This window comes from Amblyraja radiata, chromosome 27 (assembly GCF_010909765.2).
Source record: "Amblyraja radiata isolate CabotCenter1 chromosome 27, sAmbRad1.1.pri, whole genome shotgun sequence".
Taxonomy (NCBI): domain Eukaryota; kingdom Metazoa; phylum Chordata; class Chondrichthyes; order Rajiformes; family Rajidae; genus Amblyraja; species Amblyraja radiata.
Genome location: NC_045982.1, coordinates 20102023 through 20246201, shown reverse-complemented (window position 1 = coordinate 20246201; position 144179 = coordinate 20102023). Strand labels below are relative to the sequence as shown.

Sequence of the window (144179 nt, the reverse complement as noted above, 5' to 3'; positions counted from 1 at the left end):
CCATTGTTAGCCTTTGTAGGGTGAAAATGAGAAGCTAGTGCGAGTTGGGTGGGGGAGAGATAGAGTGAGAGAGGAATGCCGGGGCTACCTGAAGTGAGAGAAATCAATATTCATACCACTGGGCTGTAGATTGCCCAAGTGAAACATGTGATACTGTTCCTCCAATTTGTGTTTAGCCTCACTCTGACAATGGAGGACTCCTAAAGGCGCTGGTCCTTCTCTGAGCCGTTAATGAGAGCTCGTAGGCTGCAGCTGCACATTGAGCTCTCCTGCCACCAGCACATTTCCCCGAGTGGAAAATCATGAGCCTGTGTTTCCCTGTGAAGCGTTCCCAGAGGATGCTTCAGCTCACTGGGAGCAACAGATTCCCACTCAGTCATAAACCTGCAGGGTCAAGCTGAGCACACTGAGAAAATTAATAGTTTGCTGGGCTGTCAAATACGCAACAACACCAAATTTACCGAAGAATGACAAGAACGTTGTAGAAAAACAATTCGTTCTTTTTCTTTTCCTCTTTTTTTATTAAATTATTCTGGTAATGTAACAAAAATGCAGATTGTTAAGCAGAGAGAAAGACGGAAATTTGTTTGCCGTAAGATCAACTTTCTCGCTTCTTACATCTAATGTTGCTACTAAATGGCTGGAATTATGTGGTTGGGAATGGACCGAGATTGTGACTATTTGGGAAAGTAAACAAAAGTTTCTTAAAATGGCCACATGGGACCTCCTCTCTAGCTACAAAGGGTCATGATCAACAATTTGGAAAATTACCAAATGGCAGGGAGTTTGTTCTTATGAAATCTATCAATGGAAAATAACTAACTGAATCTCAGAGAATTGTAGGGCTTTGATGAATGGTGCACACAGGCCAGATTACTTCAAAATGATCCTTCTTCTTCGGGGCAATTGTATGAGCAAGTAACCCAAACACAATCAGAGAGAACCTTCATCAGACCTTATCTGGACAAACCCCATGAGCTGAGTTTAACAGGTAATAACACAGTGTCACACCAATGTTCATTCTGAAGATGAACTGTTGGACATCTTGAGTGAGAATTGGAATGCAGTTCTGTGACATGCTTCTATTTCTGGGCCAACAATTCAAATGCCTACGTGAATAAAGAAGGGAATATACATTCAAGCCATGTCGTAAAACGTTTGGAATGGGTAATTTAATGCTTTTAAATTGCTGGAAATAGAACAGGTATCAACAGAAGTGGCCAATGTTAACATGCACTTATATAGCAATTTTCTTCTTGTTCTGCAGAGCCTTGTGATCGAGGAGTGTTAACGGCCCAGTTTTGTAGGTTCTATTGCAGCTGATGAGGCCAGTGTGAGAACCACAGACTCTTCCGCAGGATAGTGAATGATGGCTTGTGAGATGGTCCACTCCATCCGTGTTATTGAGCCTTCTTGTGCTTCCAATACTTGTATGATGATGATGATACTTTATTGTCATGTGTGGGGTGGAAGATTGCAATCTTCAAGTGGTCTTCCCTGTTACCACTAGAAATACGATTTCTCCAGAAAATTCAACAAGTATAGATGGTTACTCGAGTAGATATGTTTACATGCAGAATATGTACATTTAATCTACCTCTGGCACTTCCAAGAGTGCAAGGACTAGTCTTGACAGACAGGGGAATTAGCCTTGACTGGTGGGGAGTATTTTTGTCATTCTCAAACACCTTTTTAAAATGTGTTTACCATTGGACATATCCTAAGCTACAGTGGGGGAGATGATTGCTGAGTAAGATGGGCACAAAGTGCTGGAGTAACTCAGCAGGTCAGGCAGCATATCTGGAGAAAAAGGATGGGTGACGTTTCGGGTCGGACCCCATCTTCAAATCCAAAACCTCACCCATACCTTTTCTCCAGAGATGCCTTATTCCCACCGATAACGCCCCCACCACCGTGTTTCACAGATGAAGTGATATGCTTTGGGCAGTTCCTTCTCACCTCTATACTTTGCTCTTGCCATCATTCTGATATGTTAATCTTCGTCATCTGTCCACAAGGCCTTTTCCCAGAACTGTGGTTGCTCTTTTAAGTACTTCTTGGCAAACTGTAACCTGGCCATCCTATTTTTGCGTCTAACCAGTGGTTTGCATCTTGCAGTTTAGCCTCTGTATTTCTGTTCATGAAGTCTTCTGCGGATAGTGGTCATTGATAAATCCACACCTGACTCCTGAAGAGAGTTTCGGATCTGTCGGACAGGTGTTTGGGGATTTATCTTTATTATAGAGATAATTCTTCTGTCATCAGCTGTGGAGGTTTTCCTTGGCCTACCAGTCACTTTGCGATTAGTAAGCTCACCAGTGCTCTCTTTCTTCTTAATGATGTTCCAAACAGTTGATTTTGGTAAGCCTAAGGTTTAGATGATGTCTCTAACAGTTGTATTCTTGTTTCTCTGTCTCATAATGGCTTCTTTGACTTTCATTGGCACAACTTTGGTCCTCATGTTCATAAACAGCAATAAAGATTTCCAAAGGTGATGGAAAGACTGGAGGAAAGATTAGGTGCTGAGAGCTCTCTTATACCTGCATTAAGGAGGCATTGAAACACCCCTGAGCAATCACAAACATATGTGAAGCCATGTGTCCCAGACATTATGGTGGACTGTAATAATGCCCTAAACACAGCTGTCATTTTAGATGGCAAAACCAAAACGTATAAAAATGGCCTTTAATAAAATCTGACAATGTGCACTTTAACCACATGTGATTTTCTTCTATTACAAATCTCAAATTGTGGAGCACAGAGGCAAATAAATAAATGATGGGTCTTTGTCCCAAATATTATGGAGGGCACTCAGTGTATGTGCAGGAATCACATGTTCCACACCCTGATACTTGATTTTCCTACCCGTAAGGCTCAAACAGAAAGTTGTCCTTGATGTACTTGTGAAAATTTCCAACAAGTTAGTAAATTAGCTCTGCTCTATTCTGACACACACCAGCTGCAGTCAGAATGCTATAACTAAAAGGTTGTTTTCAGCAAGTTCCTTCCTGTGCCTAATATAAAGATCCTCTCTCCTCAGTGGGCTTAAACTTTTCTTTCCATGGTTTAAGCAGAAAACCCCCACTGCGAGGTGCTCACTGTGCTTATTCTACATCTGTTTGGGTCAGATAACTTCTCAGCCTAAGCTCAAACTCTGATCTGTCACAAAGCAACACGAGTCCAACAGCAGACAGAAAAAGCTAAAGTAACTCAACGGGTCAGGCAGCATCTCTGGAGAAAAGGAATAGGTGTCGTTTCGAGTCAAGACCCTTCTTCAGACTGAGAGTCAGGGGAAAGGGAAACGAGAGATATAGGAGGTACAGAGAACAAATGAATGAAAGATATGCAAAAAGCAGCGATGATCAAGGAAATGTGGAGCCCACAATGGTCCATTTTTGGCTTGGGATAGATGATAACCACCTTTCCTTGATTATAACCATATAACAATTACAGCATGGAAACAGACCATCTCGGCCCTTCTATTCCGTGCCGATCACTTATTCTCCCCTAGTCCCATCTACCTGCACTCAGACCATAACCCTCCATTCCTTTCCCATCCATATACCTATCCAATTTATTTTTAAATGATAAAATCGAACCTGCCTCCACCACTTCCACTAGAAGATTAATGGTGAAATGAGCAGAGACTGACTAGCCCAGGTGACATGGCATTTGAAGATATTAATGATCTGGATGAGGGAATTGAAGGCAATATCTCCAAGTTTGCGGATGACACTAAGCTGGGGGGCAGTGTTAGCTGTGAGGAGGATGCTAGGAGACTGCAAGGTGACTTGGATAGGCTGGGTGAGTGGGCAAATGTTTGGCAGATGCAGTATAATGTGGATAAATGTGAGGTTATCCATTTTGGTGGCAAAAACAGGAAAGCAGACTATTATCTAAATGGTGGCCGACTAGGAAAAGGGGAGATGCAGCGAGACCTGGGTGTCATGGTACACCAGTCATTGAAAGTAGGCATGCAGGTGCAGCAGGCAGTGAAGAAAGCGAATAGTATGTTAGCTTTCATAGCAAAAGGATTTGAGTATAGGAGCAGGGAGGTTCTTCTGCAGTTGTACAGGGTCTTGGTGAGACCACACCTGGAGTATTGCGTACAGTTTTGGTCTCCAAATCTGAGGAAGGACATTATTGCCATAGAGGGAGTGCAGAGAAGGTTCACCAGACTGATTCCTGGGATGTCAGGACTGTCTTATGAAGAAAGACTGGATAGACTTGGTTTATACTCTCTAGAATTTAGGAGATTGAGAGGGGATCTTATAGAAACTTGTAAAATTCTTAAGGGGTTGGACAGGCTAGATGCAGGAAGATTGCTCCCGATGTTGGGGAAGTCCAGGACAAGGGGTCACAGCTTAAGGATAAGGGGGAAATCCTTTAAAACCGAGATGAGAAGAACTTTTTTCACACAGAGAGTGGTGAATCTCTGGAACTCTCTGCCACAGAGGGTAGTTGAGGCCAGTTCATTGGCTATATTTAAGAGGGAGTTAGATGTGGCCCTTGTGGCTAAGGGGATCAGAGGGTATGGAGAGAAGGCAGGTACGGGATACTGAGTTGGATGATCAGCCATGATCATATTGAATGGCGGTGCAGGCTCGAAGGGCCGAATGGCCTACTCCTGCACCTAATTTCTATGTTTCTAAGATGTGTTCATTGACCTTGGCCACTCTGTGACACCACTCCCAGTACTTCATCCGGTTTCTCAGGACTCGATTCCTGATGTTGACTTCCAGGTAGACAAAAAAATGTGGAGTAACTCAGCGGGACAGGCAGCATCTCTGGAGAGAAGGACTGGGTGACTTTTCAGGTCGAGACCTTTCCTCACCCAAAACATCACCCATTCCTTCTCTCCAGAGATGCTGCCTGGCCCGCTGAGTTACTCCAGCTTTTTGTGTCTATCTTCGGTTCCTTCTGCAGTTCCTTCCTACACATTGACCTCCAGGTACGACTGTTCCCAATGCCTCCTGACTAGGCACGGAAATCGCTATCAAAACATGGGGGGGACACAATTTCTTGGCGGCCGCGCACGCGCACGCACATACACACACACACGGGCGAGGCTTCGAAGACCGGAGAGCCGAGGAGGAAGGAGCCGCTGATGACAACGGATGTGAGAAGTGTGTCGGTAGGAGATGAACCACGGTATTGCCTCCAGCGCCTTCAAGGTCGGCTGCAGAAGCCCCCCCCCCCCCCCCCAACTCAAGACACAGCTGATCGGGCAAGGAGAGGAGAGGGATGTCGGTCGGTTCGCGGGCCGAGCAGGTCGAGGGTGATGGAGGAGACCCGGTCTGCAGCAGCTTGGATCCTACCTGGATCGGGAGCCGTTCCGGTACAGCGAGCGGGTAGACCAGACTTTAGACTTTTTGTAAATGCCACCAAAATATGGAGACTCGTGCATGAGTGATCTCAGCAAAAAGAATTTATCTGCGCAGTGCAGACATGACAATAAAGCACCGTTGAACCATTGAACCAATATAAATATCATTGCACACCTAAACAAAGATCTGGTGACTCAATGTTCCACTCCTTCTGCTATGTGCAGGAATCACATTTTCCACACCCTAATACTTGATTTTCCTACCCGTAGGGCTCAAACAGAAAGTTGTCCTTGATGTATTTATGAACATTTCCAACATGTTAGTAAATTAGCTCTGCTTCTATTCTGACACACACCAGCTGCAATCAGAATCTCCACTGCTTCACTTCTCCTCCTTCAACAAATCTCCTGGGCAGCAATATCAGTAAACTGTGGAGCTTGTGCTTGCTCGCTTTCCCCTTTAATTTCTACAACCTAGAACTACCAGTGACTGGATATCGAAATCATTATAATGGACTGGCTGTCCAAGGTTGTCTGCATGGCAGCATTGGGAGAGGATTACTCGTGAATCCTTCATGTTCCCCAGGCTTATTTTCAGTGAGCGTACTGAAAAGCAGCGCCTTTACTTCCTGAGGAGGCTCAAGAAAGCTCACCCGTCCCCCCAGATCCTGACCAACTTTTACCGCTGTACCATTGAAAGCATCCTGACCACCTGCTTCATGGTATGGTACAGCAGTTGCACCGTAGCTGACAGGAAGGCACTACAACGGGTGGTGAAAACCGCTCAGCACATCATCGGTGCCCCGCTCCCTGCCATGGATGCCCTCCACCGAAAACGGTGTCTGAGACGGGCCGGGAAGATTATCAAGGACCCCTCCCACCCTAACCATGGACTGTTTGCCCTCCTCCCATCAGGGAGGCGGTACAGGAGCCTCAGGTCTCGTACAAGTAGGATGAGGAACAGCTTCTTCAACAACACTATCACATTGCTGAACTCGGAGTCCCGCCGATAGATTTCTCCAGTCTCTCCGTCCACATTGTTTGCTTATTCTGTATTTTTATTTCTATATTGCACTATTACTACGGACTGACGCTAAATTGCATTTCGTTGTACCCATACTTGTATCTGTGCAATGACAATAAAGTTGAATTGAATTGAATTGAATTATCCCAAGTAATATTTCATCTCCAAAGTCTAAAATCTAAAGTAAAGTCTTAAGCATCAATTAAAAACACTGACTTCTATACACTGGGGTTCAGCTTCAGCATGCTGTTCTTTCCCTGTCAGTCATGTGAAGTTAGAATAGCTGAAGCTGGCAGACTTCACATTATAAAATTGCTTGATATAAGAAGCACATAATGCTTCTGCAACATGAATGTCAATATCTTACATTGACCGCAGACATCCCAGAGCAATATTGTTCATTGAGCAGACTGAAGCCGGCCATCCACACAATGGGCACCGCTGCCATGATATGGTCAGGGGCTGCTCCACATTAAATGTGTGTGAATGTTCGCTCAGAAAGGAAGCCAACTCAATAGCCCCAATGAATTCCTGCATCCGGACATTGTAAGCAACATTGAAATAAGTTTCCTGCATTTGTAAAGCCCCCAGTTTATCTCTAAATATGTTTGTTGGCTTTGTTATCATTCCGAGTTTTTAAACAGTAAGACAGGTTTCATTCAGAATCACTTTAAGCAAAGCTGTAAAGAGAGCATGCACAGTTTCATTTTCCCATGAAGGGTCTGGAATTGTTCAGCACGTCTATGTACTAATCCACTGACAGAAACAGGCTGCCCGTAAATCTCTCACTGTCAGTCCGTTTCTTTCAACAGTAAGATTTCAAAATTGAGCTGCAGTTTTTAGTAATGCGACTGACATCTATCTATTTTCACTTTTGTCACACATTTCCGAATAGGGCACAGGGCAGCCTTTGTCACCTGAAGGTGCCAGAAATATACAGAGTAGGCAGGTAGTGATCCGAAGACCCGAAACGTCACCCATTCCTTCTCTCCAGAGATGCTGACTGTCCCGCTGAGTTACTCCAGCATTTTGTGTCTACAGGTAGTGATATCATCTTGGTGAGCATTCTCATCCACCTGTCAACTCATGTGATTGTCACGTGTGGAAAATCTGGTATCTCGCAGCAGGAGTAAGCTCTCCACATGTGCCATTGTGTAGGGTGGTGAATGACCCTCAAACTTGTTGATACCTGATTCGCAATTAAATGCTTTAGAGGGAATCAAGTCAATTACTTGTGTGATGAGGTAGAGTTCTCTGAATTAAAGGGAAACGCTATGTTTCAGGTTGAGGTTGGATTTCCAAATGATATCTTCTGCCCTATCTGTTTGTCAGCAGAGATTGATGGATTGATTCTCATTCCATCTGTCTCAACCTGATGGGGGGGTGGCAAAAGAAAAGTTAACTTTTTAAGAAATGCAGAAGAAAAGTTCACCAAGCATATGTTAACTTGTGTTAACATTTGATGAGCGTTTGAAGGCACTGTACTCACTGGCGTTTGGAAGGATGAGGGGGCACCTCATCAAAACTTTCCGAATAGTGAAAGGCCTGGATAGAGTGAACGTAGAGAGGATGCTTCTTCTAGTGGGAGAGTCTAGGACCAGAGGCCATAGACTCAGAATAATAGGACATACCTTTAGAAAGGAGATGAGGAGGAATTTCTTTAGTCAGAAGGAAGTAAATCTGTGAAATTTGTGGCCACAGACGGCTGTGGAGGCCGTTAATTGATATTTTTAAGGTGGAGACTGACAGATTCTTGATTAGTAAGGGTGTCAGGTTAATGGGGAGAAGGCAGGAGAATGTAGTTGAGAGGGAAATGTAGATCAGCCATGATTGAATGGCGAAGGAGACGATGGGCCAAATGGCCTGGTTCTGCTCCTATAACTTATGAAGAAAAGGTCAATAAAGAAGAGAAAGGAACCTGACAGAAGAAGAGGATGTGAAGAGGAGAATTCTGTCCAAGGAGGATTTGTCTTCAATACACCTTAAGAGTACATTCAGCAGTGTTCACCTTAGATGAGGACCAATGACTCCACTATACTGTAATGATGTGGATGCAGGTCTATCATGTGATGCAGACATGGCAGCAACCTCAGAGCCCTGTGTGGACCATCTCGAAAATGATAGTGAAGGGAAAAATGGCCCTTCATTTCTTCACCTCACGATTACTCCAAGCTTCTACTGATAACATTATACAGAACCCGTAGCATTAGGGAGATGAAGAACATCCTCTTCTCAAGGAGAGTCACATTCATCTCCTACCGTTTGGGTAGAGGAAAGCCAAAAGCACACAAGGAAAGATTGACCAGGATTATGTATTTCTTATGAAGTGTCATCCCTGATTCATTGAACTCAAATCAGCTGTTTTCTGTTGATTCCTCCTCAGCGCATCAAAATGTATCACTATTGTTGGAGTATAATTTCTTTAACTTTTATCCCTCATTCATCTGCAGAAGATTTTCCTTGTCATTGCCATTCATTCAGATAGATCGCTCGATGCTATCATTATGTATCTGGCAGCTGTGGCCTCCATTTTCCCACCACTGCAGAGCACCAAATGGATGCCTGGTGATAAGGGCCTGATTCCAATGTGTAAAGCAGACAGAGGGCCATCATTCCTTTCACAGCATCATCCACAAGAGCAACAGAGGCAACACAAGATGAGAACTGTTTGTTCTTAAGCTGTTTTCTTAAGAATTCTTTATTTTTTATTTTTATAACGCGGATAGGCTGAGCACAGTCAAATCTGTTTCTCTATTTGTTGATATTGTGACTCAAAACTTTAACAAACACTAACCAAAATTGCAAGCATCTGAAAGACTCGAAACTAAATTTAAAAACCTGAATATCAAATTTAAGAGCAGTGCTAACTAAATAAACCAATTCTTAGGACTAAAAAACTATATTTGTAACCAAAGGATTTGTTTTCAATTTGATCTCAAGATATGGACATGGCTGGAAAGTTACAAAGAGAGACCCAGAAGCTTTGATCCTGCGATCCTAAAGACGCAGTCATATTGTATGTCCTCAGGAGGGTATCTGATCTGGTGCAAAATTTATCACTGATGCAATTCCCTGGCATCTGGTGCCCTTGTTCCTCTAGGCTAATAGAGGCCATGTAGAAGTGATGTGTTGAAGGAGGTGCTGTTAAAACAAAATCTTGGCACATTGCTGTAAATAGTAAAACCTGCAACATTAATTCAGACTCTGATTCCACCCCAACTGATGTTGTCTGACCTGCTGTGTATTTTTAACTTTTTCTGTTTTATTTCAGATTTTCAGGTAAAAGGAAAAAAATAAGTTTAATGCAGGAGGTTATATAAACCTTCAAACTGGACCACTCTAAAGCAATAATCTGAACTTTTATTCGATGTTAGTTTTGTGACTTGTAACACATTTTTTCTTTCAGTATATTTACATTTTAGATAATGAACAATATTCTGATTTGTGCAGGAATCACTTTCACAGCTGCTTCATATCCGAGTAACACCTGGAGCAACTATGAGCTTATTTGGAAAATATCCGACAATAACCTGCCTTTCACATAATTGGAATAGAAAATTAATATTACTGTTTTCATTCATTCTTCCTGCTATTTCCTTTTTTCTTTTGCTGTGCACTTGCATGTGCAGAAAAATAAAACTTGATGGTGAATGGGCCACAGATTGTATAGTGATCTTGTAGGAACAGGATGCAAGCTGCTGAGGATGGATGGATGAATGGATGGATGGATGCAGTATTTCAGCAGGTGCAGTTTCCTCTGTAAGAACGCAGCTGAGGTTTATGTAACACCCTATTTGCAATCAATTGAATCATGAGCAGACAAATGGAGTCTCAATTTAAAACACAGCAGGGTAGACGTGTGGCTATGGCTACAAACCCCCAAAGACGTGCAGGTTTGGCACCTGTAAATTGCCCCCTAGTGTGTAAGAAGTGAATTCAAAAGTGGGATAACATAGAACTAGTGTGGGGCGTCATGGGGCAGGAATTCTGAGCACCCGGAGAAAGCCCATGCGGTCACAGGGAGATTGTACAAACACCGTACAGACAGCACCCATAGTCAGGATCGAACCCAGGTCTCTGGCGCTGTAAGGCAGCAACTCTACCGCTGTGTCACCCTGCCGCCCTGTGGCCCTTCTCCACAGAGCCTTTGTAGTGGCGGCAATTTAGTGGCACTGAGCTTATGTGCGTCCCTTAGGATATACTCCTGCATGTTGGAATGTGCTAATCAGCAGCTTTTGCGCTGAATATGTCCTTCCACTGGAAAACCAATAACTTTTGGGCAGACCAAATTGAGTTGATGTTCTTCTAGAAGCAGTTGATGTGCATCTCAGCATATGTTCCCGCAAACAGACCGGAGAACGGAATTCAATGTTACACACCTGCTCTGGGGAAAATTCCATACAGCCCTACTGCTTCGCTTTTCAGACTTTCAAGGTGTATAGACCTCAGGGAGATAGGCCATCATCTTACACATATCGCAGCAACCTCAAGGGCAGTGTGCTGTGGGACTGAGGACCTAAGTGAAGGATCTGATAACATTACACTTGATCAATATTCCGTTCCATAACAATGGTTTGGGTTTGAGTGATCATTTAGAAGTGTCATCATCTGTTAAGAAAGCTCTGCGCATTGTTAAGATGGGGTGACTTTTCAAAAAGTCCCTAATTTAATCACAGGTCATAGAGTCATAGAGTGATACCATGTGGAAACGGGCCCTTCGGCCCAACTAGCCAGCACTGGCCAACATGTCCCAGCTACACCAGTCCCACCTGCCCTGATGAGGAAAAACATTTTCACCCAGAGAGTTGTAAATCTGTGGAATTATCTGCCACAGAAGGCAGTGGAGGCCAATTCACCAGATGTTTTCAAGAGGGTTAGATTTAGGGCTAACGGAATCAAGGGATATGGGGAAAAAGCAGGAACGGGATACTGATCTTGGATGATCAGCCATGATCAAATTGAATGGCGGTGCTGGCTCGAAGGGCCGAATGACATACTCCTGCATCTATTTTCTATGCCCTTATTCGGTCCATATCCCTCTAAACTTGTCCAATCCATGTACCTGTCTAACTGTTTCTTAAACGTTGGGATAGTCCGCACCTGAACTACCTCCTCTGGCAGCTTGTTCCGTACACCCACCAGCATTTGTGTGAAAAAGTTACCCCTCTGATTCCTATTAAATCTTTTCCCCTTCACCTTAAACCTATGTCTGCTGGTCCTTGATTCACCTACTCTGGGCAAGAGACTGTGCATCTACCTGATCTATTCCTCTCATGATTTTACATAAAGGTAGTAAATGTGAATTCTAAACTTTTCAACCATGACTTCCAACTCTTCAGATTACCGAATATGATGTTATACAAATTACAGACGTATGAGCAAGTGAAAAATACAAGATGCAAGACACACTGAATAGAATCAGAGATGGATAGATCCATATGCCCCATATCAAGTAGCGATGTTACAAAACTTACCTTCAGCGGCGCTGCAATTCTGCCACTGGCCATGTGCGTGACTTTGGCGCCTTTGAGGGGTGGGGGCGGGATTAAAATCCAGTTTTCTACCGCCTGCCTGAGGCGGATTTCCTCAGGCTGCTAGATGATGCAGAAAAATCGTTCCGACTTCCATTCCCGATTTTTTTTTTTTTTTAATCGCGAGACAATTTAATGATTATATTAAAATAAAAATCAACTTCTAACGCCGACAACACCTACAACGTGATGGATCTCAAGTACGGGGCAAAACACGGTGTAAATTGTTCATTTTACATATAAACTTGCTTCTTGGGATGACTTTAATCAATCCTCTATAAGCGAAAATGTGATTTGGGCCCCATACGAACCGGCAGTGTTTTTCCTGCCGATATGGGGTTGAAATTCACCGCAAATGCAACGTTCCAATCGATCGTGTTCCAGAAGCAAGATGATTAAAATGCCCATTTTTATTGGAGATAAGCCGTCTAAATTGTCTATATTTTGTCATACTCTCTCTCCATGATCATTATTTTTAAACTAAATATTCACAACAGTTTGAGTCACATGTATTGTGCAAAAAACAATAATTTGATTATATTTTGGGTGGATGTTTCTAGATTAATTTATGGGAATTAAACATTAAATCCCTTCCATCTGGGATATAAATTCATGACAGTGAGATTAAAAAATCATGTTATATTGTGAATTCTCGTGTGAATGGGATTAGTTTGTTATTTGGATACTTAGGCTATTTAAAAAAAAATCCTTTTCTTAAGAAATGGAATCTACAGGACATTGTTAATGGGAAAGTAGTGGGCAGAAAGGCATGCCATGTGTGGTTTGAAGAGCAAAAACTTGTAGTTTACAATGCCAAAATTGAAAAGTTGAGGAAAAACAAGGTGTACAGAGTTGCTTATTGGTTACAATCTGAGGAGTATGATGATGCTACTGATTACGATATGCCAATGTACCAGTTAGCAACTGATCTTCTCCATAAAGACTTGGTCTATTGCTAGAAATTGTAATTTATTTACCTCTCTGTTACGGATTTACAGCATATAATACAATAATATTAAAGTTCTGATCTTGAGAATATCAAATTTTTGAATTTTCAAGGCAGTCTGGGTGTTTGTTACTATTTCTGTCACAGCGGTCAATTTTGTAATTAACTACAATTAGGTAATTAACTAATTATATGCTTTAATTTCAGGTCATCCAAGTAAGATGTTTTATATTTGTTTCAGAATGCTTCAATCAATAATAACTGAAAATTTCATTCAGTTCTCTTGATTTTTAAGAAAGATATGGGCTTTTGACTGTCCTCGATCACAGCTTTTGTGTTAAGTCAATGGTAAAGCAATAGGGAACAAGATGCTAATTTCCGAGTATGAAAATGGCCGTAACAATTTTAATACTGAAGATATGAAAGTGAATTAGGTGTCAAATTAAACTTATTTTTATGCTTTATCTGATGGGATAAATTGCAGACTTGATTTTTTAAATCAAAACATTTTGTAACATTGCTATTTAATCAAGGGAAAACTAGAACAGGGAAATGATGTGGAAGAACTGTAAAAGTTGGTATTGAAATGTATGACTAAAGGTTACATTAAAACAGTATTGGAAAAAAAACTGCAGAATGAAAAGTAAATCTTGCAATTTATTTAATTTATTTGAATCAGCTAGTCAAACCTCATTGAACGTGGGAGAATGCATCAGAACGGCTCACATACCAGGGTGATTGCAATCAGTTGTTTTCTTTTGCTGATAGTGAGTCACAACCCTCCTGTTCTATCCCAGAAATGTTCTCATAAGTCAGTATAGTAAATACCCTGTCATATTTTGTCATGACAACTGCCCTAATCTGGGGAGAGGTTATTTCAGATCGACATGAAACTTTACAAAAAATAGTAGTGTGTTGTTACTGGGAAATGTGCATGCAAGCAAATGGAAATTTATTAAAGGCTATCACCCCAAAACAATAAACAATTGCAATCTCGTTGGACTGCTGTATTCTTACAGGGTTGTCACTATGAAAAGGAGTTGGATTAGACATTGACAATGGCCGATCAATAGGTAAATAATGCCAAAGAATTAACACTCATGGCATGAAAGACTTACTTTGATATGAAGATATTGCAAATATATTCTCACATCAAACTAGTTATGTGCCATTCCATGAATTGAAAAATGTACAGCTACTTGGAAAATGTTCACATAGGCACTATTTAAGATTATAAAATATGTCAGTTGTATTAGTTTAATCGGCATCATATCTATCATAATTTTCTTGTGGAAACAATGAGAGAGCATGGGAAAATGGCAGGGATCCCATGCCATCTCCCATGTATTACGCAGCAGTACCAGGGTAACTCGGTGTATTTCCAAGGCAGAGTTACAACAGTCATAATTTTCTGTTAACAGAAACATGTAGAATTATGAGAGAAATTCAATTGTCTATTACTGACATCATTTAATTTTTTTATTTCCCAGTTAAGGAAAGGATATGGCAGAAAAAATAAAGAATGTCACTTGGATCTCGTGGCTACCTCCGTACAATGGATTAGGATTAAATAAATAATTACAACAGACAATTTGCTGGAGGATCTCAACAGGCCAACCAGCATTTGTAGTGGGCTAAAAGGTTGAGTTTAGTTTAGTTTAGAGATACAGTACGGAAACAGGCCCTTCGGCCCATCGAGTCCGCACCGACCAACACTATCCTGCACGCACTAGGGACAATTTTACACTTATACCAAGCCAATTTACCTACATACCTGCAGGAACGTCTTTGGAGTGTGGAAGGAAACAGAAGATCTCGGAGAAAACCCACGTGGTCACGCAAACTCCGTACAGACAGCACCCGTAGTTGGGATCAAGTCTGGGTCTCCGGTGCTGCAAACGCCATAAGGCAACATTCTGTCAACCTCTGCGGCCACCGTGATGCTGACGTTTTGGGACCAAATTCTGCACCCCACACAAATGTTGCTCAACCCATTAAGTTCCTCCAGCAGATTTTTTCTCGCTCCTGCACCTGCAGTCTCCTAAAGGAATAAATGCTTGATTGGAAATGATATATTTTTTTGTTTTATTGAGTTCCCACTCCCTCTACCTTTTTTTTTCTCAAATGGACTGGGCTTTTCTTTGGCTTCCTCAATTTTTCCTCATTCTATTTTTCATTCATATTATTTCCCACTGTTTTCCTCCCACTCTCCTTTCAGTGAGAGCGCGATCAATTCAGAATGCACCAACGACCTCACAAATGACACAGGCGTCTCATCCCCATAACGATGCATCGGAAAAACAAATATCCGTACTTACCTGTGCTTCACAACAAATCCAAAGGTTTGCGTGTAGGTATATTATGGAACTAACATACCCATCTTATTTACATCATTAACTATCAGCAATGTCACATGTTTCTAAACCGACACTTTAACACTATACATGGGAACTTTGGCATTGTGAAAGAAGATTAGTTTAGTTTAGAGATACAGCATGGTAACAGGCCCTTCGGCCCACTGAGTCGGCACTGACCAGTGATCCCTGCACATTAACACAAAGCAGGGACAATTTTACATTTTATACCAAGCCAATCAATCTACAAACCTGTACGACTTTGGAGTGTCTTTCAGATAAAACCTAAAACTTGCAGGTGCATCTGAAAGATTCGATGACACTTTTTTTTGCAAATTAATAGGAAACAATAGGAAATCTCCCCAATAATAATCCTTCAACCAAAAGACCGGCTTTTGAATATAACTTTATCATAACTTTGTTTTGCCCGTGGTTTAGACCAACATTTCCCAGATTATAACAATGATAATACTTAAAATATTTTATTAATTGTAGCTTTCTTGACATTGTCCTAAGATTGTGATCTTTTTAAACACAGGTCACTTGTTTAATTTAGTTTGGTTTTGAGATACAATGCAGAAACAGGCCCTTTGGCCCACCGAGTCCACTAACACTATCCTACACACACTGGGGGCAATTTTACAATCATACCAAGCCAATTAACCAACAAACCTGTGCATCTTTTGAATGCAGGAGGAATCCAAATATCTTGGAGAAAACCCACGCAGGTCACGGGGAGTACATATAAACTCGATACCGACAGCACCCATAGTCAGGATCGAACCCGGGTCTCTGGCACTGCATGGCAGCAACTACCGCTGTGCCACCGTGCCGCCCTTGTCATCGAAAGATAAAACAGAGATTTTAATATGGATAGTTGTCAGTTTATGAAATATGTTCATCTTTTATACATTATTGACAGAATTAAGTATTTCTTTAATTAATTATACATGCAGTCCAACAATTGTGTTCTTCTAAGGGTCTAGTACTTGATTGAAACAATAACAGTGAACAATGACAATCACCATAGTAAATATCAAACTATTCGGAGGAGGCTTTTTGTTGCAGTGTAGTTTTGTGGACTTATTGTAATATAATAATCTCAGTTTTACCTAAAATTATTCCTGTACTTCCTGTATACCATTCTGAACCCCTTCATGTGATTTACACACATATATTAACTAAATTCCAATTGTTCACAGTGTATTCCAAAAATAAAAAGCTTTTTTTTTGTAAATTGCTATTCAATCTTTAACCATTTTAACAGTAAATAGACCTATGCAGCCTGAAAATGTGGCGAGGAATATTAATGCACTATAATGCTTGAAATAGGATATGTTAAAAGAATAACAAGTATCTTAAAATATTCAAGTAGTTTCAGGCAATGTATTTATATAAATGGTCAAGCCATAGCTCAAAGAGTTGTGTCGTTGTATTGTACAAAATCTAACCCATGGATAATTAGAACATGAAACATTGAACAGTACACCACAAGAACAGGCCCTTTGGCTCACAATGTCTTGGATGCCAAGGCCAACTCTTGTCTGCCTGCACATAATCCATACATGTTCATTCGCCACCCATTCTCCCACAGATCACATACAGGCCATATCCTAAGCATACCTCATTCCAGTTGGTTCATTCTCCCCAACACTGATTAGAGAGCATCTAGATTGAACTAATTGAAGTAATTTTCAGCAGACCTCCAGGTCTGGGAGTTCAAAGAGCTTTCAAGGATTGGAAGAGTAGAAGGTCTGTGTATATTGTTGTGTTTGTGTTGTGTGTGTGTGTGTGTGTGTGTGTGTGTGTGTGTGTGTGTGTGTGTGTGTGTGTGTGTGTGTGTGTGTGTGTGTGTGTGTGTGTGTGTGTGTGTGTTTGTGTTTTTGTTGAGTACATGTTGGATATGATTATATCTGAGCCCCCATGCAAAATATCGTGGCAAATCAATGGCGGCAGACATAAAACCTCTCACAATGCATTCCCTGTGGCTGAGACTCCTAGCTGGGAGCACAGGATCATGGGATCAGCCCTGCTGTGCACGACAGGCCACATTTACGTCGTTCATGACTCAAACATCTGTCCCCCAGCTATGAAAAGTCAGATATGCATAATTAATGGTTTTAAAACTTTATGAAATGATGTAAACAAATCTCCATTTCTTATTACAGTACATAGTTAGAGTATTGTAAAACCTCAATAAAAAAAACCTCAATTATCCCCGCAGTAAACTAATTAACCATGTGTGAAAAAAGACTTTTGAAACTTCATGCTTTATTCCAATGATTATCTTCGGTCTAAACAGCCTCATATTTTCCAATCGTCGAAATAATCTTTCATTGTTCAGTCTTTTAAAATAAATCATAAAATGGAGGTGAAACTGTTGCTCCATTCTCCTTAACCCTTTCTATTACAATTCAGAAGGTCCAGGGTTATGGAACCATTGTCCTAACCCTCAATTCCTGGATTACTCCACTGCACTTTTCAATGGGCTTCATACTCCTATAATGGGATGCTCATGGACAACACAACCACCAAGCCTAATAGTCTCGGCCCAAAACGTCACCTATTCCTTTTCTTCACAGATGCTGCCTCAGTTACTCCAGCATTTTGTGCCTATCACCAAGCAAAATAGTCAGGAGTGCCAGTGTTAGCAGTATTTTCTTCATTTTAGTTTTCTATTCTTGCTAAAAGACAAGCCACACAAAGTTGTGTCGACCCGAAACGTCATCCATTCCTTCCATCCAGGGATGCTGCCTGTCTCACTGAATTACAGTGCCTTCAGAAAGTGTTCAGACCCCTTCACTTTTTCCACATTTTGTTACATTACAGCCTTATTCTAAAATGGATTAAATTCTTTTTTTTTCATCATCAATCTACACACAATACCCCGTAATAAAAAGACAAAAACAGGTGTTTAGAAATTTTTGCAAGGTAATTAAAAATAAATAACTGAAATATCACATTTACAAAAGTATTCAGACCCTTTACTCAGTACTTTGGCAGCAATTACAGCCTCAAGTCTTCTTGGGTATGAAGCTAGGCACACCTGTATTTGAGTAATTTCTCCCATTCTTTTCTGCAGATCCTCTCAAGTTCTGTCAGGTTTGGATGCGGGGCATCGATGCACAGCTATTTTCAGGTCCCACCAGTGATGTTCGATCGGGTTCAAGCCCTGACTCTGGCTGGGCCACTCAAGGACATTCACAGACTTGTCACAAAGCCACTCCTGCATTGTCATGGCTGTGTGCTTAGGGTTGTTGTCCTGTTGGAAGGCGAAATTCTGCCCCAGTCTGAGGTCCTGAACACTCTGGAGCAGGTTTTCATCAAGGATCTCTCTGTACTTTGCTCCGTTCATCTTTCCCTCGATCCTGACTAATCTCCCAGTTCCTGCCGCTGAAAAACATCCCCATGATGCTGCCACCACCATGCTTCACCGTAGGCATGATATTGGCCAGGTGATGAGCAGTGCCTAGATTCCTCCAGACGTGACACTTGGCATTCAGGCCAATCTTGTATCTCATGGTCTGAGAGTACTTTAGGTGCCTTTTGGCAAACTCCAAGCGGGCTGTCATGTGCCTTTTACTGAGGAGTGGCTTCCGTCTAGTTACTCTACCATAAAGGCCTGATTGGTGGAGTGCTGCAGATGCAGTAGTCTTTCTGGAAAGTTCTCCCATCTCCACAGAGGAACTCTGGAGCTCTGTCAGAGTGACCATCAGGTTCTTGCTCACCTCCCTGACCAAGGCCCTTCTCCCCCATTGCTCAGTTTGGCCGGGCGGCCAGCTCTATGAAGAGTCCTGTGGTTCCAAAGTTCTTCCATTTAAGAATGACGGAGGTCACTGTGCTCTTCGGGACTTGCAATGCTGCAGAAATTGCTTTATACCCTTCCCCAGATCTGTGTCTCGACACAATCCTGTCTCGGAGGTCTACGGACAATTCCTTCGTCTTCATGACTTGGTTTTTTCTCTGACATGCACTGTCAACTGTAGGACCTTATATAGACAGATGTGTGCCTTTCCAAATCATGTTCTATCAATTTAATTTACCACTGGTGGACTCCAATTAAGTTGTAGAAACATCTCAAGGATAATCAATGGATACAGGATGCACCTATGCTCAATTTTGAGTGTCAGAACAAAGGGTCTGTATACTTATGTAAATATGATATTTCAGTTATTTCTTTTTAATTACTTTGCAAACATTTCTAAACACCTAATTTCGCTTTTTTATTATGGGGTATTGTGTGTCGATTGATGATAAAAAAAAAAGAATTGAATCCATTTTAGAATAAGGCTGTAACCATAACGTAACAAAATGTGGAAAAGGTGAAGGGGTCTGAATACTTTCTGAATGTACTGTACTCCAGCATTTTGGGTCCATCTTCAAAATAAGCTAACAATAGATGCTCAAGTGACCTAAAACCTGCATTGAGCTTATGATCATCTTCTGTCCATATACCTTTTTCTATTATTGAAACAATTCTTGAGTCATATTTAGGTCATAAGTAATAAGAGTAGAATTAGGTCATTCGACCCATCAAGTCCACTCTGTCATTCAATCATGGCTGATCTATCTCTCTTAACCCCATTCTCCTGCCTTCTCCCCATAACCCCCGTCACCTGTACTAATCAAGAAACTATCTTAAAAATATCCATCGACTTATCCCCAACAGCCTTCTGTGGCAAAGAATTCCACAGATTAACACACTCCTCATCTCCTTCCTAAAGGAACGTCCTTTAATTAAGGCTTTGACTTCTGGTCCTAGACTCTCCCATTAGTGGAGGCATCCTCTCCACATCCACTCTATCCAAGCCTTTCACTGTTCGGTAAGTTTCAATGAGGTCTCCCCTCATCCTTCTAATGGCTACATTTTCTCCCATTGAAAACTTTGCATTCTCGGTAGGATGTGCTGTCGTTGCCATGTTGTTTTTTAATGTTCAAAGAACTATCATTCATTCATTTGTAGCTATTGGAGGTCCCAGAGACAAGAGAGCCAAACTAAATATCACATGCTGCCTATCCCGCTGAGTTACTCCAGCATTTTGTGTCAATCCTACACCCTTACGTTCAACAGGATAAACCCTTCCAAATATTGGAAAAATGTTTAGAAAAATCCATTAAACTCTATGGGAATTTAAAGGAGGAATAAATGGGTCCCCATTTAGTAAATTCAAAGGCATGTGGAGCATTTGAAAAACAGTTTAAAAATTGTGAATGACTCCAATTGACCTGAGGCTCCACAGTTAAGGGCTCAGGAGGGTTAAACAGGGTTAAAGAGAATGGAAAAGAGGTCTTCACCTCCATTTTATTATTTGTTTTGGTAAAGCAAACTTACAAATAGTAAATAAATTATGATGTTTTTCAGTGAGGAAGCTTCTTCAGCAAGGATCTACACCCTTTTCACCCTTGATTTCACCCTTTCCCTTGGGGTGGGAGATTGCAACCTTCACGTGGTCCGCCCTGTTTCAATGAATGCAATCAACCCGGCGTGCACAATCAAATAAGATCAAATAGAACAAGTTGTCCTACAACTTTAGGCTGTGCACGCCTTACACAAGAAGAAGTCCCTTTCCCTTTCCATGAAAGAGCAAAGGAGAACAGTCTTGTCTGTTAATCTTTAGTTTCTAAACTCTAAAATAAAGATGAGATTTCTGTGTGAAATTGCTGGAGGTTTCCTTTGTGAATCGTGTGGGTCTCTTTCTTGAAACACAATAAATCCCATGGCTAATTTACAATATTGCCACTGTCACACACAACTACAGAATACTAAAAGCAAACCAGTTTAGCGATACAGTATAGAAACAGGGTCTTCAGACCTCTGAGTCTGCGCCGGCCAGCGATCCCCGCTCACTAGCACTGTCCGACACATTAGGGACAATTTCTAATCTTTTACCAAAACCAATTAACCTACAAGCCTGTATATCTGTGGAGTGTGGGTGTAAACCGGAGCACCCGGAGAAATCCTATACGTTCACAAGGAGAACGTACAAACTCTGTAGTCAGGACCGAACCCCAGTCTCCTTCACCAACTCCCCGCTACTTTAACATCACAGTAATAAATCATAGCCCACAAGTGATATGTCTGAAGTAAAACATTAATACCAAGAAGCTTAGCAAACTGGCATTGGAAAAAAGTGTAGGAGTTGGCAACATGAGGGCTAAATCTGATAAGTGTGCAGCTGCTCCTACAATGCACGTAATGTGCTGATCTTGTGCCCATGTGATAACAGCACAAGCATTTCATTACAAATGTACAGCTGCATTGAAAAAATAAGATTGAACTAATCTGCATTCTCTGAGCTATGGGTTGTGTTCTTTAAGACTTCCTATAATTGAATTAGGCCACCAACACCCTGTAAGACATGACCTTGGAACAAGACTCCCTGTGCTTGCAGCTCTGATTGTTAATAAATGAAGGAGTTGTGCTGAATTCTCCCACACATATGAACAATTTGGGCATTTATAATGCATTCCCTGTTTGTGTACAAAATCATGAGAGGAATACATCGGGTAGATACACAGAGTCTCTTGCCGAAAGTGGGGGAATCTATGACCAGAGGACAAAGGTTCAAGGTGAATAGGAAAAGATTTAATAGGAATCTGAGGGGTAACTTTTTCACACAGTGTATGGAACAAGCTGCCAAATCAGGTAGTTGAGGCTGAGACTATCCCAACGTTTAAGAAACAGTGAAATAGGTACATGAATAGGACAGGTTTGGAGGGTTATGGACCAAGCGCAGGCAGGTGGGACTAGTGTAGCTGGCACATGTTGGCCGGTGTGGGCAAGTTGGGCCGAAGGGCCTGTTTCCACACTGTATCACTCTATGACTCCTGCTCAATGGGCCCAACTGTTTGCATTGAAATATTACTTTGTACTAATAATTTATTTTGGAAGTAGCAGAAACAATGAAAGCACCAATTACCAGACCCCAATACAATCTAACTTCAAGGTACCCTTGCATTCTCTGTCTCTCCATCCCTCCCCCACCCTAGTCTTCATACTCGTTTCATTATCGTCTGTTGAGTTTCACTGCCTACCCCCCATCTTGGAATTAACAATTGTGGGCTCCACCTTCCCTTGATCATTGATGCTTTTTGCATATCTTTCATTCATTTGCTCCATGTACCTTTTATACCTCTCGTTTCCCTTGCCCCTGACTCTCAGTCTGAAGAAGGGACCCAACCCGAAACGTCACTTATCCCTTTTCTCCAGAGATGCTGTTTGACCTGCTGAGTTACTCCAGCTTTTTGTGTCTATCTTCCCAGTATAATTCTTCAGCAGTGAATTATAGGAAAGAACTGCAGATGCTGGTTTAAATCTAAAGTAGACACAAAATGCTGGACTAACTCAGCGGGACAGGCAGCATCTCTGGAGAGAAAGAATGGGTAACGTTTCGGGTCGAGACCCTTCTTCAGACTGATGTCAGGGGAGTGGGCGGGACAGAGATAGAATATAGTCGGAGACAGTAAGACTGGTGGGAGAACTGGGAAGGGGGAGGGGATAGAGAGAAAGTGAAAGCAAGGGCTATTTGAAGTTAGAGAAGTCAATGTTCATACCGCTGGGGTGTAAGCGATCTAAGCGAAATATGAGGTACTGTTCCTCCAATTTACAAGAATCAGGCATGACCCCCCATAATGGCCAACAAATACGTGCTTATTACAGGTTGAATGAATGGTTCAATCAGCAAGACTTGGTGAACCGTGTAATTCCAGCTATAATTATTGACCAGTTTTTTCTTGCACAAATGCACACCTTTTGTTCAACTTCCCCACCCTCTGTGGTTCACCATTCTTAAATAGTTCATAAAGAGGAGTCAACTCTGTCGTAAAGTCAGCAAGAAATTTGGCATCTTGTTGAGTCAATTCTAGAAATGACTCGAGCTGAGTAATGATGTTCTGGCTCCAATGATGGCCTCAACTTCCCCTTAGCTTGGCTGCGGTCTGTTTTCCTCTAATCACAGACCCAAATAAATTACCGCCTTCTGCATGAAGACACATTTGCTTCTTTTAAGTCTGACATTGTGTTAATTAAGTTGCTGAGCATTTCCTGAAACTTCCAAAGGCTTTCCCCCCTCTGTAGTAGTTGCAATTAGAACATCACTGATTGCACAACAATGCTGAACTTCCTGCATCCTCTTATCCTCTAGTCATTTTGATGAAGATTTTGGTGGCAGAATGTGGATATTCAATTAGTCTAATATCTTTGGCTTTGTTTATTTTCTGTAATCCGAGCATGGGTGGCAACAGTTCTAAGTAACAATATTTTCTTGGCAGTTTGCCTTCCAAGTTGTGAGACATAAACCAGACTGAGAGTCAGGGGCGAGGGAAACTAGAGATATGAAAAGGTTCAGAACAAATTAGAGGCGGCACTGATGACCAAGGAAAGGTGGAGCCCACAAAGGCCCATTGTTGGCGGTGGAAGAGGTGATGATGAATGGATATATGGATGCAAACAGTGGAACGGGCAGGACGACTAGGGGAGGGGGGGAGAGGGGGAGGGGGATGGGGAGGGGGATGGGGAGGGGGGAGGGGGAGCGGGAGAGGGAGAGGGAATGCAAGGGTTACTTGAAATTAGAGAATCAATATTAATACCGCTGGGTTGGAAGCTGCCCAAGCACGGTATCTACTGCACTAATAAGATTCGCTGAGCAACCTCCGCAGGGCTTAAATGTAACCCAATAGTGATGATCGCTCAAATACTCTGCGATACTTTCACCAGCATCTGTATCTCTACTTTATTTGAGGTTTCATGTTATTAGATTAATACATGGGTTTGGTATTCTTTAATGATCATATCATCTTTAAATATATCTTCATATTTCTCCTGAAGCTTTTTAAAATATGGCCACAATGTATTCAGACTAAATAGATGTTTCCAGTCTAACCCCAGCTTTCTCAACTAAATGGAGACACACAAGACTGCACATGCAGGAATCTAAAGATAAAACAAAATGTTGGGGGAACTCAGATGTCAAGCAGCATCTGTGGAGGGAAATGGATAGACAACGTTTCCGATTGTGACTCCTCTTCAAATAGAGTCAATCCCAATTATTAGTCTCTATTTGTGAATACACATGAATTTGGCATCTTTTAATTATAAACATATACATAATTCCTTCAAAGTAGGGACACGGACAGATTTGTGAAGAAGTCATTTGACGCACTGCCTGCCGTTCATCAGTAAAGGCATTGAGTACAAGTAATGGGACATCATGTGGCCAGCAAATTTCTCGAGAACATGGATAGATGACCTTTTGGATTGGGACCTTTCTTCAGGCTGATTGTGGTGGGGGTGGGTGGGAGAGGACAAAGCTGGAGAGAGGAGGGGCAGGACAAAGCCTGGCAAGTGATAGGTGGAAGGTAGACACAAATTGCTGGAGTAACTCAGCGGGATAAGCAGCATCTCTGGAGTAGGCAAATGGTTCTACTAAAGACCAGAGATGAGAAGTCTAAGGTGTGAGATAAGGATAGAAGAGTGAAATTGTGAAGCCAGGTGTATGGGGAAGGTAAGAAATGGGTGCAAGTCAAGGTGGGCAAAAAAAAAGGGGGGGGGCTAAAGAGTGTTGTTTGTAGGTTACTTACCTAAAAACAGATAATTCAATGTTCACACTATTAGGTTGTCAACTACCTAAGCAGAATATGAGGTGCTGTTCCTCTGGTTTGTGGGTGGCCTCACTCAGGAAATAGAGGATTCCCTGGACAGAAAGGTCAGTGCGGGTATGGTAAGGGGAGTTTTCATGGTTAGCAACCAGGTGATCCAGCAGACCTTGGCAGGCCACGTGCAAGTGCTCGGCAAAGCAGTTTCCGAGTACACGCTTGGTCTCGCCGATGTAACAGAGGCCATATCGGGAACACCATATGAAGCAGATGAGGTTAGTGGAGGTATCTCACTGTCTGCCACTATCTGACCTGAAAGGAGTGCTGAGGTCCCTAGATAGATGTGAGGAAGAAGGTATAGGGACTGGTGTAACATCTCCTGCGGTTGCTGGGGAAAGTACCTGGAGAGGGGGTGGTTTGGGTGGGAGGGGATGAGTGAACAAAGGAGTTGTGGAGGAAGTGGTTTCTGCAGAAGGGGTGTGGCTGGTGGGATCACGTTGAAGGTGGTGGAAATGTCATTGAGTGATGTGTTGGATGCAGAGTATGGCAAGATGAAAGGCAAGGACCAGGAGAACTCTATCCTTGTTCCATCTGGGGGGACGTGAAGCAAGAGCAGACGAGACACGTGTGGGATCCATCTAAGACAGCAGGGGTGAAACGACGTTTGCAAAAGAGGTCATCATGGATGTCCTAGAATGGAAACCTCGTGTTGTGAACAGGCGCGGCAGAGGCAGAGAAGCTGAGAGCAGGGGATAGTGTTTATGTGTCTGTCTCCTTTGGAACGTTGGTTTACTGCCAATAATTTGGCTCGCTGAATCTTGTCTAAAGATCTGAGGATGATGCTTCCTTGCTTGCTGCATTTAAATTCTTTCTTCTCCAAATAGAAACGTAAACCGTGAATTATTCCCACTACTGTGGCAGCAGCACAGCTTCCTGCCAGACTTGACACCCTCATGTGACCAGTCTCCATGTTGGAAGTTGCCACTATTGCTCCAGCCATCGATTTCCATTCTGTCGTTGCACTAACCCTGTTTAAATCAAAACTCCATTGCATTGCGTCGTTCATTGCCTCTTATGACCTCTACCCTGCAGGCATCAGAACAACAAAAACTTTGTGCAGAAAGGAACTGCAGATGCTGGTTCATACTGTAGACACAAAGTGCTGGAGTAACTTGACAGACAGGCAACATCTCCGGAGAGAAAGGATGGGTGACATTTCGGGTCAGAACTCTTCTTCAGATTGCGTTCTGAACAAAAACTTTCTGTAAGTTCTGATGACACTGAAATGAAATGGTTTTGAAGTCTTTCCAGAACTTTGTTGCGATGCAAGTATCAGGCGATATTCTTACTGACACGATTGCTTTCTTGTACCTGAATCTGGAGCAAACAATATAAACTGCTGGAAGCATTCAGTGGGGCAGGCAGCATCTGCTGAAGCAAAGGGACGATCAATGTTTTGGGTTAAGACCCTACATCATGCGTCATAATTCAGGGTCGCGACTCGAAATGCTGACCAACCCTTTGCCTCCATAGATAGTGCCTGACCAGCTGAGTTCTTGAAGCATATGTTGTGGAAATTGATATGTGCGAGACAAAAGCTCAAGCAACTTTTGAATAGTTCAATTACTATTCAGACTGTCTGGAAATTCTGATAGAGATTTTTGTAGTTCTGGGCGCAGTCAGTCATATGCCACAATCATTACAAAGGGGAACAAACCTTAAAGCAAGAATGTGTAGGAAGGAACTGCAGATGCTGGTTTAAACCGAAGATAGACACAAAAAGCTGGAGTAATTCAACCGGTCAGACAGCATCTCTGGAGAAAAGGAACAGGTGACGTTTTGGGTCAAGACACTTCTTCGGACATAAAGCAAGATTTGTGCTTGTTACAAAATATATATTTATATTCTCAAAGCTGTACTTCACTGACCTCAAGTCCTCATTTAAACCAAGGGATCCATAATGCATGCGTTCTGACAACTATTCTAGCGTGCTTGAAGATCGATTGCTCCCACAAACAAAATTACTCATTCATCAAAAAGAGACACTGATAACATGCCAGTTTGTTTTCTGCTTTATCTACTCAAACAAAAAAGAAAACTAAGATTGCTTCACTTAATTACCTGAAATAGAAACCCCTTTTAGGCACTGAAAAACTTGAGATAACAAATCCCTCCAGGTAAACAGGAAATGTTTGTTCTGATAACAGTCTGGAGGGAGAGGTCAATCTAGAACTCATTTGTTTCATCGGAAATGGCATCGCCTTCAGGAAGTGCCTGGTTCCATAGTTACAGGACTGTCTTTAAACTCTGTGTTTTGTTGCATGCTTTGCAGTTAATTGTTAACCTTTTCAAAGTGTTGTACCGTTTGTTTATTCGCTAATTAGATAGCTAATTAGTTAATTACTTGCTTAACAATTTAGCAGCATTTTCGCTTTTTTGGTAGGTTAGAAAAAGCTGTATCCACTGGTTTCCTTTATTTGAGCAGTGTGCTGATCATTCCCGTTGTAGTTTGCTGCATTTGGCTTTTTAACGTCTAAAACCGATGAGAAACAACACTGAGAGGGGTTATGAGTGCTGCAATTTTGTTAATGTCCGTTTCATTTTACACTCATCTCCAGGTATTATTTTTGGCTTTTCCAGTCAGGCAAAGGAGCGAGCAAGAAAGAAAAGAGGAGGGGATATTTAACAGATTCAACAAATGACAGATTTTTGTTTGCAATGTAACAATTTCCAGGAGGATCAATTTCCCTCCTGGGATAAATAAAGTTAAATCGTATCATATCATAACCGTTTTCATGCCTATCTTTCCTGGGGTAAATCTGTATTGTGTGTTGCAAGAGACAACAAATCTGTCCGTTTCCTACTTATGATGAATGTCATTAGTACTAACATTTTACCCATTCTTCACAATTGGAATTTGAGTAGATATGAGTAAAGTAATGAGTAAAACTTCAAATTCCTAGGAGTCAATATCACCAACAACTTCTCCTGGACCACCCACATTGAAGCAACGACCAAGAAAGTACATCAATGCCTCTACTTCCTAAAGGGCCTGTCCCACTTTCCCAAGTTACTCTCAAACTCTCTCGAGTTTTCCCCTCGATTCAAACTCGGAGATGCCAGCTGTAGGTACTCGGGGCTATTTTTTTAAAACTCGTGGACATTTTTCATCATGCTGAAAAAATGTCCCGACTTACCTGATGCCCCGAGTACCTACGGCTGGCATAACGAGCCGCTACGATATATCTACGGACTCGCTACGGACATTCTCCGAGTTTGAATCAAGGGGAAAACTCGGGAGAATTTGTGAGTAACTCGGGAGACAGAGCCTTTAGAAGGCTTAGGAAGTTTGGCATGTCCCCTACAACTCTCACCAACGTCTACAGATGCACCATAGAAAGCATTTTATCGGGATGCACCACAGCTTGGTTTGGGAACAGCTCCATCTAAGACCACAAGAAATTGCAGCAAATTGTGGATGCAGCCTAGACCATCACACCTCCATTCTATTAACTCTATTTATATCACACGCTGCATTGGCAGGGAAAGCATCATAATCAAGGAGGAGTTACACCCTGGCCATTCTCTCTTCCTCTTCCATCAGGCAAAAGGTATAGAAGTGTGAAAACACACCTCCAGATTCAGGGAGTTTCTTCCCAGCTGTTATCAGGCAACTGCATCATCTTACCACAACTAGAGAGCAGTGTTGAATTACTACCTACCTCTTCGATGACCCTCGGGCTGACCTTGATCAGACTTTGCTGGCTATACCTTGCACTAAACGTTATTCCCTGATCATGTATCTAAACACCGTAAATGGATCGATTGTAATCTTGTACTGCCTTACTGCTGACTAGATAGCACGCAACAAGAGCTTTTCACTGTACCTCGGTACACGTGGCAATAAACTAAACTGAAACTGAACTGTGATATGCATGTGTACTACGTGGGCTGTTCTATACATTTTGTACTGTCTGGGGCGATTGGTCTTATGTGCGGGAATAGTTTTTCTGATCTGTATGCAGAAAAAAAATGTTTCACTGTACCTGATACAAGTGACAATGAACCATAGAACCATTGAGATGCCCCATAGAGCACTTCATATTAAAATACCCCATAGAGCACTTCTCGCATCCACAGCATTTCAAGTACATCACAACAATCACCGCTGCAAAACAAATTTTGTACAGCGTACCCAGAATAAATTAGATAAGTGGTCAGTTAAATAACTCAAATTTAATCACCCGCAATTTAAATAAATCTTTCCAAAGGACTTTCTAAAATGTTTAATGAAAAGGAAAGGAAAATGCAGTGGTTACAAATCTCATTGAAATATCTGGAAACTAACTTAATGCAAAACTAACTTTTACTCAAAATGCTTAGAGCAAGAAACTTTTTATAAAAGCAACAATATCACGTTGAGTTAGTCATAAGATTACACAGTACAAAGCCTTTCTGATATTTTCTGGCACTTTGACAGAGCTTCTTTAGTCTCTGCATTGAACTGAACTCACTCGCCCATTAATATGTCAGTAAACCTTGTAAAAGATGGGAATAATCTTAAACTAAGAGAGCAGCATCAATGTAAATGAGAGGAGCAGACAAGGGAGGAGGTATGCTTATTACATAAGATAAAACAAGGTGGGTGGAGAAAAAATGTAAAGATAGATCCACTGACCAAAATGGCCTGTTCCTGAGCTGTAAATATTGTGCTTTAATGTAATTAAATTTGATGACCTCTCTTATTACATCCCACTGCATTGCATTTTCACTTTGAGGAAACCTTCAAGAGGTTAAATCAATTTTAGGCAGGAAGTTATTAAGGATGGTCATTTCATCAACAATACCGATATTAAAATGCAACTTTGATTTCAGATAAAGTTCTAAAAGCAATGTAACTGATAAAAATGGAAAAAGAACTGGAGTAGAATCACAACGCCTAAACGATTCATGCAAACATTTGCCGCTCCAAGAGGACGAGCACGTGGATCGAACGGGGCCGACAGTGGCGGACGACACCATGTCTATGCTTGGCTAGGCCGACCCTGCAACGATGCCAGGACAACAGACCTTCATGGTCAGGTCAAGATCCCTGCACTTACAACAACTGGGACTTGAAAATGGCACCAAACTGGTGACTCTGTATACTGTCTCAGTGTACTACCAGTGACATGCGGTGAGGTCAATGGCTGGGGAGGCACTGGCTAGTATCAGTGGCCCGGCCCTCCCTGTATTGATCACCGAGGGGTGGAGCCATGGCTGGGAGGGAGAGAGAAGAGAAGGGAGGGAGAGAGAGCAGGGAGATAGAGAAAAGGGAGGGAGGGAGAAGGGAAGGGAGAGAAGGCAGAGAGAGAGAGAAGGGAGAGAGAGAGAGAAGGGAGAGAAAGGAAAGAGAGGGGAGAGAGAAGGGGGGAGAGAGAAGGGTGAGAGAGAAGGGGGAGAGAGAAGGGGGAGAGAAGGGGGGGGGGGAGAGAAGGGGGGGAGAGAGAGAAGGGAGAGAGGAACGATGGCATGTTATAACCCGCAGCCGTCCCATTCTGACCGCCGCCGAGCCCCCCACCGCACCCTTCTTCACGGTGGCCCAGTGATGTCTTGGCTCTGACAATTTGAGGGATCTAACCGGTAACAACACTATGAGCAGCCCCGGGCCGCCGCGTTCCCCGACTTGAATCTGAGCTTGAAAAATCTCGTGATGGGTTGATGTGTCCCGCGCGACATATTTTAGAGACTCCTGCCTTAAAAGAACAATGACAAAAATAAACAGAAGTACAAAAATTGATGACTTTATTATTGTGATAAGTATAGATCTATTTTTAAAAAATCTAATAACTTTCTAATGTATCGACAAAGTCTACCTTCCCAATGACCGTTTTTTCACCGAGTGGTGTATCTTGATCTATGATCTTTGGTCAACGTTGCCAACGGTGGAATGCAGTGCTGCGCCGCCGCTGCTGAAGCTAGCTAACGTGGAAGGAGAATGCGGCAGCGTCAATGACGTGGGCCGAGCCTACATAATTGACGCTCGCTCTTCCTCCACTGGGCTCAAGCCACGCCCCCTTGTGAGGCAGATGTGATCGCTGCCTCCCCTGGCGCTTTTCATTGCAGTTTTATGTGAGACCAGCGAGCACAAATTTAATACATTTATATGTGAAATAAGTTACCTGGACTATGGAAGGTGAGGACATGAAATGAAGGGGTTTATAAACATTACATTGGTGATATACATAGAGATAGTAACAGGCACATGCTTATTACTCGCGCTCTTGTTTCTGAGGGGTTGTGCAGAGGGGAGGGGAGGCTTGTCGTTGCCTCACCTCTCATCTCCCTGTATTTGCAGCGGAGCTGCGCAAATTTGGCGATTTCTACTATAAAAAAATGATTTGATTCATATCGAAATGACATTTATAACACAGATCAGTGGAAAAATCTTTATATTTATTTTATTTTATTATTATTTTTCTTTACTTTTCTTAACAGCTAATTTCATTGGGAGAATGACAGGTGAGGCTCTGCCTCCCCTGACCGCACGTCCCTGACTACTACTATACACTTGTATCTGAGATGCTTAACTAATACGTATCTAAATGCTTATGTATAGTGATACTTGTACTGAACTGCATACTAAAATGAATTTCACTGTACCTCGGTAAGTGACAAATAAAGTACCATACCGTACAATTATAAACTGAAAATATCTGCCCTCATGTTGTTGCCATCAACCAATTCTACAGCATTCATGACTGAGAGTTCAACACTTCATTTCACGGAAGACAAGGCATTTAGTCCAGAGTCTGCGCAGGCTCACAGAGCAATCTCATTTCCCCACTAATTTTCCCTGGAAACTATTCTCTCCACATTCCCCTTATTACTCTCACCCATCTTTATGCAATGGGCAAATTATTGGCCATTTAACCGACAAGTCTTTCAGATGTGGGAGGAAACCAGACACCCTGGAGGCGGAGTTGAAGAACACGCATGTAAACTCCACACAATCAGCACTGGTCAATGATGCTCTGGGACAACAACACTATTTGCTGAACCACCCTCCTGAAAAAGAAATTTTACCACTGAGGAAGGTAATATATTCACATATGCTTATAACATGTACAAGACCAATTCTCTAATTAAAACGCTGTCTGAAATGGATTTTAAAAAGTTAGAGTCATGAAAAAGATACAGCGTAGAAACTGGCCCTTTAACAGAACTGACCACTAATCATCCGCTTACACTAATGCTAAATTAATCTTATTTATATTCTAATTCCCATCAAATTTTACCATGCACCTGCACATCAAGGGCAATTTACAGGGGTCAATTAACTTACTAAAACACATATCTTTAGAGATGAAACCCACGCAGTCACAAGTGAAAGTGCAAACTTCACACAGACAGCACTTGAGATCAGGACTGAATCCCGATGTCCGGTGCTGCGAGGCAGGAATTCTATTACCAGCTGTCCACTGTGCTGGCCTTCACTACTCATATGTAATTGTAATGGAAAACTTTCTTTAATAATTTAACATGCTACAGTCAAAAATACATCTAAGCAGGAACAAATACAAATGGCTGTAGTTTAAAAAAGATTTTATTCAGATAACATAAATATTCACTTACTTTTGTTCATTTACCATGTTGAGTTAAGGTTTGACTAAAAACTTGAAAAAGGCTCATTAATGACAGCAGCTGAATTTCATAGTTCTTACTGATAAATATTTTATTAAAGGGGCATAGTTGTTTGGTACAATGCCTTGCACTTTATACCATATTTACGAATAGAAGTGTTACAAACAAAGATATGATCCACAACATGATCATAAAGTCAGTCAACTATCAAAAAAAGTTTTAAAAGGATATTACTGCGCAAAAGAAAAAGTCCTGCAGCGCAGTGTTCCCGGCAGAAAGGGTACAGGTTTCAACTGAGATTTCAGAATATTTTGTTCCTAGAACTATTCCTGATTGTCCCATGAATTTTAATATGCTTGAAAACTTCCCCATCCCACCCCCATCAAAAAAAGTTGACAATAACTTTACAATGTACTTGTATCACTGTGATATTTCAATTGAAATATGAAAAAATGTAGTATAAAATAACAGTTATGTTAGCCCATTGAAAGGCATCATGGTCTTCAATGATTAGAAAAGAACTGCTGGTTCTATTTGGAACAAACATTTGCATCTTGCAGCTCGTTCAGTTTATTTAACCGAAGACCCAAGAGTCTGCAGATGCCACATTCTGGATCAAAAAACAAAGTGCTGGACGCACCTAGCAGGTCATGCAGCATCTGTGGCGACAGAGATATTTGTTGATGTTCAACAATCTTGATGCTTCATGTCAACTCGCTGCATTAGAACTGATGCAAGGTCTCGGTCCAAAAACTCAACCACATCTTTGCCTCTATTGATGCTGCTCGAGCCACTGAGTTCCTCCAGCAGTTTGAGTTTTGTTTCAGTTTTATTTAAAACCTGATTACTTTATGAAGTCACTTATTTCCAGTGAGCTCACACAATTGCTGCTGATAAATTTGCAAGACATATCAACTCTGCAAACTTAGCTAAGTGCTTTCCAACCCTCCGCCAACCTTATTGACTTCATTGCATTCATTTGAATCAAACAAAAAACTTAGAAAATGCATGCTTAGTTACTTGCCCTCTGATTTACATGATCTGTGAACATGCAAGGACATAATGCTACTTTTGGGGAAAGCACTGGCAGTTGGTTGAGGTGATACAACAGACTTGATACAATCCTTTCCTCTGTGATCTGGTTTTGACCCGCACCCAAGGTGACAGTATGAAAGCTTTATCTTACTTATTGGTTGAAACGGCCTGAAAAGTATTACATTTCAGGTAGTCACAATCAGTGTATTCCAACAGCAAAATATTGCTCCGAATTCAGCACAGATTGACTAATGCTGTCACTTAATGAATCAAAATGGAATATTTACATTGTGCGAAGGGGATGCTCTTCCAGACACTGGTTAAGGCACACTGTTGGGTTGATGGAGTTTCAACCTGCATCTTAACCTTTGCTTGATCTGAACTTGGTACGGGTCAATGTTGACACTAGTCCAAAACATATGGAAACTTCAGTGAACAATAAAAAGGGAAAATGCACTACTAAATGTTGATAAATCCAGAGGCAAAGCTAAGCAGTGTGGGAATATTTTCTCTTTATTGATTAAGGATGAAAAGTTTATGCATAATTTTTGGATAGGTGCTGCTGGCACATGCTGAGGGTGCCAATGTGTTAAATCTTCTCATTATGGTTCAATTAATTGAGGAATAGAACTAAGCTTCATTGTCTATTCCTATACTGCAAAAATGCTTGCAAAGTAACCATCTGTTAGATTCATAAAATAAACAATTAAAATTATGTTTGCCAACACTCTGTCAAGGAGCGAAAGGGGGCACATTTGATTGGTGATTGCTTTCCAGTTCAAAAAGAAGAAATTCAATGAATTTCAATGTTCCCATCATTGAGCTGTATTCAGAGGACTTTAAAAGCACAGGTGGGGCTTCTCACCACAGCATTGACTTTCCAACTGAAGGTCCTTTGAATGTGGCTCATTTATGAGACCGTAGCAGAATACACTTAGCTGAGAAGAAGCCACGACTATTGAGAAAAAAACTGTAGAAAGAAGATTAATGCTCCTCTCCATCACTTTTGGGAATCATCTAATTACAGCTTTAGTCCAGCAGCAAGCACTACCTGCTCAATGTCTGAGCTGGGGAGCTGTGTGTAAAACGTGCACCTTTATATAGAATGCAGCAGAAAGAAAGTGCATTACAACCAAGTTCTTCCCTTAACAACAACAAAATAATTCATGTGTTTAAATCACAGCAATTTCCGTGTATAAAAGGTTCTTGTGCAAACCAAACTAAGAACAGTATCTAGTGTATTAATTTTTTTTACGTTTCCCATTATTTACGTCAATGGGGAACAGTGCGTTTCTCGGTTAATGAAGAGGTAAAAGGTACTTTCACACAAACACCTGTTTACTACAATGCAAACTGTATTATGTAACAGGGAGTACAGTGGGTTTTTCTACAAATGTAATTACTCTGCAGTATGTAAAGTCTGATCAGGCTTCACATAAGCACTTATTTTATACACAGTCAAGATATAAATGTAATTAAAATGTATGTACAAAAACATGTCAGCAAGAACCTAAACTTATAACAACATCCTTTTAGCTGCCCCATTACCGTCAAAATATACAAATTTATACTCAGGTGCACATCTACATCTAAACTTACAGCACACACATCTCCTCTAAATAAAATGTGAGCACAGGACATTTTAACAAGGGGTTAGTAGATGCAATTCAATGTTAATTCTTTTTTCCAAAATAAAAGTAGTTTCGTGGTTAACAGCAATCTAGAGACTAAACAGTGGTTTCAATCATAGATGTCAACATTTAAATGGCCGAAATACTGTCTCGCTATAAGAGATTCATTCAAAATATGTCCTTCAAGTTCCATTGTAACATTCTAAAATGGTCATTTAAATACTTCTTGGCTTTCCCCACACTCCATATCCATCCTATTTTCACTCCTTTTTCTGCTCTCCTTAAAAATGAATTTATCACGCATTGTTTTTAAAATTAAAACATCTGTTTACACAATGAAGTAGAGTGTCAATGCTTGGGGAAAAACAGATTTACATCACTTGTCCATCTCAACAAAAAAAAATCCTTTAGACTGTAATTATTTTAAAGCACCAAGATTTCCTGTCAATGTAATTATCAACATAGATTTTGTTTGACCAGTGTGTTCATTGACCCTCTCTTCCCTGTCCCTATATCAACCTAGAAGAGGAGTTCACTGTACTCCGAGAAGTCAGTTACTCTTCATGGGTACATGCATTCCAGAATTCAGTGCTTAAAAACAGATAAAAATCTAGTTCATTCAGATGCATCTTCCACTTCCTCATCTTCATGATTAACGTTTGCAAGCTCTTCGTGAACATCCCTCACCATGAGAATACGAGTTAACATGGCATCTAGGATGGCAGGGTCAGTTGGTAAGGTTGAATACCACAATGGACTGTCAGGCACACATGAGCGCTCAGGCTGAAGGTAGAAAATGTCGCTCCTTGGCTTCACACTCTCAGAACTAAGGAGCGGTTAAAAAAAGACAAGTGGTTAGAAGTTGTGCACGCATTAATTTATATTTTCAACGGATATTCTATTTTTCTACCGTTATGGAGGAGTTTATAAGAAATACTGTTTATTAGATTTTATTTACTTTAAATTTAAAGGTTGATTATTGTTGACGGAAACCTGCTTACCACTTGGACAGATAGAATTCAAAGAGACGCACTGGACATCTGAGTGGATTGTCGGTGTTTTCAGCCATTTCCATAGCACCTTCTTCCTCCTCTTCACTGCGCTTCCTCTTTCCGAGTGGTTGTAACTTATCTATATTATTAGAAATAAAAATACATAACTGCACCATTCTCCCCTTCGACCCTAAAAAAACTTCATTTCATTTTCTAAATTCATAAATGAGTTTATGATAAATGTTATTTAAATTTATTTCAACCTAATTTTAACTTTATACTAAAGCTAAGTTGCTTAGAAGTGGATTATTTTTTATGCAACTGTATAATTATTAGAGTTTGAACTGTCTTAAACTTTCATAAAATCAAAATTTGTTAAATACACGATGGTGCAGCGGTAGAGTTGCTGCAACACAGCGCCAGAGACCCGGGTTCGATCCTGACTATGGGTGCTTGTCTGTACCGTGTTTGTACGGTCTCCCCATGACCTGCGTAGGTCCCCCCCTGAGATATTCAGTTTCCTCCCACACTCCAAAGAAGTACAGGTATATAGGTTAATTGGCCTGGTATAAATGTAAACTGTCCCTAGTGTATGTAGGATAGTGTTAATGTGCGGGGATCGGACTTGGTAGGCTGAAGGGCCGTGCTGTATCTCTAAACTAAATATTCCTGTCAAAGGTAATGGTGCCACACTTGGACAAATAGAACTGTAATAAGTGTTTATACCGATATATCCTCAATGCTAAATAGAATCAATCCTATTCAATAAACCCTGCTATAAATGTTTCACTGCATTGCATCTTCTGTTCAGCTAGTGCAATTTGCGATCTGAATCTCTTGCCAAAACTATAAACCTGTCACACTGACGTTAATCAAACTGAATGCACTGTTGACCATGTCTGCGTCAACAATGTCTTCCTGTCTGCCTAGCATGTTTAAAATCTAGTTAACTTTGCTTGGGAATGCATTATATTAGCTTGATATGTGAGAACCATATTAGGTGACTTCTGTATCCAAGGGTGCTAAACTACAACATAAAAACATAAGAATTTGAGGCATTTTCTCTTGTCCTGACTATTTTAAATCATACCGTTTCAAAAGCAGAAATGAGGAATTACAGTTATTGTTGCAAAATGGTAGACAGATCCAAGCCCACCATTTTCTGAGTCATAAAAACTGAAGGTTGGATCAGTACTCAGGCCACATTCAAGTAAATGCAACAGCCTAGTGCAATTTGACCGGTGATTGCAAAGCTGTGTTATAAACAAAGACACTTTACCGTCTACAATTTGTTAGTGACCCCTGATTCTCACTGGGCAATAGATTAGAGGAAGGTTCAGCTTCCCTATTTTGACCCAGCACAAATTGTTTGAATCTTTGCTTTATCAAAAACTAGTCTTTTAATTCATGGATAAGCCTAAATTTCAATTATCCAGGGGCAATAGACAAGGGTGTGCTTTATCACCAATGTTATTTGCCCTTGCTATAGAACCCTTAGCTGAAAGTATAAGAGTGCATCCGAGCATTCATGGTTCTAATACTAAATATACTAATAATTAGATTTTGTTATATGCAGACGATGTACTTTTATATATTACCAACTCCCGTCAGTATCCCAAATATACTAAACCTCATAGAACAATTCGGCTCCTTCTCAGGGTATAGAATAAACTGGAATAAAAGTGAAATTATGCCGATAAAACCTCAAGATCCTTCACATCTAAAATTTCCCTTCAGAATTGCAACTGAAAAATTTAAATACCTTGGAGTCTACGTGACTAGAAAATTATACCTCTTTATTTCAAGCAAATTTTCCACCATTAATTACCAAATTAAATGTCCTTATTCAATTTTGGAAAACACTTCCGATTTCCCTTATAGGTAGAGTAAATGCCATAAAGATGATTTTCCTTCCACAACTCCTGTACCTATTTCAATCAATACTGATTTACCTCCCTAAAAATGTTTTTTTAAAACTCGACTCCCTGATTACAAACTTTATCTGGGATTATAAAACTCGTAAATGACATTTATGCAAACCTAAAGAAATTGGTGGACTGGCTCTCCCTAATTTTCTTCTCTATTATTGGGCAACTAATATTAAAAACTTAATTTATTGGATGGACGATACATACCAACAAGTAAACTGGTTAAAATGGAGAGGGAAGATTGTTTGCCTTTCAATATAGGCGCGATTCTTCTCTCTCCAATACATCTGAAGAAATCAATGTATGAGAAAAATCCGATTAGCACCGTACGAATTTGGAAACAATTGAAATCAACCCTTAAATTGAGACATTTTTCCTTTCTCTTACCAATCGCCAATAATCCCTCGTTTAAACCGTCTACTTTGCACAATGGGAAAGCCTAGGAATTAAAAAGCTGGGAGATCTTTATGAGAAGGGGACCTTCCTCTTGTTTCAAGAATTACAGGTGAAATATCATTTTAAAGGTAGTCATTTCTTTAGATATCTTCAAATACGAGACTATGTGAAAATAAACACACAAGATTGTCACTCAATGGGCCCAGATATATTAGATGAATGCATGAACAGAAAGGCGGATACAAATAAGTTAATATCCTATTTCTACAATACCCTTTTAAATGTACATATCCCATCATCGGAAATAATTAGGCGAGCATGGGAAGACGAATTGGGTTTAACAATTTCAAAGGATAGTTGGGAGGAAAGTCTTTTATATACACATTACGGTTCTCTTAACGTTAGGAACTCCCTAATACAATTTAAAATACTGCATAGACTCTATTATTCAAAGTCTAAATTGAACAAGATCTTCCCAAATGTCTCTATCTGCGATAAATGTCTCCTCCAAGAAGCGACTATAACCCATTCTTTTGTTTCCTGCACAAAATTACAAAACCTCTGTAGGGGAATTTTTGATATATTTTCTAAAATACTTGCTCGTTGGCTCCCAATTGGCTCATAATATAAAACTGATCACACTAGGTATGTCAGAGGCCTGTTCTAAGCTAAAGATATTTCAAAGACGTTTCCTTAACTATGGCCTAATAACGGCGAAAAAATTAATACTCAAATTTTGGAAACAGACAACAGTCCCTACAGTGAAGATGTGGAATGACAGATATGTCCGAGACACTACATTTGGAAAACATTAGGCTTGTCTTGACGGAAAAACCAGATCAATTTCTTAAGACATGGATACTCTTTACCAAATTCTTACAACAATAGTATGGTGCAACATAAATTTAAATTTAAGTCCGATGCTGGGTTGGGTGAGGCGGGCGGAGGGGACGAGGGGCAAGGTATATCTCCACGTTTCTTTTTCTTTTTATTTATTCCTTTATCTATCTGCTACACTGCTTTGGTAGTTTCTCTTTTGTTCTTCTTCAATCTATCTCTTCACTTTCTACTTCTTTTCTTTCTTGTTTTCTCTTTCTTTTCTTTTTTCATTTTCATAATTTAGGTTATAAGGTTAAAAATGAAGCTGTACAATATTTGTATAATTTTAGATGCCGAATGTTTTATCTCTGTACAATTGCTTCTAATAAAATAAAATTTAAAAAAAACAACAACAAAAACTCTTCAATTTGAGAACAACTTCCCCATTCCGCTACTTATATTTGCTACGGAAAAACAGGTTTGTTCGTACCTATATCTTTCTCCTTTTTGTATATTGGTGGGAAGAATCGAAGGTAGGTCATCTTTGTGTTATGTTTCAAAGACTTTGTACACCTCATGACACGAGCAAAGGAAAGCATCATATGTTCACTGACACTTTTCAACTGAAAGTATTTGGTATTGAAAAACAGTAACGTGTTGAGAAGAACTGTTGGAGAATATGCTCCAAGTTGTTTACATTCCCATAAATGTCCTTCCTCAATCCTGCAAAACAACTGGCCTGCAAACAAAATATTGAGGACAGCATTAACACAAAAAGTATCCCATTAATAAATTAAATGCCCTAATTTTTCTTGCAGGCATTTTCATTTCTCAGAATGCAAAATACACCAAACTGGTATCCCAGAAATGTCAAAATATCCACTCTGAAGGGACTTCAAACTTTCCATAAGTTATTTGGACCATAATTTAAAGACTTTGATTAGGCATCTAGTGAAGACTCTCATTAGTTAAGATTGTTTTTGCAGAGTTGATTTTAAAAGCACAATCAGCAAGTGAGCATTTGGGAGTGGTGTGTAAAGGGACAGTCTTTTATGACAGACTGCATTTCCTGTCTTAAACAATTTGAAAGGTTATGAAATTACTAAACACATGTGAATTTCATCCAAATGACGGTAGGCAAGCTCTTGGCAAGGTCAACCTTGGGCTCCAGTCTGCTCAAAGCCAATAATGACATTAGCTTTGGTATTTGGCTATATGAAGCGTCACTACATCTATGCAGTACAATATGCACGTCTTGTGGATGTTTGCCAGAAATTGGTACTGATGAACAAAATCAAGTTTTCTCCACAAAGGTACTTTTCAATCTGTATTTTTACACTATAATATTCTAGAAAAATCCACTAGCATACTAATGCTACACAGCACTCTATCATTTATTTTGATCTTCAAATACAAGCACTCTCCGACTTATGTAATAGGTTACTTACATAACCTCACTCTTCCGTAAACAATTTGCAAATGTTTTTCTCAAATGGGCAAGGTTTCTGCAGGCTGACACTTACCACTCGGGAGAAGCTGCGGCTGCCAACATTTCAGAGCCTTTGTGAGCTCCGATGTGAACTTTGTATAGTAAAGATCTGTGAAGATGTTATCAATCCTGTTGTTCTCAAATATATACTGAAATAAATCAGAATATATGAATTATGACTTCGCAACAATGATCTAATGTACTTTTTATCCAGAGATGAAAATCAGAAAAATGTATTCCAAAACATCCTCAATATTTTCAGCAAAATCAATAACCCCACTCTCACCATCGACGGCACCACTGTCTCCCCATCTCCCCAGGCCCGCAACCTTGGCGTGATCTTTGATTCCACCCTCTCCCTTGAGCCTCACAATGGATAACCTCACATTTATCCACATTATACTGCATCTGCCAAACATTTGCCCACTCACCCAGCCTATCCAAGTCACCTTGCAGTCTCCTAGCATCCTCCTCATAGCTAACACTGCCCCCCAGCTTAGTGTCATCCGCAAACTTGGAGATATTGCCTTCAATTCCCTCATCCAGATCATTAATATCTCTGTGATTCACTGGAATTTACCGATTTAAAACTGTATTTTTCTCTTGCTGATCTCCAAATGACGATTCTTTTTTTAAAACAGAATTGAAAGGTGATCATTTCCTCCAGCATCTATATGTTTTAAATATTCCTGGTTTCTCACTGTTGTTTGATTTACTATTTCTTAATCCTCTAATTCTGCAAAACTCAGGCTTCACCTGATGGGGGGGGGAGGGTAATAATATGTTTAAAATTTAAATGTAAGTAGAAAGTAAACTCCTATAGGTTTTTCTTATTGCTTGCAAGAACATAATGGTTATCGCCCAGGCTCATCACTGTGTGGCTGTAATGTAGCCTTGTGGAGAGGAAGGTTCTACCACCGGAACTCTGCTTTCCCCATTCAAGTCCTTATGTGTCCATGCAACCTTCCATAGATGTCCCAGATTTCAGACTGGAAAATCCACCTGCTGATGCCATGTTCGGCTAACCTGACGCAGATTCAGTAACCCCGTGGCAATCAATGGGATAAATAAGTTGCTGGGGGGGATAGGAACATTTTTATTTTATTTCATTACATCAGTTTAAATGTTTAGCTATTAGCCTATGGCTTGCCTGTATTAAACTTGGAGGTCTGTGATAGTTTGTTTTCTGATCACATGCCTGTACTGTTTGATGTTGGTTTTTCCAGTGCTGCAGTTAGACCTGTATCGTCTGCTCGGCGCTGTCGGTCCTTTAACCCTTCTGCTGCTGGCCAATTCTCTGCTGCATTCGATCAGCTCTGTGCCCCCTCTGCGTCCACTCCCCTTGGTGCGGAGGAGATTAGTTCTTGGTTCCACTCCTCCTGCACAACTATACTGGACTCTGTGGCTCCTTTAAAAACTTTGCAGCCCAGAGCTAAACCCGAGCCCTGGTTTAGTGACGCAACTCGTACAGCTCGACGGGATTGTCGCAGAGCTGAGCGAAAGTGGAAGAAGGACAGGCTGCAGGTTTCATCGCAAATCCTAAAGGACAGCTGGCGAAATTATCAAAATACTGTTAAAGAGGCCAAAAGATATTACCTGTCTAAAATAATAGTGGCTAAGCGTCACGACCCACGCGTATTATTCAAAACTATTGATTCTGTTTTAAATGCCCCACAGCCTGTTTGCTTGGAAGCATCGTCCGAATTGTGCAATGACTTCCTGCACTTCTTTATTAATAAGGTCGTTTCTATAAGGGCTCTCATCTCAGCTCCTGCCTCTGACCCCTCTGTTCCGGCCCCATGCCTGGTGGCATTTGAAAAGTTTGTGCCTCTGACATTGTCGGGTCTAGAGGATGTGGTTAGGCATATTAAGCCGTCGGGTTCCCCCTGTGATGCTGTCCCTCCTCTTCTTTTTAAAGAGGTTTTCCCGAGTATAGCGCAGTCGGTTCTTGCCATTATAAACAGTAGCTTGTGTTCTGGGGTTGTCCCCATAAATTTTAAACATGCTGTAGTGCAACCACTACTTAAAAAACCAGGCCTGGATCAAACTGATCTGTCCAATTTTAGGCCGATCTCCAAGTTGCCTTTTATCTCCAAGATCATGGAGAAGGTAGTTTATGCGCAGCTGAAACTCTTCCTGGATGAGCACAATATTCGGGAGGTTTTCCAGTCTGGATTCAAGGCTATGCATAGCACAGAGTCGGCTCTGCTAAGGGTCTTCAACGACATCCTCCTGGCAAACGACTCAGGTAATTATGTGGTTCTTGTCTTGCTGGACCTATCTGCCGCCTTCGATACAGTGGACCATGGAATTTTAATTTCCAGACTACGGCACCAAGTGGGCATTTGTGGCAGTGCCCTGGGATGGTTCAGGTCCTATCTGGCAGACAGAACCATGCGGGTAAGCCTTGCTGACTTTGAATCCTCCTCCACTCCCTTGGTATATGGGGTTCCACAGGGCTCAATTTTAGGGCCCCTGCTCTTCTCCTTATACTTACTTCCTCTGGGCTCAATTTTAAGAAGGCATGGCATCTCCTTTCACTTTTATGCGGATGATAGCCAGTTATATATGCCACTCAGGAAAGAGGAAGACTATTCTTTAAAATCACTTCTGTCTTGTCTTGAGGACATTAAGTCCTGGATGGCCTTAAACTTTCTGGGACTTAATGAAGAGAAGACAGAGGTGATTTTGTTTGGCCCCAATGGCTGCCGTGAACCTCCCTTTGTTGACTTGGGTCCACTGGCAATGTCTGTAAAGCCAACCGTCTTGAACCTGGGTTTTAGGATGGACGGTGATTTTAAACTAGACAAACAAATAGGCGCGGTGGTTAAGTCCAGCTTCTTTCACCTAAGGAAGCTGGCAAAGGTGAAGCCCATTCTCGAGCGGGAGCATTTTGAAACAGTAATCCATGCCTTTATTACATCTAGGCTGGATTACTGTAACGCACTCTACTCTGGAGTCGCACGAGCTTCATTGGCTCGTCTCCAGCTTGTTCAAAATGCTGCCGCTCGCCTTTTGACTGGAACTCGAAAGAGGGAGCACATTACGCCAATTTTGGCCTCCCTACACTGGCTCCCAGTGCACTTTCGAGTTCATTTCAAAATTCTTTTATTTGTTTTTAAATCATTGAATGGGCTCGCCCCGCCTTACCTCTCTGAGCTGCTCCACCTATATGCTCCTGCCCGGTGCCTCAGGTCAGCTGATCAGCTGCTCCTTGAGGTACCAAGGTCTAAGCGGAAGCTCAGAGGGGATAGAGCCTTTTCTGTTGCTGCTCCGGCACTCTGGAACACCTTGCCGTTGCACATCAGACAGGCCCCCTCACTGTCCATCTTCAAATCCTCCCTAAAAACATATTTTTATTCTTTGGCTTTCGACACTGGCTGAGGCATTGCTCCTGTTTTTAGTGCTTTTAATGTCTTTTAATTTTTAGTGTGTTTTTTATAGTCCTTCGTTGTACGGTTTTTAATGGTTTTTAATTGTTTGTAATAGCTTTTTGTTCATGATTTCTCATGTACAGCACTTTGTGGCAACTGTAGTTGTTTAAAGTGCTTTATAAATAAAGTTATTATTATTATTATTATTCAGAAACATTCAAGTTAAATAACAGGTGACAGCTGACGAGCTGGAGAATCAAGACTGGCCAGATAGCTGGAGAAACCCTGGCTTGCTCTAGGTCTCACCCACATGCTGAGACCTGAACTCCCAGCAGAAGATTGCATCCTGGTCCACAATGGAAGTAGCAGCATGGACCAGGACCAGTGAATGCAAGGGAATGGGAGATCTGCCCAAGAGCTTCATAAAATGCAGCAAGTTGATGCCATCCCATGGACACAAGGGAGAATTACACTTAGCTATAGTAAGGAAGAAAATAACTAATTTAAAACTGCAACACAACTTTGGAATTAAACCGATTTATGGACAGGGTGATGGGTGTGGTGAGAAATGAAGCAGGTATATCAACACGTTTTTTTTTTTTAATTATTTTTCGTTTTTGTCTTCTTATTCTTTTTTAAGTTTTTACTCATTCACTCTTTGACTACACTCTTTGGTAGTTTAGGGGTTTACACATTCACTATCTCTTTCACTTTCTCTCTTTCTTGCGCTTTCTCTCTTATTCAATTTATTTTTTCTCAAAATTAAAATGGAAGATGTACAATAAATGTATTTTGTCATGCTGCAGTTTATACTACTGTACACTGCTTCTAATAAAAATATCAGTTAAAATGGTATTTGATGTGATGTGATGCCAGGATTTGGTGTGGGTGATGAGTCGGACGGCTGCGTTCTGGACCAGTTGGAGTCGGTTGATGTAGGTGGAGCTGATGCCAAGGAGAAGTGAGTTGCAATAGTCCAGTCGAGAGGAGATGAAGGCATGGATGATGGTAAAATTAAAAAATAAATAAATAAAAACCTGCAATTTTTGCTTGCTGACCTCCAAATTAGTTTCTTTTTTATAAAAACAGAATTCAAAGGCGATAATTTCCTCCAGAATCTATGCTTTAAATATTTCTTGTTTTCTCACTGTTGTATGATTTATTATTTATTAAATCTGTAATTACTGCAAAACTTAACCTTTGTCTGGTGAGCTAATAAAATAAAGAGCAAATAGCAGAGTAGGGTGGGGTAATTAAATGTTAATTGCAGTTTTTCCATTGTTTCTCTCCAGATGAATCATAATACTGGAGAACGCAATAGGGATCCACCTCCAAAACAAAACAATGCACTGACATCAATAGAAAATTGTAATATCGAAGTACAATGTCATTATAAACTAAACTAATAACAGCCAAATAAATGTTGGTCAGTCGTGTATCATTAGCATCATGTAGTACCTGTTGAATTCCTAGGCAAAGGTAGAAGATACTATCCGGCTCGTACTTTGTTCCATTTGGCCTCCTTACTTCCTGAATGAATTGACACAGCCCAAAACTCAGCTCAGCAGCCGTACATGACAAAATATCCTCCTTTAATTTCATTGGTCGAGCTGCATGGAAATTGATGCAATTCATTAACAATATGACATTACTGATAAAATAAACACGAATGAGTTGAAGAATATTATTTAAGAGTTGATACCGTTGCACAATAGGCTTCGCTCGTGCAGTTTGCTGTATTATGATGGTTCGACCCCTGGTTTGCATTTAAGTGGAAAGAAATAGCTTTTGTTTTTAGTGCACCTCCTGACAATTATCACTGGCCTAAATGCTGGACTATGCACGTATCAAAGCGCAAATCCATGTAAATGTGATGATTACAATCAACCAAGAAACATGAGATGGCTTCAGTATGGTCATTACATATTATAAGATGATCCTTCAATCCAATTGTGTTTTAAAGTTCACATTATCAGAGGGGGCATTGTAAACCGTGCCTTTTTGTTCAGTCTTAAAAGGTCTTGACAAGTCTACAAAGAAGCTTGTTGTGTCCATCCAACAATCTCCAGCAACATTGTGCTCGAGTCAACTCTCATTTAACCAAATTATCAATTATCTTATTTATGAACTGCTGATGTTTGCAATTGGATTGCCGCATCCTTCAAACAAGTGCCTAATTTCAAAAGGGAATACAAAACACTTCAGGAGATTGTGAAGAGGCAAGATCATTAAACTTTATTTCTCCACAAGTCTATTGCAAAATTCAACAGAGAACCTCAAGCAGTATAGCTTATGTGACATGGAGGCTATGCTCAGACAAAATGAGGAGAAAAATTAAAAAATATCACTGGCCGTTAAGGTCATTTATAGAAACCCTGAGTCATAAGGAAACCTAAGGCTCGCATTCATGCATTGTTTTGATATAAAACATGGTAGATGAAAGTCTAAAAAGGCAAATATCAATGAATAAATCAAAATAGCAAAAAATGATCCACTAAACTGATAACTGGAAATTAAACAATAATGCCTTGCCACTGAAAAGATGCATCTAATCAGTCACATATCATATTAAGTGGCATATGTCCTGAAAAAAAATGTGCCTGTGTTTTGTTCTTCTTTTGCAGAGCTGCCAAGTTTTGTCAGAGCATTTCAGTATTCTAGTACCTGGAAATCAGTATTTTGCTGAGGAAATCAGTATTTTTACGCGGTACCATTTTGTTGATATGGTCATACGCGGTCATACCCATGTAAGAGTACAAGAATGCATAACTTTGCTATCAATTGACATATCTTCTACGTACCTTACTTGACAGTACATTCATTGCCATCTCTTTGTATACTGCTGTTTGAACGGCTGCTTCCTGCTTTTAGCACCAGATGATGATAAAGAAGCCATTTAGGAAGCCTCCCTCTCCCTCCCTCACTCTCTCTCCCTCCATCCCTCCTTCCTTTTTTACTCCCTCCCTCTCACGCCCTCTCTCCTTCCCTCCTTCTCCCTCTCTCCCTCCCCGAACAGTCTGTGGCCATAGCGCTACGTGTAAAGCCCATAGCACTATGTTTAAAGCCCATAGCGCTCCAGCCGGTAGCGCTATATTTAGAACCCATAGAGCTGCAGCCGACATCTCTTTGTTTAAATTCCCACGCGTTAAACTGACAGCGCTGTTTAAACCTGGAGCGGGACAGGCAGATCAAAGCTTACAAAAATAATCATCCAAATCTTGCAATTTAAAATACTAATAGATTTAATCTGCTATAATTTTTAGGGCTACAGTATGATTTTTTATATCCTTGCATTTTTTAAGCAGCAAGATAAAACAGGAAGTCAGGCCGATTTTGTAAAAATCCGTATTTAACAAAGCAAAATCGTACATCCGTGTTCTTATCGTATTTCCATACAAAATACGGAAAATCCGTACTACTTGGCAGCTCTGCTTTTGTTGTTCATGTGACAAAGGACCATATAAAGGAAACAAATTAAGCCCTAACATAATAGATCCAATGTGAGATTAATGTCTCGCCCATCTACTCACCTCCAAATCGCAGTTCCTCTGTGGGTTCTCCTTTCTTGTTCCTAAACTGCACCCATCTTTTCCAAGCTTTCACACCGTACATGTACTTCAAAGATAGACCAATGTCATTCACTCCAACTGCAGGCTCCTGAATAACTTCTCGGGTGTAGCCAACAATAGATTTTTTTCTTCCCTATAAAAAAAAGTTTTTTAAAGTTCTTAGTCATAGTTCAGTGGCTAGAATTAACAGTGAATTTATACCCTTTATTTTATTTTGTCCTCACCCCAACCTCTCCTCCCTCCCCTGTGAGTTAAATATAAACAGAACTGCAGAGCATCAGGCCATGCAGCCCACAATGTCAGTACCAAACATGTCTACTTAAACTCATCCCTTATGCCTCCATATCTCTGCATATTCATATCTCTAAAAAATCGCTTCAACTCCACTGTTGTATTTGTTTAGTAACATATATTATTAGTCATAATATTTTATTGTGAAAGCATTAATCTAATTAATTAGAAGACGCAAAAGATATCCTCACCCGTTTTCTCGGCTGCACAAAGCCATCTTTGATTTTTGCACGCTGCTTTGCCCTATTCTGCCGTGCTGTTGCCAACTGCTCTCGACGCGATGATTCAAGGGTAGCTATTTCAAAAATAATTCAAAATAATAAGGACACATATATAATCTTCTGGAATCGGCACATTGTTCATAATTCATGGGTTATAGGAACAGAATTAGGCCTTTCGTCATATCAAGTCTGCTCTGCCATTCAATCATGGCTGTTCTATCTTTCCCTCTGTTTAAAATGATTTTTTTTTATAATTCAAATTCATTGTGAAATAAATGTTGAAAACTTTCTACTCGGTAGGTTTAACAGCTTTTTCTTCTTTATAGTGCATATGTTTGCTGATGACTGCATGATATTCAATTCCTATAACTTGGGAACCTATAACTACATGCATCAAACCTGGACAATAACAAGGAATGAGCTGGGGTTAAGTAAATTTCATTTGCGTCTTACAAGTGCCAGGCAACAAGCACAACAAACCCAAGTGCCTGACTTGCTGAGTTACCCCACCACTGTCTTTTTTTGTAAAGCAGCATCTGCAGTCGTCCGTTGCTTCCTTGTGTCAACAAACCACTTCCCAATTCAGGTACTAAGGCATTATTGTCAAGTCCCACACCGTTAACATCCCAGAGTTCACCAATTTAGGGCTGCACAATGGTCGAATTGCTGCCTTAGAGTGCCGGAGTTTGAGTAAGATGCAAAATATATCTGATAACTATGTATTATATCACATTCATGGAGAACTGATTGGCGAGGCTAATGGGTCTTTCGTTCATTACTCTTGATGCCTCCAATACCTCACTAATATTATATTTTATACAATACAATACAATACAATACAACAATTCAATTTATCGTCATTTTAACCATTTTAACCAGCTGAAGATGGTTAAGAATAGCCGAGGACAAACAGCTACCAGGAAGAAGCTGGACGTCACTTAGGCTAAGAGAATGAAGTCACTACATAATGAATCGTTGAACGTGAATCAAACATCATCAAAGAGTTTGTTTCAGAAGAGAAATCTGTTGTTACTTTGTACATAAGATGCATATTCATCAATAAGAAGTGACGATGAGCAATATATTGGAATATTCCTAATTTAAAAATGATGCAATGTATCCGGTTAATCTATAATTTGGTAACTGTATTCCTTCACTTCATCCGAAATAATTAATACAAAAATTGATAGTTTCTTACAGAAATTGCACCCATAATATGGCACTGTTTTTCATCTGATCTGCAGGGTTTCTAAAGCACTTGCAGGCTTTGTTGGGGAATGCTGTGAAATCCTCTGCGATTTTAAGCCAAGGAAGTGTAATGTTTTGAATTTTGGGAGATCAAATGCAAAGGAAAAATGTACAGATGATGGCAAGATGCTTAGCCGCATTGACATACAGTGGGAGTTTGTGGGTCCAGGTCCATAGCACCCTGAAAATGACAAGTAGATGGAGTGGTTAAAGAGGGGAATGGTATAATTGTGTTCACCAGGTGTGACATGGAGAATGAGAGTCAGGATGTCATGCTGCAGCTTTATAAAACTTTAATTTACATATGAAATATTGTGTGTAGTTTTGATCGTCCCATTACAGGGAGGATTTGAAGGCCACAGAGATGGTTTACCAGAATGCCATCTAGATTTGAGGGTATTAGTAATAAGGAGAGGTCGAACAACATTGGATTGTTTTCTCTTGAGTGCCGGAGGTTGAGGGATGACCTGATAGAAATATGTAAAATTATGTGGCATAAATAGGGGAGACAGTCTGAACCTTTTTCCCTCGGGTGGAAATCTTAAAGACGAGAAAGCATAGCTGGCTTTAAGGTCAGAGGTGGAAAGTTTAAAAAAAGATGTGTGGGGCACGTTCTCTTTTACACTCAGAGTGGTGGGTGCCTGGAAAGCGCCGTCCGTGGTATGGTGGAAGAAGATACGATGTAGTGTCCTAAAGACTTTTAGATAGGCCCTTGGATATGCAGGGTATGGAGAGGTATGGATCACAGGCAGGCAGAGATAATGAGTTTAACTTTGCATCATGTTTAGCACAAACATTGTAGGCTGAATGTTCCTGTGCTGCTCCAAGTTCTCTTATCTTTTAGCCGAATGTTGCAGCTTCATAAAACTTTAGTTAAGCCGCATATGAAAAACGTCAATCTCAAACTTGAAAGTTTATTTGACATGGAATTTTTGGAGGCACAAGTTTGATATTATCTCCTTTGTCTGAAAAGGTGACACTCTACTTTGTCAGACAAGGTGCGTTCTGAATGTTTTATCCTGTACTTTGGAATCTCCCATCAAATAAAACAGCTTCTCTATAGTGGCATCTGACCAAAATGAACGTATATATGTAGTTTCCAGCTGAGGCTATAACTGGAAAATGAGCGACAAAACTTTTGTTTTCCTCAGCCAGCAAGAACATTAAATACGGACCAGGGTGACTTTAATAAATGAAACACTGGTTGATTACCTGATCATCTAGTTTATCAACCATCTCAGTGCCATAATAGTGAACTATCATGAACCTCCGTTGATTTTAAAAGTAAATTCCACGATTCAAACATGCTATTATTTCTTGGCGGGGATAACCAATGCATTTTGTCAGATGAGATATGTATTATTTTCATTACATGAAAATTCAAGTTTTGTTACGACTGACCAATAGTTATGTCGGCTTCCAGGTCATCCTCAAGCTCGTCACTTAGAAGTAACTGCACTTGTGGTTCAGCTAGTAGTGGAGGAGGAGGTAGAGGTAGAGGTACAGATGCAAGCGATTGCTTCATAGTAAAGTTACTCAGTTCATCCTCCCAGCTATGGGGTGTAGACACGGCCTCTGATTCAAGATCCCCACTGTACGTGCTACCCTGATCTGAGAAGGGAACCAAAATAAATTCAGCATTTGTTCAACTTGATCACACACTTTACATATCTTGTTCCCAAATGCAAAAATAAGATAACAAATGAACAAAAGGGAAGAGGAGCCGGTTTTAACGACTCGGTCCCTCAGTCCTGCCCATCACTCTGTGTAATTACAGTTGATATGCCCCAGGCCTCACTCCCAATCTTTCTCTGTGCCATTTTTACAATGCCCTAATTTCATCAATCTTTTAACAATTTTTCTATTTCCACCTTAAATAGCCCCAATAAACGAGTCTTCGAACACTTCCAGTGCAAAGATTCATCACCTCATGCGAGAAGTTTCTATGCACCCAAGTTTTAACTAACTGTACCTTAAGCTTATAAATATATTCCACTGTTTGAGGTTTGTCAACTATTGGACATCCCAAAATCTAGCTTATTATGCCTCTTAGGATCTTCAATGTTTCAATAGGATCATCCCACATTCTTCCACGTTCCAAATGAAAGGGCAACCTGCTCATGTCGGCTGTGTCCTTTGGCCTGCCCACTAACTATGTTTTTAGCCCAAAAAAGCTTGATTTATAAATAATAATAAAAACAAAAGGCTACCTTTGGATACTTTTAATATGATATACTAGGCATCAGGTTCCAAACTAAATATCATACAACTGGATAATAAATAATATAGCTTGAATCAATACAGACCACCATGTGAAATAGTTTTCTCTTTTTCCTCCTCTTCTGCAATCATAGCAGCCATTGTTAGAAGGTCTGCCTCAAAAGGATTTAAGGGAATCTTCTCCTTTATTTCCTGGATTGTTTCAATTATCTTGTCTGCACCGTCCAAGGTTGTTGGAATGAACATTGGAACTGGCAGCTGAAATAAAAAGAATGTGTTCTTTTTGATAATCTAGCAAGATTTTCTTCTTCAGCATCTTTTTCTACAATCACATAGAGTCATAGAGTGATAAAGTGTGGAAACAGACCCTTTCGGCCCAACTTGCCTACACCACACATGTCCCAGCTACACCAGTCCCCTCTAACCGCATTTGGCCCATATCCCTCCATACCTACCCTATCCATGTACCAGTCTTAGTGTTTGTTAAACATTGGGATAGTCCCTGCCTCAACTACCTCCCTGGCAGCTTGTTCCATACACATTCCACCCTTTGTGTGAAGAGGTTACCCCTCAGACTCCTATTAAATCTTTTCCCCTTTCACCTTAAACCTATGTAATTTGATCCACGATTCACCTACTCTGTGCAAGGGACTCTGCGCAAGGGACTCTGCGCATCTACCTGATCTATTCCTCTCATGGTCTTATACACCTCTATAAGATCATCCCTCATCTTCCTGCGCTCCAAGGAATAGAGTCCCAGCCTACTCAACCTCTCCCCAGAGCTCAGACCCTCTAGTCCTGGCAACATCCTCGTAAATCTTATTAGTATCCTTTCCAGCCTGACAACATCTTTCCTATAACACGGCGCCCAAAACTGAATTCAATACTCTAAATGCGGCCTCACCACCGTCTTATACAACTGCAACATGACCTCTCAACTTTTATATTCAATACTCTGGCTGTTGAAAGTCAATAAGCCAAAAGCTTTTGACGACCCAATCTTGGTCTTGCCCATGTTAGACTTCCTAAAATGCAACATCTCACATTTCTCCGTATTAAATTCCATCAACCATTCCTCAGACCACCTGGCCAATCGATCAAGATCCTGCTGCGATTTCTGACAAACATCTTCACTATCTGCAATATCACCCACCCACCATTTGCAAACTTGCTAATCTTGCCATGTACATTCTCATCCAAATCATTAATTATAGATATAGATGGCAAACAGTAATGGGCCCAGCACCGAACCCTGAGGCACACCACCTGGAGTAATAGGCCTCCAGTCCGTGAAGCAACCTTCCACCATCACCCTCTGCTTCCTTCCATGAAGCCAATTTTCCATCATTTCAGCCCTCTCTCCTTGTATCCCATGCAATCCAACCTTCCCGAGCAGCCTTCCAATTGGAACCTTGTCAAATGCTTTGCTGAAATCCATATATAAAATATCTATAGCCCGGCCCTCTTCGATCTTTTTGGTCACATATTTAAAAAACTCATATTCGTGAGACACGACCTCTCACCTACAAAACCATGCTGACTATCCCTAATCAGCTCTTGTCCATCTAAATGCATGTATATTCTATCCCTCAGAATACTCTCCAGTAACTTACTGACTACAGTACTTTATAATACTTACTATCTTGTTATCAAAATAACCTGTTTGAATCTCTGCATTGTGATGTGCAGTCATTATCTACTTCAACTATGAAATACATACGGTACAGCATCGACATTAGGAATAATCTGTTCTGTAAAATTTAAGATCATTACTAATATCAATACCACTCACATCACAGTGATTGATATCACAGTATGTGGCATCAAAACAAAGATTTCCAAAACAGACTCCAATTTTAGCATAAAAGCAGTCCAAGTTACTCAAGGGTTCTGCTCACAAGAATTATACCAAAGCTGTCTTCTCCATAAGTCTGAAATATTTGTTTTCTATGGTATCCTGTGATGCTTCACTTTACATACACTTGCTTTAATTATTTCATATGATTGAATAATCACTCATAATCAAACTAAGGGACATCAGTTATGAATACCATGAAACGTTTTACTATTATCACTAGTTTGATAAAAGATTTTAAAATGTATACAGGAGAATTTGTATAAAGTCACATTTCCACAAGTTATGTCATTAGTAATCTGGGAACCCCCTGCATATTAAAAAAAAAGATGAAATACATCACACAAAAATCAGTACCTCTTGACATTTAGGTTGTATATTAGATATCACAATCAATGAACCTCAGAATAATGTGTAGCTCACTCAGCCTTCTGCCCTGTATTATCTACTATAGCCAATAGTAAATTTATTCAAAGATGTATGTAATTTTGTGTACAACTTACAGGCACAGGTATCCCAAACGGTAATGGTACAAACTGTGTGTAAAGATGTAGAGGCAAAGGTACATAAACTGGGACAGGAATAGGTAATATGACCACACGTGGCTTCCATTCTTCATCTGAAAACACGAGAAAGCATACTATAATAACCAACTATTTACTAATCTTTACACAACAAAATGTTTCAGTTTTAACATATTCTAAAGCTACTCATTAATGCAAAATAACAATGCCTACAAGGCCACAAAGATGTAGTCTATTTCAGAATGTCATTAGCATTGTAAATTTTATACAACAATTGGTATGGTCAATTCTAGATAGACAACCATGGTCAAATTAAAATTGCAAAGTGCTACATTATTTCATGTACTCCCAACTATCTCCTTTAGATTAAGCAAAACCGAAGTGTGATCGCTTCAATATGTATGGTATTCAGCAAAATCAAATCCAAACAATTTAACAAAACTCTACCCCACTCACCTTGCTTTGGACAGTTGCACCTACAAATCCCAGTCTGAACCGCTTCTGGAAACAAGATTGAAGAAAATAATACTTGCACGTATCTTAACCCTTTTCACAACTCTCAGATGTGACACTGAAGTACTTCCTGTGCAACTAATAACTCAGATTTATAGGTTGAGGAAATTCTTGGCTACACTCTCAGTGCAGCTTGAATTTATCCCAGGCATTATTTCACATTGAAAGACCACTGCACTTCAACAAATTATATCTTGCATTAAAAGTTACATCCTTTATGTTTTCTCTGTATACTGTGGGAGGCTTGATTGTATCGTCTTTCCTTTAACTGGATAGTACGCAAACATAAGCTTTTCACTGTACCTTGGTACACGTGACAACTGTATTGATTAAATAGACTGTTACTCGAAGCTTCACACGAGTTGCTTATGTGAGGTTATTAGAAATACTATTTTGTAACAAATTAGTTGTGATCATCATATGCATTTATTATGCAGCTATCAATATAATATACATTCACACATTACCTGTCTGACAAGCCTTGGTCTGAGTGTGCGGCTTACAGGATGTCGCTTTGGTCTGTGTAATAGGTTTGCACAAGAGTGCTTTATTCTTGAGAACCTTGGGTGGGGCAGAAGGTGGTAATCGAAGAACGTCTGTCTGTGTACCGATCTAAATTATTAAGAGATCAAAGAAACTTAACGTAAACATTAATTGCAAACAATTCGAGTTGAACTAAACGATAACCAAACTTTTTTCTTACCTCTCCAGTAACCTTAGTTCCTGAAGTCATACAAGTCCCACCTGCTAGAAAGGAGAAAAAAAACTGTCATCTGCTTAGTTCTGCAAGATCAAAGTTTCCTGAATTAAAATACACAAAAAAACACGTTTAACAGGAATTCAGGTGATTAGCTGATTACACGAAGCGTGGTTGATCTGAAAAGCTAACTCTATTTGTCTGCAGAATGGTGTCTGAGCTGCTGAGTATTCACAGCGTTTATCCCAAATTCCTGCAGCTGCAGTTCTTTGACATTTAACAACCGAATCATGACCTCTTTCATCCTATCCTGTGTGTTTTTAATTGTCTATGCAAAAAGGATAAAGCTTACTTTTCAATAGGCTGGCAACATTAACTCTGTTTCTCTCTACCTGACCGGGTGAATATTTCGAGCATTTTCTATTTTGATTTTAAATTTCATGCATATGAAGTTTCCTGCTTATAGCTCTAATTTTTGGGGACCAGAAATTATCAGAGGGAGTGGTGATCTTCATCAGAACCAAGATTCCTCTCAGTGGTATGGGGCATTATCAATGGAAGGGCAACTACCATTAGCAGATGAGAAACTCAGTCAAGTTGCAATACTTGTTCAAAAATGGTTGCAATGACCAGCAAGGTCACTTGCCACTTAGCAAATGTTCGCAATTTGAGAGTTTCCTTTCAATGATAGGAATGATTTAAAATATCAAATAGAAAGAAATGCACTGAGATACTGGAGGTGCATGCTTCTTTGCAATCCTCTTGCTACATGATGACAAAACATTAATTCAAGTTTACAGCAACCACCGTACCACTTAAAGTTGTTGTTGAACAAGTGGTATTCTGCACTGGCGGAGTATTCGCCAACGATATCACATTTGCTATCACTGGAGTCGGCTCCTTCCTCTGACTGCTGGGAACATTTGGTACCGTTACTGTTGAAAGAAAAAAGTGCATTTCCTTTTAATATCACAAAATCACATAATTTAAGAAACATGTACGTACGTTCCTATATATCAACAGAAGTTTTAAACATTTACTATGTTAATGTTATGAAGTGAAATGCAAGGGGACAAATCATACTCACTTTTGGCAGGCCGTCATGACAGTAGCTGCCAATGTGTTCTTGCAGCCAAACAATTCTAAATGCTGGTTGATTTTTTAAAATTTCCATTTGAATATATTTGTTCACTAATGTGCAGATGTACAAATTTTGGAGAACCAACACTCTTCAGTAGATCACTTCTCATTTGGTAATACTGAAAAGGGGACTAAGCTACAGTGGGCAATTTACCTTAAAACATGGTGTTGGAGATTAATAAATGTGCATAATTTCCTACATTAAATGTGACATTTCAGGTGAATTCCTCTCGTAATCACTTGTTTTAAGTACAATCTCATTTTTACGGGGATCAATTGTTTCAGTCAATTCAATTTTAATATCAAAATTATATAATTGTGATTAGTTATTTTAACTTTGCTCAAATTCAATATGACTGAAGCTCAACATTTAATAGCAAGCTATCGTTCATTTGGAAGTAAACCTCTTGCAAACTCATTGTGTGCTGAAAGGCCTGTTCCTGTACTGTACTGTTCAAAGTATCACAAAATAGTTCAATTGAAGAACATGACATTTGTGGTAATATACTGCCATGGATTGAAAACAGGTTGACAGGCACTGACTCATGGATCACTGTTTTTGGGCCTCAGCAGCGCACTATGTACCAATAATCTGGAAGGGGGAACCACCAGCAATATTTCTATGATTGCTTACAATCAAAATTGGATGGAATTGCAAGATGTGAGGAGGATGCAAGGTGACATTAAGGCAATTTTGACAAGTGAGTGGTCGAAAACAAGTCAGATTCAGTGCAATGCAGGCAAGTGTTATTCTACATCAGACATAGACAACAATTCTGCTTTAAAAACCATTATCCCACCCAAGCTCATATTCAAACTCATGGAACTTGGTCAGCACACCCCTCTACAACTTGATCCTTGATCAACAGACCTCAATCAGAGAGGATCGTTGACAAATCATCCTCACCGATAATCCTCAACACTGGTGCTCCACAAGGATGTTCTCAGGCCCCTACTATACTGCTTACACACCCATGACTGTGCAGCCAAATACCAATCTAACTCAATGTACAAATTCGCAAATGACACCACCATAGTGTGCCGAATATCAAATATTCGAGAACCACGTAACACAGACGAGACAGAGTACAGGAATGAGATTGAGAACCTCGTAACCTGGTGCTAAGATAACAAAGCTACCTCAATGTCAGCACTACAAAGATGATTGTGATTAGACAATAGACGCAGGAGTAGGCCATTCGGCCCTTCGAGCCAGCACCGCCATTCAATGTGATCATGGCTGATCATCCCCAATTAGTACCCCGTTCCTGCCTTCTCCCCACATCCCAATAGACAATAATGACTTAATGAAGTGAAGCAGTACACACACTCTGGACAATCGGACTTCATCTTGCACTAGATGTTGTGCCCTTCATCTGTATACTAGATGGCTATATTGTAATCATGTAATCTTTTTGTTGACTGAATAGCGGGCAACAAAAGCTTTTCACGATACCTCAGTACATATGACAACAAAAAACTAATCTAAATAGTGCTTGATTAGGAAATATTGAAATACAAAAGTATGCAGGATGTTCTTGTAGACGAGTCAATGAAAGGAAACATGCGGCTGCAGCAAGCAGTTCATACAGCAAATCTTGTTAGCTTTCATCACAAGAGGCTTTGTGCACAGGAGCAAGAATTATCGAACAAAGCGAGCTCACACCAAGAGGAAATGTGTATATTGTGTTCAGTTATGGTTTTCTTACCCAAGAAAGGAAATGCTTGAAATAGAGAGCAAAAGAGGCGCACCAGACTGCACCCTAGCAGGTGATGATTGTTATATAAAGAAAACCCAAGTCTACTTGGCTGGTATTCACTTGACTTTCAAAGAATCTGACGGGGCTTGCAAAGCTTGTTGCAGAAAAGATATTTCCCCCAGCTGGGAGATATAAAACAAGGGGTTTCTGACTAAAGATAACATGGCGAGATATTTTGGATTGAGATGAGCAGTATTTGGTAAATGTAGAAATTTCGACTCAGGATGCCGTCATTCAACAGATTTCTAGATACAAAAGCCATCAGGGGTTGTGAGGAAAGAGCAAGAATATGGTGTTGAGAGACAGGATCGGCCATAATGGCAGAATAGCCTGAAAGGGCCAAGTGCTCTACTTCAATTTTTTTAATGTTTCAATAGAATGCACTGCTACATTGTCTACTTCAGGTTAGAGGTGTCTAAAGTTCATCTTCAAGGGGAACCAAATCATATGTAATCAACATTTGGTAAACATTTGTATTTTGCACTCTCATCGGGAAGTCTCATCCAATGGGAATATGCACCAACCATTCACATGTATCGTGCATGACTTGCCCCAATTACATCAATACATTTTTGAAATGTTTGGATTTTGAGGCCTGTGGGGAACTAGCACAGATAACAAGCACAGAGGAAGAGAACAGTGTAGATTTAAGGAGTCAGATGCTGAAGAAAACAGCAAGTACTGGTGGAACTCAGCAGATCAGGCATCATCTGTGGAGGGAAATGGACAAGCGACATTTTGGGTCAGGACCCATCTTCAGAATGAATAGAGGATAGTGTAATTCATCAAACTGAATGACAGGGCAGGCATAAGGAGTCAGGTGACCTCCTTCAGCTATTTTTCCTGTACTTCACCGTTGCTCACAATAAAAGCACAACATAGATAAGGTAGTTTAATTTTGTACCTTTTCCATCTTGAGACGACATCTCTGTTAGATGATGTTGATTGCAGAATGTCAGAACACAATGAAGGTTACAGAAATATTTGGTTTCCCCGTGCCATTTAATGGATTCATTTAGTTTACCTTGACGCTTGCAGCAGTCACACTTAGCCATCTATAAGAAAGAGAATTCAAACATGCAGTTCCATTTTACGTAAATAAAACCGCAAATATGTTTTATATCATTTGGAGGTCACAGCTCAAAACATTAACAGCAGTTTCATAGCATCAGAAGCTTATGAGTTATGTTACTACTCCTGGATTGAGCACAATCTCAACTCAGTACTAAATAATGGAGTTTTTTAGATGAGATTGAACCACGCCTACAGATGGATCACCTGAGCCCAGAAGCAAAGAAGCTTCCCCAGTGCTGTCTTTCCTTCAACAAATCTCACATGTGGAGTCATACTTTGTCTAGCTGAGTCACTGAATAACAGAAATTGGGTTTTAATCTAACTAATTTGCAGTTTTAAGAGTATAGCAATGTGCAAACTGGCTGCCAAAACAAAACCTACATAATTCATAACTTGTTAGTACATTAAAAGATTTGAAAAATGAATTAGCTGAAGTTCTCCGGATCATCATCAAGTGCCGTTTCTAAAATCTGTTTGCATTCAATTCAGACACAAACAAAAAGATAATTAAACTGCAGTATCTTAAGAGTCAATCTGAGGAATACTTATTTCAGTGTGTCAGCAATACAAGAATATTTATTTCACATCTCCTCAAACCATACTACGGTATCTTAAGTGTTTAAGAAGGAACTGCAGATGCTGGAAAATCGAAGGTACCCAAAAATCTGGAGAAACTCAGCGGGTGCAGCAGCATCTATGGAGCGAAGGAAAAAGGCAACGTTTCGGGCCAAAACCCTTCTTCAGACTGATCGGGGGTGGGGGGGCGGGGAGAAGAAAGGAAAAAGGAGGAGGTGCCCGAAGGCTGGGGGATGGAAGGAGACAGCAGGAGTGCTGAGGAAGGGGAGGAGACAGCAAGGACTAACAAAATTGGGAGAATTCAATGTTCATGCCCCCAGGATGCAGACTCCCCATATGAGCACCCAGCTTTTTTGGGTACCCCCGGTATCTTAAGCCCATCATTTTGAATCTATGCCTCCTTCAAGCATCTGCTAATGAGAATAGTGTTCAAGAAGGAACTGCAGATGCTGGAAAATCGAAGGTACACAAAACTTTTTGTGTGCTAATGAGAACAACTTATTACCCATTTAAATCCAAGAAAGTGGAAGTCTCAAATCTCATTCAAAACTTCTTTGTTCCATCTCCTGACACTGCCATTCAACTTGGTATTAGCAGCAAACTTTGATATATACCCTAATCATTGATCTTGGCAGCCAGGACATAAGCACCCATTTCTGCAGCACCCAATTAGTTTGTCTTCCAACCCAAAAGTGACCTGCTTCTTCCTTATCTATTTCTATTGCTACATTGTGGTGCCATTCCCCTGCCAATTAAGCTTCCCAAGCAGAAAAGTCCACATGAAATTTAAAGTAATGTGGAAAACAAAATAACCCTTTCCTTCAATCCTAGTGTAATGTTTTTAAAATGTTGACTGCTGAATTTTTGTCAGTAAAAGTTACAGAGTAAAGATCTGGCAGATTTTCTACCATCTTGTGGTAAAGCTTTGATACAACATGTAACTATGTTCATTCTAGATTTACTGTGGGAATTTGTGGTGTCAGTAAAAGTTACAGAGTAAAATCCAAAATCTAAACCACTATAATACATAAAATCTGTATTTCTGTGGGATTCTAGGATTTTGTTTAAAGATTAAAGAAATATATTTTTCTTTCATCTTAAGTAAAATGCAATTATCTATCATCTCTGCAGTGCCAAGCAGATGGTAAGACAAAGACTGCAGTAACAGGAGCGCCACCTAGTGTTAGGACGGTGCAAAGAATAAAGTATAATTACTGAAGAAAAATATTAGTCGCTGGAAATTCAAAAGCAAAAAGAGAAAATAGTGTAAATACTCTGCAGGTCAGGTAGTATAGATTGTTACCACAATCACAGTGCTGAAAGCCATTTGACCATTTGGCTTTTGACTCGGCATAACTCAATGGGAGATTTTAATTTAGATTCCTCAATAGCTATTGTTTATTGCCCATCCTTAAATAACCTTCAGAACATGATGGTGGACAATCATCTTGAACCACTTTCTTCTGATGGTACTATCAATGTTTTTGTGAAACAAGTGCCAGGATTTAGACCAATTCCTTAACAACTTAGCTTCTCCCATGCACTTTCTGCCCTTATCCTCGTTTGGTGGAGATACAGTATCATTGGTTAGAAGGGTAGTGTTGGCAGAGACTAGACAAATAACTGTATTTGGTACACACTGCTGCCATTATGTGCAGGTGATGAAGGGAATTAATGTTGATGTGGCAGGTGGGTTGCCCTTTAGGATTAATTTTTTAATTATATTAAAAATATCCCGTTCAAATTTCAAGCAGTCCTATGCCCAAAATGATTTTTTTTCTGGAATACTTCTGAAAGTCAAATGAATTATTGGATAATTGCACTTCAATCTTCCTGGAGTAAATTTAAATAAGACATGGAGATAGTTCTCAATCCAAATACATTAGCCTCGTGATGCCACAAATTACCCTGCAAATTTAAAATGCCCAACAATTTAACTGAAAACATTTCAATGGACTCAAAAAGGTTTAGTATATATTTTATCAGTCAAATAATAATTGAAATGGAAGCAGCAAAGTTCCAAACCAATTAGAATTTCGATTTGTTTAACAATAGCTGGCTGATTGAAGGTGTGTACCTGATAAAACAAAACAGTAAATTTGGACAAACATTCTTCACTGCAGAACTCTTCTATTTTTCCACCAAACTGTTGATTGAGCAGACGTTTAGAAGACTGTGAACAGGTACTACAAGCTTTGCAATGAAGTCCCCAACGTTTATCCAATTCATGCTTGTAAAGATGCTTGCAGCCTGCAAACAAGAGAAATAATAGTTGTGATTGTAAAATAAAATTATTTACCCCCAAAATCAAAACAAACCCACTGCCTTTTCGTTGGATCTCAATCCTCTACTTGCTTTGGCACCACATTTTTATTCCTCCCCTCCCATAATTATGGCTCAAATGTACAAATTACAGAAATCAGCATTCTGTATCAGTTTTGGGACACCCTTTTGTCATGGTGGGTAAATCCTCTGCCCAATGTGGTACTCAGTATGACTTCAGGAACTGGTTACACTTCTATAACTGAAGAACATGGTACGGATAAAATGCAATTAGTGAAAGTGGGTGTTTGATGACCGGCATAGACTGTGTGGGCTGTAGGTCCTGCTTCCATGCCCATGACTATGCTAATCAATATAATTAAACTTTACAACCAATATCTTACTTTGTGGCTGGGCAGTCCCCAATACATATCATATTTTTGTAACTGCATCTTAGGAAGATTTTTCCTTTTTATGTACCATACTTTAGAGTTGTGAATTATAAAGATGCTTCTACTGAAGAACGCAAAATAAAGGTCATTCCTTTTGCAAAACAATTGGTTTTATACAGTGTTATTTGAAAATCATATTTAAATGCACATTATGTCAGCAATTTGCCAGATTCGCCCCAATTTTACCCCTGCCATTTTATCGAGAATAATTATCTTTTTTATAATTAGGTAAATTATGAAATATAAATTATGAAATGTTTCAAAAACATAATTAATTAGTTAAACATGGAGATTGATCTTTACACAAATATCTGTGGCTTTAATAGAAATCAGATCGAACCGGCTCAGGAGTTATTATTCACATAAATTGAGGCAATGGGGGGAAGAGACATTGTTCTCCCAAGAACTATGTCAAAGCGCATCTATTACCTTCACTACAGAATGGTTTGTCAACACCTGAAAACGTTAGAGTTTCCTTGGCAATCCTTTCATACCGACAGTATTCACATACTGCAGACACAGAGTTGATCCGCTTATATTCATCACAGCAAGATTTCCCACAGAATTGAACCATTTTCCCCTGGGGATGAAAGGTAAACAAGAATGAGAGAAAAAGCTATCAAATAAATGCATCACGTTTGTTTTATTGCACTGCTCCAAGTAATTTTACCAGTAAAACATTATTGTAAAACATTACAATAAAGAGGATTCAAACAAAAATCCTTTAGCAAATGCAATTAGAAAAAGATACCTGAAAATGTAATCAAAGTCTGAGTTTGAATTTCAATTTAATTTTATAACAATACAGAATGGTAGAAGACAGATTCAAAATGACAAGAGAAAAATGATAAAATAGTTTTACAGCACAAGTAGTCAGCATATCATTCAACATATCTTATCTGAAAGAGGTCCACACACAGCTGCAAACATTGTTGCTCATATCCTTGTAAATATTTACTCAGTATCCACTGAAAGAAGCGATTTACACATTTTGCCTCCACTTATTTAAAGTAGGGTTTAAAGCGGATTCTAGCAATTCTAGGATTCTGTGAAAGAAAACCAGAAAACGGCATGTGCAAGCTGGGCCGAAGGGCTTGTTTTCACACTGTATGATTATGACTCTATCCTGTTAACCATCCTTGCTCCAATTAAACATATTTAATGACACAATTAATTCTCCATTCCCACGTCTATTTCATCAACAAATTCATATTGTCAATCCCAGAAAAGGTCATCATGTTCCTTGAATCAATTTTTAACTTTGATGCACTTCATTTGAAACAACTAAACTAGCTCAAATCTGTGAGTGGTTTAAAATGTAGGCAGACTCGACATACTATACTTTGGAATAGTACGTATACATACTCTGCATACATACTATGATTTTTATTATTGTGAACATTTTTAGAACAAAGCCCAAACAACTACCAACTTGGAACCCAAAGTGCCAGAGTAATTCAACAGGCCAGGCACCATCTCTAAAGAACATCGATGGGTGATGTTTCGAGTTGAGACCTTTCTTCAAACTGATTGCAGGGGTGAAAAGAAATCTGGAAAAGGGCAGGATAAAGCATGGCACAGGCGTCGCACAGACATAGGTCGACACAGGCAAGGATTTTTTTTTGACAGATGCTTAGAACAAAGGCCAGATATAAAAATAGTAGGTATGAGGCAGGTTAAGAGTACTGGATTGTAAAGCCAGAGGGAGGTTACTCCAGCACTTTGTGTCCTTTTGTGTATTAGCCAGTATCTACAGTTCTTCGTTTCTACATGATGACTTGTGGGGTCAGAAACAAAAGCAATAAATATTCTGATATAGTTCTGATATTGGGGTTTCCTCTTGCAAAGTGCACTCAACATTATACGAGAATAAAATCATAACATATCAGAAATCCTTACCTTGTACTCAAGAAGCTCAGGCTTAGAGGAGAACAACCGCTGGCAATACTGGCATTTTAACCTGATAAGTGTCCGGCCTACTGTCACCTGCAGGGATTGGGCAAGCCTCTGTAACCCTGCTGCCGCTGATGTGGTGACAGCGGAAGAGACTGTGGCAGCACCAGACACCACCGAAGTGGTTGATGGAATGTTCACTGTTACCTGACCCTGCGACAAGGGTACAACAGTTTGAGAGCCTGGAGCAGCCTGACTGAATAATCCCTGTGAGCAAAATAAAAACAAACCATAGAAATACACTTTATTTTTTTCATTCACAAAATCTATTGAACCAAGTTCGTAAAGGTTTAAATTTAGTTTGGCAATAGTATATTTTTGTATTAGCAATAATATTTTGTTTTATGTCAAATTGAAATCATCCTTACCATTGCTCTAAATAAATAATATTTATTGAGATTGTTACCATTGTTTATACCATCAATCACATAAAATCTTTGCTGTAAAGTTAGATTTTTTTGGGGGGGGATACGAGTGAAGGGGTTGGCAACAAGAAAAAGTATTTTGTCATTGTACTTGCTCTACTGTGACATCCTTCTCTCGTGACACCCATAATTCATCAATGCCGCTCCCTATTAATAAGATCAGGTCTGCAAACAAATACCCTTACAATTTTCAACTTAAGAAATAACCAAAAAGGTAGGAACTGTTGTAAACCTCTACTAACTGCAACATCTCATTGATTAAGACAAGATTTTGTTTGTAAATACTGGAAATTAGACGGTTTAACGATTTGAGAATTGCCAGAAAGACATTAAAATAAATGCCTTTTGTAACATTTGATATTGTTTCCAATTCAACATTAACAGATAAATGAGTCTTTGGAATTTTCTACCCAAAGGAGCTGTGAAGGTGGCAATATTGAATATGTTCATGTCACAGATCAATAGAAATTCAAGGGATTCAAGAGGCATAAGAAGAATGGGAAAATAGCGTTGAACTAAGACAGCAACAGTTTGATCTTACTGAACGGCAGAACAGACTTGAGGGACTGTGACCCATATCCTGATCCACGTGTGAACAAGTGCAAGAGATTATTTTGACCACTTTTACACTTGCTGGATTGTATAAACTTAAACAGTATCACTGGTTGATATCATTTGGAACACAGAAAGTTACAGTGCAGGAACAAGACCTTTGGCCAACACTAGAGGACATAGCTATCAAGTGAGAGGGGGCAAAAACTCTTAAACGCCACTGTTGTTTCTGCCTCCACCTGGCAATGTGTTCCAGGCCCCCACTTCTCTCTCTGTAAAATATTGCTCTGCACATCGCCAATAAACGTTCCCCCTCTCACCTTCTATCTATGCCCAGGGAAAAGGTTTCTGACTGCCTATGATTAATTGAATGCAGGAGAAGACAGCATCAAGAGCACAACATTACTTCTTGTGGATCAACAGAAAATAAATTAAATTCCCATCTTGGCATTAGGTCAAGAAAATTATATTTTAACAAAAACAGCATCAGTACTGAAGTTATTGTGTGCAACAAACAGCCAACTGAATCATTAACGTCCCTTGTACAATAACCTATCATTTCCACCTATTTTTATCTATGTGCAACTTACAAAGGACAAAGGACATTTATTGTCACATACACCAATTGGAACAGTGAAATTTGAGTTACCATGCAGCACACAAATAAGATAAACACAACACTACAGAATTTAACATAAAACATAAAAACATCCCCCCACAGCGGAATCAACGTTTCTCACTGTGAGGGAAGGCAACAAAGTTCAGTCATCTCCCTCATGTTCACACGTGGCCGCGGCCTATTGAGGCCTCCGCAGTCGCCGCAACGATGGCCCTATGTTTCAGGTCCTCGAACAGAAGAACACTCTCAGATGCTTGGAGTTTCCGAATCGGTCGCTTCCTACCGGAGACCGCGGCTCCCGGAGTCCACAGGCCGAGCGGGGCGGAGATTCAACGCTGGCGACCCCGGCAAGGATCCCAGGCTCCGCGTTGAAAGAGTCAGCGCCGCCCGTGGCTGGAAGTTCCGTAGACCACAGCTCCACGGTGTTAAAGTCGGTAATCCCAACACTCCGGAGCTCCAACACGGCGATCCCGGTAAGCAATCTCCCGCTCCGCGATGGAATCCAGTGCTGCGACGCTGCTGAAGCTGAAGCTCTGGCCGGTCTCCGGCAGGAAAACCGGCACCAATCTACCTGGTAGGCCGCGAGGAGGGGGCGAAGATGCGGCTCGGAGGAAAGACGCATCCTCGACCAGGTAGTGACTGAGAAAAACAGATTCCCCCTGCCCCCACATAAAAAAGACTAAAGGACCTCCAAAACAAAACTTTAGGCAGACTAAACATTTTATTAAATGGATGATACAGCTGCTGGCGAGGCTGCCACACTCGATGGCGCCACCACTCGGAACTTACATAATATATCTGCCTTTTTAACGTAGCCCAGCATATCATGTTGTTTTTTCATCTGTTGTAGGGAATCATAGCTCACAAAATAGGTTCACTGCCAAGTTCACTAGACAGTTGGGGGTGGTCACTAAACAATAGCAACACCTGGATCTCCAGACTATTCAGACAGCTTCATAATCTCTGTTTATGTCAGCAACAGGGAACCATAACTTGTAATGGGCAGAGAATTTCAGATCTATGAAAGGTCACTAACCTGAAATGCTAACAGTTACTCTCCCAAAATTTTGCCTGACAATTATATTTCTGGCATTAATTTTAGCTCAAAATAAATGCATGATTAAACAATAATGGCTGTGTAAATTAAACAACACTTATAATACAAATTAATTATTTAAAATTTTCAGGCGCTCACATTTAATATGAAAGCAACCCCCTGATTAGACCAGGCATGCAGAACTTCCTAAATTATCTGAACTAACAGCCTAATTCTCTGACCAATCTCTGTTGTAACAAAATACCAATTGTGCAACTCGCCCAACAGTCTGGTTTCTTATTCATGGCTCACCGACCGCTTAACCATTTCATACATTGATATTTTACTTTAGTTTACTTTAGAGATATAGCATGGAAACAGGCTCTTCAGCTCACCGAGTCCATGCCGACCAGCGATCATCCCTTACACTAGCACTATCCTGAATACTTGGGACAATTTACAATTTTTACCGAAGCCAATTAACCTAAAAACCCGTACGTCATTGGAGTGTGGGAGGAAACTGGAGCAAACGCACGTGGTCACAGGAACAACATACAAACTCCGTACAGACAGCACCCGTGGTCACTGGTGCTGCAAGGCCGAAACTACTGCTGCGCCACTGTGCTGCCCCAATGCAAACTTACTTCAAGCAGCTATAATTCAGGCAGAATTTAAGAGAGGCACACACAATTCAAAGTAATGAGAAGCTAAAATGTTACTCAGCCCCATGCACATTCAGGTGTGTTTGCTGGCACTGAACATTACGACAGTTATCTGGAATAAAGTATACAAACCAAAATTGAGAATAGGATCATGGGCATGCATCTAAAATATTACATAGAACAGTGCAGCATAAGAAAGGCCCCTCAGGCCCAGAATGTCTATGCCAAACATGATGCCAAGACCATGACTTAGTCTGGTCTCATTTGTTTGACCATTATTCTTTCCACTTTAACAAGCCTTTTCATTCTCCCCATTTTTAACAGCAAACTTAAAAATAATATTAGCTGCTTAAAACATGCACATTATTCTAGTGCTAATAAATCCTGCAAGTTGTGTTGCTCAGTTGTTGAGATGGGGACTTCCAGTAACAAAAAAAAGATCTTTAAGATGTTTTAATGTAGTTGAAAAATTGTTGTACAAAAATCTCACCTGAAATGAAGCCACACAATTATAACTGCAGAAGTTCCGAATACTGCCATCAGACATAGCAAGGTGGTACTGGGGTATCGTTGTCACTTTACAGTAGTTGCATTGAACGCTATTACCTAATTGAATATACAAAAGTCACATCCATTATTGCTAAATTAGCAACATATAATTGCCTAAAAAAGGATACAATTACGTATACATTAATGAAGCTGAAGAGTTCTAAACTATGTCAAACAAGTTATACTAAATCTAATGCCAGTTACTTCCAACTATGCCGCATATTTATAAGAACATAAAACATATTCTCATAAATGTTTGATTACAGATGCATGTATCTAAACCAAATTAAACCTTGTATAGTGCTGTATTTAAACAAAATAAATAACAGTAAACATGGTCGCTGCAATGGTGTTATAATAAAAGTTTAGTATTAGGTATGAAGCCATTTAAACTGAAGCTAAAAATAGCAGCAAGAACCCACATACTTTCGAATGGGATTAGCAGAAAACCTGAAGTACAAAGAAACTCACTCAGGCACATGACCATTTTTACAATTTGTTAATTCTATCTTCTTTGCAAGGTTTATATACTGGATAACAAGGTTTTTATTTATAGCCTTTTTATATAAACAAGGTTTATATCCTCTCAGGGAAGAGAATTCAATTAAATTTGCCTCCCCCTCCCCCCCAACCCCCACTTCCACCCCCCCACAAAAAAAATAGTTCCACTGAAGGATGGTTCACTCGAGCAGGTAGCGTTATGCATTCTGGTGCATGATACAATCGGGGCTCAGCCCAAGCCTAAATTCACAAAAATTGTCACGGCTTTTAACTTCAAAATTGTTGGTTTTCGTCATACACTTTATCTTGAGGTGCCCCAAGCACGCAAATAATAATTAAGACTTCATAAAACTTGCATAAATATTCAAGAAATTATACCACTACCTTGTGTAGTAACCATTTGTACTCGATAGGCTGAAAGGCAGTTAACTGAGCAAAAGAGTTCAGATTTTCCAAAAGAGTTTATGTTTTCAATCATTTCAGCAGATGCCCTCAGAGATTTGCACCAGGTGCAGGGAGCAATCTTTGATTGTTTCTGTTGCAAGAATAAATAGCATTAGTGCAGGAAAAAAATCAGTTTTACTGCTTCACAAAATAACAGTAAAAGGGAAGCCACTCAACAAATAGCATCTTAAGCACTGAAAAAGACACCAACAATCTAATGGATTTGGGATTTAGAAAGGAGCACAGGGAATCAGGGGAGTTATGAAGAAGCGATGAGAGTTAACCAACTTTCTGCCTGTATCATTAACATCCTATCAATGACATATTTCCTCAAGCTGATAAAATCAGTATTTGTGCAGCTCGTCACAATGAACGTATCTCAAGTTCTAATTTCAAACCAGCTTTTTTATTCCTTGAGGGTATGTCCCACTTAGGCGATTTTTTTGTCGACTGCCAACGACTGTCACAGTTGTAGCAGGTCGCCTAAAATGTGGTGACTGGACCCCCTCTACGACAATGTCTACGACAAGTTACGGCAACCTACCACCTAGACAACCGGCGAACCATTAGGACGTCCACCTACGACCACACCTACGACAACCTACGACCACACAGGCGACAACCTACGACAACCAAAGTCAACCTTCGTCCACCCGCGACAAGCTACGACAAGCAACGACCCTGTCAGCGACAACTGAAGACAATTAGGTCGCCGGTACTTGTCGCCGGTTGACGCCAATGGAATTCACCGAAGTCAGCACCCGGCGACAACCAACGTCACCTGGCGACAACCTGCGTCATCCTGGCGACAACCTACGACAGCACCTACGACAGGAGAAGACAAGCTACGTCAAGCCCACAGTCGCCGAAAAGATTTGAACATTTCAAAATCCAGCGGCGACCAGAAAAATGTTACGGCTCTTTAGGCGACTTGAGGAGACTACTCACGACCATACAGGCGTCACCCCACGACCATGTGAAAACAGCCTAGTCGCCGAAAAAGTGGGACAGGGGCTTTACTTCTTAAAGCAAGTTTACAGCATAGTGACCTCAGTATCTCAGCTAAGTGGTCATGGCTTTTTGGTCAGCCGAAATTGTGCAAGCAAGCCAATGATCCTTTGCAGTTTCACATTCATGTCTAATCAGTCCTCATCTGCTCTTTTACAAGCACTTTAAAAGTCAATAGGTAACAATCGGCAACAGATACGTTAATCAATTCCAACCTCCAAAAATAAGTGTTGCGATAGCCAATCATGACTCAAGGCAGATTAAATTCAAATCTTAGGTACTCCTAGTTCGTATGATTCAATTCCAGACCAAGACGCTAGCACCAACAGAGGTACTTGGAAAGCACTACATTCTGAAGTTTGAAAAATATTTATTATTTGATTTGGGGTTCAACTTACATTACCCATACAAAAGCATTATATTCATATGAAATTTCCTTATGCACCAATCTAACACCTTCTGAATCAAAGTTAATTATATTCCTAAAAAGCTACTTTAAATACCAGTGAAATATCACATAAACATCAATCTCTCATCACAAATATCAGTGTATTCTTAAGGTCATGCAACTATTTCTGAAGTTTATAACGTTCCTGCAAAGGGACAGAAGGTCATCCAATTCAGCAAGCTTGTTCCACAATTCAATGAAATAATAGCTCATCTATGACAACTCCATACCACCTTTTCTCCTTCACTATAACTGACCCGACCTCTATGCTATTTGCAAAGAGAGTTTGTTATTTACAGACAAGAGGTTTCATCACTACCTGCAATGAGAAATGTTATCCAATTTCATTTCTGTTTGAAGTAGCTCTATTTTAATACAATGTCTGCTAATCTGAATTCCTTATTCGTAAATGAATTATTCTGTACTTTATCGATAGATACTGCCTTAACAGATTTTATTAACAGCATGAAAACCTGTATCAAATCACTCACTAAACTTCTAAATCCAATAGAAACCAACCCCATTTCCTATCATTTTTCCCTCATATTTTAACCCTTGGAATCCAGGTACCATTTTGATGAATCTACACAGCCTTTCGTCCAAGGCCATCACTTTGGGGGGGAAGAGGATTGAAGTAAGACTTCTTGCTGGTTTAAAAGGCAACAAACCTGTTTAAATGTAGACAAACAAGCAGAACCACAGAACTTCTTACACTGCCCTTCAGTCTGAAGCATGTGACATTGTGCTGACCCACTGTAACAATAAGCTCCACAGTTATCACAGCAATTCATAGTGAGATTGTTAGCCATTCGAAACTTGGAGAAACATATATCACTGCAAAGTTTATGTACAACATTCTGGTAGTTCACTTCATGGCGGACCTGAAATTAAAAAAAGTATGAGGTGAAATTATGATACATCGAAACAATGATGCAACTGATACAATACAATAGTATTCAATGAACCTTTATTCACCTACAAAGCTCCGTGGATGTATGCAGTTCCATTAACAGTGATACCAGAAAATAAGATACAATTCCAGATAATTGTATTACACATGCTCTGGCTTGCTTATAATTGTTATCTTGCAGAAAGATAGCAAATGCATTAGATGCTGATAATTTAAATAATTTAGCTAGAAATAAAATATATATATTTCAATAGTTGTATTACCCAAAATACATCAAACTGTTATGACTAATATGCAAGATACTTAAGATTCAAAACCAACACTACAAATAGATGTGCCATATAACTTATGCAACAACAATGTGTATGATGGATGAGCAGCATTTGAGTGATGCACAAATTATTTTTTTCATAGCTTTTTGTTATTGCATTCCAGGGAAAAGCAAAATTAATCTGATAAAAAATTAAAATTATAATTGTAGTTTGACCAATTCCATTATGTTGCTGTTTTCTTGATATTTCATTTCTAAATGCTGCATATATTTGCAGTCATCTTCACAGATGGCATGTTATTCATCCATTTGCTAAATTAATCCCCATTTCCACAACATATTTTTTAAATTATTTAAACAATACAAGGAACTGGAACACAATTCCAATGACATCTTTACTTTGAATGCCTGATCAATAAATAAAATATTGGTGGATAGCAAGTTACCCACTGAACAGGAGTGAATCGTGAATCGAGAAACAGACATAAATAGATAGTAAACTTACAACAGACATTTTCTGACAAATGCTGCACTTGGTGGTGATATTATTAGTCGTTGAGGCAGACTTTCTTTTCATCTCAAATAAACAGTTATGGTTACAGAATTCCTTGTATGGCCCCCTACCATCAATCTGACCCATTACTAGGTCCTTTGGGTTCATGATTTCTCTGGAAAAAAATGTGACACGTTTTAAAAATATCAACATCTTTCCTTGATTAAAATCAAACCACAAATTGCACAAAAAAATGCTGTTTTGTTTATGAACACATTGTGGTGGTGTTCCTTTCAAACAATTTAAAAGTCATGACAAAATGAATAGAGGGGAAAATGTGCTAAAGTTTGAAATAAAACAAATGTTATCAGTCCTAATAGATAACAATTCACAAACTAAGTGCACACAACAATATTTTGTCTTTCAGATATCTAATTTCTATTTCAGGAAACCACTTTCGTTTTTGTCGCTTTTTTATGTTTCCCCACTTTTTTCTTTGACTCCACAATTGTTCCTTTCTTTAAATGGTTCGACTGAACTTTCCATTTTTGCTGTTAGAGTTAAGTAACTAATCCAATTTTACTGGTGTGGGTTGAGAATTCCCTCAGTATGACAACGCGAATGTGAAATTTAAGATGGAATCCAAGGCATATCATCTCAGCTTGATATCTGTTACTGCTGAAGAATTAGATCAACTGGCCATCTGGTGTTCCCCAAGTCTCAACTACACAACAAAGATAATAATTCAGATGAACACAGCATTAGCCAACAAAACTGATCCTGGAATCTTATCTAAATGGAACACTCTGAATATATGAACATAGACAAAATTGGTATATTATTCAAGAACTTATTAATGAAAGTTTTTTTGACAAATCATATTGAATTGCAAAATATGGAGCTGATCCAGAATTTGTCATCAATGGCGGAGTGACAATGCTCCCCAATTATCTTGAAAAAAATTCCCCACGAACCCTAGTGACCCTGCGGCAAGAATTTTTCCTTGTTGTGTGTTGTCAGTTCAATGGAATACCTAGAACTAAATAACTAAGATATTATTAAACTGGTTTGAAAGACAATATTAAGGACTTTCAAAAGAAATCAAGGAAAATCAAGGACTTATGGGCCTGTCCCACTTAGGCAATTTATTAGGCGACTGCCAGCGACTAGGACAATGGAATTCACCGAAGTCGGCATCGGCAACAACCTACGTTAACCTGGCGACATCTTACGACAGCCCAAATTGTCGCCACTGCCGCCGAAAATTTTTCAACATGTTGGACATTTTTCGGAAGTCGCCTGAAAGTAAATCCAAAGGGTTTCTACAGCTATATTAATAGCAAAAGGATAACGAGGGATAAAATTGGTCCATTGGAGAGACAGAGTGGACAGCTATTTGCAGAGCCAAAAGAGATGGGGGAGATATTGAACAATTTATTTTCTTCGGTATTCACCAAGGAGAAGGATATTGAATTATGTGAGGTAAGGGAAACTAGTAGAGTAGCTATGGATACTATGAGGTTCAAAGTAAAAGAAGTACTGACACTTTTGAAAAATATAAAAGTGGATAAGTCTCCAGGTCCTGACAGGATATTCCCTAGGACATTGAGGGAAGTTAGTGTAGACATAGCCGGGGCTATGACAGAAATATTTCAAAAGTCATTAGAAACGGGAATAGTCCCCAAGGATTGGCATACTGCGCATGTTGTTCCATTGTTTAAAAAGGGTTCTAAGAGTAAACCTAGCAATTATAGACCTGTTAGTTTGACTTCAGTGGTGGGCAAATTAATGGAAAAGATACTTAGAGATAATATATATAAGCATCTGGATAAACAGGGTCTGATTAGGAACAGTCAACATGGATTTGTGCCTGGAAGGTCATGTTTGACTAATCTTCTTGAATTTTTTGAAGAGGTTACTAGGGAAATTGACGAGGGTAAAGCAGTAGATGTTGTCTATATGGACTTTAGTAAGGCCTTTGACAAGGTTCCTCATGGAAGGTTGGTTAAGAAGGTTCAACTGTTGGGTATAAATGCAGGAACAGCAAGATGGATTCAACAGTGCCTGAATGGGAGAAGCCAGAGGGTAATGGTGGATGGCTGTTTGTCGGGTTGGAGGCAGGTGACTGGTGGGGTGCCTCAGGGATCTGTGTTGGGTCCTTTGTTGTTTGTCATGTACATCAATGATCTGGATGAAGGTGTGGTAAATTGGATTAGTAAGTATGCAGATGATACCAAGATAGGGGGTGTTGTGGATAATGAAGAGGATTTCCAAAGTCTACAGAGTGATTTAGGACATTTGGAAAAATGGGCTGAAAGATGGCAGATGGAGTTTAATGCTGATAAATGTGAGGTGCTACACCTTGGCAGGACAAATCAAAATAGGACGTACATGATAAATGGTAGGGAATTGAAGAATACAGTTGAACAGAGGGATCTGGGAATAACCGTGCATAGTTCCTTGAAGGTGGAATCTCATATAGATAGGGTGGTAAAGAAAGCTTTTGGTATGCTAGCCTTTATAAATCAGAGCATTGAGTATAGAAGCTGGGATGTAATGTTAAAATTGTACAAGGCATTGGTGAGACCAAATCTGGAGTATGGTGTACAATTTTGGTCGCCCAATTATAGGAAGGATGTCAACAAAATAGAGAGAGTACAGAGGAGATTCACTAGAATGTTGCCTGGGTTTCAACAACTAAGTTAGAGATAGGTTGAATAAGTTAGGTCTTTATTCTCTGGAGCGCCGAAGGTTAAGGGGGGACTTGATAGAGGTCTTTAAAATGATGAGAGGGATAGACAGAGTTGATGTGGACAAGCTTTTTCCTTTCAGAATAGGGAAGATTCAAACAAGAGGACATGACTTCAGAATTAAGGGACAGAAGTTTAGGGGTAACATGAGGGGGAACTTCTTTACTCAGAGAGTGGTAGCGGTGTGGAATGAGCTTCCAGTGGAAGTGGTGGAGGCAGGTTCGTTGGTATCATTTAAAAATAAATTGGATAGGCATATGGATGAGAAGGGAATGGAGGGTTATGTAATGAGTGCAGGCAAGTGGGACTAAGGGGAAAAAAGTTGTTCGGCACGGACTTGTAGGGCCGAGATGGCCTGTTTCCGTGCTGTAATTGTTATATGGTTGTTATATGGTAGTCCCCTAAAAAAATCGCCTAAGTGGGTCAGGCCCATTAATTAATTTCTGTTAAAGTATAAGAGCGTATTAAACACAGACTGGAGCAGACATATTTCAAGTAGAAGCTGACATATTGCAATTTTTGATAATTCAAAATTTCTGTACACACATGCTGAGGAAACTGCAGCATATATTAAAAGGATGTATTAACCAGGATGGTTAACCATATATTAACAAGGATAATAGCAAGTGCTAAATATGATTCAGTAAGCTATTCAAAACTCATTGATCTCATGCAATGAACAAATCATTTTCCTAGATTATTTCATAAATATCTGACATTATTAGTTCCTTATTTTTTCAGATTTTGTGGTCATTGGATCACTAGCAAAAACTTTGGGATTTTATGAAATTTAATGTAGAAATTCTATAGTTGCTGTCAATTTCCCAAATTAATAAGCATTGCAGGAACTGTATGAAACAAAATGAAGGCCATCATTTCTATGGACTATTTGATTCTGCAATCATCAGAAATGTTCCTTCTTAATTGTAATATGTCAGCTTCTACTTGTCCAATGTCTTGAGGCTGGTTTTGTTTGCAGATGATACAAATATTTTTTGTTCTGGGGAAAATTTTAAACAGCTATTGGATAAAATAATAAAAGAAATGGGTAAATTGAAAATATGGTTTGATAGGAATAAAATTTCATTAAATCTGAGTAAAACTAAAATAATGTTATTTGGTAATTGTAGAATAAATACACTAGTAAGTATAAAGATAAATGAGGTGGAAGTTGAAAGAGTGCATGAAAATAAATTTCTTGGGGTTATAATTGACGATAAAATAAGCTGGAAATCACATATTAAACATGTAAAATTAAAAGTGTCAAAAAGTATCTCTGTATTATACAAAGCCAAGCAAGCTCTGAATTACAAATCACTCCGTATTCTTTATTGTTCATTAATTTTACCCTACTTAAATTATTGTGCAGAAGTCTGGGGTAATAACTATAAAAATTCGATACACTCATTAACCATGATGCAAAAAAGAGCAATTCGTATTATCCATAATGCTAAGTATCTGGGTCATACGAATCCATTATTTTTAGAGTCAAAATTATTAAAATTAGAAGATTTGGTTACATTCAAAACAGCTCAGATAATGTTTAGGGCCAAAAATAAAAATTTACCTGGAAACATTCAAAAATTATTTAACGAGCGTGTGGGGGGTTTCAATTTAAGAGGAATATTTAACTTTAAGAAACAAAGAGTCCGTACGACTAGAAAAACCTTTTGTATTTCGGTTTGTGGAGTAGGAGTGTGGAATAAATTGAACGGGGAATTAAAGAAATGCACAAACATGAATCATTTTAAAATGATATATAAAAAAAAATTTTTCAAGGGGTACAGGGATGGAGGGGATGGTTGACAAGTGGGGGTTGATGTTTATTTATTGCTTTACTATTGTTGAACTTCAGATATGAAGTTTGTATGTGCATAATAGTTGTATGTATATAGATGTCTGTAGGTATTATGGGAAATTGCCTAGGGTAGTATTATTATTATTATTAATTAATTAATTTTAAAATATGGTAGAAGTGTTGGGGAAAAGGGGTGAGATTTAATAAGTTATTCTTCTTCTCACTCCTTTTCGAGCTTGTACAGACACAGAGTTGGACATTGGAACTTTGATTTTGTTCTTTTCATTGCTTTGTAAATATTGATTGTAAAGTCCAATTGTTTGATAATTTCGATTTTGTTACTATTAATGTCTTTAATGTCTTACTTGTTCGGAATAAATAAATAAAAAAATTAAAAAAAATAAAAAAATAATATCGATTGGATACAATGGCACAAATAGAAACCACAATTTTATCAAACAAAATTTATTTCTGCAGATAAAAATAAGTTTCAAAAACATTGAGACTCTCATCTAAGAGGGAGAAAAATTACCAAATGATCCATCTAAAGAGATAAAAGTAAAGTTGATAACATCAGTGTAGGGACAGCTATGGATGACATTTTCAAGGATTTAAAGACCATATACACGGTCATCAAAAATATTTGAATATGAGATAACGTTTTGACATGGTTTGTTAATTATTTATGTATTAGAATCGGCAGATTGGATAAGGGAACATTTCCCAATTGTATGTGACAAGTGGTGGTCCACAAGATTCAACTTTGCAACAAATATCATAATTCGGATGAACGCAGCATTTTATTTGATGTTCCAAATGACATAGCTCATATGTTAGAAACTATACAGCAAGATAGATATGAGAACAGAAAGTTGCAAGGGAGCATATACAATGCGAGTGCCCAAAAATTATGACAGATAAAATTGTGTGCAGGAAATGTGCGAAGTCGTCTACCGTGAAACAATGATTTAAAAAAAAGACTATCTGCTCAGGAAATAAAGTTGTGGAAGAGGGATCTATTTGTCAATTTGTCCATTCTATCACCAATGAATAGTCATGAACACATGAAGAAAAAAGAAAATCATCCCTGTCAAATAGGCATTGTTCTGACATTGTTCTGATATATTTAAAAAATTATATATTTTTTTATATCATGGCAGGTAAGATAAATTAGTCTTGGTTGGAATGCAGTATCAATTGACTCGATTGCTACACAGTTTAAGGATTGTAAGGATTGGGTACACATACTGACCGTGCCCTCCTTTCCAGTTTAACAGGTTTACGAATAAAATCTGCTGAAGCCGATTGAAAATACATAGAAATTCTTTTTTGGGGATTGCTCGACCAGGGGTCAACACACACATCATGGGTCAAATGGCAACATTTACATGTCATCAATTTTGTGATTTTGTAAGTCACCAGGATGCAACTTTAAAATTGGAGTTAATGGAGTCAATTCAGCCTGAAATCAGGAACATTTTCCAAACAGTAGTTCGAGGTAATTTAGTATATTTCGCCCAAAAGGATATTGCTTGCTTTGTCAATTGGTTTTTAATAACAGAGAATAATACCATCTGCTGTTTATCAGTGACCACACAGGTCAATTGCAATAGCAGAGAAGAATTTTGCTTAAGGCTGCAAAGCATTATTGATGTGTCATTTATTAACCCTTCTGTTAACTTTATTAAAAATTGCATCATTATAAATTACAGAATGAATAAATAAGATGTTTTCTTTCATATAAACTTAAGCACAATTTGGCTTGCTGGAAATCCCCCAACCCCTTTCAGCTTTAGTTGTGAACAGATTGCGCTGCCTTACCCAATTAAAATTCAAATTGATAAGCAATAGCAAATTTATTATGGAAAAGATGCAACACAAACTGTTAGAAGCCATGGTTATTCACCACCAAATACATTTTGAATATCAACTGCTTGAAAAACATATCAAGCAAAGCATTTCCCTGGTGCTGTGATCTATTGATTCCACCCTCATCCCCCCTACTTGGGCAAATGTCTGGATGACAAATGAATAAAACAGCCTTGAAAATAATTGGTTCAAAATGGCCACTGCAAATGAGCATCTAATTGGGTAAAATAAATATGGAACAGTTTGATATGTGATATGGTGCAGTAACAGTGGGAGCACATCAGATTAGGAAATTCTGGAAATTGGAAGAAAATTGGGCAAGTTGGTAAATATATTTAACCCAAGAGTTTATATACTGGAAAAGCATAATGGTAAAAAGAGGACAACATAGTAGAGGTAACTTAAAGGTCATATAAGGAGAGGCAATACATAGATTTACCAAGTGTTTAATTTACAAGGCATAGCTTGCTGGGAGTAAAGATAAACATAGGGGGTTGTAAACCTGACTAAGGGCAATAAAACATCATGTGGTGATAATACACTATTGCACCCATTTGTCAAACAAATGGGAGAATGTGTAGAAAGGAACCATAGATGCTATTTAAACCGAAGATAGACATAAAAGAGGCAGGAAGCAGAAAAGGGAAGCACTCGGACACAAGAGGAGAAAGAAGAAAAAGGAAATAAACAGAGAATAAGAGGCGGGGAGTTTCTTAAATGTGCATATTTTAATGCTAGGAGCATTGTAAGAAAGGTGGATGAGCTTAGAGCCTGGATAGACACCTGGAAGTATGATGTTGTGGCGACCAGTAAAACATGGTTGCAGGAGGGCAGTGATTGGAAACGAAATATTCCAGGATTTCGTTGCTTCAGGTGTGATAGAATTGGAGGGGCAAGAGGTGGAGGTGTTGCATTGCTTGTCAGGGAAGATATTACAGCAGTGCTTTGGCAGGATATATTGGAGGGCTCATCTAGGGAGACTTTTTTGTTTGGAAATGAGAAGTGGGAAAGGTGTAGCAACACTTATAGGGGTGTATTATAGACCGCCAAATGGGGATCGAGAATTGGAAGAGCAAATATGTAAGTAGATAGCAGATATTAGTAGTAAGCACAAGGTAGTGATTGTGGGAGATTTCAACTTTCCACACATAGGCTGGGAAACACATTCTGTAAATGGGCTGGATGGTTTGGAGTTTGTAAAATGTGTGCAGGATAGTTTTTTGCAGCAATACATAGAGGTACCTACTAGAGGAGGGGCAGTGCTGGACCTCCTGTTAGGAAATGAGACGGGACAGGTGGCGGTGGTATGCGTTGGGGAGCACTTCGGGTCCAGTGATCACAATACCATTAGTTTCAATATAATTATGGAGAGGGTCAGAACTGGACCTAGGGTTGAGATTTTTGATTGGAGAAAGGCTAACTTTGATGAGATGCGAAATGATTTAAAAGGAGTGAACTGGGACATTTTGTTTTATGGGAAGGATGTAGAAGGGAAATGGAGGACATTTACAGGGGAAATTTTAAGAGTACAGAATCTATATGTTCCTGTTCGGTTGAAAGGAAACAGTATAAATTGGAAAGAACCCTGGTTTTCAAGGGAAATTGGACATCTTGTTCGGAAAAAGAGGGAGATCTACAATAATTATAGGCAGCATGAAGTAAATGAGGTGCTTGAGGAGTATAAGGAATGTAAAAAGAATCTTAAGAAATAAATTAGAAAAGCTAAAAGAAGATATGAGGTTGCTTTGGCAAGTAAGGTGAAAGTAAATTCAAAGGGTTTCTACAGCTATATTAATAGCAAAAGGATAACGAGGGATAAAATTGGTCCATTGGAGAGACAGAGTGGACAGCTATCTGCAGAGCCAAAAGAGATGGGGGAGATATTGAACAATTTCTTTTCTTCGGTATTCACCAAGGAGAAGGATATTGAATTATGTGAGGTAAGGGAAACTAGTAGAGTAGCTATGGATACTATGAGTTTCAAAGTAAAAGAAGTACTGACACTTTTGAAAAATATAAAAGTGGATAAGTCTCCAGGTCCTGACAGGATATTCCCTCGGACATTGAGGGAAGTTAGTGTAGAAATAGCCAGGGCTATGACAGAAATATTTCAAAAGTCATTAGAAACGGGAATAGTCCCCGAGGATTGGCGTACTGCGCATGTTGTTCCATTGTTTAAAAAGGGTTCTAAGAGTAAACCTAGCAATTATAGACCTGTTAGTTTGACTTCAGTGGTGGGCAAATTAATGGAAAAGATACTTAGAGATAATATATATAAGTATCTGGATAAACAGGGTCTGATTAGGAACAGTCAACATGGATTTGTGCCTGGAAGGTCATGTTTGACTAATCTTCTTGAATTTTTGAAGATGTTACTCGGGAAATTGACGAGGGTAAAGCAGTGGATGTTGTCTATATGGACTTTAGTAAGGCCTTTGACAAGGTTCCTCATGGAAGGTTGGTTAAGAAGGTTCAACTGTTGGGTATAAATGCAGGAGTAGCAAGATGGATTCAACAGTGGCTGAATGGAAGACGCCAGAGGGTAATGGTGGATGGCTGTTTGTCGGGTTGGAGGCAGGTGACTAATGGGGTGCCTCAGGGATCTGTGTTGGGTCCTTTGTTGTTTGTCATGTACATCAATGATCTGGACGAAGGTGTGGTAAATTGGATTAGTAAGTATGCAGATGATACCAAGATAGGGGGTGTTGTGGATAATGAAGAGGATTTCCAAAGTCTACAGAGTGATTTAGACCATTTGGAAGAATGGGCTGAAAGATGGCAGATGGAGTTTAATGCTGATAAATGTGAGGTGCTACACCTTGGCAGGACAAATCAAAATAGGACGTACATGATAAATGGTAGGGAATTGAAGAATACAGTTGAACAGAGGGATCTGGGAATAACCGTGCATAGTTCCTTGAAGGTGGAATCTCATATAGATAGGGTGGTAAAGAAAGCTTTTGGTATGCTAGCCTTTATAAATCAGAGCATTGAGTATAGAAGCTGGGATGTAATGTTAAAATTATACAAGGCATTGGTGAGACCAAATCTGGAGTATGGTGTACAATTTTGGTCGTCCAATTATAGGAAGGATGTCAACAAAATAGAGAGAGTACAGAGGAGATTTACTAGAATGTTGCCTGGGTTTCAACAACTAAGTTACAGAGAAAGGTTGAATAAGTTAGGTCTTTATTCTCTGGAACGCAGAAGGTTAAGGGGGGACTTGATAGAGGTCTTTAAAATGATGAGAGGGATAGACAGAGTTGATGTGGACAAGCTTTTTCCTTTGAGAATAGGGAAGATTCAAACAAGAGGACATGACTTCAGAATTAAGGGACAGAGGTTTAGGGGTAACATGAGGGGGAACTTCTTTACTCAGAGAGTGGTAGCGGTGTGGAATGAGCTTCCAGTGGAAGTGGTGGAGGCAGGTTCGATGGTATAATTTAAAAATAAATTGGATAGGCATATGGATGAGAAGGGAATGGAGGGTTATGGTATGAGTGCAAGCAGGTGGGACTAAGGGAAAATAATTGTTCGGCACGGACTTGTAGGGCCGAGATGGCCTGTTTCCGTGCTGTAATTGTTATATGGTTATAAAATGCTGGAGTAACTCAGCTCAGCAAATGGGAAAATGCTTTTTTTTTAAATAATAGGAAACTGAAGGTTAAAGGTCGCTTTAGCAGAGGAAAAAAGGATGAAAGACTGCAAATAAATATTGCTCACTCATGAATTATTTCAAAAATGTAAAATCAGCATGTAACTAGTGTGTCATTGTGATCCAATTATGTTATTGAGAACCATTCCTCTCTTCTCTGTACAGGAATGAAAGCACTCAAGCAGACACCGAGAAAAGTCAACTTTTAGTAGGCTTTTTGGGTGCCTAAGACTGACAATAATAAATAGATACATTGTCTTCAGCTCCAATTATTGCATCCAATTGATTAGTCAACCAATAAGGTTGTCTAGATTGCAACACGTGTGCTATCTACTCAGTTGCTCAATAAAAATAGTAAGAAAGTAACCCAATAATGGCAGGTGAAAGTAATCCAGAAACTGGAAAACAATGAAGTACAAATAAAAACCAGCATATGATTTCAAACTATAATTGAGATGGCGCTGTAAACCGTTTTGGAGAAAAGTGAACCACTGTTTGATCACAAAAAAACTTTTGTTTGCAAAAATGGCTTTGTAGGAGACTAAAAATCCAGCCGCTTCAAAGTCAAAGAATGACCCATCGTGTACATGGTGTTTTGGACTCATGTTAAACAGAAACACTTTTTTTTAAGAAACATTAACTATTGGTCTCAAACAAATGTACTCAATTTGTAACTCAATTTAAGAAGCTGTACTTTTAAAAAGGAAAGGTAAGTAAAATATATTTGGCATAACTATAAGACAGTAATCTACCATGTTAACGTGTTATTAAACAAAGATTGAGACCCTGACCCTGACGCGGCACGCGCACACACACACACACACACACAGTTACTTTCACTGCAAGACTGCTTTTCACTGGGTAGGGTACAAGTAGAATTACTGTGTTCAAGACCTATGTTTAGCTATTGTAAAAGGGTAGAAACATATGTCCGCTTAGATACTTTCATTAGATATTAAAACTGAAAGAAAGACTTCACATATTGCCCTCAGCACAGGGAGTATTGAATTAAAATACAGGTCATACTTGCTGCAGAGATAACAGTATTTTTTTGCAGGAGGAAGAGATGTTGAAGTTGGTGTTGAGAATCCAGTAAGGCAGAGGGTAGAACAGAAGAGCTGGGTTGAACCTTTCCTCTGATAGGCAGTCTGTCCCTTCTGTAGAATCTTCTTGCAACCCGAACAAGTGACACGTACACTCATAGCAGGAGTTGGTGTTGGCTGCACACCGCCACTTGCAGGTGACTTGGTTGAGGTGGAAGAACCCGACACATTCGACTGCGCCGATTGTGATACTGCAATACAGTAAGAGACACTCACAAAAAAATCAAAATTGCTCAGCAAGTATACATTTAAAATATGCATCTACCGTTTTTTACTGCTTTTTCTTTTTACTGAACACACAAATATCATTATATTTTAGCTATAATTTTATTTTCTGAGATACAGCACGGAAACAGGCTCTTCGGCCCACCGGATCCGCGTCGACCAGAGATCCCTGCACATTAACACTATCCTATACCCATTAAGGACAATTTTTACATTTAGCATGTCAATTAACCTACAAACCTGTACGTCTTTGGTGTGTGGGAGGAAACTGAAGATCTCGGAGAAAACCCACGCAGGTCACGGGGAGAATGTACAAACTTTGTACGGACAGCAGCCGTAATCAGGATCGAACCCGGGTCTCCAGCGCTGCATTCGCTGTAAGGCAACAACTCTGCCGCTGCGCCACTGTGACCCCTCTGTGACGTCAAGATGTGCAGCCTCCATTAATGTCTTCCCAGAATGTCGCTGCTGTGTTTTTGGCCACTAGTAGGCTCTATCGGTGGATATGTAGGCTGAACCACTTATTTCAGACATTTCTATTTGCCTAAAACTTGATTATGCTACAAAGGTGGGTGGGGCTGGGTTCTGTTTTGTTTCATTTTGCTCTGGTCTCAGAACACTAGTTTCTGTAGACATGACAACCTATCATCATCCAACCAAATGGTAATCTCAATTTGTTTTTACCTGGAGGCAAATAGTGATGGAGAACAGCGCATACGCCATCAGCTACAAACCTCAAAGTAAAAATACCGACAATGCTTGAACATTTGGAATTTGCATCAAGCATTGCTGAAATGATAGGAGCACAACTGAGTTCTGCGAACAACTGACAACAAAGTTCTGTAAGCAATGTTGATGTATACAAGGAAATTAGTAGGTTAACCTATGATGAGCGTTTGTCGGCACTGGGCATGTACTCGCTAGAGTTTAGAAGAGGGGGGACCTCATTGAAATATACAGAATAGTGAAAGGCTTGGATGGAGTGGTGTGGAGAGGATGTCTCCACTAATATTTTTAAGGCAGAGATAGATAGATTCTTGATTAATACAGTGTCAGAGGTTATGGGGAGAAGGCATGAGAATGGGGTTAGGAGGGAGAGATAGATCAGCCATGATTGAATGGCAGAGTAAACATGATGGGCCGAATGGCCTAATTCTACTCCTATCACTTATGACATGAAATTAGATTTCAATGCAGATAATTCAATATGCGACGATGGGCCTCAATTCTATCCTGTTCACCAGGAATTGTAACACAGGGAAATAATCTATTAATAAAATAAAGAGCTATTTCACAAAAAATAGATTTTCCAGCAACTTTTTTTTGTATTGTTTAACTGATGATTTTTGATTGATCCTAACTTTGCAGGGTTTTTTTAAAAACAGCAATCTGTCTGCATCAAATCTTCAATGTAACGTACAACATTTCTGTGGCTTGAATTCCACTGGATGTTATTCTGCATATACAGAATATGGAAAACTCTTAGCAAAATGGAATTGGGTGAGTGATCCTGAAATTTAAATTCTGGAATACAGCAGCATCGAACTGTTGAACCAGATAGCAATACTCGCCAGTGGAAGCACAATGGCATGGACAGCTGAGCTGCTGCCTCACAGCTCCAGCAATCCAGGTTCAATTTTGACCTCAGGTGCTGAGTAAAGACTGCACCTTCTTCATATGACCAAGTCGGTTCACCCTCCACCATGCACTCTGGTTTCCTCCCACGTCCCAAAGACTTGCAGACATACATGTAGGTTAATTGGAGACTGTAAATTGTCCCTGACATGCAGTCGAGTGATAGAATCTCGGGGAGATTTGACAGGAATGTGGGAAGAATAGAAATAGGATTAGCATTGAATTAGTTAAATGAGTGCTGAATGGTTAGCATGGATTTCATGGGATAAGGGTCTTTTTCCATGTTCTATGACAGTGCCTTCTTCCTCATTTCCCATGGCCTAGCTAACAAGGCTCATGTTTTGTGCATGATCTTAAAAATGAAAAAGAATGGGTGTACTTGGCCTGGCAGACTTTGTTAGGAATTGGCAAGGATTATTATTATTTTTTAAAGTTATCATCAATTCAAATTAGATGTCCTCCTGGACAATAAGCCTTAAAAGAAAACACGTTTTGTTGTCGATCATTTTATCACCATACTTTTAAAACGTCCTCCTCCATGTACAAATTAATTATTCTCTAATTCATTAACAATGTACAATGCCTACCAGTCTTTGCACCGCCCACTGAGAATACAGCACTGATTCGAATATCAGACTCCTGAGGCTTGGAATGCTGACCGTATACCTGAAATAAAATGCACAAAATTATCAGTATAGGTTCATTATTGTCACGTGTACAGTGAAACAGTGAAAAGATTTGTTTTGCATGTTATCTAAACTTAAGTACAATAGCTGGGGCAAAGAGGAAGACAGAATGCAGAATATGCAGGTTTCCCCTGCTCACACATCAGGGCAATGAAAATTAGTCCAGAAGTGCAAATGTTGTCCAATAACCAATCATAAAAGGAGGAGGAGCCATCTTGGTGAACGGCTGCTAGCAGCAGCCGTCCGTCTTAAATTCGTTTTTTTTTTTAGTTTTTAGTGAGTCCTGTTTTTTTGTTTGTAGGGGATATGGTCTTTTAATGTGGGGGGGTAGGTGTTACTTTATTTATAGGTCCCTACCTGGTCGGTGTGGCAGCCTTTTTTCCGGGCTGCCCGTCGACCCGTCGTCGTGGCCTACCAGCGGGCTTGGAGCGCCGTTTCTTGGCGGGAACCACCTAGCACCTCGGCCTGCGTGGCGGCACTGCATTGGAGCGCTGGAGCGCTGGAGCGGAGCGGAGCGGGCGATGCCTTGCCTGGGTCGCCGCGCTGGAGCTCTGGCGAGCTGGACCGCCGTGAGCAACATCTCCGGGCTGCGGGTTTGCGGAGCGGAGAGGCGGCGTGCGGAGAGACGGCGTGCGTAGAGGCGGCAAGGCGGCAGTGAGGAGAGCGGGCGCCGACTTTTTCATCTGGAGCCTAGGAGCGCCAAACCGACGCGGCCTTGTCGGCTTCGGCAGCCGCGGGCTCCAACCAAGAAGCGGCCGTTCCAAGTGGCCCAGCCACCGAAAGGACTCTCCCGACGCCGGGGCAAGACCACCCAGTGAGAACGGCCAGGGACATCGGGCCTCCGTAGAGGCAACTGCGGTGGCCTCAATAGGCCTGACTTTGGGGTGAACATGGGGTGGGGACTGGACATTGTGCCTTCCTCCACAGTGCTATCCACTGTGGGGGGATGATTTTTTTGTCTAACTGTAGTCTTGTAGGTCTGTGTCCAAGATGGCTGCCGTGAAGAGAGAGTGGACGCTGGCACGATTTGGTTGCCGCTGCTCTCTCTTCACACTGTGTTTTTGATTTTCTGCTTTTGGATTGAATTCTGTTTTTAATTTGTGTCATTGTGATGTCTTTAATTACTTGTTTTACTCCGATTATATGTTTTTATTCCGATTACTATGTAAGGTGTCCTTGAGATGTATGAAAGGCGCCCATTAAATAAAATTTATTATTATTATTATTAACTTCTACATTCCTACAACATTCTCCGCAACATTAGCAACGAGAATGTGCATGATGAATTGTCGGTTAGATACTTAGTGCTGTGAGAGAAAATACACAATTATGGTTCTCCCATAAATATCAATACGAAAGTTCTTTAAATTTTTACTAAATCAATATTGCATTTGGAATGTTACATTTTCTCTGTCCACTTTTAACTAAATTCTGACGTAGCAATGCTTGTGTTTAAATATACAGGTGAAGTATACTAATGCCCAGAACATCGCTTCAGTTGTACTCCAATTAGTGTTTTTCAACTATATTCAACAGGTATCAATAGGAAAGCAAGATATTATGACATTTTATTTACTTATTTTCTTTCTTTATTCCACACTTTGCAAGATAAAAACAAATCAAAACTTTACCTGTTGTGAATCTGGCTCGTCCTTAACTCTTACACCTGTTTGCGATACCAAGGCTTTCTCATATCCTTCATCCAAAGGTTCATCTTTTATTTTCATTCCTGACATAAAATCGACAGTTGGTGTGTTTTTTGGAGCTTCACTATGGCGGTGTGACTTTGAACTCTTTTCCTAAAATAAACGGAGAAGTTTCAATATATTTGCAACGGTTGTCAACACAATTTAAAGCTTTAAACCAGATGCTTAAATGTCAGTTTCCCAATTAAAATGCCTCCAACAGTAATTTGATCAATATTTTGGCTAAATTTCTTTCCAATTCTTTCAATTTTTAATAAGGGAAGCATGCGTCTCCTGGGCATGCATTTGTTAATCATTTCTAAATGGTTGGAAGGTGATAGCAAATTGCCTCTTGATAACCTGCAAACCTGTGGGTATGGTTTAGTTCAGTTGAGAGATACAACGTGGAAAAAGGTCCATCGGCCCACCAAGTCCACGCCAACCAACGATCAACCTGTGCACGTTCTATCCTAGACTAGGGACAATTTACATAAGTCAATTAACCTACAAACCTCCAAATCTTTGGAATGTGGGCGGAAACCAGGGCATCTGGAGAAAACCCATGTGGTCACAGGGAGAATGTACAAATTCTATGCAGACAGCAAATGTAGTCAGAATCGAACCTGGGTCTCTGTCACTGGAAGGCAGCAACTCAACCGTTGTGCGCCTGTACCATGTTATTCTCAGTTGTGTATTCAGTCAGTACCGACTGTTATTCTCAGTTCTGTGAGTAACAACATTTAGAACCCATAGCAATTAAGAAGAAGCAGTGCTCTTCCAAGTAGGATATTGGGTGACCTTTAAAGTGAATTTGCAGGCGTTATTTTCATATTCTACTTCAGGTCCTTCTCAATGGTCCAGACCTCAAGTTTTTAAGATGTTGTTAAAGAAATCTTGTCAGGCTGTGGCACTACATTTAAACATGACACAAACTACAGCCGCAGTGTATTGGTCTTGGTAAGAATGAGGGCGGGTTGATTGGGCCCATCGGGAAGAATGTCAAGATTAAAGATTTTGTTGGAAAACATTTTGTCTCATTCCAGATTTACACATAGCCTTGATGGAAAGGATTTGGGGAAAGAGATGCAACTCAATCAGTCCTTTTGCTGCCATTGTAATTAGGTGACTGGCTCAATTTAGCTTCTGGTCAATAGAGAGCTTCAGGGTGTTGATGGTGGCGGATTCATTCATGGTAATGCAGTCTAACACCTACGAGAAGTTAGACTATCCCTTGTTGAACAATAGATGACACCACTATGGTGCAAACACTCGGTTCCTGACAAAATGGATCTTTCCACGTGTAGATTATGGACCACTTTATCAAAGGAACATTTTGTGAATGGAACTGAATAGTGTGGATTCACTGCTGATCATTCCCACTTGTGATGAAGTGTTTAAAGAAGGCCAGACCAGAGAGACTGTACCCAGCAATTCCTGCAGGCAAGTTGTATAGCTTAAATGCCCCACCAACCAACACAGCCTTGTTCTCTGTGCTAGAATTCTAGCAGGATGATTTTCCCTTGAATCCCAGTGATTTTATCAATTATATGATAAAGCGCTCCAACAGATGCTTTTGCTGATGTCAAAATCATTCCAGGAATAGTAGGTAGACAAAAATGCTGGAGAAACTCAGCGGGTGAGGCAGCATCTATGGAGAGAAGGAATAGGCGGCGTTTTGGGTCGAGACCCTTCTTCAGAGTCTGAAAAACAGAGTCTGAAGAAGGGTCTCGACCCGAAACGTCGCCTATTCCTTCTCTCCATAGATGCTGCCTCACCCGCTGAGTCTCTCCAGCATTTTTGTCTACCTTCGTTTTTACCAGCCAACACCAGGAATTTAGTCGTTTTGCCCATGCTGGAACCAAGCTGGACGTCTGGAGTTAACTTGACAAGGCAGGATTTACATTGAGCATCAGTGAGCCTATCATTGTAAAGGAAATACTGCATGTTAGTGAATACATTCCACCACTTTGCTAGTGAATGAGGGTACACTCAATGGCTATATTAGGTTGTTGTACAACCAGCCTGCAGAACAGTTTTAGCGATTAGGTTTTATGTTCAGACATTTGAGATGAGGGTTGACTGAGCTAAATACCTTTACACAGAGAATTATCCCAATGCCTTGGTTGATGCCAGGTAGCCTGCCTAGTTTTGTTCTTACAAAGTTTTGACATAGAAATTGAGGCAGCCAAGTGGCTTATTCAGCCCTTTCAGAGAATCGTTTCAGCAGAAGCAACTACATTACTGAAGATAACAAGGGCGGACAGGACAAAACTGCTAAGCAGGGGAGAAGAAAATTAATAAATTCTGTGGTAGACAGGAAATCATGGTTCAGAAAGAAGGAAGACTTTTCAGCTAACCAGCTGTTTCATTTACAAAAGCTCATAATGGGTAAATTAATAAAATGAGACAAAATACCCTTGTCACAATTCTAAACAATATACCTAGCTAAGTACATAAAATTAAAGGGAATACTGCATTCCCCGCACAAGAGTAAAATACAATGGATACTGGATAATTGAAATGCTTGACATAGTCTGACATACAAGTACTGGAGAGAGAAAAACAGATTTAGAATTTAGATAATATCAGCAGAATTGGAAATGGACAAAAGCTTAAAATGGCTAGATAGGGAGAGGGAAGAAGAAATGTAATGGTGTGTGAAAGGCGAGATTACAATAAACTAAGCAATGACTCAAGGCAAAGCATACAGTAATTAGATAAATTGGGAAACAAAAGTTCAGACTAAATGTGGTGCAAATAGGAGAAGCAGAATCACAAATCACAAATCAAAATAACTGCTGGAAATCTGAAGGAAGGCAGGAAACACTGGTAACATTCTTGGTTTGAAGTTCTTGAACTCAACTGTCTCTGGAAGACTGAAATGAACTGAAAAGTTTAATGAGATTGACTGGGAAAATGCAAAAGGCTGAATGATGATTTCAAAGGAATGATAGTGGCATTGGACAGTGGCCACAGCAGTGGCATTTAAGAAACGTTTGAATAGGCTATAAAGATATGCAGGGAATGGAGGGATATAGATTTTGTGCAGGCAGTTTGTCTTGTTCTGCAGAGACATTGTGGACTGAAGGACCTGTTCTTGGGCTGTACCGATCCATGTTCAACGAAGAATGTATATGGGAGAATTTTCAGTTGAGAATTTATCTTGCCTGAACCAGAATTCGACAGGGCCTCTGACCAAGGCTGTTTCTTTTCCCAGTTTCTGAATGGTCTCTCGTTGTTCTTAAATGCAACCATTCTTAAATGCAACCATTCCAGCTTGCACATCATGAAATCATCTTCCAATATTTATGACACTTCCAAAGCGATGTCACAACTCAATATATCAACACTCTACTCTTTCCTTTTGATATTCCAAAAGGACAGTTTCCTCTGAGATGTTCTGGTTCACTATTCACTACTCCATCCACACAAATATGACTACCCTACTTAAAGTATCATCCACACAAACAAATGTCACCCCTTTTTGCTTGTCCCCTTGTTCCTCCCATTCAACCCAGGGCCCTAAAGGCACTTTCTTGCAAGTAAAAGGCACATGTTATGACTGTAATACAGTAAAGACTGTAAGCAATAATAGTGTGCATAAAATATTTCAGTGGCAGGTGAATGACAAGAACAGAACTTTTGGTGCTATCAATGATTCAAAATGCTGGCAAGGCATTTGAAATTAAGTTTTCAAACTTCATTCTTTTCATTCTGAGGATTAATAGAGCCGATATATTCTGATCAGTATAAACCTGAGCAGAAAGAGCATGTTACATGTTGTGCAAGACCTAGGCTGCCAACACAAAAAAACGTCAGCAGATAAATATTCAGACAGTGTATATTAATGTTTCTTACCACAGAGGATGCTGTAACAGTTGCCTCGGATTCAAGACTATCTAGGTCAAGTGTTTCATCTGAGAATTACAAATATTTAAAAAAAGTTATTTATAACAAGAACTCACACTTGTATGACATCACAACAAAACTGAAACCCATCATGACTTGTCCAATGATAAATCTCTGTATTATATTTAAAATTAGCCACAAAAAGCAGCAGTTTGGAACTCAAATTTGGCTTCAGCTGAACTAATACTCTGCCTTAAGTTCCACTAATAGATTAAAAATGTTCATTAGATTTAAATGTTCCCTCTATAAAACATTTTCCTGTTTATGCTTACTCAGCTATGATGAATAACTTCTCAAACACAACTCCGTGATTAAGAAACCAGACATACATCATGTTTACAACATCAATGTAGAACAGGATTCAAGCTCATTATTATTCATGAAAACTCCTCATCGGAACATTCATCTCTGAGGCACAGATTTGGCACAAACTATGAATGGAAGCAATGGTTAAACACATGATCTATGATGCTCATAACAAATACCAAAGCTAGCGCAATAGTGAACTAAAGATCCTACACAGCAATGAAGAATATGGAAGTGAAATTAGCACTTGAGGGTTGTTCATCAAATTCTATGCATTTCCAGCTACCTCTCAACTTTCCTCCACTCATTTGGTATTAAGCAGTACATCAAGTCCAAGTGAGGAACTGAAGATCATCTTTGCATAAAGCCATAAATGTATGGATTACATTATTTTCCTTTTATTCATACATTAGATTATTTTCAGATCAGATTCCTTTGGCTGGGAAGCCACTGCATGGACATGACAGCTTGCCAAGAAGAGGATGGAATAAACAAGTCCTGAACAATACAGAGAACAAAAAACAGCTCCAACCAGCCAGATCACCAAAGCAGTCGGTTATTTTCCATAGCTTATCATACAAGCATTTCAAAGGATTGCTCAGTTTTCTAGTACTTTGTAAAATGGTATGGTGCAGGTACATTTTATCCTTGTCAGTTGTTTCATATACTTGAACATTTTAGTCCCTTTTCTCCAAACAATACGAGGACTCAAGGGACTGACATAGGTTTTAAACAGCACTGAAATGGGGTCAATTTGCTGTCTGATAGCCAGCTTTCTTCCAAAGGGATTCTGGCAGCACTGGGTGCATTGAAGAACAGAATGTATAATGTGCACTTAGTTACACAGACTCTCAATCTCCCTAGGTCCCCAAATCAAAACTCACATGTTAAGATAATTCTCCACAAAATAAGTCAGGATGTCCCCCTAGTAGCTAGGAAAGCGCAAATTACCCCAATATCATCTCCTCACAAATAAATTAGCCAGATGTACCTTGAAAGTTTACAAAGATTGTATTAAGACTGATTGCCAAGAAATGTCAATGACACTTCAATAAGTCTATTGAAAAGAAATTCTGCATTTTCACTAATTTGGAGCAACATATCTTTTTTTCTCTCCATTCATTTTTTTTAATTACCTATGAATGGAATGAACCATCACATAGCCACCTTGCTTCTGCATCCAATAACAGGTAAAAATGGCCACAGACACGCAGTTATAGAACTCCAGTATTTCCATCATTCCTACAGTTTCAAAGGCTGAACCGTCAGAACTGAAAAGTACTGGGGCACTGTAATACCATCCAACCATTATAAGACAATCTGACCAAGCAAATCCCAGCACAGAACACTAGATGAACTAAGACACTTGCTACTGTTACTTGCAAAACAAGATTAAATCATTTTCCAAGCTCATAACTGCATCTCCAACTTCAACATACTTGCAACTTTGTTTTCCTTTCACATTTCTCATGATTTCCCTGTGATCCAAAATGTTTGTGTCTCACATCTACTCAATCCTCAAAGTACATAATTCCTGACAAAATAAATATCTAAAACTGCAACAAATTGGAGGAACAGCATCTCATATTTCGTTTACAGTTTACAATCCAGTGGTATGAATATTGACTTCTTTAACTTCAAGAAACCCCAGCATTCCCCCTCTCTCCATCCTTCCCCCACCCAAGTTAAACTAGCTTCTCGTTCTCACCTCGGAAACAGCTTCCAATGGCCCGTTTACTTTAATGCATATCCTTCATTCATTTGTTCTATATCTCTCAACATCATCTATATCTCTCGTTTCCCTTTCCCCTGACTCTAGTCTGAAGAAGGAGCTCGACCCGAAACGTCAGCCATTCCTTCTCTCCAGAGATGCTGCCTGTCCCGTTGAGTTACTCCAGGATTTTGTGTCTATCTTCGGTTTAAAACCCCATTGCTAGAATCTGGCAATGGCTTAAGTTTTTAACAGAGCACTAAAGGGGCTGTCCCACTTGGGTGACCTAATTGGCGAGTTTAGAAGAGTTTGATAAAATGACATGTTGAAGACCTCCTTCGATTATGTTGAAGACCAGCTTCGACTAGCTATGACTAGCTACGACTAACTTCGGGAAAATTGGACACGGAATAGTGAAGACGACCTCCTTCGACCTCCCTTCGACTATGATGAAGACTATCTACGACTATCTTCGATTACCTTCGACTACCCTCGATTACTTACGACTACCATACCGACCTACTACGACTAAATCTATGAGGAAAAAATGTATCTACCTTATTTTACTCACAGGCATTTTTTAACATATTGAAAAAAACTCTGCGACCTAGAAAGTTTCTACTGTTATTAACCTCCCGTGGCAACATTCACTTCCACCACACCCTGCTGCCCCACAGGATCATGCCTTTTGAGGACTGGGCAGCTTAGCAGCTCGTTGATGGCAAAGTACATACTTAGCAGAGTGATCAACATGGAACGGTGCTGCAGAAAAAACATTGTTTTCGAAGACATTGAGGTATCTTGCAAGCACTTCACTAAACATCAAGTAACCAAGCATGAACATATTTGCATTATTAGTAAACAGACCAGTTATGGCATACTCAGCAAGTTCCCTTAAACAATATTAAGTAAATGGAATAATATTAATTTAGTAATGATTAATGGATAAAAACTGGTCAGATCAATGGGAAGATAACGCAAACCATCTCCAATTGATGGCATTCATCCAACCGATTTGTTTTCAAGCCTGTACGAGAAAATGAACGCTCTATCATTGCAGTGCGTTTTACTAAATTGAAATTTCAAGCTAGATTATGTGCAAGCTCGACCATTGAAGGCTTGAAACTTCAACTTTGACTAAAAGCCAATAGTATTCAGGCTGACACTTTCTTGCAGGTTGATTGCAGCAACTGTGTTATGGACTGGATGTTTCATTCTATTGGCTTCATAATGCAAATTGGCTGTATATGAGTAAGAGGACTCTGCTTGCGATCAAGTACACTTTTATATCACGCGGCATAAAGGCTCTCATGATTGTAGAATGTATAATGGCCCCAAATTTCAGCTGCTTATTCTCCAGAAAATTCAGAACTCCAATACCAGTTTGTGCAAAGGCTGAAGTCCCGAACTTTCACCCAGCTGATTACCAACACATTTCAGCCAACTTCCTGTATTTACTCTGTGAAATATGCCTGCTGAACCTACAGCAAGTTAGCATTGCTAGCTGTTAGTAGGAAATCCTAGGATCTCCAAGTACAAAAAAGAAAAAGTTTCAAAATATATGATCATAATAAGTAACAGAATTTGTAAAATAAACATGAAATGACAATTCTCCACACTACTATACAAAAACAATTGAACCATATTGCATGGCATGGAGTAACTAAACAAGGCAAGCATATTACAATTTGAAGCTTAAATTATTGTACTGCTGGCAATCTCCCTAAACAACATTGAAATACCTACAGCACACGAAACCCGGAATTTTAATTTGGGGAAAACAGTACATTAATTTTCCACTCTTCTTAAATTATTAGTTTTTGAAAAATTCACAGGACAACAAACAGCTGAGGAAATCACCCCTTTTTTAGGACCTCCCCTTTCCTTGAACTGAAGGAAAGGCAGTTGCAATCAGGCACCAACTGGTCCAAAGATAAAGATCAGAACCAGTATGGTTTATACAAATGTTTCTTCATTTTGTAACTAACCTGCAAATATTTCTTTATGTGCAATTGCTTTTCGTTTTTTTTCATTTTTTCCCTTATCTGGGGCTTCAACTCTTGGAGAGTCAACTCGCTCCTCCAGCAATCCCCTCGGCAAGGAATCGACCACTGTTTGAAAACCATCACTGATTCCCAACCTACTTTCTGGAACAAAATCCTTGTCTAGTCTTTTCGCTGGAAACCCCTGGGATTCTTTCAGGGTTACTACTTTATGTACTAATGTTGTAGATATTTGTTCTTCATTCAGAGCAGGGTTACCACCTGCTCTCAAAATATCATTTCCATTCTCAGAAATATTAAATATCTCTGAATTACGTAATAATGAATTATCTTCATTCCTGTGAGACAAAGTTGTTTTATGAACATCCCGATTCCCATTTTCATAATCAAAGCCCTTGTTACATTCATTATTTTTCAATAAAAACCCTTTCTCGAAGTTGTTAGCACCATCTGATTCACATTCAGCAGGTTTGCTTCCAAAAGGCTGCTTCCTGCACATCAGCTCATCAAACTTAGACTGTTTCCTCTTTTCCTCAGCTTCCTTATATGTGGTCTGTTCAACTCCATTTTCCTCTTCGAGAGTGGTCTGGTTGCTATGAGAGACCCGAATGTGTGGACTGCTCACTGGATCAAAATCAACTTCATCATTATTGTCTTCCCCTAAAGGCACGGCAACAAGTTCACCCGAATTCATGTAATCACTTGTGTCTTCAACCGACAAAAGATGTCCCCTGCGTAACAAAGTTTGCTCTTTATTGTTAAAACCATCATTTTGTCTTCCAAACGAGTCTCTCTGACCAAAGCTGCTTTCATTCACAGTTGTAGACAAATCAAGTCTTCTTTCAGCTTTTATTCTATTTGTTGTGCTGAAGTCTAGTGCCTCAGGAGATTGTTCACTGGACAGAATCCGTGGCCAACCACCCTCAGTTTCCATTTCATCCTCACCTAAGAGAAAAGCAGAAAGACAGATCAATCAGATAATCAAACATTACCTGACAAAACTGACATTCAAGGTAAAAAAAGTCTATATCAACTCTCTAGACCCAAATATTCAAAAATGTCCTTCCAGCCACATCTCAAGCATGGCTACCCTTTTCCCCCAAATCTATTCTCCTGCTTTATAAATATATACAAGCTACTCCCTTTCCCCTTATATGGCTACCCTCACCACTCTGGTAGCTGAACATGCACTACTCCGCAGCAAGCATCTCAACACTTCAGCTCCATATTGTTACTACCTTCTGGAAATTTATTTTGGACATCTTATTTGCTTTAATTACAATTTTTGTCTTTTAAAGTATATAATCATAAAAACATAATTTACACTAAAAGTCAAAAGTTTTACAAGAAATCAAAGGATACATAATTTCAATAAGAAATAAAACATCTTAAAATTACATGAAATTGTGTATAAATGCCGATAATAGAAACTTATAATACTAAAATTACACTCACGAATGTATACAATCGTTTATCTTCATCTCAGGACCAAAGCATTTAAGACAATTAATTATTTCTGAAATAGTCATTGCTTTCATGCAAGAAACGTGACAGGCAATTTATGCATTTGTGCAGAGAACGCTCCTACAAAACATGTGATAATCTGCTTTCTCCAATATCATTGTCTGAAAGATAATTATTGGCAAAGATTTTGAAGAAAATCCCTATCCCGGTTCTTTAAAGTGGTACCACAGTTATTTTACATCACCTTGAGAGCCAACACAACTTCAAATTAACATTAGATAGACAATTAACATTTACTCCAAATGCTAGCCACTGCAAGAGCTCACGACTCCTCAGAACTGCATGTCAGCCTAGATCTGCGATTCCAAATTGTTGAAATGAGACAGATTCACTGTTAGGAAAAAGTGCTTCCAACTGATGGTAGACACAAAATGCTGGAGTAACTCAGTGGGACAGGCAGCATTTCTGGCGAGAAGGAATGGGTTACATTTCAGGTCGAGACCCTTCTTCAACTGGGCAGCTCCATTTTTTTTTAAACTTAAAATTATGTTTTAAGCAATATTAATCAAGTAAGCAGCGCAAAATCTCCTTTCACTGTTCTATTTTAACTGCTCAGTAAGACAAATTATTCGAGGCGCAGAAATCCTTAAACTTTGTCACACATTTATTTTATTTTGTACAATTTTAAATAGATAATGGTAATAATTCTCTCAGATTAACACCAAAGGATTTCGATAAATTGTGTGAAATGAGAGCTTCTAGAAATATTATATGTTCCAAAAATAAAATTAGTACATGCCAACTCGGCAACAGCATTGACTTCCTAGTTGGGAGATCTCGATGATCTACTGGCAAAGCTCACATTCATTTGGACTGAGAAGGTGCCATATCTGAGTGAATGCAACAACCAGCAATGCAACAGAGGATCTATAATTATCTGATCTACCCTTCATTTTTCAATTATCCTTTATTTCATACTTTAAATAGACAGGTTTGAAATGCCAATGTGCAATGGTAGGATGACAAGATCATTCTGACCCAGCAATAATCAGCCTGTGGCAGATAGCCCGATGATGCACAAACACAAACAATTTCTACTTGAAGAAACACCAGCGATAGCAATGAAATACCACCAAATATCTAACCTCCTATAGAGAATAGCTATACTCTTATCAGTATTATATATTCATATATAAATCTGAAATTAGCATTTTTCCCCCAGAGGATTTGGATGACAATTGCTTCTATTTTAAGAGCAGAATGAAACTCAATACCATTTAAACCATACACATCTATAAGTTTCAGAGAATGCAGTTCAATTTAAAAAGAACACAGAAAAACAGACAATGAAAGGGTGTCGGAAAGGACTGCAGATGCTGCAGGGCTCGAAATTAGCGGTTGCCCGGGTGACCACCCAAAGTGCCGCCGGGCAACCAAAACACCGAGTCATTTTGCCCGGCCTGGCACGCAGATACTGGTTGATACCGAAGATAAGACACAAAAAACTGGAGTAACTCAGTGGGTCAGGCAGCATCTCTGGAGAAAAGGAACGTGACGTTTTGTGTCGGCGATGGCTGTTATGTGTGGGAAAGATACTAAGTGTGACGTGACGGAGTGCCGGAGCGAATGACTGGTCCCGAACAGCAGCAGCTGCGACGTCGGCAGCGGCTCCATCTCCTCCTCCTCCCTCCACCCGCCCTGTTAGCGGCCGCTGCCTGCCACTCCGCCAACGGCGCTTTCAAAACAAACTCCCCCGCACGCCGAGGCCGGGAGGAGGGAGGCCCCGCACCTTCCTGTTGGTTGGCGGAGGAGGGGAGGCGGTGGCGAGGAGATCCCAACTGCCTCCCCCTTTGGCGGCTGCACTTGGCGATGGACAGGAAGGGGCGGAGATCCCAGGGGGGGGGGGGGGGCGGCAGGGCTCCCCCCTGTTTTGAGAGGGTCCCCACCCGAGAGCCCGCCACGCCAGTGGGTGATCAGAGACGTCGGAAGTCAGACGGGAGCGGTGCCCCCAGGCCCACAGTCAGTGCAGAGAAGCAGCGCTAAACCAAGCTCAACTCTGCCTGTCCCGCCAGGTTATCCCTGCCTGGATTTACGGGAAATATGTCATCAGTCCAGGCATGACCATGCGAGACAGGCAGAGTTGAGCTGCATTTAGCGCTGGATTGAGCCTCAGAAGCCTCGCGCGTGTGTGAGTGTGCGCGTGCGGCCGCCAAGATATTGTGTCCCCCTGTCCCCTCCATATTTTGATAGCGATTTCCGTGCCTGTAGCGATGATGCCGGTGTTGTCCGAGGAGCGCTGACCTTCCTTCCAACCTCCACTGCCCCTTCCTCTCTCTCTCTCTCCTTGTACACCCCCCACCACCCCCCTTATCCTGAGACCCCTCCTCTCCATCCCGCATGGATCCCCATTCCTGCTTCTATTCAGTCCTCACTGACATCCCGTGTGCTCCCCACCTCATCTACTCCCCCCCATTCAACCCCACTGTCATCCCCCGCGCTCTCCCCTCACAATCTTACCTACTCAAACCAACTCACACTAATTCCCCTGCCTCAACCATCCATTCCGCATCAATTGCCTTCTCAACCCCCCCCCCCCCCCCCCCCCACCGCCATCTATCCATCCTCCACTGATTCACACACCCCCTCCCGACCCTATTGTGCTGGAAATGTCTTCAGAGCGAACATTGACTATGTTTGATAACGGAATGCAATCAAATATGTTTTAATTCCCAATGTTATTATTTGTTTTAATCCAAAAAGATGGAATAATTAAATTGTGAACACGTGAAACATTAAAGCCGCAGTGTTCGATTGTCACTGCTACCGTTGACACGTTTTACAGAATTCATTTTAATGGCAAATCAATGCTCTTAATATGGAGTATCCGTATTGTTATTTTGATGAGCAACATTCACAACTACAAGTTGGATTTATCCAGGTTTTACTTCTATGGTCGGTCATATACATCACAAATTTGGTCAGAAGATATTTCAGTTGAAATGTTAATGTTAATTCTGAAGTGGGAATGATGGAAAAAGCGTTTATCAACAATTATTTTTAAATTTGGTGCTTACAAATTGGGTATCTTCATTGCTGTTCACAACACATACATCTAATCTGAATGTCCGGTAATGTGGCGTTTTAACACCTTTAAACATATTACCAAAATAACATTTGCTGCAGTTATGTCCTTTGGCCATCTCTTGTTAGTTAGTGTAATGTTTATCCTGTCAGATGGGTATAGTCAGTTTTAACAGCTATTATCATAAAATGCCTTTAGAAAATTCCTTGCAACCTGTATATTTTGTTGTGGATAAATTATGTGGGAAGCAAGAGTGTTTGTGTACCAATAGCAATAACGACCCATGCTATGGCCATGTCATGATAATTTTCGGTCCTTCACAGAAAACATGCTTGCATCAATCTGTAGTGTGCATGGTTTAGCATATGTTATCATGGTCCAGGATTTATTGACACAAGTTGATCATATGCTGAATACTCCAACCACATTTTTGTTTGGAAGTGGAAAGAAATAATAGAAATTGCATTAATTGCAATGTGGAAAAAGAGTTGAGATACTGTATTATAATTTTGCTGCATGTCATTGTGGTATATTGAGGCTAGAGGAACTCAAGCTCCGCATTGATGAGCTGGAGACCCAACTTCATACGCTGCGGTACATCAGGGAGGGGGAGTATTACCTGGATGTTTTGTGCCAGGGGATGGTCACACCGACCAGTTTAACTAATTCAGTAGTCATTGAGCAAGGAAAGGAAGGTGTGGCCATAAGCGAGGCAGGTAGGGGGAACCAGGAGGAGATGCGGCAGGAGCCACAGCCCTTGTCCCTGACGAGCATGACCGAGGCTCTTACTCAATGTAAGGACGGGATCAGGGGCTGTGGGAGGGATGAGCAACCTGGCTGCAGCACCGTGGATCAGGGGGCCATTCAAGAGGGGGGAGTTAGAAGAAATGCCGTAGTGATAGGGGATAGTATTATTCGGGGGGTAGATAAGGTTCTCTGCGGCCAGCAGAACATGTCCCGAAGGCTGTGTTGCCTACCCGGTGCTAGGGTTAAGGATATCTCTGCGATGCTGGAGAGAAATTTGCAGAGGGAGGGGGAGGATCCAGTGGTCGTGGTCCATGTGGGGACCAATGACATAGGAAGGACGAGGAAGGAGGATCTGCTGAAGGAGTTTGAGCAGTTAGGGAATAAATTAAAAAGCAGAACCTCGAGGGTACTGATCTCCGGATTGCTACCTGAGCCACGGGCCAAATCGGCGAGGGTACGTAAAATTAAAAAGCTGAATGCGTGGCTCAAAGACTGGTGTGGGAAAAATGGGTTTGGTTTCTTGGGCCACTGGCACCAGTACTGGGACAGGGGGGATCTGTTCTGTAAGGACGGACTTCACCTGAACGGTGCTGGGACTGGGGTCCTGGCAAATCATATAACTAGGGCAGTAGAGAGGTCTTTAAACTAAGTAGCGGGGGGGAGGTATCAAGGGGGGTAATAACGGCAGGGGTAGAGGAAATAGAGCAGGGTATCAGTGGGGAAGCGGAAAGTCAAAATGTGACAGGAGATAGAATGTGTGAAGATAAAGCTCTAGATGTAAAAGGGGCAAAAACGGAAAGGAAGGGTAGTAAAAATCATCTGAAAGTGCTTTATCTAAATGCACGGAGTATTCGAAATAAGATAAATGAATTAACGGTGCAATTAAGTATATATAGATATGATATCGTGGCCATTACGGAGACATGGCTGCAAGGGGATCAGGACTGGGAGTTAAATATAGAGGGGTACTCGACAATTAGGAAAGATAGACAGGAAAGAAAGGGAGGAGGGGTGGCCCTTTTAATAAGGGAGGGAATAACGGCAATAGAGAGGAAGGATATTGCGTTGAAGGATCAGGATAGTGAAACAGCTTGGGTACAGATAGAGAATAACAAGGGGAAAAAAACACTAGTGGGTGTAATTTATAGACCTCCAAATAGCTGTGACGCTGTTAGTCAGAACATAAATCTGCAAATAGTTGACGCATGTAAAAAGGGAACTGCTGTAATCATGGGGGACTTCAATTTTCATATTAATTGGGCAAACCAAACTGGGCAGGGTAGACTAGAGGAAGAGTTTATAGAATGTATTAGAGACGGGTTCCTAGAACAGTATGTCACAGAACCGACAAGGGGGGAGGCAATCTTGGATCTGGTCCTGTGTAATGAAGCAGGATTAATTAAAAATGTCATAGTTAGGGACTCGTTGGGAACAAGTGACCACAATATGGTCGAATTCCATATTCAAATAGAAGGGGAGCAGGTTGAAACTCAGGCTAGGGTGCTTAATCTAAATAAGGGGGATTATGAAGGTATGAGGACTGAGCTGATCAAAGTTGACTGGGATAGCAGACTCAAGAATAAGACGGTACATGAGCAGTGGTGTACGTTTAAGGGTCTACTGTATAACCTTCAAGAAAAATTTATTCCTATGAAGAAAAAAAGGGGTAAGGGTAAGAACAGTCAGCCATGGCTCAGTAAAACTATAAAGGATAGTATTCGGCTGAAGGCAAGGGCATATAAGGTAGCCAGAGATAGTGGGAGGGTAGAGGATTGGGAAGCATTTAAAGGTCAGCAAAAAATAACTAAGAGATTAATTAAGACGGGGAAAATAGACTATGAAAGGAATTTAGCGAACAACATAAAAACTAATAGTAAGAGTTTTTATAGCTATATAAAAAGAAAAAGGGTGGCTAAGGTGAACGTTGGTCCATTGGAGGGTGAGACTGGAGAGTTGTTGGTGGGGAACATGGAAATGGCAAAGGCATTAAACGAGTATTTTGTATCAGTCTTCACCATAGAAGACACAAAAAATATTCCAACGCTGGATAAACAGGGGGCGGTAGGAATGGAGGAGCTAAATACTATTAAGATCACCAAGGAGGTGGTATTAGGGAAATTAATGAGACTGAAGGAGGATAAATCCCCTGGGCCTGATGGATTACATCCAAGGGTCTTGAGGGAGATAGCGGTGGGGATTGTGGATGCATTGGTGATAATTTTCCAAAACTCCCTGGAGGCAGGAACGGTCCCAGTGGATTGGAAAATGGCCAATGTAACACCTATATTTAAAAAAGGAAGTAAACAGAGGGCGGGTAACTATAGACCGGTTAGTCTAACATCGGTGGTGGGTAAAATGTTAGAGACAATTATTAAAGAAACACTAACGGGGCACTTGGATAAACATGACTTCATCGGACAGAACCAGCATGGTTTTGTGAAGGGGAAGTCCTGTTTAACGAATCTGCTCGAATTCTTTGAGGAAGTAACAACCCGGGTGGATAAAGGGGAACCGGTGGATGTGGTATACTTGGACTTCCAAAAGGCTTTTGACAAGGTGCCACATAAGAGACTATTGCTAAAAATAAAAAATTATGGGATTGGGGGTAATATATTAGCATGGGTAGAGGATTGGCTAACAAATAGGAAGCAGAGAGTGGGGATAAATGGTTCATACTCGGGATGGCAACCGGTAACTAGCGGGGTTCCGCAAGGGTCGGTGCTGGGACCCCAGTTGTTCACAATTTATATAAATGATTTGGAGGAGGGAACCAAGTGTAATATATCAAAATTTGCGGACGATACAAAAATGGGAGGAAATGTAGGGGATGAGGAGGATAGGAAGAGTCTGCAAAAGGATATAGATAAGCTAGGTGAGTGGGCAACAACTTGGCAGATGAAATTTAATACTAATAAATGTGAAGTCATTCACTTTGGGAAAAAAAATGATAGGGCAAGTTATTTTCTAAATGAGGAGGAGCTGCGTTGTAATGCAACGCAAAGGGATCTAGGGGTATTAGTACATGAATCACTAAAAGTTAGTATGCAGGTGCAGCAAGCAATCAGGAAGGCCAATGGAGTTTTGGCCTTTATTGCTAGGGGGATTGAGTATAAAAACACGGAGGTCTTGCTGCAACTGTACACAGTATTAGTGAGACCACATTTGGAATACTGTGTACAGTTCTGGGGTCCATACTTAAGAAAGGATGTACTAGCCCTGGAGGCAGTGCAGCGAAGGTTTACAAGATTAATTCCTGCAATGAGGGGATTGACATATGAGGAAAGGGTAAGTAGGCTGGAACTCTACTCTTTGGAGTTTAGAAGAATGAGAGGCGATCTCATTGAAACATATAAGATCGTGAGGGGCCTTGATCGGGTGGATGCACCGAGGATGTTCCCAATGATCGGGGAAACTAGAACTAGGGGACATAGTTGCAGAATAAGGGGGGGCTCTTTTAAAACTGAGATGAGGAAGAACTTCTTCACCCAGAGGGTGGTTAATTTATGGAATTCACTGCCCCAGGGAGCAGTGGAAGCAGAAACGTTAAATATATTTAAGACTAAAATAGATGGTTTTTTAGCTGCCAAGGGGATAAGGGGCTACGGGGAGAGGGCAGGGATATGGACCTAGGTATGGTTAGTATAGTAAGACCTGAGTGATCTCCTGGACAAGTGTCGATCGCCTGGATTGGGGTCGGAGAGGAATTTCCCGGATTTTTTTCCCGAATTGGACCTGGGTTTTTATCCGTTTTTTTGCCTCCCCCAGGAGATCACGAGGTTCTCGGGGTGGAGAGGGGTGATAGCGGTATAAAGGGGAGGGTAGTGTCTTGTGTTCTGTGTCTTGTGTCTACTGTTTGTGGGTAAGTGTGTCTGTTTAGTGTTCAGCCATGAGCGAATGGCGGTGCGGGCTCGACGGACCTGGTGGTCTACTCTCGCACCTACTTTCTATGTTTCTATGTTTCTATATATCATGTCTTGATTGGTGAATATGTTTAGTTTGTGACTTTATTTGAGGCATAAATAATATGTGAATGCTTCATTGAGCATAATTCCGACTGGTAACTACGCACTTCGGCCGAGCACATTATCGCACGCGTCATGCAAGCCATCTTAAATGACCACCTAAACTGTCATTTGGCAACCTAAAAAGCTGCCACGGTTGCCTGGCTGGCAACAGGGAAAAAAAAGTTAAGCGAGAGCCCTGTGCTGGGTTACACTGAAGATAGGCACAAAATGCTGGAGTATCTCAGCAGGACAGGCAGGATCTCTGGATAGAAGGAATGGGTCTTCTTCAGACTGAGTGTCAGGGGAGAGGAAATTACAGAGATAAGGAAGTGTAAGATCAAAAGAGATGACAATCAAGGAAAATGTAGAATAGACCATTGTTAGCTAAGAGAAGGTGACAACAAAGCAAACAGAGATACAAAGGTAGACAAAAATGCTGGAGAAACTCAGCGGGTGAGGCAGCATCTACGGAGAGAAGGAATAGGCTACGTTTCGGGTCGAGACCCTTCTTCAGACAGTAGGCTTGTGGGAGAGCTGGGAAGAGGAGGGGATGGAGGGAGAAAGCAAGGACTTTCTGATATTGGAGAAGTCAATGTTCATACTTCTGGGGTGTAAATTACCCATGCGAAATATGAGGTGCTGTTCCTCCAATTTGAGCTGAGCCTCACTCTGACAATGAAGGTGGCCCAGGACAGAAAGGTCAGATTCGGAATGGGAGGGGGAGTTGAAGTGCTGAGCCACCGGTTGGTATTGCGAACTGAGGGGAGGTGTTGGGCGAAGCGATCGCCAAGCCTGCGCTTGGTCTCACCAATGTAGAGAATTTGACACATGGAACATCAGACGCAGTAGATGAGATTGGAGGAGGAGCAGGTGAATCTCTACCTCACCTGGAAAGACTGTGTGGGTCCTTGGATGGAGTTGAGGGGGGAGGTAAAGCGACAAGTGTAGCATTTCCTGCGGTTGCAAGGGAAAGTACCCGGGGAAGGGGTGGTTTGGGTGCAAAGGGACAAATGCTAAGGTCCATTTCTTAAAACAGACAACTCACAATAAATTAGGTCAACCCTGGGCAGAGGAATAGGAGGTAAGGGCTGGCAGAGAAAGAAAGCGCCGATAAGAGTTCAGAGAACAAACCCGGTACCGCTAAGTCTTCTCGAGATCCTCTCGAGACCCTATGTCTGGCAATGGCGACACTGTCTATAGAAGAAGGGGGAGGTGGCCAATCACAATCTGGATCACTGTCCAATCACAGCTCAGACCACTCCCATTTTGAACATTAGCCCGCCCACCTTTGTTCATTTCAAATTCTCGCTCCAATAAAGAAGACGCCTTTTGCAAACCTCCCAGTCCTAGTTCACAAAATCTGTCAGGGGAATTTCCTAGCTTGCTAATTCTGCATCAATTCTGCAAATTGGTTCCCATAGAAACAAAGATTTTTTTTTTTTTTAAACAGAACGGCTTTTGTCATACAAGGGAGGGAAATATAAAATTAATATAGAGAGATGTCCCTAATGTTTTGCATGATTTTTTGGGAAACGAGGGGGCTAGGCCATTTTGGCTAACTCCGCTCGGATTAAATTTGTGTATTTTACCTGTTTTTGTACTCGTTTTTCTTTCAATGTTCGAAAGTTAGTATTTGTTAAAATCGAAAAGCTATTTCAAAAGTATTCAAGGAAGTTCTGGCCCTTATCAATAGATAGTTCTCCTTGTTCTTTCGAGTTGTCACTCATCCAAGTTCCGTCTCTTATCTGACTGGAGAAGCTCAGTGTTCTTTTCAAGGCTATGATAACAAGATACAGGCAGCTTAATTTTAATGTGTTCAGAATTTTGCTATGTTTTTTTTAATATTTCTCCCAAAGCATATCGGGATACTTGACATCAAGTAACAGGCTATATTTATATATATATATATATATATATATATATATATATATATATGCCCCTTTTGATGAAATGGTCCATGTCAGATGAAATAGGACGTCATTGAATGAGCTTGCAATCTATGAAAAGTAATTGTTTATTCTTCGTTTCTCTTAACTTTGTTTTTATTTCCTATTTCTTACCTTTTGAATTTGAATGAGTTCAAACAGAGACCTGAATTCCACGATGGCCATGTGGCATTCAGGTAGATGTGTTAGATGAGATTGGAGATGCCTTTATCTCAGAACAAAATCTGTTAATTTGAAATTGTAAATTTGGGGAGATAGATTGGAACAAGAGGGAATATTTTTTAATTGTTTTTTTAATATAATTATCTATTTTTAAAGGGTCTGCCTTGTAGGTAATTAAAGAGTGATCGCACATCTCCCACCACCCGTAGAATTCTGGATTAGTGGAGGGAATGAATAGGACACTAAAGAGTGTGTAAGTTAGTTATGACCTACAGGCCCACAGCAATTAATTAATTACATACGCACAACAATTAAGCACAACCTTGTCAGTCTGGCAAAAAAAAAAAAATGAAGCGGTACAAAAAATGTATTAAGATATATGTGTTGTGTGTTATTGTAATTTACCGTACTTCTAATAAAATAAAAAAATTAAAAAAAGAAGTACAATATTAAGGATGTGAAGAAACAATCTGGACAAAAACGTGGCCGGAAACCAAAGTCTTGGAACTTGAAAAGGGAAGATTTCCCCACCGTGTATCGATGTCAGTATAAGGGTTGCTGTGCTGTTTACAGAGGAGTTGACGGACTTAAGAAACACATAAAAGAGCAGCATGAAGGGGTGCGTGAAAGACCTTGCCCTCACCCAGGAGGTATCAAGGTGTCTCTGATTGATCGCTACCAGCAATGCCATGTAAAGCTGATCCATGCAGAAGAAAGAACATCTTTACAGATCAGAAGGAAGTGCAAAGCCTTTGGTCACAACTTTGGAAAGACAAACCACATTTGATTAACAATCTTGAAGCATTTTGAGCTCTATCGTATGACCAAGGGTCTAGAGATAGAGAAGCTGAACATTTTGAAACGGATGGACCTCTTGAAAGAGATTATGCCTAACCCTATCCAGGAAGACAATGACTCAGACCTGGTGGGTAATCAGTGTGATGACAATCAGGACATTGATGAGGATGGCAATTATGGCATTTCTGATGAGAAGGACAATTGCTGTTTTGTTCCCAACCCTGATCAGATCGATGCCGATGGTGACAGCAGACACCTGCAAGAATGACTTTGACAACAACATCCCAGATATCTATGACATTATAGTATAATAATGCTATAATACTTGGAACCATTGTGTGTACCTACCGAGGACTTTGAATCTTATCACGTTTGATAAAAAGGAGGGAATGAAAGAGCTAATAGTCAAATCTAATAGTCAAATCAAAAATTGAGTCGTTCTTCTACAAAAGCATGGACTAGTAGAACAAAAGAATGGCTCGGTGCCAAGTCTGAATGACTTTGTAAATTATATGAAACACAATATGGAGGACAGGTTGTCCTTTCAATAAAGACATTACAATGGCAGCCTGCAGTAATAGCATGTGCTTCTTCAAGGCCAGTAAGAAGCCAAGATTGAAAAAAATAGCTGACGCTCCAGAGATAAGTAATAACGTCATTGGGTGAGCTCGATTTGGACCCAGCTTTACCTATATCATGAAAGGCTACAGAATCTTTCAGTCATGCCATATTCAGACTTGGTAGGAGTGTTTTACTGATAAGAAAAATGTACAATTATGCTAACTCGTCTTTGTTCTGTGAGTGGGAGCAGAAGAAGCACCGAGCAATGTTTGTGCTCATTGTAATCTCACCATACTAAATGACCACCATTCTCCATCTTTATTAAAGTTATGCATCTCTTCCCCTACCTCTGTAATCTTCTTTATTTCTCTGGTGATATGTGCTACTAAATCTGTACTACGAAAACAAAACTTCATATTCACCATGACATCTATAAAGAGAGCCTCCGTGCCTACAATTTAGACTTAAAAAGTGCTAGAGAAACATTTTTCTCCAATATCATTAACAACAACACTAATAAGGCAAAAACCCTATTTGCAACTGTTGACAGACTGACCAACCCCCCAACACAATTACCACCTGAACTCCATTCCACGCAGAAATGCAATGAGTTTGCATTATTCTATACAGATAAAATTGAAGGCATCAGACGTGCCATCAATATCACCGCTTCAAACAAAACTGTTGGATCACCACCCTGTTTAGGCAAAGGTAACGTGGCAATGATGACATGCTTTAATGTCATAGACTCTAAAACTCTCGTGGAAACGGTGACACAACTAAGGCCATCCACCTGCTGCCTTGATGCTTTACCTACCAACTTCTTTAAGAATGTTTTTGACTGCCTAGCAATAGACATACTGCAAATAGTTAACAGCTCTCTTCAATCAGGCAATTTCCCAAAAGCCTTGAAAACTGCAGTTATTAAACCTCTTTTAAAAAAGCGGAGCCTAGATGCCTCTATTATTAACAACTATAGACCAATTTCAAACCTATCTTTCATAAGCAAAATCATTGAGAAAGTTGTCCTCCAGCAACTTAATCAATTCCTGGCTTCAACTGGCTGCTACGACAACTTCCAGTCAGGATTTCGACCTCTTCATAGCACCGAGACCGCTCTTATTAAAGTTGTAAACGACATCCGTCTTAACACAGACTCTGGCAAAGTTTCAATATTAATGCTATTAGATCTCAGTGCTGCATTCGACACTGTTGATCACTCAATACTTTTGGACAGGTTGGAAAAATGGGTGGGGCTCTCAGGCACAGTCTTAAGTTGGTTCAGGTCATATTTACAAGATAGGAACTATTTTGTTTCCATTGGAGACTTTGTATCAGAACCAACCAACGTGACGTGTGGAGTACCGCAAGGTTCGATCTTAGGGCCCTCTTTATTCAACATCTACATGCTCCCACTAGGGCAAATCATGCGATATAATAATATTGACCACCACTGCTATGCCAATGACACTCAAATCTATGTAGCGCTATCACCAAATGATTATCGCCCCATAGATCTGTTGTGCCAGTGCATTGAGCAAGTCAAAGACTGGATGTGCCAAAATTTTCTCCAACTAAATAAGGATAAAACGGAGATAATTGTTTTTGGTGCTAAAAAAGAAAGGCTTAAAGTAACCCAACACCTTCACTCTCTGTCCCTGAAAACTTCAAACAAAGCCAGAAATCTTGGGGTCATTATGGATTCAGATTTAAATTTCGACAGTCACATCAAATCAGTAACAAAATCGGCCTACTATCACCTCAAAAACATAGCAAGATTAAGAGGACTCATGTCAGCTCAAGATTTAGAAAAACTTATACATGCCTTTATTAATAGTAGGCTAGATTATTGCAACGGTCTCCTTGCAGGTCTTCCAAAAAAAACTGTCAGGCAGCTACAGCTTGTTCAGAACGCTGTTGCTAGAGTTCTAACAAAGACCAAAAAATTTGAGCATATTACACCAATTCTTAAATCCTTACATTGGCTCCCTGTATGTCAGAGAATTGATTTTAAAATCCTGCTGCTCACCTATAAATCACTACATGGTTTAGGGCCAAAGTATATCACTGACATGCTTCCACTATATAAGCCTTCTAGACCGCTAAGATCTTCTGAAACCAATCTGCTAGTGATTCCCAGAGTAAATACAAAACATGGGAAAGCAGGATTTAGTTACTATGCAACAAATAGCTGGAATAAACTTCCTGAAGATTTAAGACTTGCCTCAACTTTGACCACTTTTAAAACAAGACTGAAAACTTTTATGTTTACTTTAGCTTTCAGCTAAATCTTAACTACATTGCACTTTTAACTTTTGCACTTTTTATAATGCATTTTTAATTTTGTTTTTCTTTTCTTTTAGTTCTTCTATTTTATTTCATTTTATTATTTCATTTATTGTATGACATGTTTTTATGTGAAGCACTTTGAGTCTGCCTCGTGTATGAAATGTGCTATATAAATAAAGTTGCCTTGCCTTGCCTAAATCTGCAATGTTAGAGAATTCATCGGGAATGTAAGTGCAGCATTCGCCCCCTATAATAGCACAAGTCCCTCCTATTATCCTATAGAACTATAGGGCAAAGTGCAACCATTTCAACCATCATGAATGAGAGGGCTTTTTGCTTGTAGGTAAAGGCGTTCACAGTTTAATTAACCAATTTCTCCAATACACAGGTCATATGAATCAATTCCCGTGATAGACAGGCTGTCCCATAAAGTGGGAAGACAATCAACCAGAATCGCTCTGACTCCGATATACTTCACTTAGCCCTCATCGGGAATATACAATTCAGTTAGATGTTACACAGCTCACATGTGAGGGACAACAAAGGCCAAATAACAGCATCCCCTTCAGTTGTAGGTTGGCCTGATCAACCTTTCCCAGTTCTTCTCATCCCCAGGTACATGCCAGGTAACCATGGGTATGACTAGAAACCACATACAAAATTTGTCCCATTTATTGGACTCAGTGGTCACCAGCACTAACCTTGGTGCAGGTGCTGTTCCTCAAATATACTCCGTTGCTTCTTTTGTCACAATAACATGTACAGGTGCACAACCTTTTATCCGAAAGCCTTGGGACCAGACACTTCTCGGATTTCGGAATTTTTCGGATTTCCGAATGGAAAATTTTTAGCGTAGATTAGGTAGGTAGCGCAGGCGGCTTGAAAAGTCTGGAGCGGCTGCCTCCTCCCCGGAGACCGGGGAATCATTGAAAATCATTGCTTATATGTTAGTCAGTTAGTTTGGAGGGATTTTATGTGGTGGGGGGGTGAAGGGGGAAACTTTAATTCTTAGTCCCCTACCTGGTCGGAGAGGCGGGGAGCGGGCAATGCCTTACCGGGTCGCCGTGCAGTAAGCTCCGGAGCGCTGTGGCTGCCGACTCCCAACATCGCGGAGCTGGGGGCTGCGGGCGTCCGGCCGCGGGCGGCGCCAGTAGGAGCTCCGACCCCGGCAACTCTACCTCTGGCTGCGCGGCGCTCCAAATCCAGCGCCGCCCGCGGCCGGACGCCCGCAGCCCCAACTCCGCGATGTTGGGAGTCGGCGGCGTCGCAGCGCTGGGATACCAGCGGGGAGCGGGCAATGCCTTACCGGGTCGCCGTGCGGTAAGCTCCGGAGCGCTGTGGCCACCGACACACATCGCGGAGCTGGGGCTGCGGGCGGCTCTGGATTTGGAGCGCCGCGCAGCCAGGGGTAGAGTTGCCGGGGTCAGAGCTACAACCGGCGCCGCCCGCGGCCGGACGCCCGCAGCCCCAGCTCCGCGATGTTGGGAGTCGGCGGCCACAGCGCTCCAGAGTTTACTGCACGGCGACCCAGTAAGGCATTGCCCGCTCCCCGCCTCTCCGACCAGGTAGGGGACTAAGAATTAAAGTTTTTCCCTTCACCCCCCCCCCCCCCCCCCCCCCTCCCCTTCACATAAAAGCCCTCCAAACTAACTGACTAACATTTAAGCAATGATTTACAGATGTTTAAGTGTCTCCCCGGTCTCCGGGGAGGAGGCAGCCGCTGCAGTAGTACAGACCTGGGTTGACCGTGGGTCGTTTCGGGTCAAGTTTGGCGCCAAACGCGAGCTTTGGTGTGCAGACGACATCCTGGGAAAAATGTCCGGTTTTCGGAGCTTTTCGGTTTCCGGAACTCCGGATAAAAGGTTATGCACCTGTAGTACTATCTGGGCTCAGGCGCAATTCACTAATTTAAGCCGTGGTATTTCTCAAACCCTGGTCTCATTTACCTTCCATCCTGGCTTAAAAGAGGCTGTATACCATCCTTTAAATATGGGTCCTTGAGTTTGCCGTTCTGAAGGCACCCATCAGTTGATGTTTTATTGCGAAAACAGTGTAAGGCCAGAATCTCAGTAAGGTTAAGGGGTATTGTCAAGAGGGGTATTTCTTCTCCACCATTATATGGGATGTGCGTACACAACCAGCATACACTTATTCTCACGAAGGGCAAATTCTAAACTCATAAACAAAAACAAATTATTTCCCCAAGTCCAGTCCATCTGGGCCAACTCCAGAATAAAAAAAGAAGGGTCAATAGCCCCATTGTCCTTTCTTGGTTCTCCGATCCGTTTACAGTCAATCAGATGTATCCTCTTCACGGCAGTTGATGTTGTTGGTAGCACCTTGTACAGTCCCTTTCAACACAGTTGCAATTTCTTCTGGTCCCAGGACCATATCAGTACGTAGTCTGATAGTATGGACTCGTCCCTGTGTTCAACGGATAGTGGCTTCTGTGACTCTCATACATGGGAATGTAGACCTGGCAAGGCATGGGTTAATTGCTGTGCATACGTAATTAATACATTGCTGATGACCTGTAGGTAAGTTCATAATTTCACAGCTTATCCTGTTATCAATTCAAAAGGTGGTAACCCCCTTTCTCTCTAGCTGGGGTTGTTCTGAACCATAAAAATAGCTGAATCCCTTACCCATTCCTGTCCAGTCTCAGTCAAGGCTTTACTTAAACTTGTTTGTGTCCTATTCATTCCCTCCACTAATCCCAAACTCTGCAATTAGTGGGAGGTATGAAATCACTCTTTAACTACTGACAAGGCAGAGCCTCCTTCATCACCTTCCCTGTGAAAAGTTTACCCTGCTCAATCTGAAGATGGACCCCCACTTAAATATTATCTCTTTGATTCCTTATCACAATTCTAGCTGTTCTATCTTAGCTTGGGAATACCATTACCCAGTAAGTAAAACGATCAATCAGTACTAAATAGTACCCTGTATTTTATGACCAGAGCAAGGGTCCTGTGAAATCTATCTATCTATGTAGCATGTCAAATGTGTCTGGATATGTCCAATTTGTGAAATTATGAACATTTCTGATATATTTAAATCATTTGAAAGTAATACATCAAACCGTTTTTTTATCCTAAATGATGATGATGGAGGTGACACATTTATTGGTAATATAACACCCCCTAAACCTCCGAAGACAGTTAAAAACAAGTTAACAAAATGTGAAGGCAGGAACTCACTAAAAATTATGGTGGTAATTTTTCAGAGCGTAGGGAATAAAACCTCTGAAGTAAAGGTACTTTTGGATCAATATAATCCTAATATTGTACAGGGAACAGAAACTTGGCTTTCACAGGACATTAATAGTAATGAGATTTTCCCAGATACATATGATGTCGATCGAAGGTACAAACAGGATGGAATTTATGGCGGCATCTTAATAGCATGTAAAAAGGATATTATTATGATTCATAAATAAGAGTTTGAAGTAGATTGTGAATTAATGTGGAACAAAATTGAATTGAAAGGACGGCATTCACTTTTAATAGGCACTACTTATAAGCACAGACATGATGATAAACAGTTTGTAAGTGAACTTGAGAATTCATTTGAGAAAATATGCAATAAAGGCAAGGGATACAATACAGTACTTTCAGGAGACTTTAATCAGCCTAATATTAATTGGGAAAACTCAACAATAGTGTGAGATATAAATGTGTGTGCTCACAATCACAAATGCCAGAGACAAAGTCGTGGAAACAAGAAACTCCTTTATTTACGAGTCTGCAGTCCCCGGGTGTCTCTCCAACTGAGACACACCGAGGATGGAGATGCCCTTCACTTTTATTCATTTCAGTTTACAATTGTCACACCCTTTTCCTCCCCTTCGGGCTCCTTCCAATCAGAGCACTAAGGTTTACATTCCCACGAGAACGTCTCGGAACGCCTCTCGACATCAAAGTTACCTCCTACATCATGCATCGCATGTGCATTTAAATGAGGCATCTTGTCATAGTGGGTGTTGTCTTCAGGTTAATAGGGATAGTTGATTTAGACTAGGACTAAAAAATATATAGCTGAGGTAGAATAATAGTGAGCTTTCAGCACAGACATCAGAAATGCGCTAGGCTAGATAGTAACAACAGAAGAACAGGTCGTTTCTTTCAAGGTTGAGAATTAACAGATAACCAGTCCGGCAGAAACCTTTACGAGAACTGGGGGAAAGGGTAGGAGATACTCTGTATCACACATGCGTAATGAGAAACATGAATATGAAGACAACACCCACTATGACAAGATGCCTCATTTAAATGCACATGCGATGCATGATGTAGGTGACTTTGACGTCGAGAGGCGTTCCGAGACGTTCTCATGGGAATGTAAACCTTAGTGTTCTGATTGGAAGGAGCCCGAAGGGGAGGAAAAGGGTGTGACAATTGTAAACTGAAATGAATAAAAGTGAAGGGCATCTCCATCCTCGGTGTGTCTTGGTTGGAGAGACACCCGGGGGCTGCAGACTCGTAAGTAAAGGAGTTTCTTGTTTCCACGACTTTGTCTCTGGCATTTGTGATTGTGAGCGCACACATTTATATCTCACAATAGTGCAGGATCAATCTGCATCCAAGGATACAGCTGAACTACTACTGGGGGCTGTAATGGGATTTGGATTGAACCAACAGGTTAATAAACCAACAAGAAGAGGTAACATTTTAGACTTGGTATTCACAAATAACCCCAGTCTTGTTCAGGGTACTAAGGTGGAAGCAGGTAGAAGCGACCATGACATAATTATTGTTGACCTGGATCTGACAGCCAAGTGGAAACGACAACCTGGAAGGAAGTACTACGTACGGCAGAAAGCAAACGAGGAACTGATCAATGCAGACCTGGATGCTTTTAGGGACCATTATCCCTCAATGGGGAATGCTTCCATTCAGGAGAAGTGGGACACTTTTGAAACCAAAATAAAGCAGATCAAGGAGAGACATATTCCACACAAAAAAACACAGCAGCCAAACCTCGTTCACCACAGACTCAGACGAAAGAAACAGAGGGTATACAATAAAGCAAAGAAGACACAAGACAAAGAAGATTGTGATTGCTTTGTAAATTGCCAGAAGGAATTAAAGAAAGCTCTGAATAAAGCCGAACAAGACTTTGTGTCAAACAACCTTACCACAGCAATGAAAGAAAATGTCAAGCAATTTTGGTCTCATATGAAACGCTTGGGTAACGGAGAGAAGGGAGTTGCAGACCTCATGGTGAACAACACAGTTGTAAGTGACGGGAAAGGGAAGACCGAAGCACTTAATGCTCAATTCACCAGTGTATTTACAAGGGAAAACAAGTCATACATCCCATTGATGGGAACCAGTAAGGCAGGAGCACTAACACAACTATAGAACCTAAAGCCAAACAAAGCAGCGGGCCCAGATCAGTTGCCACCATGGTTTCTAAAGATGTTCGCATCGAAAATAGCACCCATACTCACAGATTTATTCCAGTCCTCAAATGATTGTGGGTCACTACCATGACAGTGGAAGGAAGCAAACATCTGTGCAATATTTAAGATGGGCAATAAGACTGCGCCTGAGAATTACAGACCAGTTTCGTTGACCAGTGTACATTTAGGACCTTGGAATATATCATACATTCTCACATCATGGACCATTTCGAAAAGAATGAGATACTGGTGGACTCACAACATGGCTTCAGAGCAAAACATTCAGCGGAAACACAACTTATTGTCACTATTGATGACATCACAAGGGCATTAGATAAGGGGAAATCTATACATATGGCAATCCTGGACTTTTTGAAAGCGTTCGATAAAGTTCCTCATGAAAGGCTCCTAGGAAAACTGGATTACTATAGCATCAGAAATAGTCTACATAATTGGATTAGGGACTTTCTCACAAATCGGACGAAGAGGGTGGCCTTTGAGGGAAACATTTCTTTAGAAGTACAAGTACTGTCAGGAGTACAACCCAACCAAATGCTCAATTATGGTAGTTTAAAACACGAAGAAACCACCTAGTCGAGATTACGTCTTCTGTGGACAAATATTTCATCGTACAAGTTCACAACCATACCTTGGAGTTCATCCTGATAGCAAGCTTTCATGGGGGGAACACGTGGACAACACGGTCACGGAAAGTGTCGCCCAAGAGGGGCAGGCCCTTCAAACTATGCCTTATTTACATCTACTCTCATCCTTCTAAACTCCACAGAGGATGTCCAACTTGCTCATCCTTTCTTTTTGACATGGAATTAACTTGACTTGAAATGTTCTCCTGCTCCTGAAATGCTGCATGATCCACTTTTTTTTTGTAAACCAGCGTTAACTTCATTTTCAACTGCAAGGACACCCAGGTCCCCTTGCACTATTCTAAAGTTTAAATATTCTTATTTTCTATTCTTCCTCCCTAAATGAAAAAATATATATTTTCCTACATTATGCTCCAACTGCCAAATTCTGTGTCAGTCAACCTACACTCATCAATTTTATGACAATAGACAATAGGTGCAGGAGTAGGCCATTCGGCCCTGCGAGCCAGCACGCCATTGAATGTGATCATGGCTGATCATCCCCAATCAGTACCCCATTCCTGCCTTCTCCCCATATCCCCTGACTCCGCTATTTTAAGAGCCCTTCACCACTTACCACTGTAATAGTCATCACCACTTATTAACAAATTTGACTATAAAATAGTCTTGCTCTTTTTTTTTAATCCAAATAAATAACATGGATGATCAATAACTGAGATGTTAGCACTCGCTCTTGTGGCATAAGTGGGATTCTGGAAACTTGAAAACAGTCTCTTTAAAAATAAGGGATAGGCTATTTAGGACTGAGATATTGGCCTATCCAATCTCATCTAACAACATGGCCAGTGTGGCATCCAAGTCTCTTTTTGAACTCAATTCAGAAGATAAGGAAATAGGAAGAAAACCTTAAAACAATAATAAGACAAAACAAACCTGTATTTTTTCATCTCTCCTCTGTTAAAAGAATAAACTTACAATAAAGAATAAACTTAATTTTCATAGATTACTAACACGTTTGCAAAGAACAAAGGAAAAGAAAATAACCTTGTGTGGCTCCACCTCCACACAACTACTGACTTTTTAAAGAGACACACACTACCTCTTAAAACACATTAGTCTCAGCAAGGATTTCTTACGTAAAAGAGCAAAAGCTCATTCAATGACATCCTATTTTATTTGAATTATAGGATTAATTCAACATTCACCAGAATCAGTTCCACAAACACGTAAGAATCTTTAAAATTGCTTTTATACCTTTTTTCTGTGACATTCACTCACAATTTGCCACTCATCATGCAATACGTTAAATCTCAGATATTCACACACTTTAAAACAATAAAATTCTCACTCAAAAGTAAAACACAGTTATACACACCTCAAAGAAATCATTCTAACTCTTAAAATTTTGATACACCCAAATACGTTCATAAGCTTGCCCACCGTTTTACACATTTACTGAATTAACATGGAATTTTCACAAAGTAAAATGGGCATCACAATTAGGTTTTAAAATTGTACGGTTCATCTCTATTGTTTTCCCTTCTTACCAGCATATGTAAGGGAGTGTATATAAAATAAAAGAACAGGCAGAAAAACATCATTTACACAAATTTGTTCAAGAGGGGTATGAGCCAGAGTCCCGTGGTGGAATCAATGGCACAGCCTTCTTGTTTCCATAGTCATTGCACATAGAGGCGACCCTCTATAATTCCTAAACCTCCCTCATTTCTCAGACAAGACCGCTCTGTCTACTAGAATCTTTGGTTCTGTGGGGACCAATGTACAAAATTTGCAAGCTAGGACATTCCCCTAGGAGACTTTGTTGTGGCCACTCATATGGGTATTGCACTTAATAATGGCTAGGTGGATTGGGAAGGCTGAGGCTAGTGTCGTGGTCAGCACTGTCTTTAAGTTGTGAAAGTCTTCTTCTTGTTGGAATGAGAGAGTTAAAATGAAAAAGAATTAACCAATGCCATCAAATCCTCATCTGCCAGGAATGGGCGGGCCGCTATGATTCACAATGGGATGGTTCAATTCCGTCAGTCAGGATCCTGGGCGCTGTGATTGGACAGTGATCCAGATTGTGATTGGTCACACTCCCTGTCATTCAAGTCAAGTTTTATTCGTCACTTGCACATGAAGTGCAAGTGAAATGAATTTGCCAGCAGCGGTACAATAAAAAAGAACACACAATACCCAATACAAATTTAACACAAATATCCACCACAGCATTCATCACTGTGGTGGAAGGCACAAAATTTGGCCAGTCCTCCTCCATTTTCCCCCGTGGTCGGGGCTTTAACTCCCAAGTGGACATCAACTTATACACCTCAACCGTTTTGGACTATATAAAATTCTGCACTGACAACGTCACTACCCACAAAGAGATAAAGACCTTCCCTAACCAGAAGCCGTGGATGAGCAGGGAGGTCAGACTCCTGCTGAAGGCTCGCGATGCCACTTTCAGATCGGGCAACGCTGAGGGATACAGCTCATCCAGGGCCAATCTGAAAAAGGGAATTAGGAATGCTAAACTCAATCACAAACGGCGGATTGAGGAGCATTTCCAAAACAACTCCAATCCCAGGCGCATGTGGCAAGGAATCAAATCCATTGCCGATTACCAGAAAGTTAACACCCCCCCCCCAGACAACGCCTCCCTTCCTGACGAGCTAAACCATTTCTATGCTCGCTTTGACCGGGACAACAAAACTCCAGCCATCAAAGTTGCTCCACCCCCGAATGAACAACCCCTCAGTCTCTCCACCTCTGCTGTACAAGATGCACTGAGCAAGGTGAATGAGCACAAAGCTGCCGGCCCCAATGGCAACCCCGGGCGGGTGCTCAGGGCATGTGCTGGACAACTATCCCTGGTCTTCACTGACATTTTCAATCTGTCACTGGCCCAGGGTGTTGTCCCCACTTGCCTCAAGACATCAACCATTGTGCCAGTGCCCAAACAATCAGCTACAGGGAGTCTCAACAGTCTGTTAGGGTCAACAACCTCACCTCCTCCACTATAACACTGAACACCGGCGTGCCACAGGGCTGTGTGCTCAGCTCTCTCCTCTACTCCCTCTTCACCCATGACTGCATCCCTAAGAATGGCTCCAACGCCATCATTAAATTTGCCGATGACACCACGGTAGTAGGACTGATCAGTAACAACGACGAGTCAGCCTACAGGGATGAGGTCCAGCACCTGACAACCTGGTGTGCCAACAATAACCTCGTCCTCAACTCCAAGAAGACGAAGGAAATTATTGTTGACTTCAGGAAGAACAGAGGGGGCAGACATACCCCCATCCATATAAACGGGACTGAGGTGGAGCGCGTCTCCAACTACAAATTCCTCGGGGTACACATCTCGGAGGATCTGTCCTGGTCCCTCAACACCTCCAAGCTGATCAAAAAGGCGCAGCAGCGCCTTTACTTCCTGAGGAGGCTCAAGAAAACTCACCTGTCCCCCCAGATCCTGACCAACTTTTACCGCTGTACCATCGAAAGCATCCTGACCACCTGCTTCACGGTATGGTACAGCAGTTGCACCGTAGCGGACAGGAAGGCACTACAACGGGTGGTGAAAACCGCTCAGTACATCATCGGTGCCCCGCTCCCTGCCATGGATGCCCTCCACCGAAAACGGTGTCTGAGACGGGCCGGGAAGATCATCAAAGACCCCTCCCACCCCAACCATGGACTGTTTGTCCTCCTCCCATCAGGGAGGCGGTACAGGAGCCTGAGGTCTCGTACTAGTAGGATGAGGAACAGCTTCTACAACAACACTATCACATTGCTGAACTCGGAGTCCCGCCGATAGATTTCTCCAGTCTCTCCGTCCACATTGTTTGCTTATTCTGTATTTTTATTTCTATATTGCACTATTACTACGGACTGACACTAAACTGCATTTCGTTGTACCCATACTTGTATCTGTGCAATGACATTAAAGTTGAATTGAATTGAACCTTCAACCCTCCGCAGTCGCCGCTGCGGGCGTCCAGATGTGCAGACAAGGTAAGTCCTGATAAGTCCTGAATCGGTGCCTCCCCACCGGAGATCGCGGCTTCAAGATGGTGTAGGCCGCAGGCCGGTGGTCGAAGATTTAAAGTCCCCGCCGCACCGCAGCAAGAAGCACTGCAGACTGCAGGGCCGGCGGTCGGAGCTCTTCTCCAGTTGTCCCCGGCGAGAGACCCCGCTCAGGATGATAAGTCCACGCCGCGCCCGCGGTAGAAGTTGGCCGCGGGCCGGCGGTCGGAGCTCTTCTCCTCCCGGGTCCCCAACGAGGCTCCGGACGCTGCGCCAGCTGCAGCTCCACAGACTGCGGCTTCAGGCTGTCGCAGGCCAGCGAACGGAGCGCTCCTCCAGCAACCCCCAGCGAGGGCTTGCCCACTCCGCGACGAAAGTGTCCTCGCTGCGCCTGGAACTGAAGCCCCAGGCACATCTCCGGGAAAGGCCGCACCGATCCTTGCTGTTAGGCCACGGGGGACGCGACATTGAAAAGGTCGCCACTCCGTGGAGGAGGCGACCAAAACGGTTTCCCCCTTATCCCCCCACACTACCCCACACACAGAGACATCAAAAACACACATTAGGACATACAAAAAAAACAAAAAAAGTAGAATAGATTAACACGCTGCTGGCAGAGCTGTGGCTTGCAGCACCCCCATCGACCAGGATCTTGCCACATCTCACAACCATTGGGTCATTCACAAACTTCATCTCTGTCTTTTTCTCTCTCCAGCAGAGGCGTGTTCTGTGCCAAAAGTTATTCAGAGTTCAAAGGCAAGTTTGTTTTAAACTGTACAGGCTGGTGGCTTGTGATTTAAAGTTCTTGAGCAGCCTCAATTCTCATGCTTTTTTTTTCCCTCTTCCAATTTTTGATTAATTTATCTGCTGTTTCTCCCTCTGGTGCTCTGCGTTGTTTAACTCTCTCACTGCTGATTTCAATTATTGCTCCTTCTTCCTCTTCTGCATCAGCCCTTTTCCTTCTTTCTCATCTGCCTTTTCAGTCTCCGAGTAGCTATCAGTATCATTTTCGTCTAGGGGTGCCCTTTAATTGCTGGACCCTCCCCCTCGCTGCGGAATCTTGTGTGGGGAAGGTGGTCTACACTATTTCCAACTTTATTCCTTCATTCCCCCTCTTCTATAAACAGGGTCCCCATGTCAGACAAGGGGTCTCTAGATGACTTACCGGTACCGGGTTTGTTCTAAACCATTAATTGCTTGTTTTCTGACCTCTTCTGACCAGCATTTTCGCTCTACCTTGGACATTGGCATTCTAGCTGTAACACTTTCCATTATTTCATAGTGCCATCCCTGTTCCTGAACTCTATCCCTCTCTCCTCATACTTCTTCTCTGCTCCGCTTTCCATTCCTTAATTCTCCTTTTCCATTTCTTTCCTGCGTCTCTCCCATATCAACATCTCTGCTCTTTTAATCGTCTCTACTTTCCCTGTTCTACCTACTGGCCAGGATTCATCCTACTTTTAGGATTCAAATAACACATGTGTTGCATAGGCATTCATTCCCCTGTCACTTTCGTCCAAATTGTTACCTATTATTGCAGTGGTGAGACCAAGCGCAGGCTTGGCGATTGCTTCGCCCAACACCTCCGCTCAGTTCGCAATAACCAACCTGATCTCCCGGTGGCTCAGCACTTCAACTCACCCTCCCATTCCGAATCTGACCTTTCTGTCCTGGGCATCCTCCATTGCCAGAGTGAGGCCCAGAGCAAATTGGAGGAACAGCACCTCATATTTTGCTTGGGTAGTTTACACCCCAGTGGTATGAATATTGACTTCTCCAATTTTAGATAGTCCTTGCTTTCTCCCTCCTTCCCCTCCTCTTCCCAGCTCTCCCACATCTCATGTCACCGCCTCTTCCTTTCTTTTTCTCGCACCCCCCCTCCCCCCCCCGACATCAGTCTGGTATCGACCCAAAATGTCGCCTGTTCCTTCTCTCCATAGATGCTGCCTCACCCGCTGAGTTTCTCTGGCATTTCTGTCTACCTTCGATTTTTCCAGCATCTGCAGTTCTTTCTTAAACAAACAGAGATACAAAGTAATCAGGGGGGCCATCAGACTGGTCTGAGTGATTGATAAATGCCATTATTATGATAATAGTTGTGGCGAGAAATGGTGCCCAATATATACAAATATACAAAACAGTCATTACATTGAAAACCAGACATCAATATTAAAACTACAGTAAACATAATATTACAACTGCAGTTATTTAAGGTTATTGCCTCATCATATAGTTAGCACTCTTATTTCATCCATACAGGATTACACCCTTGCAGAGCCAGCATTTTATTCAGTATGCGACTAAAAACTGTTAAAATTAAGAGTTTTCAGGGATAAATTATCAAGCAACCGTGGCATTAAGAGGAGATCTTTTAAATGTTTTGAAAGAGGACCGATAATGATTTGCATTCAATCTATTTATCCATCTGTGGCGTTCACTCCAACTCGGGGTCGAGTGGTGCCATCTGCTTCATGATGTCCTGTGTTAGCCATTCGTTATGATGCAGTTTCACTCATAAGTAAGCTGGGCAGATGAGCAGTCCGCTCCTAGTTTGCATTTACTAGCTTCTATTCTATATATATTATATATATGGGTTGATTTTATATGAAAATGAGTTTTACTTGGGAAAAGCTTTGAATATTTATAAACAATATTGGCCAAAGGATAAAGTGCCTTAACAGCATTTATGAAGCAACACCTGTAACTTAATTTTAATGATACTATAGTATGAGATGAAGTCTCAACAGTTTAAAATAAATACTTTTTATTCGGCTTTTAAACCAAATATATTTATATTTCTTCATCCTAACCATAAACACGCATCTTCCACAATATCCATTCACCATCAAATTATTCTCCAAGATAACAATACATCTCAGTCTACTTCATCATCATTTTTATATTTCATAAGGATTTGGCTACACTCAATCCTATATTACTTGACTCAAAATCAAGTGTAGAAAGATCAATGTAAAAACCCTACCTGTGGAAACAATGCCAACTGGTGGCTTAATTACAAAATGCAGACAAAATTACAGGACTGTTCTTAAAATTTACAAGAAGCATTTTTAAAACCCCTCAAAGTTGGAAAAAATGTTCTAATACAATTCACAGACATATAATGAGCTAAACAAAAATGCTTGCCTAAAAAAAAATAAAAGCAGGAAATAGGACGGCCCCAATTCCTGCCCCACCAGAGATTATGGCTGATCTATCCATCCTCCTCTTCTATGCCATTTTCCCGATTCCCTTATCTTCATTCCACCTAAAATACTGTAAGTGATCCAATTTCCACAACCCTCTAATGTAAAGAATTCCTGTGATTCACCATCCTATGCAAAGAGAAATTTGTATGAACTTCATTTTTATTTTGTAACAATTTCCCCTTGCTGGAGGCTTGCCCACAATAAATCTACCTTGTCATGTCCCCTAAAGATATCGTATTTCAATAGAATTATCCCTCACTCTCGAGTGCAAATCTAACACAATTAGCTGTTCGAGATAAGACAACCCTCCAATCTCAGGAATTACCTTAAAAACTCTCTGGTCTATCTCCAATGCGTGTATCACCTTTCTTAAATACGAGGAATTATTGTACAGTGTACTCCAGGTGCAATCTCATCAATACCCTAGACCAGTGGTTCTCAAATGGGGGTACGTGAGATTTTAAAATATAGGCCTACATATATGTAGGCCTATATTTTTGCGTTGGTTAGGGGGTACTTGGCTGAAAAAATATTTCACAGGGGGTACATCACTGAAAACAGGTTGAGAACCACTGCCCTAGACCATTGCAACAATACCTCTCTACTTTTAAACTTGTAACACATGGCAACCTATTATATGTCATACGACACACTGACCCTCCAAGTTATTAAAAACGCTAATAGATTGTTGTGGGCCAAGTACTGATTGTTGAGCACTTTAATAATTACATCTTTCCATTTAAAGTCCCAATTCTTTGTTCCATCTGAAAGTCGCATCAGAGCTCAGCTTTTGTTAATGATTAACCAAAGGGAATGGGAGATTCAGAAGTGGCAGAAGAGGAAATTAAAATCTTTTGAGGTTTGTTTGTAGCAGCAAGGCAAAAACATATGAAGTGATGAGAATTTGCAAATCATCAAACAATGTAAGGTTTGAACAGGGTATCATGGCAACATCCTCATAAAACTTCCAGCTTAATGGCATCTTTCCAATAGTAGGGTGACCAAAACTGGGCACAATACTCCAAATGTAGCCTCACCATCGTCCTGTACAACTGCAACTGAACATCCCAACCTTTATACTCAATTCCTGACAGATGAGGACCAGCATGCCAAAAGCCTCCTTCACCACCCTATCCATCCATGACACCACATTCATAGAATTATGTAGTTGTATTCCTGAATCCTGCAGCTCTACAATTCGCCACGGCCCAACTATTGATTGTGAATGTTCTGGTCTGGTTTGACTTCCTAAAGTTCGATACCTCCCACTGAATTAACCACTCTTCGCCTCACTGTCCCAACTGATGAAAATCTCACTATAATTCTTAATAATTATCTTCACTGTCTTCAATCATATATCCCTCTAACGCTTTGCATGGCTTCACCATTGCATCGCTGCACAAAATGCAACTGCTAAATTATTTTCATATTACAACTCAATAACCTCACAAATTCATTAACAAAAAAATAACTTTCTGAATATTCAAAATGAATTAAATTAATATACCTGGGAAATGTATTTCTAACTGGACAGGATACGTATGTACAGCAAAATAGTAATACTTTTTACAGCTATGTCTTGCTGACATTTTATTACACCATATTAAAAGTTGAGAATTTAATCTTTCACAGGATTAATGAAATAGTTTTATTAATAAGAAAAACATTAAAAATTAGAGCACTTACTTGCATCGCCATCTTCTTCCCACGTACCAGGAGAATGACAAGCAGTGTTGGTGAGAAAATCCTCATCCTATAGGTAGGAAGGGGGCAAAGTGTAGGTGATCATTCAACACAACGAATGTTCTACTTCTCAATATTCAGAAAGTTAAATAAAGTACCATTAAAAACAAAAATCACTATATTTGACACGTTCATTAAATATGTTTGCGTTAAAAAGCTTGCATACATTGCACATTTCCCACATATCTAACATTCGGTTTTGTCCATCCCTTCCCCTTCTCCACAAAACATGCTCATTTTTCTATCCCTTCCCCTTCTCCACAAACATGCACATTGAAAGATCACCAACATGAAATTCTACAGAGATGCTGTCTGTCCAGCAGAGTTACTCCAGCTTTTTGTGTCTATCTTTCGTTTAAACCAGCATCTGCAGTTCCTGATCATGAAAGATGTTTCTCTCTCCACAGATACTTCCTGGCTTGGGTTGCTCCAAATTTATGTTTTAGGTTCAACACTTACCTGTTGCAATAGTTTTCTCATAGAAACATAGATCATAGAGATTAGGTGGAGTAGGCCATTCGGCCCTTCGAGCCAGCACCACCATTCAATGTGATTATGGCTGATCATCCAAAATCAGTACCCTGTTCCTGCTTTCTCCCCATATCCCCTGATTCTGTTAACTCTCTCTTGAATACATCAAGTGAATTGGCCTCCACTGCCTTCTGTGGCAGAGAATTCCACAGATTCACAACTCTCCACGTAGCAACACAACAATGGAGGAGACTGAGTGAGAAAGTTCAAAGATTTAAAAGTCACAAAATGGATGCTTTCACCTTTCTCCTATTACACTAGCAAGGCTAACAGAACTGTTTTCGCCATTCTCCCATAACACTAGCGAGATAACAGCACAACTACATGAATGTTTTCCATTATGATATAAACAATCAGCAGAATGTTCAGACAACGGTTCTTTCCCTCTGCTCTACTGATTGCAATGTACAAACAATAGATCAACAAGATCAAAAAACAAGATTGCTTGAATCTGCAAAAAAAAGAAGCTTATTTAGCATAACCATATATATGGCTAACCTTTTCTCTCTCGGAAGAACCTGTCAATCTTAACAGGCAAGATGCTGTACATTGCTCTGTGAGATAAGGTATTGCTAAATTGCTGATTATTGGGGTATAAACATATCTGATTGAACATTACATCTGTGTGTGGGGATAGAGTGAACCTATAGTCAGTATATTACATACTGTAGGAGTTTACTGCCACGCACACCTGGCAAAATAAAGATTTTACTACTTGATTACTAATTTTATTGCGTTTTTGTCTGTTTGAAGTGAAACAAACCCAGAGCACCAGAGAAAGAGAAACAACAGAGAAATCAAAGAAGACTGAAAGGGAAAAAGCAGGATGTCGAGCTGGTGGCTTTCGAGGCATTGTACCTTAACTACCCCGCAAGAACTTTAACATTTTGCAGCCAACAGTCGGTACAGTTTAAAACTTTCGTACAGTTTAATAATGTGAGGTGTGGCAAGACCCTGAATTACAGGGAATCGGACCAATCCCATTTCTGGGCTTGGTTAATTTCTACCGGCAGTGGATACATTAAACTACTCATTGCTGGTGTCTCTGCCAAGGCACCGCAGCAATTCTCTCTAACTCTCTCACTCCAACAAAAAGACTTTCGCAACTTAAAAACAGCGCTTGCTACTGCACCAACTACTGCAGGCTTCAGCCCTCCCAGTCCAACTGGCCATTATTAAGTGCAATGCCCATACGTGGCCACAACTAAGGCCACATTACTACCCACACACCGGATTACAAATTCTGCACATTGGTCCCTACAGAACCAAAGATTCTAGTAGACAGAACAGCTCTGCAAGACAAGGGAACGTAAAGTTAATTTATGTAAAGTTCTGCCATGTAAAAAGATCTTTGGAAATGTGGGGGCTGTGCCGTTGACCCTTTGATGGGCCTCTGGCTCACCCCTCTCGGACAAATTTGTGTACCTGATGTTTTCCTTTTACACTATATACACTTCCTTACTCTTGCTGATAAGGAGGGAAGGGAATGTGGAATGTAGCTTACACTTTGAGGCTTTAATGAAATGACCTGTGTCTAAGGGGGAGGAGCAGTAACAGCAGCAACAGACAGAGAGTCGAGTAAGATAACAGAAATGTGTCTTGGGTTGAGACCGTTCTTCAGTATGTGTCGTATTTATGAACAAAGTATGAACATTTTTGGGTGTATCAAAGTTTTAAGAGTTTTGATTCCCATTCTTTCCCATTGTATAAATGATTTGTCTATAATTGATGGTTTAAACGATGGATTATTAACTATTGGTATTAAAAGAGATAGGTTTCTTAATTTTAGATTCTCTTTTATTTGTTTCCATGTTCTAATTGTGCTATGTATAATTGGATTTTTAATATAATTTTTGTTATTCAGATGTATTGGTGAGAGGAGAGTCGCTCCTATATTACACGGAGAGCAGTCCTCTCTTTCCATTACAATCCAGTCCACCTGCTGGGCAGAATTGTCCAGCAGGTGAATCATATTTTTAATATTTACTGCCCAATTATAATACATAAAGTTAGGGAGCGCTAGACCACCCAACTCTTTTCGTTTATTAAGGTGTGCTCTTTGTATTCTATGGGATTTATAATCCCATATAAAATTTGTAATGTCTGAGTCCAATTTATTGAAAAACTTTTTTGGGATCTGTATGAATTGGGAAAATTTCTATCATTTCAACAACTACAACTGAACTATAATTTGAAAAATAATCAATATTTTAAATATCTTCAAATTCGTGATTATCTGAAAAAATGCACAAAAGACTATCATAATATGCCTACAGACTTACTGGATGAAGCAATGAAGACAAAGGCGGAATCAGCGAATCTAATATCGTACTTATATAACATCATCTTAAACATAGAAATACCCACAACTGATGGAATTAGAAGAGACTGGGAACAAGAATTAGCTATAAAAATTTCAAAAGAGAGCTGGGATAATCACTTACTACAGGTGCATAAATGTTCAATCAACGTATGACATACTCTCATCCAATTCAAAACATTACATAGACTATATTATTCAAAAACTAAAATAAATAAACTCTTCCCTAATGTCTCACCCATCTGTGATAAATGTCTGTGTCAAGAAGCTACCATAGCGCATTCTTTTGTTTTTTGTACAAAAATACAAAAATTCTGGAATGAAATATTTGACATCTTTACAAAATTAATTAAAATAAAACTGGTACCAAAACCAGAATGGATTATTTTTGGAACCCTGAACTAAACGTGTTTCAGAAGAATTTACTCAATTACGGGCTAATAATGGGAAAAAAGCTCATACTTAAATTCTGGAAAAATGCGCCTACACCAACAATAAAAATGTGGATATCAAATATGTTTGAAACACTACATCTGGAAGAGATGAGATTCCTCTTAGCAGGCAAAGCAGACCACTTCCAAAAGACGTGGTCTACGTTTTTGGAACTATTACAAGCATAAGGTGCAATAGTAATAAAAATAAAAAATAAAAATAAATAAATAAAGGTGCGGGGGGTAAAAAACCCCCCAACAAAAACAGACTTGGTTGGTAGTCCCCTTTCTGCGGAGTTTAATGTTATAATAGAGCAATTGTTTCTCCTTTCTTTTTCCTTCTTTTCTAGGGTCTACTTTCTTTCTTTACTTCCTTCTCTAACTTCTTTTCTAAGGGGCTTTCTTTTCTCAACACTCTCCTGCACCTTCACGACTCTTGCGCACTTTCTTTACTTTCTTTACTTCTATCTTTTTCTTAAAGCTCAAAAAATGAAGCGGTACAAAAAATGTATTAAGACATATGTGTTGTGTAGTATTGTAACTTACCGTACTTCTAATAAAAATAAAATAATAATAAAAAATAAAAAAAAGTTTTAAGAGTTTTGCATGATTTCCTTTAGGAGTGTATAACTGTGTTTTACTCTTGAGTGAGAATGTTATAGCTTTAACGTGTGTGAATATCGAGATTCAGCATATTGCATGAGGTGTGGGAATTTGTGAGTGAATGTCACAGAGAAGAGGGTGCAGAGTGAGTCAGCTTAAAGACTGCTTTTTGTTTGTCAAATCGGTTCTGGGTGAATGTTGAATTAATCCTATAATTCCGAAAAAAATAGGATGTCATTGAATGAGCTTGCTCATTTACATGATAAATCTTTGTAGTCTCACACGGTTTAAAAGGTAGTGTATTTTTAAGAAGTTGCAGTTGTGTGGGCGTTGAGCCGCACACAGTTATTTTCTTTTCCTTTGCTCTTTGGAAATGCATTGGCTATCTATGTGGAAATTAACTGTTTATTCTCTCTTTTCTCAACTTTTATTAAACAGCGGATGGGGCTCAAAGAGACTGTTCATTTTCTTCGCCGCATAACCTGGCATTAGCATTGGTGACCTTGTTTGATTTTAATTTTAAGTTTGATTTCATCCTATTTCTTACCTTTTGAATTGAATTCAAGAGAGATCTGAATTGCGCACTGGCCAGGTGGAATTCAGATTGAGGTGTTGGATGAGAATTGGAAATGCCTTTATCTCAGAAAAAAATCTGCTAATTTGAAATTGTTTTTATTTATAATGACCTATTTTTAAAGGGTCTGCCTTGTACGTAGTTAAAGAGTTTAAGTAAAGCCTTGACTGAGACTAGACAGGACCTTAGTGATGAATTAATTACATGTGCACAGCAAGTGACCAGAAACTTGTCAGTCTTACAGCAACCAATGAACCAGAGAAATGCAGAAACCACAATCAGCTGACCTTAACGGCAAATCCTTACAACAAGGAGATCATGAACTGATAAGAAATTGGGATTGGAGGAAATTGGGAGAACGGTGAAAGGAGCCCTTCCAAGTACTAATGACTACACCTACAGCAATGAAGGTCGAAAATAATCCTCGTTGGATACACATAACCGATTGCGAAGAAATTGAAAAAAGGAAGTATGAACTTGAATGTCCTCCTGCAAGACTGGAGGTAAAAGGAAGCCATGCAAAAAATTAAAAGAAAAGGCCAGTATTTACAATATCTTGTTAAAACCAGCCATGAACATAAGCGGACGCATTGCACTGAATTATGCAGGTGCCTCCCTAATCACGGATACCAGGAATGAGTCTCCCTCTGGTTGAATAAACTTCAACAATTAACAGTGACCCCTTATTTGTTCTTTGGGGTTCCGGGATTAGGAATAAAACCAAAGGGATCGATTTGAGATGGGGGACACTTCTGAGTCACACTTAATCATAGCTACTAGGCCTCCAGCAACAACGAAAGGAATAGGAAAAAATGATACAATGGCTGAAGGACATACAGACAATTCATGTTTTAAAGTTGCCAAAGACACAGAAGGAAAGATCACATGGGCCATAAAGGAATGGGACACTATGAAAAGCAGCAGCTGCCTACTAAGGATCTGCCAACTGTGGCTCTGGTCCAAGTACCCTACGAACTATGGGCAAAGCATAAGGATCATGTCGGATGAGTGTATTCAGTCCCTGAACATAAACTGACTATAAAAAAGGGTGCTGCCTTGCCATGTTTAAAACAATATTGACTGGCCCTGGAGAAGGGATAGCTATGGTCTTTATGATTGAACCGAACCTGCCTCCACCACTTCCACTGGAAACTCATTCCACACAGCTACCACTCTCTGAGTAAAGAAGTTCCCCCTCATGTTACCCCTAAACTTCTGTCCCTTAATTCTCAAATCATGTCCTATTGTTTGAATCTTCCCTACTCTCAAAGGAAAAAGCTTATCCACGTCAACACTGTCCATCCCTCTCATAATTTTAAAGACCTCTATCAAGTCCCCCCTTAACCTTCTGCGCTCCAAAGAATAAAGACCCAACTTGTTCAATGGGGAGTGGGGTTAATGTGTGTGTGTGTGAGGGGTGGTTAGTGTGTGTGTGCGTGACGCCGCAGGCTGCCTCCCCCACAACCGCGCGTTGAGGGGACTGGACCTAACGGGTCCCACTTGGTCTGGTATATTACTAAAACTATCATCTTGTTTGGATGTTTAAGAAGGTGCTGGAAAATCGAAGGTAGACAAAAATGCTGGAGAAACTCAGCGGGTGAGGCGTGTTTAGATGTGTGCGTGATTGAGCTCCTGGAACTACGCCAAAACAGTACACAACAGCGCTAATTTTTTTGCCACCTTACTCACCATTGTCCTGTGGTCTGTGTCAAGTTTTGTTCAGATTGATGTTATATTTTACAAGTTATACATAATTCTTAACTTTAGAAATTCAAGTTTAAGAAATATTTAGCAGATAAAATCCTTTGTGGCCCAGCTTGCTACAAAGTTGCAATCGAGGATCTCTCAGCCCTTCCAGCAAGTTTTCAGCTGAACAGGAGGGGGAGGGGGCAATTGCTTCAATCCAGGAACACTCAGTTCTGCCAACAAATTTTTAAATTTTAAAAACAGAACAGGAGGGGGAGGGCGTGCTGGGGGAGGCAGGGGAAATGGAATTAGATTATTTTTTTTAAGTCTTGGAAGCAAGTGCTTGCATTTTTTTAAATGTTTAAAAAGAGGGAGGATGAGGGGCTATGGGTGAGTGGTGGAATATTGCGTTGGGGGAACAGGTTGCGTTCGGAACGGGCGAGTGGTGGAATATTCAGTTGGGGGAATGGATTGCATTGGGGGACCAGACCTCCCGTGTGACAGGGACCCAACTGGTCCCACTTGGTCTAGTAAACATTACATTTATTGCATTAAAAAAAACTTTTGGTCTCAACCAAAAAAATCTATTGGTCCATTTCCCTCCACTGAGTCCCTCCAGAAATTTGTTTTTTTATTCAAAATGTCAGCATCTGTATTCTCTTGTGTCTACATTAACTTTATTTGTCTGCATAACATATTGTAAATAACAAGCCATTGAGGGGTTCAACAAACCAGTTGGACAAATAAAACCTATATTATCTGTATAAATCTAATTTTTTTAAATGAGCGAAATAATGACAATACATTTACTGGTGAGGCATATCAGTGCTGATGAATGGAGCAGTTTTACCATTTTAAACATTATGCAATGGCATATTAATGGTATTTTTAGTTTAGTTTTAGAGATAGTTTTAGTTGGAGATTGGAAATAGGCCCTTCAAGCCACGAGTTGATCCCATTACCCGTACACTAGCTCTATGTCTTGCACACTAGGGGCAATTTATAGAAGCCAATTAACCTACAAACCTGCACGCTTTTGGAATGTTGGAGAAAATAGCAACACCCAGAGAAAAACCACGTAGTCACAGGGAGAACGTACAGACTCCACACAGTCAGCACCCGTAGTCAGGGTCAAACCCGGGTCTCTGGCACTGTGAGACAGCAACTCTACCGCTGCGGCACGATGACACCCCTTTAACATCATCGCTCTCAAGAAAGGCAAAATATTGCTTTATATTTACAATATAATTCATGACATTGTGCCAATTTGTGAGCAACTTGGGGTGAAACTACAAACATTGTCAACTGCCCATAGTGATTTAAAATCTTTAGAACCATCAATCCACATAAACCTTTTTAATCCATCTGATCAGTTGCGAATACGTTCTGAGGAGTCCCTGACCCATATAGTAACTGCTTTCTCTTTCCATTTATGCCGAGTTCTTCCTACATATTTGTTTATGTTCTATTAATTCAGTACGTTCCACAATTCTGATTCATACCAAGAAAGTATTAAAGCATCAAAATTCCATATTATGAATGCAATAATATTTTTAAATGTTATAACCACTTTTAAACCCAGAAAAGTCTACATTTGAACCAAATAAAGGGATTTACTTTTTTACTTTTGAATAAATTATTTTTGAATTTGAATTGGAAGTTACATCTAGAAAACTTCATTATCTTAAAGTAGATATCTTTCTTTTTTGTTTATTAACTCTACGTAGAATTAGAGCAGTTTGTAAAGGTAATTATTGGAATGCTGAAAAACATTTATATTTTAGATCAGCATCAGTATCACCACCAATCAGGGCCAAATATTTCTAGGAAATGTAAAGACCATTGCTTCTCACTTGGCCTATCTAGTCTATACCAGCTTCTCAGAGAATTCCCAGTCTCATTCCAACACATCTATAATATATTCTCTCTCACCCGCTGTTGCTCTTGCCACCTCGGGACAATTTACCTACCAACCCACCTTTGGGATATGGGAGGAAACCAGAGCACCCAGACAGAGTGTACAAACTCCATTTACACTCCTCAGAATCACAGCTTGGTGACTCGAGTTGTGAGGCAACAGCAATAATTACCTCAAAGAAATTACACCAACAGGCGTTTGCTTTGTCTGTGAATATCAGAACTCCATATAAGAAGTTTAAGAAATAATTTCATACCCTTAGGGTAATACTCATCTGTAAATGCCAGCAAACTCAATGGTTCAAAATGAAACCTCCAATCCAAGAGGCATAAAAGTACATAATCCACAACCGGGAACTGATCACTGCGTTGTGTTAAACAAGCTGAAACGATACCAGCAAGAACATGTTATTGTATTATAGTTGCTATAAGCTGTTGCTCTGATCAGGCTGCATCTCAAATACAACCTCTGGTAAGTATTCAAGGGAAACATCTAGACCTTGAAAGCTCAGAAAAAGATCACCACATTAACCTTTGGTATCAAAAAAACATTAAGGGGAAGGATTACAATCCTTGACTAAATTTGCCTTGAGAAAGGCAATTTGAAATGAGGCCTGACAAAGATAGATAATACTTTTTGAAGTATAAAATGTAATCTCAATAGCTAATTCATGCTACAGGACAAACCTGCAAAACTAAGTGGTAATGGGAAAATCACAACTGAAAACAAAAGGGATCACGTCATGGAAATGGAGTAATGAGGTCTCCAGAATTATTTAACAGCTGATTTAATATAAGCTTGGAGTACTGTAAGGAATGTGCAAAAGTATTTTCTGCAGAAGAACAGATTACTAGATATGTTAACAGTTCCCTTCATCCAAATTTATGCAGGTCCACCCCATCTTACAAACACCCAATTTATGTACACCCTGTCGAGAAATGTATTTGCTAGTTGCTGCAGGGCTGTGGGCATCGTCTGCCATGCTGGAAACTCTGTTCGCAATTGCATTTCCGACTGGCAAATTGTTTGGGTTGCAAACAGAAACGGAACTGCCCCATAGCCTGGGAACGACATACATGTGGACTCTTCACAATGACAGGGCCCAGGAAATTACAATTGCTAAAGTGCCCAATATAAAAAAGGGAAATGTAATCAAGATTAATACTCGAATATCCAAGAGCTCAGAACTGCACAAATAACTGCTTATGCTTCTTTCACCACCTCTGATTTAATCAAACTCTGACATGGCTTTACTGTTAAAGTGTTTAGCCAACATATTCCAATCCCATCACAATCTATAATTGTCAGCACAAACTCCATCCTTTTCCCTGTAATTAAACCAGACAATTTGCACACTGCAGCATCACATTTGACCTCAATATGACCCTTGACTATGTTCTTGTTACTGCCACACGATTCCAAAGCACTGCTGGCCCCGCTTTCATAAGCTCATAAGTTATATGAACAGAATTGGGCCATTTGTCCCATCAAGTCTACTCTGCCATTCAAAAATGGCTGATCTATATTTCCCTCTCAAACCCATTCTCCTGCCTTCTCCCCATAACCACTGAAACCCATACTATTCAAGATCTGTCAATGACCACCTTAAAAATATCCATTGACTTAACTTTCCTCTTCATGGAAGACAGCACTCAAATAATATTCTACTGTACATGTCATGACTTGACTTATAGCAAGTCTACTACACGATTCATCCTCAAATTCTGATCTATCCAAATACCCAATAATGCAATACTTTATCAATCCTATAACCATGCAGGATATATGCACTCAATTTCTCAATCTTTAATCCCCGTTTAATTCCTTCACCTATGGGCTTATGCCTGAGGCAGCTAAGCTCCTACGCTCTAGAATTTATTATTTAAACCTTTCAACTCCTTTTTCTCTTATCCCACGTGAAGGTTCTTAAAATATGCATCTTTCTTGAAATCTATGTCTGTTGGTTCAATGTCTTGTGGCATTGTACAATACAATACAATACAATACAATACAAATTTATTGTCATTTGAGCCCCAGTGAGACTCAAACGAAATTTTGTTTCCACAGCCATACAAACAAAAACAATGTCCTACAGACATACACACAATTAAGTTCACACAAACATCCATCACAGTGAACCCACTGTGATGGAAGGCAAAAGTCTTTTCTCTCCCCTGCTCTCCATGTCTCTCCCGATGTCGAAGCCCCAGGCGGGCGATGCTAAGTCCCACGGCCATTTTAGGCCGTGCCGGGCGATTTACGGCCCCGCTCCCGGTCTAGAAGTCTCGAAGTTGGAGCCCCCGGCGGGCGCTGGAATGTCCCACGGCCATGAAGCCATGCCGGGTGATGTACTTCCCCGCTCCGGGTCGTTCCAACCCCGCGACACGGGCTGGAGAAGTCGCGTTGCGGGAGCTCCGGGAAGCGGTCTCTCTCTCACTCCCCCCGGACCCGCGAGCTCCCGATGTCCCGACAGTCCACCACGTTGCTGGAGCCTCCGAGCCCCAGGAGTCGAGTCGCAGCAGCGAGGGAGTCACCACCGCTCCCCACGTTCCGAGGCCGGCCAGCCCCACGATGGTGAGTAGTCCGCAGCGCAGTCTCCCGAGCCCCCGGGTCGTTCAGGTTGGAGGCCGCTCCACGGTGCTAGGCCCCAACGACAACGGAGACCCGACAGGGAAAAGGTCGGGTCTCCCGGACAGGGAAGAGATTTAAAACGGTTTCCCCCTCCTCCGCCCCCCACATATACACATTTAAAAACCAGTATTTAAAAAACACCAAACACTACATTTAACTAGACAAAAAATAAACCATGTACCATGTTAAAGAAGCTAAAATGTAAAATAAACAGTATCATTTCCAAATGCTATATATTTTAAAAATTAGATCTGGATCAAATTTGTCAATACAGATGAAGGGGTTCATTAACAGTTTCCCAATGCAACAAATCTGACTTGGGACCAGAGTACATAATGCTCTGTGCCCATATTTGTACTATAGCCAGTCTCAATATCACAGCTGTTAATATTGGCATCTGCATCCAGGAAAAGATTACATAAATGAACAAGAGTTTTGACCATCACTTTGAACAAAGAATACAATTGAATTCAGGCAATGAATGGTGTGCTTATCTGAAATGTGTGTGAAAAACAAAAAACATTATCCTGAAAAATCATATTCTCAAACATGTCAACATATTTCTGCAGTAATGGGGAAATAAGATAGGAGAAAAACATTTATGGTTTTACAAGTAAAAACTGTGTCTAAGTATTAAGGCTCTCCCTTATCCATTTTACTTGTTACATCCTCAAACATTTTCAGAAGATTAGTCAAGCATGTTTTCCCCTTCATAAATCCATGCTGACTTTCACCAATCCTGTCACGGCTTTTTAAATCTTTAATAGTCGACTCAAGCATCAAGTCCTCTAGTCCACAAGAACTGATCCAGAGTCTATAGAACGTTGGAAAATGATCACCAATGCATCCATGATTTCTAAGGCCATCTCCTTGAGTACTCAGGGATGCAGACCATCAGGCCCTGGGATTTATTTGCCTTCAATCCCAACTGTTTACCGAAGACCGTTTCCTGACTAATGTGGATTTCCTTCAGTTCCTCCCTCCAACTAGATCCTCGGTCCCCTAGTATTTCTGGGAAATTGTTTGTGTCTTCCTTAGTGGAGACAGAACCAAAGTACTTGTTTAACTGGTCTGCCATTTCCTTGTTTGCCATTATAAATTCACCTGTTTCTGATTGTAAGGGACCTACATTTGTATTCATTAATCTTTTCCTCTTCATATACCTAAAGAAGCTTTTACAGTAAGTTTTTATATTCAACGCAAGTTTTCTTTCATACTCTATTTCCCCCCTCTTAACTGACCCCTTTGCCCTACTCTGTTATCATATCATATGTATCTATATACTCAAAAGTCTGAGAGTGTGTGTGTGTGTGTGTGTGTGTGTGTGTGTGTGTGTGTGTGTGTGTGTGTGTGTGTGTGTGTGTGTGTGTGTGGTGATCACATCTTCTCAAAAAACTAAGCACAATAGGTTAAATGTTTTCATATTGCGGTCGAGATTTTTGCCGTGGTGTCCGAAATCGCCTTATTTGAACATTTTGACGTGTGTGTGGGTTTATGTGCGTTTGTATCTTCTCGAAGAAACGACGTGCTAAAGGTAATTTTTTTACATATTCCAGTAGAGATTTGTCCCCTGGAGTCCGAAATCGCCGTATCTGAAAATGTCATGCTTTATTTCTCGAGTTATAAATGAAGATGTTCAAAAATCGGACAAAACTTTGAAATAAAAACGACTGTCTTTTGCTGATAACATCACAATGGGTCTGCACCATCTTGCTCGCGGTGCCCCTCTCCCCGTTGCTCTCCGCTCCCCTCTCTCCTTTCCGCTGGCCTCTCTCCCCCCTCCTCTCCCCTCCCCGGCCTTTTTCCTCTCTCCCCCCCTCCTCCTCCCCTCTCTCCCCCCTCCTCCCCTCTCTCTCCCCCTTCCTCCATTCCCCCTCCCTCCTCTCCCCTCACCTGCTCTCCCTTCCCCCGGCTCTTCTCCTTCTCCCCCCCCACCCGGCCTCTCTCCCCCCCTCTCTGCCCATATCTCGCTCCCTGCCCCTCTCTCTCGCTCTCTGCCCCTCTCTCGCTCTCTGCCCCTCTCTCTCTCGCTCTCTGCCCCCTCTCAGTCTCTGCCCCCTCTCTCCACCCCCCTCCCTCTCCCTCTCTAGACGTGCCTGCGTGGGGGCTATGCGTGAGTGGATAGGACAAGGATGGGTAAAAGGAGCGAATGAATAGCTTTAATATAATATCAAGGGGGTTGGTTAGAGTGTATGTGTGGGGGTGGTTAGTGTGTGTGTGTGTGACACCGCAGGCTGCCGCCCCCCCCCCCCTCTCCTCCCCCCCCCCCTCCCCCCGCCTGCGGTAACTCCGCAACCGCGCGTTGAAAGGACGGGCCCAATTGGTCTAGTTATATTCTAAATTTCTCCCAGTCCTCCGGTTTGCTGCTTCTCTGGCCAATTTATATGCCTCTTCCTTAGATTTAACACTAGCCCTAATTTCCCTCGTTAGCCACGGTTGAGTCGTATTGCCCGTTTTATTTTTACCCCATTCAGGGATGAACAATTGTTGTAATTCATCCATGCAATCTTTAAATCTTTGACATCCACCGTCAACCATTTAAGTATCATTTGCCAGTCTATCCTAGCCAATTCTGTCTCATATCATCAAAGTTACCTTTCTTTATGTTCAGGACCCTTGTTCGAATTAACGGTGTAATTTTCTATGAATGCACAATTCTACCATATAATATGGTCACTGTTGCCCAAGGAGCTTTGCACAACAAGATTGCAAACTAATCCTTCCTCATTATACAATACCCACTCTAGGATGGCCTGCCCTCTAGTTGGTTCTACATATTAGCTTACAAAACCATCCCATATACACTCCAGGAACTCCTCCTCCTCGGTGTTGTTACCAATTTAGTTAGCCCAATCTATATGTAGATTAAAGTCACCCTTGATAACTACTATCCCTTTGCAACACACATCCCTAATTTACTGTTTGATCCCCAACCTCACTACTGTTTGGTGGTCTGTACACAACTCCACAAGCGTTTTCTGCCTTGGCTATTTCACAGTTCTACCCGTACAGATTCTGCAGCATCCAAGCTAATGTCTCTCCTTACTATTGCATGAATCTCCTCTTTATACAACAATGCCGCCCCACCTCCTCTTCCTTTCTGTCTATCCTTCCTGAATATTGAATACCCCTGTATGTTTAGCTCCCAGCCTTGGTCAACCTGGAGCCATGTCTCCGTAATCCCAACTATATCATGTCCGATAAAAAAATAAAGCAAGACAAGACAGAAAGTGCTGGAGTAACTCAGTAGATCAGGCAGCATCTCTGGAGAATATGGAGATGTGACATTTCGGGACCCTTCTTCAGGCTGTTTGTGATGATGGGAGAGGAAAAAACTGGAAGAGAGGAGGGGCAGGCCAAAGCCTGGTAAGTAATAGGTGAATACAGGTGGGGTGGGTAAGTAGTTTGAAAAGCAGGTGGGTGGACCCAGACCAGATATGAAAAGACAGAAGATGTGAGACAAAAGGACTGAGTTACAAATTGTGAAGGAATGTAGGTGGGAGGTGAGAAATAGGAGAAATAAGCTAACCAACATTTGTGTGGTCTCACTCTGGCAATGGAAACCCAGACATAAAGATCAGCATAGGAATGGAAAAAAAGTTAAAATAGTTAGCAACCAGGTGATTCAGTAGACCTTGGCCTTTGCAGAAGGCGCCAAGGGGAATAGATGGATAGATGTGACCAGTGGTGGAATCACGTTTGCGGTGACATAAAAGTGATGGATGCAGAAGCTGGTGGAATTTTGAAAGGTCGTCTATCCATATTGTTCATAAATGTTGCCTGACCTGTGGAGTTACTCCTGCTTTGTCTTTTTTTTAAAAACTAGCATCTGTAGTTCCTTATGTCAACCTCGTTGAATCTTGCAAATAAAGTAAACATTACAATTACTCTTTTTCCCATTTAAATAAGAAATTGTGAACTCTGCACAAATTAAAGAGAATCCCATTCTTATGCAGAGGACTTTGCAGCCCAAGATTATCTTTGTCATGCAGACACTGGAGGAACAGCTTCTCATATTGGTAGCATGGGTAGCTTACAATCCAACGACAGGAACATTGAATTCTCAAATTTTAGGTAACCTCTAACAGCTACCCCTTCCTCGCCCACACCCTTCTTACCTCCTCTCATCTGAGCCCCACCTAGACTGGCACCTATTTCCCCCCTCCCACCTACATTCCTTTCACAGGCATGAGATAAGGAAAAATTGAAAAAAGAGGAAGAGAGATTGGTAGGATTCCAAGGGGCAATGCCCCTGGCGGAGGTAGATGTCACAATGGCATCTCATAGTCTTCCAATCAAAATGGGATCTCATTTACATACGCTGCCGTGAACATTCCGCCCACCGACAATTACATCACAATGGGATCTCAGCTGCCACCCGACAGTGACTGACTGAGGTAGGCAAAAGGAGAGGTGACAGAGAGACAGACATAGAGATAGAGAGAGACAGATATGGGGTGTGTGTGTATGTGTGGAAGGGGGGAGAGGCTGTCTCCGGTTTTCATTGAGGGACGGTGGAATAGGGGAAAATAATTGACAAAAAATAAAATGGCGCCCCGCCCCTCCCGTGTTTACTTAAATAAAACGCCATCCCACTTGCCCTGCCTCTCCCCTGTTTATTTAAAAAGTACAAAGGCGCCCCCACTTGTCCCGCCCATCCCGTGTTTACTTAAAAAATAAAACGGCACCCCCACTTGCCCCACCCCTCCCATGTTTACTTAAAAAATAAAACGGCACCCCCACTTGCCCCGCACCACCTTACTCACCATTGACATGTGGTTGTTTGTATAAAGTTTCGTTCAGATTGATGTTATATTTCACAAGTTATCACATTTTTAAGTTAATAAATCCACTTTGATAATCACTTCAACACTTCATTGCTGACAGTTGCAGCTATGACGTCACAATGGGATCTCACAGTCCTCCACCCGACATTTGCAACAATGTTGCCATCGTAGAACACTTAGTCGTGGTCCTGGCAGCAAGTGGTTGAACAGGAAGGGAAGTGGAATTGGAAGTGCTGAGGGAGACAGGGGAAGTACAATTGGATTTTTTTTTAAAGTCCAGTGCTGTGGGCGGCAGGTGGAATCTTACGTTGGGGAACAGGTTGCATTGGGGGACCAGGCCTTCCGTCGAGGCTATGGGTGAGTAGTGGAATACTGCGTTGGGGGAACGGTTGAGTGGTGGAAACGGGTTGCGCTGGGGGAACGGGAGAGTGGTACATTATTGCTTTGGGAGAATGGGGCCCAATGGGTTCCACTTGGTCTAGTATATATTACTAAAAATCTCGTCTTGTTTTTTGTGTGCGTGTGTCTGTCTGTCTGAGTGCCCATGTGATTCCGGAACGACATCAAAATTGTACACAATAGCACTACAATTTTTGCACTACAATTTTTGCACCACAATTTTTGACTTTGGTGCCTTCCCACAGTGGGAAACTTTGATTCTGCTGTGTGGGGATGTTTTATGTTAAATTCTATAGTGTATGTTCTTTATACCCTTTCTGGCTTAATCCCTCCCTTCACCACCTCGTTTAAATTTCAGTTGGAATATTTTGGAGGACCCAAGAACCAAGTTACTCACAATTGTCCTGTGGTGTGGTGACTCAAGTTTCGTTCAGATTGATGTTATATTTTACAAGTCATTCACATTTTTAACTGTACAAAACCCCAATTTGAGAAAGATTTCTTCCCTCTGCACTGGTACTTACAGCTATGACGTCACAATGGGATTGTAGCCCTACTTGCTACAATGTTGCTGTCCCAGGACACTGAGTCCTGCCAGCCCTAGCTTGCATTTTTTTTAAATGAGGGAGGGTGAATAAGGGGCAATGAGCAGCCCCAGCGCAGTTGGGGGCTATGGGAGAGTGGTGGAATATTGCGTTGAGGGAACAGGTAAGTGGCAGAATATTGCCTTGGGCAACGGTTTGCGAGGGGAATCAGGCCTCCCATGGGGGCTATGCGTAAGTGGTCAAATATTGCGTTGGGGAAACAGGACAGGGGACCCGTCCCACTTGGTATAGTAACATTTAAATCATACATCCAGGTTGCTCCTATCTCAAGGGCTCATTTTACACAAAGGACGTGCAAAAAGCTCTGCAAGATTTGTGCAAGCTACCTTGAAAAATCATCTGAAGTTTTAGTAATTAACTACATAAAACTTTAACTTTTATTTTAAAGTTCGGATGCTAATATGCTCACAGTTTCATCAAACATAATGTTGATCTTTTTGCCTGAAAACTAACGATCCGGCTCCCGATAAATAAATCTTGACCACTCTCTCAGAAACAAAAGCACAACACGGCATGGGCCACACTAAGTCACTATCGCGATGTTTTAAAGGCCCCATTCAAAGTTCCACTTTGTGTTATTTACAAGCTATAAAAACATAACTACAATAGCCAGAGAGCCCTCCTGCCACTTGGGCAATATTTGGAATTACAAAAAGCTCCAGCCTGCAGAACGCTAAATGCCCCTCTAGTAAATAATGCAAATGCACGCGTATTTCAGTGTGGTATAAAGGGGATTCGCAGTTTCCGTTCCACCGACTCCGAAGGCCTTGCATGTGTGTGTTTGTGTCTCTCCTGGGCTGACAAGTGACCCCCCTTCCCCCACCTCATCCCTCACCCCCTCCCTCCTTCTCCTCCTCCTCCTCCTTCTCCTCCTCCTTCTCCTCTCTCCCCTCCCCTCCAGACCACTCTCCTCAATGTGCTTCCACCTCTGCTTCTCAAAGCGTGCATTTTTACATTTGAAATATCAGTTCGACCGGCACGCGAAATGCAACGCCGGCCGGCAGGCAGGAGTGATAGTTACGGCGGATGGACCTACCGTGCGCGATGAACCTGTGCATCTGGAGGCGCGGTGATCACCCTCCTCTCTCGGCTCCGCCATGTTGGTCGCACCAGCATCGAGACGTCACGCAGGCCGCCGCCAGACGCAGCGCGCCGTGACGTCACGCGCAGTGCCGCCGCCAGACGCGGCGTGACGTCACGCACAGTCGGGGTGTCCGCGCCGTGACGTCACACGCAGCCGGAGTCGGGGTGCTGCTGCGTGACGTCACCGTGCGGAGGAGGAAAACGGGGTCGCGCTTCCCCAGGCGGGAAGAGACTGTGGCAAGAGGTGAACATCCTCCAGCCCCACTCTGTGTGGGAAGGAACTGCAGGTGCTGGTTTACACTGAAGATAGACATAAAATGCTGGAGTAACTCAGCAGGACAGGCAGCATCTCTGGATGGAAATAAAGTGTGCGTTCAAAGGCTCCAACAAATTCATAAGGTCATAAGTTCTAGGCGCAGATAAAGGCAATGCGACCCATTCAATTATAAGTTCATATGTTCTAGACATGTGCGGAAATCCTGGGGAGGGAAGGAAGCTGTCCCCCCCCCCCCCCATGTTTTGCGAGTTGGGGGACACACGCGCGCCCCGCGACTGGCTGTAACACCCAGGTCGGCTCGCCTGCCCCACACTACAAAGACGTGCAGATTTGTAGGTTAAGTGCTTCGGTAAATTGTCCCTATTGTGTCAGATGGTGCTAGGGTACGGGGTGATTGCTGGTCGGTGCGGACACGGTGGGCCAAAGGACCTGCAGTTCCCAGGTCGGCCAAAGGACCTGCAGTTCCCAGGTCGCTTGCGCGCCCAGGTCGGCTCGCCTGCCCCGGGACTGGCTGTAGCGCCCTGGTTGGCTGGCAGGTCTGGCTGTAGCACCCACGACGCCTGCGGAACTGGCTCCAGTTCCTAGGTCGCGAAAACTAATTTTTTTTTTAATACGCCCGCGGGC

General features: G+C 40.8%; 1 protein-coding gene across 5 annotated transcripts; it reads right to left on the bottom strand.

The window, feature by feature from the left end:
* Positions 1–32345: 32345 nt before the first annotated feature.
* Positions 32346–143319, bottom strand: zmym4 (zinc finger MYM-type containing 4). 5 transcript variants are annotated; one of them, XM_033045375.1, is made up of 29 exons: positions 143232–143319; positions 125654–125720; positions 95656–96615; positions 91600–91658; positions 87688–87855; positions 85958–86036; positions 83434–83701; positions 72348–72510; positions 71330–71542; positions 69143–69296; positions 68202–68317; positions 64364–64624; positions 62894–63044; positions 61828–62000; positions 59005–59155; positions 56013–56135; positions 55207–55250; positions 54971–55115; positions 54447–54491; positions 53970–54085; positions 51698–51869; positions 50793–51002; positions 48114–48217; positions 47593–47764; positions 45521–45672; positions 40723–40837; positions 39690–39938; positions 36066–36195; positions 32346–35890 (listed from the first exon to the last, which is right to left on the bottom strand). In XM_033045375.1, exons 1-29 carry the CDS (start codon positions 143292–143294, stop codon positions 35680–35682), a joined length of 5034 nt encoding a protein of 1677 aa, XP_032901266.1. In that variant the 5' UTR covers positions 143295–143319; the 3' UTR covers positions 32346–35679. The 5 variants fall into 5 exon arrangements, with proteins under 5 accessions (XP_032901266.1, XP_032901269.1, XP_032901268.1 ...); XM_033045378.1 differs by having other exon boundaries at positions 55207–55247; XM_033045377.1 differs by having other exon boundaries at positions 69146–69296.
* Between the last annotated feature and the right edge of the window lie 860 nt (positions 143320–144179).

Bases quoted from the DNA above. Each gene is read 5' to 3' on its own strand.
- zmym4 (XM_033045375.1), bottom strand. From the start codon at position 143,294: ATGGCGGAGCCGAGAGAGGAGGGTGATCACCGCGCCTCCAGATGCACA. The intron at 125,721-143,231 runs GTAGGTCCATCC...TCCTACCTATAG, and splicing joins GCACAGGTTCATCGCGCACG to GATGAGGATTTTCTCACCAA. The intron at 55,251-56,012 runs GTACGGTGGTTG...TCTCCTTTCTAG, and splicing joins TTCAACAACAACTTTAAGTG to CAGGTGGGACTTGTATGACT.